The sequence below is a fragment of the Sorghum bicolor genome, chromosome 8, assembly GCF_000003195.3.
Source record: "Sorghum bicolor cultivar BTx623 chromosome 8, Sorghum_bicolor_NCBIv3, whole genome shotgun sequence".
NCBI classification, from domain to species: domain Eukaryota; kingdom Viridiplantae; phylum Streptophyta; class Magnoliopsida; order Poales; family Poaceae; genus Sorghum; species Sorghum bicolor.
Genome location: NC_012877.2, coordinates 59,410,442 through 59,534,864, shown reverse-complemented (window position 1 = coordinate 59,534,864; position 124,423 = coordinate 59,410,442). Strand labels below are relative to the sequence as shown.

At 43.3% G+C, this 124,423-nt stretch overlaps 5 protein-coding genes and 3 long non-coding RNA genes across 10 annotated transcripts; 1 reads left to right on the top strand and 7 right to left on the bottom strand.

The window, feature by feature from the left end:
• LOC8076668 lies at window positions 5,890–14,386 on the bottom strand. Of its 2 annotated transcripts, XR_002446733.1 has the most exons (13): window positions 12,649–14,386; window positions 12,483–12,546; window positions 12,145–12,242; window positions 11,910–12,043; window positions 11,570–11,615; window positions 10,688–10,764; window positions 10,571–10,600; window positions 10,389–10,484; window positions 7,759–7,989; window positions 6,932–6,988; window positions 6,548–6,646; window positions 6,339–6,437; window positions 5,890–6,228 (listed from the first exon to the last, which is right to left on the bottom strand). It is a non-coding gene; the product is annotated as an uncharacterized LOC8076668 (long non-coding RNA). The 2 variants fall into 2 exon arrangements; XR_002446734.1 differs by lacking the exon at window positions 7,759–7,989.
• On the bottom strand, window positions 25,264–38,142 carry LOC8070121 (ubiquitin-like-specific protease 1D). The gene is made up of 16 exons (XM_021466133.1): window positions 37,909–38,142; window positions 37,666–37,729; window positions 37,343–37,440; window positions 36,113–36,246; window positions 35,756–35,801; window positions 30,561–30,637; window positions 30,443–30,472; window positions 30,257–30,352; window positions 29,839–29,941; window positions 28,102–28,184; window positions 27,077–27,199; window positions 26,816–26,903; window positions 26,533–26,640; window positions 26,108–26,422; window positions 25,745–25,809; window positions 25,264–25,378 (listed from the first exon to the last, which is right to left on the bottom strand). Exons 1-16 carry the CDS (start codon window positions 38,140–38,142, stop codon window positions 25,264–25,266), a joined length of 1,779 nt encoding a protein of 592 aa, XP_021321808.1.
• Window positions 39,685–40,097, bottom strand: LOC110429853. Its single transcript, XR_002447041.1, has 2 exons — window positions 40,035–40,097; window positions 39,685–39,829 (listed from the first exon to the last, which is right to left on the bottom strand). It is a non-coding gene; the product is annotated as an uncharacterized LOC110429853 (long non-coding RNA).
• On the bottom strand, window positions 62,866–76,572 carry LOC8070119 (ubiquitin-like-specific protease 1C). The gene is made up of 15 exons (XM_021466132.1): window positions 76,339–76,572; window positions 76,000–76,159; window positions 75,773–75,870; window positions 74,547–74,680; window positions 74,190–74,235; window positions 68,046–68,122; window positions 67,928–67,957; window positions 67,747–67,842; window positions 67,330–67,432; window positions 65,329–65,411; window positions 64,306–64,428; window positions 64,045–64,132; window positions 63,762–63,869; window positions 63,285–63,651; window positions 62,866–63,050 (listed from the first exon to the last, which is right to left on the bottom strand). Exons 1-15 carry the CDS (start codon window positions 76,570–76,572, stop codon window positions 62,866–62,868), a joined length of 1,932 nt encoding a protein of 643 aa, XP_021321807.1.
• LOC110429878 lies at window positions 88,512–90,017 on the bottom strand. The gene is made up of 4 exons (XM_021446578.1): window positions 89,680–90,017; window positions 89,462–89,519; window positions 89,165–89,256; window positions 88,512–89,005 (listed from the first exon to the last, which is right to left on the bottom strand). Exons 1-4 carry the CDS (start codon window positions 89,971–89,973, stop codon window positions 88,955–88,957), a joined length of 495 nt encoding a protein of 164 aa, XP_021302253.1. The 5' UTR covers window positions 89,974–90,017; the 3' UTR covers window positions 88,512–88,954.
• Window positions 95,345–98,873, bottom strand: LOC110429859 (serine/threonine-protein kinase HT1-like). 2 transcript variants are annotated; one of them, XM_021446545.1, is made up of 7 exons: window positions 98,575–98,873; window positions 97,942–98,344; window positions 96,963–97,084; window positions 96,572–96,780; window positions 96,288–96,462; window positions 96,035–96,169; window positions 95,345–95,892 (listed from the first exon to the last, which is right to left on the bottom strand). In XM_021446545.1, exons 2-7 carry the CDS (start codon window positions 98,204–98,206, stop codon window positions 95,686–95,688), a joined length of 1,113 nt encoding a protein of 370 aa, XP_021302220.1. In that variant the 5' UTR covers window positions 98,207–98,344; window positions 98,575–98,873; the 3' UTR covers window positions 95,345–95,685. The 2 variants fall into 2 exon arrangements, with proteins under 2 accessions (XP_021302220.1, XP_021302221.1); XM_021446546.1 differs by having other exon boundaries at window positions 95,440–95,892; window positions 97,942–98,341; window positions 98,575–98,860.
• LOC110429647 lies at window positions 106,579–110,961 on the bottom strand. The gene is made up of 5 exons (XR_002446753.1): window positions 110,631–110,961; window positions 110,355–110,524; window positions 109,972–110,030; window positions 109,824–109,895; window positions 106,579–107,608 (listed from the first exon to the last, which is right to left on the bottom strand). It is a non-coding gene; the product is annotated as an uncharacterized LOC110429647 (long non-coding RNA).
• On the top strand, window positions 111,426–113,985 carry LOC110437634. Its single transcript, XM_021466131.1, has 4 exons — window positions 111,426–111,453; window positions 111,563–111,994; window positions 113,073–113,080; window positions 113,108–113,985. The coding sequence occupies exons 1-4, from the start codon at window positions 111,426–111,428 to the stop codon at window positions 113,117–113,119; spliced, it is 480 nt and encodes a 159-aa protein (XP_021321806.1). The 3' UTR covers window positions 113,120–113,985.

Here is a 124,423-nt window from a genome sequence, read left to right as displayed (position 1 = left end):
CGAGTAGGCGAGACAACATCATCACTGAGAGGAATGGACGGGAGAAGATCAACTAACGCTTCATCAAATTATGTCATGGCCTCAAGAAAGCCCTGGTCCAATTTATGATGTAATTGAATCCCCAGTAATTCTTCTACTACATCTGTTGTGATCTTAACAAAAGAAAACTCCACCATGAATCTTGGAAACGAATGGACAATGTTACGATCCTCTCTGACGCTACAAGATACATTCAGGCTACAAATCCATTGTCATTAAGTAAGCTTACTTTTTTGTTTATCTTTTTTAATTAACTCTCACATCTTGTGTCTAGATTTAGGCGTTACTGAAAAGGACATGAAAAATATGAATGTAGCATATCATTGCTAGGTATTTATTTTTGTAGTTCAATGTTATATTCTTGTTATTGCTAAGTATTTATTTTTGTAGTTCAATGTTGTATTCTTAAAAAAAAATTATATGACAATATGTAGTTGGAGAACTTCTTATCTAAAAAATTTTCTTTGCAATAACAATTTTTATACATAGATTATATAGACGGCGGTGTAGTTTTTAGCTTTTCGCTACTAGGATTTGGCCCTAGTCCTAACCAAATTCTGGTGAAAGCCCTAGTTTGGTTTTGGATAATTGATGAAACCCTAGTACTAACCTCTATGCTAAGTGTGTGTAGATTTAATGAGGTTGGTACATGCCAAGTGATGGAGCAAGTGATGATCATGGTGATCATGGTGATGACCACAAGGTGATCAAGTGCTCAACTTGGAAAAGAAGAAAGAGAAAAACAAAACCCTATGGAGATCAAGGCAAAGGTATTGCTTAGGGTTTTGGTTTTGGTGATCAAGACACCATAGAGGGTGTGATCACATTTAGGATAGATAGCCGTACTATAAAGAGGGGAATTCTTTGGCTAAGCGGTTATCAAGTGCCACTAGGTGTCATTGTTCATGTGCATGCATTTAGAACCTAGTGAGCTAACTTAATTCCTTCAAAGAAAATGTTTGTGAAAATGCTAACACACGTGCACTTGTTGGTACACACTTTGTGGTGTTGGCACTCTTTGAGAATGAGGTGGAGTTTCAAGGGTAGAGAGAGGATGGGTTCCTCTCTCCCTCCCGCCGAGCTTGCGAGGCGGGATTCGGCGCTTTTCGAGAAAATGAAGTGCTTATTTTCTATTGCGCCGGTGGAAAATTTGGAGAAGTCGCGGCACCGGACGCTGACTCAGAAGCACCGGACGCTGTTTCTGTGCGTCCGGTGAGCAGGCTGCCTGGCCCAGCTAGGGTAAGGCACCGGACGATAGGCACCGGACGCTGGCTTGAGCGTCCGGTGGTGCGTGTCCGGTGTGCGGGCGTTTTGCGACCCTCTCTGCGCATGGGTCTGGTGAGCACCGGACGCTCAGGGTGCGTCCGGTGGCTCGCGTCTGGTGACCCTGCAAGTTTGCGGAGCTCTCTGCGCATGAGTCCGGTGTGCACCGGATGCGTCCAGTGGAAACTTGCTCAGCGTCCGGTGCTCTGCAGGTTACCGTTAGATTCTGACACACGGCTGACGTTGGAGCACCGGACGCAGGTGTTGAGCGTCCGGTGCCCCTTTAAGAGCGTCCGGTGACCCCGAGTTAGACCCAGTGAGAGAGCCAACAGCTCTATTTGTTTGAGGGGTCTATAAATAGTTGTTGGCCGGCTTGGGGCTCACTCTCTTGACATTCTAACATACTTGACATCCTTGTGAGCCTAAGCAAACTCCTCCCACTCATCTCCTTCATAGATTAAACATCTTTGTGAGATTGGGAGTGATTCCAAGTGTATTTGCTTGAGTGATTGCATCTAGTGGCACTTGGGGATCGTTTTGGCTACGGTTTTCTTGTTACTCTTGGTGGTTGCCTCCACCTAGACGGCTTGGAGCAGCGGAGGAGGATTGGCACGAGTTGGTGATTGTTCGTGGCCATCTCCTGGTGATTGTGAGGGGTCTTGTACCTTCCCCGGCGGAGAGCCGAAAGGTAACTCTAGTGGATTGCTCGTGTCATTAAGTTACCTCACTTATGGGTAGGTTCTTGTGGTGTCCTAGTGAGGACGAGGTTCGTGCTACACCTCTTAGCCACCGAACCACCAAGTGTTGGTCGACACAACGGGGACGTAGCGTGCCGGCAAGCACGTGAACCTCGGGAGAAAAATCTTGTGTCTCCATTGTGTTTGTTGATTGGATTTCTCTCGGTGATTGGACTTCATAATATTGTGATTGGTTCATCCCCTCTACGTGGTGGTATAAAGATCAAACTCTCTCTCTTACTTTCTTGCAAACTAGAATAGCTTACTTCTTGTATAGAAACTTTAGGTAGCTCTCTAGTGTAAGTAGAGACTTAGTTCTTGTGTGCATAGTGATCATAGCAACTAGAATTGTTGGGTAGGTGGCTTGCAAACACCCCATTAGAGCTAGAGCAAAAAGCTTCGCTTCGTTATTTACTAACCTCTTGCTCTAGTATTTTTGTAGAATTTTTAAATAGGCTATTCACCCCCCTCTAGCCATATTAGGACCTTTCACCTGGGTCCGCCACTGGGCGACATGTAGTCCCGCTGTCCCAAAATTACGGTCGTTTTGGACACAACAACCAAGGCCTTGTTTAGTTCATCCAAAAAACTAAAAAGTTTTCAAGATTCCCTGTCACATCGAATCTTTCGGCACATGCATGAAGCATTAAATATAGACGAAAATAAAATTTAATTGCACAATTTAACTGTAATTCATGAGACGAATCTTTTAATCCTAGTTAATCTATGATTGGATAATATTTGCCACAAACAAACGAAAGTGCTACAATAGCGAAATCCAAAATCTTTTGGCATCTAAATAAGGCCCAAGCAAGAAGAGAAAAATAAAATCTTTTGCCATCTAAATAAGGCCCAAGCAAGAAGAAAAAAATCAATATATATCGCTACAGTTCCTCTCTCATATATGCTCTCGTCTCCATTCACACGCACGTCCGAGAAGCTGATCCGGCGCTGGCCTCACCATCAGTCCACTCCGCATCGATCGCCACAAGGGAGGTTGTGCGGCCTGCGCCACCTGTTTTCTTTGCATCGCGCCCTGCCAGGGAAGCACCGCCACCACCTGCTCACCAGCCGTTGCCGAGTATCTGCCAGCAGACCTATCGATTTCGTCTCCAACCCAATCCATGCCAACAGCCGGCCAGCCAGGCTCCTCCCCCACCTCTCTCACGTACACCCTCTCGATCCCAGCCTCCTCTCTGGCGTAGCTGATCTATTGCACGGTATGGTGTTTGTGGTGGCGAGGGTGTTGAAGAATAGAAGTTCCAACAGGACCAAGGCGACGATGCCAGAGTGTGCTGTCGATGTGGCAGTGCTCGCTACCGGAATTCGGCTCTTTGCCAAGCGCCAAGTGGTTTGCTGAGTGTTTTTATTGGGCACTTGGCAAAGAAGCTCTTTGCCGAATACTAAATAAAAAACACTCAGCAAAAAAAAACACTTAGACAAAAAAAAACACTCGGCAAAGAAACTTCGAGTGTTTTTTGCCACTCGACAAAAGGCTTCTTTGCCGAGTATTTTTCTTTTGGCACTCAGCAAAGAAAATTTCAAAACACATTTTAAAGTACGTAGTAAGTAAATAAAATAAAAAAGTTTTCAACTAAGTTGTATAACTCATCAAAATGTACAATGTTTGTTTTGGTCATTTCTTTAAATGACAAAGTAAAAGTAAATTTATTTACAAATCTTATATCTCTCTCGTAGTTTATGAACCTACAAGAGAGATATAAGATTTGTGAACAATGTTAGAACCACCATGTCAGATAAATATATGACCAAGCAGCCAAAATAAACTTTGTAGATCTTGTGAAATTATAGAATTTTATAGTAGGCAACTTTTTCATTTAAATCCATCTTGTCATGCAAAACTATGTTTCAATTTAAAAAATCTAAAATTCAATTTTTCAAACATTCTTAGATGAAAACAACAAAATTAATTTTGCAGATCTCAAAAAGTTATGAAACTTTGTAGTTGACAACTTTTTTTATTTGAATCCATCTTGTCATGCAAAACTGTGTTTAAATTTTAAAAATTCAAAATTTGAATTTTGTAAAACGACCTCAGATGGAGAAACTTTCTAAACAAAAAGTATAGATCTCGAAATGTTATGAAACTTTGTAGTTGACAACTTTTTGGTTTGAATTAGTTTAGGGTCTCAAATAAGCAATTTACTATCGGTTTAGTATAATATGTGTATATACACATGTAAATATGTAGTGCAGTGGTTAGAGAAGGTAATACACGAGGAAGAGGTTGTGGGTTCAAATCCCGTCGTCCATGTAGCTATGAATTTTGCACGAAAAATACCGTGACTTGCAACTTTGACGGAGATGACTGGGCACTAATTTTTTTGGTTCAAACTTTGCCAAGTGTGCCCAACAAAAGACACTCGACAAAGAGCTCTTTGCTGATGGTTTCTTTGTTGAGTGCTCTTTGCCGTGTGTGGCACTTGGCAAAGCCTTTGCTAAGTGTAATATGGGCTTTGCCGAGTGCCCTAGACACTCGGCAAATAAGCCGAATCTGGTAGTTGCAGGAGGGATAGGGTACAGCTCGCCGGAACTATTGCAACAAAGCATCACTACCTTGGTATGAATATCCTTCATAGAGAGGCCAAAAGAATATATTTTTTCTCAAACACGCAAGATGACTATGTATCATTTCATTAATAAGTAGAAAAAATAGTTTGAACATGCTAGTTTCATAAGGGTTAATTATTTTTTTACATTCATGCCCTTTTAATTAGATAAAAACAATATAGCTCTACTAATGTCCTAGAAGAGAGCCCAGCGCTACCATCACCCAGAGGTGACCTTGGTCGTGCACCTCATGCGACACCATCGCCTCTGAGTGTGATATGTTCTCAAACATGCAACAATTTTGATGTTTCTAGATCATCCAAACAATGAGGATGACCAATGTGTTTAGTCCCTTCCTTGCTTCCTTGCGTGCCCTGTGCTTGCTTCATCGCCACCATGATTGGAACTCATCATCATCTTGTGAAGGCCCAGATGATGAAGCACAACAAACCACACTTGGTGTGAGAACACCCAATAAATCAAGACTTGGTCAGTAGTCTCACTCTCTTTGTCGCATAAAGGGGACCGTGGAGGGTGAGGCAATTCACAGTGAGCTAGGCGTTCTACCGTCTAGCATCGCTTGTGCCACTTCAAAGGTTCCTAAGTCTTCTAAATGTGCTAGTGAGGCTCAAAACAATAGCACCCTTGAAGAATCAACGGTAGGCAAACTTGGTGGTATACAAGGTAGCTCGATAGACTCCATACATGGACGTATTCTTGGTACGCATGCATCTCAAATTATCCCAAACCCATCCCAAAGCTATAGATAGTTGACAGTCACTTCAACCGAGAGACTTCCAGAACTGTCTCACACGTTGGTCCAATCTTGAAGTGCCTCAGCCACTTTTCGTCATCCCATAGCACACCTTTTGAGATCTAGTGCTACATCTTGGATGGGCTTGCCATGGAGCCTAAGTTCTGTCTAGACCTTTGTGTTCTACCCATTTCCCACCATAGAAGTGAACGAGATTGTAAAAATGGATTTGGCACAAGGGTGCACCACAATATTGAACTTAGCTTATGGCCGCATATGATTTGTCTTGCTCAATCACAACCAACACATTCCAAGAGCCCATGCCAATGTTGTCTCCAAGTTGTGGATGCCTAACCTCCCAACTTGATCAGCTTGCAAGCCCTTTCCCATGCAAACAACCAGTGCCCACCAATGACATTCCAACATCCCTTCTAGAGGAATGGCCGAACGAAAGCATTTGTCAGTCGCACAAAACAATTGTTGGAATCTTACTAAAATCATATACGCTCTTAGAAGCAGAAGGAAGATCTAATCCCAAACCAACATCAGCCTAGAAACCAAATGAGAAATGGTACTCTGAATAACCAATGCGATGTAGCTCATGAAGGGCACACAGAAAACCTAGGCACAGACTTCAAGAACAGACACACATAGATAATCGAACAACACAACTCGATACAAGAACATAGCTCGATACAAGAGCACATGAGTGATATAGAGATGCCTGTGGATAATCAAAGCAAGAGTTGACAAAAGTGTATTTTACCTAGCCATCATTCTTCTTCTGCCAACTAAACTTGGGAGATGACTCCAAACAGTGTTCGTGGCTCACATGTTCCACCTGCTCATCCTCATCCACTGGAACTATACACATAAATAAAACATAACAAATCGGTGACGGTGACTACTTGTATTAGTGAAGAACTAGATGCTTGTGGATAAACAATGCAAGAGTTGGTAAAAGTATATTTTACCTAGCCATCATTCTTCTTCTGCCCTCTAAACTTGGGGAGATGACTCCAAACAGTGTTCGTGGCTCACATGTTCCCCCTGCTCATCCTCATCCACTGGAACTATACACATAAATGAAACATAACAAATCGGTGACAGTGACTACTTGTATTAGTGAAGAACTAGATGCCTGTGGATAAACAAAGCAAGAGTTAATAAAAGTATATTTTACCTAGCCATCATTCTTCTTCTACCCACTAAACTTGGGGAGATGACTCCAAACAGTGTTCGTGGCTCACATGTTCCCCCTGCTCATCCTCATCCACTGGAACTATACACATAAATGAAACATAACAAATCAGTGACGGTGGCTACTTGTATTAGTGAACAACTACAACAGACTCAATGACTGATTTATTCTGAACGATACTCCACACAGATAGCATGCATCCCTATGATAAATTCAATAGCCACATGACATGAGCCCAAATTCTCCCAATCCACCGTTAATTAACCACTTGTAGACTTTTTTCCTGACCATGCCTAGATATGTATTAACCACTTGTAAATTTGCAATGTTAAAAAATGATAACTACAACAAGTGTAGGAATCTTACTGAAATCATATACGCCCTTAGAAGCAGAAGGAAGATCTAGTCCAAACCAACATCAGCCTGCAAACCAAATGAGGAAAGGTACTCTGAATAACCAACGCGATGTAGCTCATGAAGGGAGCACACAAAACCTAGGCATAGACTTCAAGAACAGAACATGCACAGATAACAAAACAACACAACTTCATATAAGAAAACAGCTTGATACAAGAGCACAACAGCGAGATAGAGTTGCCTGTGTACCAACAAAGCAAGAGTTGAAAAGAGTGTATTTTACTTGGCCATCATTCTTCTTCAGCCTACTAAACTTCGGAGATGATTTTGAACAGTGTTCGTGGCTCTCATGTTTCTCCTGCTCATCCTTATCTACTGGATCTAAATACAAATGAAACATAACAAAACGGTGGCAAATTGTATCACTGAAAACTACAGCAGATTCAACGACTGGTTTATTCTGATTGATACTCCACTCGGATAGCATGCATTCCCGTGATAAACACAATAACCCCATGAAAAAAGCCCAAATTCTCCCAATCCACCTTTAACCATCTGCAGACATCAAGTTTAAAAATGGTAATGGCAGCAAGTGTGGGAATCTTACTGAAATCACATATGCCCAGAAGGAACATCCACATCCGGTCCCAAACCAACAGTAGCCAAAAAACCAAGCGAGAATTGGTACGCTAAAGAACCTATGGGATGGAGCTTATAAAGAGAGCGAACACAACCTACATAGTACGCACACAACTGAGCAATAGGACGTGCACAGCTAATCAAACACCACAGCTCTATTTTGTTGCAAGAGCATAGGAGCAAGCAGGCATGCGTACCTTGGCTGCCACATGGGCGAAGTATGGCCCATCATCATCCACCTAAGCACCGAAGCGCCATTCAAACTCATTGCACGGCTGTGTTGCGGGAGCTTGTGGTGCTCGCTGGCGTCGGAGAGTTGGAGAAGGCGCCGATCGCGCCATCTTGAGAGAAGGCAGACAGAAAGACACTATACCAGTCGATGTTGCTCTGGCTCCGCCCCATTGCCACTGTTGCCACCACTGATCAGCCTGTGACCGGGGAGGAGGGGACGAATTCAAATGGGGGCTAGGTGGTATGGGACTGGATGGGTTTTGCGTGTGTGCAAAAACCAGTTGTTCTTAGCTTGTTGGGAGTTACTTAGTTGCTATTGTGCTTGGTGCCATCTTATTGTTAGTTGTTTTTTTATGGAGAATTATCACAACTTCTTGGGATAGCATTTGTCTCACACATTGTCGTGTATGCACGTTTAATTATTTGAGTTAGTATGTGTGCGCGAGCGTGTGTGTGTGTGTCTCTGTGTGTGTCCATTTTAGTACCACGATGTTTAACTATTGAAGTTGCTCCATCAGCATCTATAGACACTTCAATCTTTCTGGTGATGCAATTACAATCAATTAATTTGCCTTGTTTCTTAGCTTTTGAGCTGCAAGAATCTGCTTTTACTCTACCTTTTTTTTCTTGAAAGTATCTGAACATGAGGTTGCTTCTGATACAACACAACCTGTGTTGTTCTCGTTTGTTTAGAACTACAACATCAGGGATGTCTTCCATACTGTTATCAGGGTATCCAGACTCCTTGCTTCTTCTAATGCCACAACCTTGATGCCTTTGTTCTTGGCAAGAGCTTCTGGTTTGAGCTCTATCATGCCACAAATACCTTTTGTTGGGATGGTATTTTTCTCAAACATGCATGCCGCATATGCACGTTTAACAATGTGTGTGCGTGTGTGTGTGTATGTGTGTGTGTGTGTGTGTGTGTGTGTGTGTGTGTGTGTGTGTGTGTGTGTGTGTGTGTGTGTGTGTGTGTGTGTGTGTGTGTGTGTGTGTGTGAGTGAGTGAGTGCCGGTGAGCACAGGCCCAACTTCGGCTGGTTTACCTTCCTCGTCCCACTTCCAGTCCCAGCCGCAACCAATGAGAAGGAGAAGGAACCGCTGCTTCAAGTAGTCTGGATCCTATAGTAGGGGAGCACCATTGTAGCCTCCGTGTTCTCCTCCTCCACCTAGGAATGGCGTCAAATCCCGACATTCTATGGTTGGAGACGCGAATATCCGCTGTTCTTGTTGTCCTACCGCCTCTATATATGCTCATGGATGCTTGTTGGGCGTCGTGCTAGTTTTAGAGTCACATTGCGCTCAAGCTCAACATGCGCAAGATGAAGTTCTCCACCATGCAGCTCCCAAGTGTCACGCAGCCCCTTGACGAACTTCATTGTGGAGGCAACCGGAGGCGATCTTGGTGCATTACTTCTTGGTGATCACAGCCTAGACCTCTATTGCAAGAATGGTGTTGGTGCAGCAGCAGATTGGCGCACACACAAACCACCCAACCTTTCTGAAGACATGGTTTAACATTATCTAACGAAGAGAGTTTATTTTTCTCAACCTTATGACCTCATGTTAATGAAGAGAGTTTATTTATCTCAACCTTTATTTAGCCTTGCTATTGAGCAATCATTAATGCAATCAAGCCATCAGTAATGCAAAGAAATGTCCTTGATGGTAAACAGTAACTCTAATATGATCTGTGCTATTCTTATGACCAATGATGTCAAACGTGATATGCTCATTAAACATTGCATTGTCATGTGGGCCTAAGAAGCCAGCGTATGTATCCATTATGTTTTTGTGTTCCCGTGATTTATGTTTTCATGTTCCATTGTCAAGTGGGCCTAAGAAGCCAACGTCTATATCAAGCACATAAGTGCCTCCGACTTGACATGGGTGCTCATATTTTTCTAGATTTATGGTACTATTTTTTTTGTGGTAGGCGACATGCCCGTTGACAGCAAGACAGTTGTGGTAATTTCATCAATCTCGAGATTTATTGGTCTAACTCAGTTTTTCGGAGGTGCTCACAGGGATAGGATGTGCATGTGTGCGTTCATAGGGATGAGTGTACGCTAGTGTGTGTGAGCATCTGCATCTATAATTGGGTCTAAAAAAAGAAATCTCCAGACATTCAGAAATCAAAATCGGCTAAGGCTGAGGTCTGTACTCGCTGGCATTCTTGAGATACTCGCTTTTGATAGCGACTCGCCGGGCACCCAAGGGTGTGTGATAGGGCCAGATCCATGCCACCATCCACCAGCCGCAAGCTACCGCCCCACGCGATCAAGGTGTGTGGCCAAGCGGGCAGTGAGCTGGAGGATTAGGTGCATGTTTGGCCACCCATGGCCCAAGCATATGTTGATTTCATCTGATACAAGATACTTTCGAGCCCATGCAAATGGTTTGGTGGTGTTTAAGATGATACAATGTGAAACAACAGTACAAGACCAAGCATTAAATTTCTTAAACAAATAGCAGGCATTAACACCTAAATACTGCCATAGTAACTCTTTCATTCATTAATTTCTATTTGTTTAAATATAAGCGATACACTGAAGCAGTTTAAGAAAAAAAAATCATAATATAAAGTTACCACTTACTTGATGTAGAAGTTTATCACCGGTGAAGATAAAAATACTTCAGGATCAAGACATTTAATATCAGATCTCGTGAGCTCGACAGCTTCTTGATCTTCTCTGTTCATGTAATGAAGTCAACGGAAGGTAAAATGAACATCGACCATGAATTCATGATCTTTGGAGAAAAAATGCACAATATTCACCTTGATGGGTAGTAGATCTTAGGTTCATTCCTGAAAACACAATTGGTTGAGTTGAAAACAAACTAAAAGGTAAGATAACAGTGTACATGATGAATACAACACCAGAGAGGAGCTTACATTATGTCAGACATCTCACGGTTTACTTCTTCCTTAGATTCCACATATTCATCATCCAGTAGAACCACATCTTGAACCTTAAAGGAAACTCATACAAATAAATGTATAAGGTCAAAATTACATGTAAAAGTGGTGCCAGGATCAAACTACTATGAGCAAGAATGGTAGAGCGCCCAATAAATGGCCTGGCTCTTAACAATGTGACTTATAAGGACCAAACTTATTATAAACATATAATACCATGGTAAGTTATCAATGGAAAGTATAGACAAGATTTAGTGCAAACTACAAAACTTTTCTAACCTCATGTGAACAAAGAGAGCTTATTTTTCTCAACCTTACCCAGCCTTGGTATGTAGTGAGCAACCATTAATGCAATCAAGCCACCAGTAATGCAAAGAAATGTCCTTGATGGTAAACAATAACTCACTACAAATCTCTATTGTTCTTATATATGACCACTGAAGTCAAACATCATGATCGTGTTTTCACATTTAGCAGTTAATAAAAAATGAGGATTGTGTGATTTTAACATCCAAGCAATAGGAAAACATGGATGATTAGTTAGGGAGCAAGAAATTAATGATTATTCACAAATTACACTTCTCACCACCCGTCTCGCTAACTTCACGTAGAAGCTTCCTTTCCCGGGTTATAGTATAGCTTAGTGAAAGAAGATAGGGAGAATAAATTCTCTATTGTTGTAGGCAGTACTTATACAACAGTGAGTGTATATGCAAGGAAAGAATCAAAGATATCCTCTAATCTAGCCTAATTAATACAGGCTATAAAATTACATGAAGATATGGTCTGCTATTAGGTCTAGAAATGACTGAGATTGGAAGAAAGTGATGGCTCGAACAATTAGTATCAGATACCAACCTCTCGAGAATGAACAGAAGATGAATTCTGAAGCTGTTGCTTCCTCCTGCATAGAAGGATGGAGAATTACACCTGATTATTGATAAGGAAAATATAAAAATTTAGTGCATCATACATGCCAATATATAAACCATATGTGCACAATATGCAAATGCTTGTGAAACAGAACTATTAGGTAAGGCAGAGAATATCTTTAGAAAGCATACAAATTTCCATAGGTCACATTTTCATTAACCCAGATGGTTGCACAAGATGCACAGATAAAATCATAAAAATTACTAGTTAGAAAGGTAATGTAAATAACTTGTCATTAAACACAAGGAAAATGGACGATGCCTACCTTTTAGAGAATCTACTGGGAAGTAAACTTTTATAATGAGACTCCTCGGGATCAGTAGCATCAGCCCTCTCGTTGTTCATGGAAGGTTTCCTTTTTCCACCATGGCCCTGGCTTTTCCTTTTATTCAAGGGTAGCTGCATTGACAATTCCCTCATAAGTGTCCAAGACAGAGATGCCAATGGATCAACAAAGCAAGGAGAGAGAGAGAGAGAGGTTTGAAAAAAGTGTATTTTACCTGGCCACAATTCTTCTTCTACCCACTAAACTTGGGAGATGACTTTGAACGGTGTTCCTGGCTCACATGTTCCCCTTGCACATCCTCATCCACTAGACCTACACACAAATAAAACATAACAAATCGGTGACAACTTGTAATCAATGAACAGCTATACCAGGGTTAACAATTGTTTTATTTTGATTGATATTCCACAAGGATAGCATGCATTTTTGTGATAAACTCAATAACCCCATGACACAAGCGTGAGATAGCATTATTGTCTCCCAATCCACCTTTAATCATCCGCAGACGTGCAAGGTTTGAAATGGTAACGACAACAAGTGTAAGAATCTTACTGAAATCACAAAAGCTCTTAGAAGCAGAAGAAACATCCATATCCCGTCCCAAATCAACAGCAGCCTGCAAACCAAGCAAGAAATGGTACGCTGAATAACCAACAATCAAACAGCACCACTCGTTTTCGTTGCACAAGGAGAGGAGTGAGCTAGCATGCGTGCGTACCTTGCCCGCTAAACGGGTGATTCGGAAGGGTGCGCCATCATCCACCTGCACGCCAGTGCTGCGCTCACCAAAAGCACCGCTCGAACTCGCTACACGGCTCCTCGGACCTTTGGCGGCTGCTTGGAGACGTGGGGGCTTGCGGCACTGGCGCAAGGGAGTCGGAGCTAGCGTCGATCGCACTGTCGTTAGAGTAGTAGGATAGAAACAAGGTATACCAATCGATGTCGCTCCGCCCCCGCACCATCGCCGCCGCCACTCGGCCTGCGATCGGGTAGGGGAGAGATTCAACCGGGGTAGGTGGTATGGGACAGACCAACTAGGGGTTTTGTGTTCTACGCACACAAGGAGCATGAGTGGAAGAAATAGAAGTTTGCCACTTAATTTTGTCACTTCGCTAAATCATTAGCTTAGGCCGAAGGTTTGTCTGTGGCGTGGGTGCGGGTTCGATAATGCTGGGCCTTATGGACCGGCATCAATTACCAGAAATAATCAGTTAGACCCAGACCGACTAAGGTTATGTTTGATCCACTCAGCCAACAGTTACTCCCTTTTTGTCCCATTATACGTGTTATTTTAGCTTTCACCACGTACAACAAAGATTTTCTAAACATGGATGTCTGGGTACATGGAACATGCTATGAATCTAGACACTTAAACACCGAAACGACAAATATAGTGGGACAGAGGGATTTAATAATTAGCTTTATTAAATTGAAACGGGACTACTACAGAAATGAACTTCCGTGACGTTGCTACTGTTCACTCCGTGGTGTGCGTTTTTTTGCCTGCTGCGGTAAATCGTGCGATTTACCGCAACGGGCACTTTTAGTTAACCGCGTGTGACAGACACATTTGCCTGCTGCGGTAAATCGATTTACCACAGCAGGCATCTTAATATGTCTGTCACGCGGACATATTAAGATGCCCGCTGTGGTAAATCAATTTACTGCAGCGGGCAACCTATCATGCCTGTCACAGTAAATTTCTAAGCCCAAATAGCTCACCGCGGCCCGATAGCAAGGGTCATATATACGTGATGCTAGGGTTTGCTTGTCGAGTGTCCAAGTCCTCCCTCTGTCCACCTCCGCACAGACAGCCGCCGCTTCTAGCCTTCTACGACAACATGCACACAAAGGACAGCCATGTCGGGAGCAAGACGACGCGGCTAGTGCACAAGGCGACGCGCTACGTGATGCGTTGAATGGGCGCCCAGCCCCGGCGACGCCCTGCTCTTCTGCGGTGTTGGCACCACGGCGGCCATCAAGCGGCTGCAGGAGGTGATGGGGATTGCCGTGCCCACCGTCGAGTTGCGCGGCCGCGTTGCGGCGTAGCTCCGCGCTGAGGAGCGGTGGGTGGTCTTCGTCGGGCCCTACGAGCACCACTCCAACCTACTGTCGTGGCGCCGGAGCCTCACCGAGGTCGTCGAGATCGGCGTCGACGAAGGCAGGCTCATGGACGTGGCCGCGCTCCGCCGCGCGCTCGCGTCGCCGTAGTTCGCCAACCGGCTCATGCTGGGGTCGTTCTCGACCTGCAGCAATGTGACGGGCGTTGTGACGGACACGCGGCGGATCGCGCATGAGCATGGCGCCTTCGCGTGCTTCGACTTCGCCGCCAGGTGACAAGCTCATCTGAATAACAAAGAATGGACGACGACCCTGGACCGGCGGCGCTAGGGTTTCCTTGGCGGCGGCTGCAACAGCCTGGATGGGCTCGACGGGCCTGTCCATGATTTTTTTGTTTTTTTTAAATCATTAACTGTGACGGGCAACATAAGGTGCCCGCTGCGGTTAATGGGATTAACCGCAGCGGGCACCTTATGTTGCCCGCTGTGGTAATTCCATTTTCCGCAGCGGGGACAGGCGCCTCCCATGGTGAGGCCACGATTAACCGTGACCTTTCATTCGTGGCGGACGCCAATGCCCGCTGCGGTAAACGTAAAGTGACTGTCATGGTTAACAGTTGTGTAGTTGTCAGTTTAGCTAATTGCTAGCTAATACCTAATTAACAATTGATTCACTAGTTGGGAAAAACAAACTAATAGTAATTATTAGCTACTTTCAATCCAAGCAAGATGTAGCTAATAGTTTAGTTAATTGTTCGCTAATACCCAATTAATAATTACTTCACGAGTTGGGCAAAACAAGCTAATATAGTAATTAGCTGCTTTGAATCAAGCAGGATCCAACGAATTGTTTGGCTAATTATTGATATAACCAATTAACAATTATATTTTACTAGTTGGGCAAAACCAGCTACCAGTAATTAGCTGCTTTGAATCCAAGCAGGATCCAACTAACTGTTTAGCTAATTATTAGCTAATACCTAATTAACAATTATTTCACTTGTGCGGTAAAAAAAACAGTTATTGCACTAGTTTGGCAAAACAAGCTATTAGTTATTAGCTGCTTTCAATCCAAGCAGGATCTAGCTAATTGTTAGCTAATATCCAATTAATAATTATTTCATTAGTTGGGCAACACCGTAATTAGGTGCTTCAAATCCAAGCAGGATCTAACCAACAGTTTAATTAGCTAATATTCAATTAAAAATTATTTCACTAGTTGGGCAAAACAAGCTAATAGTTTAGCTAATTATTTGTTAAATCTAAATAGGATGCAGCTAATAGTTTAGCTAATTATTTGTTAATACCCAATTAACAATTATTTCACTAGTTGGGAAATATGCCGAAACCAGCTATAAAGTAATTAGGTGCTTAATTTGAATCCAAGTGGGATCCAGCTAATTGTTAGCTCCCAATTAAAAATTATTTCATTTGTTGGGCAAAACGCCAAAACCAGCTAATAGTAATTAGGGTTTTTTAGAATCGCTAATAGTAATTAGGTGCTTTGAATCCAAGTAGGATCCACCTAATTGTTAGCTAATACCCAATTAACAATTATTTCACTAATTGGGCAAACTAGCTAATAGTTAGCTATGAGCTATAGCTAGCTTACTACTATTGGGAGGTGTTTGGTTGGAGGTGCTAAAGTTTAACTCGTACTCTAGCATATTTGTAACTATAGCACTTATAGTATCGACTAATTAGGCTTAAAAAATCATCTCACAAATTATTCGCTGTGTTTTAGTTTTGTAAATAGACTATATTTAGTACTTCATACATATTATATCTAAACATTCGATGAGATATGTGTTAAAAAACAGCCGGAACCAAACAGGCCCTTAATGGATCCAATAGGGCCAAGAGTTGGCCTGGCTGAAGGGATTGTGCGAGGTGAGATCGATATCGTTAGGTTTTGGTTTAAAAATTGAACATTTTTCAGAAACGTTCCTGCACAAACAAATCCTGAAGTGGTTGCTGCGGTTCCCTCTTGAATAGTAGTGAAATATATGGGTGAATTGACCTGTAAGTTGATGAAACAATGATATGATGTTAGAATCGACAAGCGGTCTACGAATGGAATAGCTCAATGGAATCCACTAGCTTCATGTGCTCACACAACAGTCACGTGCAAACAGTCGTACATATGACAATTTGAAGATGATTCATACTAGATTAGGGAATGTTAGATAAATCATGTGCATGTTTCTACATTGACATACTTGTAATTAGGCAGTGCACGTTTCCTTTCACAAGTTAGTTAGCTGCATGTAATGGAACGGTGTGGAGCTAGAGCCGTGCTGGAGTGCGGCAAGCGAGTCATCCGCCACGAGCGCATGAAAAATTATCGCGCACAAGGCGGGCCGCACAAGGTGGGCACGGGGCAGCGTAAGCGACGTGGCGGGGATATCGGATCAGAGATTGTTGTAAACACCGAGAAATAAATAAATAAAGAAGCCTGAAGGGGCTGCGATAGTGCAGCGGCGAAACCTGTCTCTCTCATGTGCATGTAAAGTCCTGAGTAACGTCGTACATGAGGTGAGTGATTGCCGCTGTCGTAGATCGCTGTCGGGCAGCCCACTTTGAGCATCGGTGCCAACAAATGGTATCGGAGCCATGGTGTATGTTCTATGGTGGTTCCGTAAGCCCGCCGCATGAACTACCTCGGAAGAAGTTCCTCATTCCACCAAGGTCACCGCTGCCATCAGAGATGGGCGGCGCAGACGCGTCGGGATCAAGCAGCTTGGGGCATGGAGTCCATGAGGGCTCCTTGATGTGGTCAATGCTCATGTGCTCGAATTACGCGGAGTGGGCGACACTCATGCAGTGTAATTTCAAGATCCTAGAGGTGTGAGAGGCCATTGAACCTGGTGGTGAGGGATCAAGCGAACGTAGGATCAGCAGGCCATGGGCAGCATTCTGTGTTTCGTGCCCAAGGAGATGTGGTAGATGTTGGGGGTGAAGAAGACCATCAAGGAGGCATGGTAGGCGGTGAAGGACATGTGCATTAGTGCCAAACACGTGAAAGAAGCCAATGCCCAACGCCTTCTTCTGGAGTTCGAGACCATCGCCTTCAAAGACGGCGAGATGGTGGACGTGTTCGCCCTGCGCATCAGCGCTTTGGCAAAGAATCTACGCACATCTGGGGAGAACATCACTGATTCCCGTGTGGTGAAGAAGATGCTACTTGTGCTTCCCAAAAGCTATGCTCAAATCACGATCTCAATTGAGACCTTACACAATCTAAAGATGTTGACAATTTAGGAGCTGGTTGGGCATCTCAAGATGGCTGGGGATCGCCTCGGGATTGAGGTCATTACCGACAAGATAGGCAAACTCCTCTTGACCGAGGACTGGGCAGCTAGGAATCATCATTGACTCATGCCTGAGTCCTCTTCATCGAGTGGAAGCAAGAAGAAAGAGCCTATTGTCAAATTGACATTGATGGGCACTCTGAGGAGGAAGGGGTGTTGCAAGAACTTTGGCATCTATGGTCACTAGGCGGAGGACTGCAAGAGGCCCAAGAAGGAGCGTGAAGAGGCTCATCACGCACATGCAGACACCAAACACACCTACTGATCCTACTGGTCACAGTGCACGCCGTGCATGTACACTCACACGTCAAGGAGCAATCTCGGGGTTGCGCAACACGCCAGGTTGTGCATCTCCATGAGAAGAAAGTCCACCCCGGTGACAGTGGAGCCAGAGATGTCTAGGACCTCAACACAAGGGTCAATAATCATATGACAGGGCACCACGAGGCACTCGCGTCACTTGACACGTCTGTACGTGGCATGGTACGATTCAGTGATGGATCGCTCATCGAGGTTGAGGGCTTTGGCTCAGTGGTGCACCAAACCAAGGCAAAGGGGTATAAGGTACTCACCGAAGTCTACTTCATTCCTAAACTTAGAAGTAACATTGTAAGCTTGGGTCAACTGGAAGAGGATTCTTGCAAAATTGTGATAGAAGATGGAACTTGCAATGTGTTCGACGTTGAGCGTTCTCTGCTGGCTCGAGCACCACGAGTTAAGAATCACCTGTTGACAACACAACTAGTAGCTCCTGTTTGCTTGATAGCCAAGACAAGTGACAAGGCATGGGTGTGGCATGGCCGGTACGGTCATCTCAACTTTTGTGCACTCCGTGATCTTGGTGAGAAAGGAATGATGGAAGGCATGCTAGTAATTGATAGGGTTGAGGAGTTCTGTGATGGCTGTGCATTGGGAAAACAACATCGACAACCTTTCCTGCTGTGGCAAATCATCATGGTGAGAAGCCCTTGACTTGTTCCATGCTGATCTGTGTGGCCAAATTAGGCAAAGACACCAAGAGGTAAACACTATTTTCTGCTCATAGTTGATGATAATACAAGATATATGTGGATTGAGCTGTTGGCAACCAAAGATGAAGCGTGTAAAAGCACTAGCAGAGATAGAACAAGGTTCAGGCTTTGAGCTTTTCATAGTGACAGCGGTGGTGAATTCAATTCCATTGTGTTCAAGGAGTACTGTGACAAGCATGGTCTTAAGCACTATACCACAACTCCATATATGCCAGAACAAAATGGCATTATGGAATGGCATAATCGCACCATAGTGGAGATGGCGATGTGCCTGCTGAAGAGTAAGGGTGTAACAGGAGAGTTTTGGGGAGAAGTAGTGGCAATGATGGTTTATATACTGAACAATGCTCTGACAAGAAACCTCCAAGGGAAAACACCATATGAAGCATGGTATAATTGGAAGCCTAAAGTGCATCACCTGCGTACCTTTGGTTGTATCGCTCATGTCAAGCAGATAGGTCCCGATGTGTCCAAGTTGTCTGAAAGATCAGTTGCGACGGTGTTGATGGGATATGAAATAGGAACCAAGGGCTACACACTTTTTGATCTACTGGCTAAGAAACTTCATATATCCAGGGATGTGATCTTCAAGGAAAGTCGAGCTTGGAAGTGGAATTAAGAAGTAGAGTCAGATGCTGGTACTCCTGTATTTGAAGTTGAACATTATACTATTGCCGGACAGGGTACAATGACACATGATGGAGGTTTAGGCTTACAGTCAATGACTGAAAGTTCATTAGATTCAGTTGCTGAACCTCTCTCACCTGTACAGTGATTGACTGACACTAATGCAGCATCGCCCCAAGTGACACCTCCAGGTAGTCCTCATGCACCAGGAGTTGAATATGCAACACCACCAACTGGAGATTCAGTGGATTCGTTAAAGTACAGAACTATGCAGTGGGCTGTGTTACCTGGCCATAGAAAAAGTTTAGGACTTTGAATATAGTGGGTTGTGTTACCTGGCCATAGAAGAACCCAACAGTGTTGGAGATGCTCTAGGGGAGAAGTGTTGGAGAGATGTAATGATAACTAAAATGGAGTCAACTCAGGCTAACAGAACATGGGAGCCAGCTGATTTACCTAAAGGGCATAGGTCCATCAGTCTAAAATGGGTTTTCAAGGTGAAAAAGGACCATCAGGGAAATGTGATTAAACATAAAGCCAGGCTTGTGGCAAAAGGCTATGCTCATCGTGAGGGGGTGGACTTTGAACAGGTCTTTGCTCCTGTAGCCAGAATTGAGACTGTGATATTATTATTGGCTCTAGCAGCAAGATGTGGTTGGAGAGTGCATCACATGGATGTCAAATCGGCATTCTTGAATGGAGACTTGGTAGAGGAGGTGTATGTCCAACAACCTCCTAGCTTTGTTGTGGAAAATGGAAAAGGAAAAGGAAAGGTACTCAAACTGAAGAAAGCTATGTATGGGCTACGTCAAGCACCCAGAGCTTGGAATGCACTTGATAAAGAGCTTTTGAAGCTAGGCTTTGTCAGAAACCCACTGGAGCATGCAGTGTACAGGCATACTGAGAACAAAGGTTTTCTCCTGGTGAGTGTGTATGTAGATGACCTGATCATCACAGGGACGAGCCAAGAGAGTATTGATGCATTCAAGAAACAAATGATGAGCAATTTCAGTATGAGTGATCTTGGCCTACTGTGCTATTACTTGGGAATGGAGGTTGATCAGAAAGAGGGGGCGACTACACTTTGTTAGAGTGCATACACTCTGAAAATTCTTGAGCAAGCTGGTATAAAGGATGCAACCCCTGTCACATTCCTATGGAGAACAAGTTGAAGTTGAGCAAGAATGATAAGTCCCCACCTGTTGATGCAACAAACTACAGAAGTGTAATTGGGAGACTAAGATACTTGGTGAACACAAGACTAGATATTGCTTATTCTATTGGCATTGTAAGTAGATACATGGAGGCACCAAATGAAAATCACTGGGCTGCAGTAAAACAGAAACTCAGGTACCTAACTGGTACAATGAACTATGGCTAGAGGTATATGAGATCAAGCACTTCAGATCCCAAACTTCTTGGACTCAGTGACAGTGATCTGGCCGATGACATAGATTACAGGAAAAGCACTGGTGGCTCGGTATTATTCTTGGGCATGAATTTGGTCACGTGGGTGTCATAGAAACAAAGAGTGGTAGCTCTATCTTCATGTGAGGCCGAGTACATTGCAAGTGCAAGTGCAGCTTGTCAGGGCATTTGGCTCAGCAAGCTGTTGGGAGAACTGCATGGCATTCAGGCTCCAAAGGTCAGTCTCCTAGTTGATAACAACTCTGCCATAGCCTCAAGTAATAACCTAGTTCATCATGATCGAAGCAAACACATAGATACATGGTATCATTTTGTGAGAGAATGTGTTGAGAATGGCAGTATTCATGTTGATCATGTGAGCACTCAGAACCAGTTAGCTGACACCTTGACGAAGACGCTCTTAAAGGTCAGGTTCGTAGAGCTAAGGCAGCAACTAGGTGCGTTAGATGTGTAGCGGGATTAGGGGGCGATTGTTAGATAAATCCTGTGCATGTTTCTGCATTGACATACTTGTAATTAGGCAGTGCATGTTTCCTTTCACAAGTTAGTTAGCTACATGTAATGGAACAGTGTGGAGCCAGAGCCCTGCTACGTTCACGGTGCGGCAAGCGAGTCCTCCGCCACGGGCGCATGAGACGTTCTCATGCACAAGGTGGGCACAGGGCAGCGTGAGCAACATGGCGGGCCGGGATATCAGATCACAGATCGTTGTAAACACCGAGAAATAAATAAAGAGAAGAAGCCTAAAGGGGCCACGATAGTGCAGCGGCGAAACCTGTCTCTCTCGTGTGCGTGTAAAGTCCTGAGTGATGTCGTACGTGAGGTGAGTGGCCGCCGCCGCCATAGATTGTCGTCTGGCAGCCCCTATGTTACACGGATATGTGACCGGGAGCTCGTATCGCGTATCCGATATGTATCGATACATATATGTGTATGATACTCCTTCGATACGTATCCTCAGAGTATCCATTTTTTCTTTTTTTTCACGAATATTGGCTACGGCCGTCGATACTTATCTGGTTTGTGGATACGGCTCAGCCGAATAACCGTCGACTCCCTGCCACCTCCGTGCCCGCGCCTCGCGCTGCATCCTCGTACAGTGACATTGCATCCCCGCTCGCTGGGCGCGGACCACCTGCGACGACCCTCTGCTCGCCGGTGACGAGGCCTGCAGGCGCGGAGGCAGCGACGTGGTGGGAAGAAGGGCCCGCATCCCTTGCTCTCGTGCCCTAATGTCAGGAGAGATATACGAAGGGGAGAAGGTCGGGCGGCGGAGAGGCAGCAATGTGGTGGAAGTGACGGAGATGTCAAGGACCTAGCTACGGGAGAAGTGTCTGGATTGGGAGGGAGGACATGGGAGACGTGCTTTGTGGTGGGAGGCTTGAAAGAGGATAAGGTTGACAGCAGAGTGGGGCAACCAAGACTTGTGATTGATGTGCTGTACGGTTGTTGTTGTGGTCTTTGGGTCTATGGCCATACCTGTTCTCCTTTGTCCTATTCCTCTCCTTTCTATTTCAGAGCTCAAGGTAATGTACTGAACTGCTACCTGATTAGTGGTTATTACTGAACTATTTTTACTTTAACAATTTTAATATGTGCCATTATTTATTTTTTTTAAATAGTAGAAAGTATCTGTGTATCAGGTTTTTTTAGAAAATTGTCGTATACATGTATCTGTGTCCTTTCGATACCGATACGCGTATCCGTATCTGTGCTGCATAGAGCAGACACTCCGGGCACCGGCGCCAACAGGGAAACATCAAAGACATTGCATTACATAGTCCAACAAGAGGCTGGGAAATTACATCTGGGAAACGAATACTACCATAAGCAGTAGATAAACAGATATCACCAGAGAGGACATTGTCAATTGTCACGCATGTTGTCAGTTGCTGCGTAGTACATGCAGACACAGTGTAAACATGACAAACCTCAGTTCATGGTTCGCAATCTCCATGAGCAGCCAGTCCTTCCTCATGTCCTCAGGCAGCGCCATGAGACATCTGAACAGACGATCATCTCGGTTGAGCGAGCTGTACGCTCTCAGTAAACCAGCACGCTCCAGATTGGGTTTCTCTGAGCGCCTCAAAGATTTCTTCTGGGGAAGCAGGTTCCTTGTTGGCAGGACGAGCAACCCTTTTTGCGATTGGCATACCAAACAGAAAACAGGTTCGTTAATATATATCCCTTGTCCGTCATGCCCTCGGCTTTTACATCTATTCACATCGGTTGCTCCATTGACAATTCCCTCAACATAGTTTCAAGAGATGCCTACTGATAATAAACAAGGTAAAGTAGGCATCTCTTGAAACTATGTTGCCTACTGATAATAAACAAGGTAATTTCATTAAAAAAAATAATAGACAAGGTAAAGGAAAGACCCTATATGGTACCTGCACATGATTTATTTAGGTTTATGCTTGTTAAATCTATGCTTTATCTATAAATAAGTTATACATGATCAATGAGTATGAATTTTTAGTACAGTTCAATGATACAACAATTAACCCATCATAAAAATTTTACCAAAATTAGACCATAAATGCTACAGCTATGAATTATTCTAATTAATTATAGAAAAAACATAGATCTAAAGCTACAATAAAAACTTATACTAAATCATACCATCTTATATGTTCACTGTGTAGATCTACTCATGTGGAGTCCACCAAAATTAGATTTTTTATTTTATGATTTTTCTGTGATTTATTACAATTTTTACAATAGAAATAAATAGAAAATAAAAAGATAAAAACACCGTCACTGTAATAAAACAACCGCCCAAAACCGTTGGGGGATTATTTAACCAGTTTTAGAAAGTTTATTTAAGAGCATCCCCAACCGTTTTGCAAATAAGCTTTGCATTCATGTATTTGCAAAAAAATCTTAAAAACACTTGTCCAACGGTTTGGCATTTAGACTTTGCAATTTTATTAACTTGGCAAAAAGAGAGGAAGGATTGACATATATGCCAATCCTGTTCACACTTGGCATTGGTAAATTGGCGCGAAGTGATTAATGCCAAACCATTGGAGATTGCCTATTTTCATCTTTGCCATATTTTTTTAGACTTGACAAACTCCCTTATTTGCCAAACCATTTATGTAAAATGGTTGGGGATGCTCTAAGGGATAAAAAAAAAATCTGATTTTATAGTTTAAGGGTAAAAAAAGTCCACCCTGAATTGTTGGGCCATTATGTAAACTTTTTCCTTTTTTCTAACACAGTGATGAACAAAGATGTCTAGTTCAAATACTGCTCTTAGTTCCTACTATTTTTGAGAGAATTGACCCATGAATGCCCTGCGTGCATCCCTGCTGGATCCGCCGCTGCTCCAACACCAATTGTCAAGTGGCAACGTTAGTCGTCTGTAAACTCTTGTGATCCACACCTTGGTCTCAGTTATCTCACAAACTGCATCCAGAACTGGTATATTACCGACGACCTCCTCTTTCATTCCCTTCTGATCTTTTGACATCGCTGTCACTAACTGCATCCTGCTTTGCTTGCTCAAGCGACGGAATTAAGTGGCATTGAGGCACATCACGCGCCTCTTTTTATCATTATTAGAGGAACCCGAGTCCTATACTAGTATTCGGTCCGTTTTCATCCCTAGTCGTTTGCCATCACATCCTTTGTTGCTTGCAGCATTTATACAACTCCCATTCTCACCAAACAATTTTAAGGCTTGTTTAGTTCCCTATGGAATACAAAATTCAAACTATTTTAAAATGACAAAATGTAAAATGTCAAAACTTTTAAAGTTATATTTAGTTTCATCCAAAATGCAAAATTTATTGCCCTTATTATGGCCTCTTGAGGTTCTTTTGGGTTTTTTGCCTCTTAAGGCAAAATCCAAAATGGAGAATAGCCACCATTTTGCCAAAAATTTTGCATGGTATTTAATTTCATTATGCAAAATGGAAAAAGTCTAATTACCGCCCTGAAGTATTGACATGTGTCTAACCTAGACCCCCAACTACAAAACCGGGTAACCTACACTCTAAAATTTGGAAAACCAGGCAACCAACCCCCCGGGGCGGTTTGGGAGGCCGGTTTTGACACGGTGGCGTCCAGCGTGTCACTGGTTTTGACACGGTGGCGCTGGCGAGGCCGTTGCAGGGGTGGTGGAGGTGGCTGGCAGACGGGCCCCACATGTCAGGCATACTCCGTCGCCTCCCCTGTGGGGCCTGTCCGCCCATTCTCACCACATGTGGGGCCTGTCTGCCAGCCACCTCCACCACCCCTGCAACGGCCTCGCCAGCGCCACCATGTCAAAACCAGTTACACGCTGGACGCCACCGTGTCAAAACCGGCCTCCCAAACCGCCCCAGGGGGTTGGTTGTCTGGTTTTCCAAATTTTAGAGTGTAGGTTACCCGGTTTTGTAGTTGGGGGTCTAGGTTAGACACAGGTCAATACTTCCGGGGGGTAAGTAGACTTTTTCCTATGCAAAATGATGGACCAAAACTCAGAATTTTAATTTTAGGATGGAAGGGGAACTAAACACCCCCTTAGTTAATCACCGCCACAAGATGATCCTTCATCTTTCTCTAGTAAAATGATCACCAGAGCCCCTGCCGTGGAGTACCCACCATCCATCTAGTCACAACTCACAAGCCTAACAACAAGTGATCTCCAAAATCACGTTGAGGATGAGGATTATCATCAGAAAAGCAAAATAAAGCAGAAGGTAGCCACGACACTAATTCTACTAGTATTATAGGCAGTTTAGTATACATAGAAACCAGATCTGCTGGATACACCGACAACAACTCGCAACACAAGTTCATCTTCATCCGGACGTAGCCGGCCAAGTTCTGTTCTGGCTTCCTACTACGCCCATTGTGGGCCAACACACTTAGGGTTGGGCTTTGTCTACCGAATAGGCCTCCCATCGCGCCGAGAGCCTGAAGCCTTATCCACAGCATCCTCTCTTTCCGGCTCCTCTTGTTCTTCAGCAGCAGCAGCAACACCACTTGCAGGACAAGAGCTGCGTGCAATAGCCAAAGCTGATTAGAGACGTTTATTATTCCTGCTACATAACACTAACTTCATGCAAGATTAATAAGGTTAATTCATGCGAACTGACATGCAAGATGCACACAACACTCTCATGATGACATCTTGACATGCATTCTAGGGTAACAAGCAACGGTGCTAATAAACCTCCCAGTCATCACTTTATTCCATCGGCGCGCAGCCTAGCTAGACATGCACTCCTATGGCATTGCACTGTAACAGCTTCACACAATAAATCCACTCCCAAGTCCCAAGTCAAGCAGGTCAAGCATCGCCAAGCACTGCATGCTAAGTTTTCGGTATATTGGAAGGTTCATAACAAATTAACAATAGGTACCTGACCTGGAACTGGAACCATGTCTGGCCAGTGGCAACAGGCACCTCAAAATAGCATGCCAACATCTGTCACCATTTCCCATCTTACTGAGAGAGGTACTGTGCATGGCCCCCTCATCTCAAATTACTCCGACACAGGGGTGGTGCTAGGGTTATTCTTAGGTACCATGCATGTATTTTTTTTAACACGATGAACAAAGATGTGTAGTTCAAAGAGTGCTCTTAGTTCTTACTATTTTCCAGAGAAGTGTTCTATGAATTGCCTGCGTGCATCCCTGCTGGATCTGCCGCTGCTGCTCCAACACCAATTGCCAGGTTCCAACGTTGTACCACTTGTTGGTCTGTAAACTCTTTTGATCCATACCTTGGTCCCGGTGATCTCACAAACTGCATCTGGAATTGGCATGCTACTACCAGTGACATCATCATTCCCCTCTGATCTTTTCACACCGCTGTCACTAACTGCATCCGGAATTGGCGTGCTGCCGATGGCCTCCCCAGTTGCTTTTGCTTCATCTGATTCTGCAACACTGATGCCCTTTATTCTCTCCCTTGATTCTGCAACACTGATTCTGCAACACTGATCCAGCCTGGCAGTTTCAAATTCTACTAGCAGTAGGTCTCTTATTCTCTGCCTTAGACTAGATGCTTCTTCTGGTTTGAACCAACTGCGACTAAACTGTGGAATACACAAGAGTGCCGTATCAAACATCTTTGTCAGTCTTAACAGCTCAAAGAAACAGCATGGCAAGAACTGAACAAGTACAGAAAGCGGGTGGCAGCACTAACCATGTCGAGTTTATCGGCTGTGAACCTTGCTGGTGCCTCTTTTATAAACTGTTCAATGTAATAAAGCATGAAGATACCACAGTCGTACGTGTTATTCTGCTGTGGAACCTAGCAGTTGTTAAAACCATGTTATATTGATTTACGAGTAAACTGTACCAAGTAATCGCAATCTGAACAAATATTTAACTCAAACGTCTGGAAACCTATCAATATATATACCAAGAGGAACTGGAAGCACTTTATTATATTATTACTTTTTGCAACATTGTTAAACTGTATGTACCTGGACAGTTTCCTTGCGTATATCACTTAGAAGACACGGCCATGCTGGCTCTGCAACGGATAAGAAGCGCCATTCCGTTTCAATGTACCTGTAATATGTGTAGTTGACGCTATCAATGTTGTGCAGAGTACAGTAGGTCACTTACACTAAAACTCAGCAGCAAGCTAGTCTGCCATGTTTTAGAATTTCTTGTTTCCGAATAACAAGTGTGAAAAATAGCTAAAATCTATCTGGATAACTATAGCTGAGATTGTTACTTGCCTCGCAACTATGTTCAAGATCTTATTACTGCGATGCATCCCTAGGGAGTCCAGATGAAGTATGATTGGTTCTGAAATTTTCTCTTTTGGAGGAAGGCAAATGATTACCAAGCTCCAGTGCTCCCTGGTTTACAAACGCAAATAGGGAAGTCGCCATAAAATATACTATTTAAAAAGTGACAGCATGAAAAAACATGATTGTAGGTTTCACGCATTCAGCATATGCTAAAAGGCAACATTTCAGGTGACAATAAAAAATGGGTTTAACAGCAGAGCAATACTATGGTACACCCATTACCTGATAAGAGGTAATCCTTCAAAGCAATCTAAACCTTGATTTATTGGATTTTAAAATTCAACAAATAAACAAATAATGTAAGAAAACAAAGAAAAATCTAAGTACATCCCGTAATCAGGGGAACCTTCCCCTACGTGATTTACACACAAGTGGGGGCCATCGCTTTCTAAGTTTATGTGCAGCTCAATTTATATACAGAAAAGGTTATTTTATATATTTTAATTTATTTTTGACAAATAATTATATGCAATGTTAATTACACTAAATAAATTATGTAATGTGAAGTTGCAAAATAAAATGGCTTACCATATTAAAGAGATTACATATATGTATCTATTAGATCAAAAAATGATTTTTATATCTAAAACTTTTCTTATCTATCTATTTTTACCAAATTAATTAACAAATAAAACTTTATTTCACATATTACCTACTAGGAAGTAATAGATGATCTTAACCATCGGATCTCATTAAATGAACGGCTCATAATCATTTGCGTGTACCATAGGAAAGCCCAGCAGCAATACAAGGATAAGGAGAACATTAGGAACCTCTGAGCCACATTCCTAATATGATAGAATACAAAATGGATCCACATGAACCATGAGACTTGCTAACAAGCTAATAAGGTCTTAAACTTATACGTGTGTGCCTTTGAGAATAAATTATATTGATAATAATTGTATTTTGGCTTCATAATGTAAATGTCTTATGCAGTATGAACTTACTTCCCATGGATAGGCAAGATGATGTATGCATTATTGAATATATTGACACTTTTCCACCATCTTCTCAACATTGGGAAGTCACTCTAGAACAAAATCCAATGGAAGAAGTAAACTTTGTCACATAGGATAACATGTTATGGTAATATAAAAAACTTGATGAATAAACAAGTAGCACAAAAGATAATGTCAACACATGAACACAAAAGAAATGAGATTAGAAAATTGGGAGGAATTTTTGTTAGAAAAATAAGATGATCAAATTTTGTGGAGGACTAGTGGGAAAGTAGTGCAAATGAGCTATATTGAAATGTAGTTGAATAAAACTCAAGGATGTGTTTAGTTGCCTTTAACCTGCATTGTGTATTGTAAATGAGTGGAAGCATGATGAGTAGATGCAATGAACTAAAAAGAAGAGTGTTAGATTGCACGGGCGGATGCAGTGACCTGGTATACACAGATGCAATGACCTTGCAAAGATGTTTGGTTGTTATTTTTTGTATGAGCAGGTGCAGCGCCCACTCCACCTTACACTGACATGTGGGCCTATAGCAAATGCAATGCATCCACCAAGCCTGCATGTGAGACAATGACCTTGCAAAGATGTATGTGGCTTGCACCCAAATGGAGATGATGGTGTATTTCTACATCCACCCGTGCAGGCAACCAAATGCCCTTCTTTATAAGATTATACACATCTACCCGTGCAGGATGACCTTCATGCGAGGAACAAACACATCCCAAAATATGCACCCAACCGATAAGCAATCCATATGTCACAAGGCACAAGAAAAAAATGGCAATTCCTCACTCAAGAAGGCGGCTTGGTTAATTGAAGTTTCACATTCAAGAAGGCGGCTTGGCACAGTGGCTGAGTCTGTCTACTTATGTCTTGGAGGTCCTAGGTTCGAACCAGCCTCCTTGCTGAATACGAAAGGATAAGGCTATCCAATGGCTTGGAGGTCCTAGGTTCGAGCCAGCCTCTAGAAATTTATTTCTGCAGACCTTGCCTTGTATGGGAGCTTTCAGAATTTGGTACACCATTTTTTAGTTATGGTCCCACACAAGAAAAGAAGAAAAAATCCCTTCCTCGGACCTCGCCTTGTATGGGAGCTCTCAGAACTGGGTATGCAACTTTTGAATTTTAGCCCCACCCAAGAAAAGAAGGATCTACCTCATAGCCACTAGTGAGGAAGAATATAAAACTGCGTATTCGACACCATTGATCCTATCTCCTTCCAATAATGGTTGTGCGCTGCGGCACAATCAATGAATGAACCCTTGTTGAAAGGTTTTACCTTGCAGGCCATTTTGGTTGTGGCTTCTTTTGAAACACTAAAACAAGTGTGTGTTAATTTTGAGTCTAAGTACAATTGTGGTCTGGGATCCACATGAAGAAGGTCCAGTCTGGTTCTCGGCAGGAGCTTCCGGTTTGTGCTCTATAATATCATGCCACACATCTTTTGTTTGGATAGCATTTCTCTCAGATGTGTCGATATGCATGTTTAACTATTTTATTTGGTGTCCGTTTTTCTTCTTTGTGTTAGGGTACTAATGATCTATTCCTTCTTAACAAGGATGAGCCAGCTCTTGACAGTTTGGGAAAAAATAACTTAAATTTATTACAAGGCGCTCATGTATTATGTACAAAGAATAGTATAATTATCCCAATTTTGAATAAAGATATAATGCAAGACATTTGGTAAGAGAAATATGACTTCATCACAAAAAAGATCATACCGGCTGATACAATGATTTTTCAAGCTTTCCAAAAAAATATGTGTTGAATATGTAGAATTTGTCTCTGAAATTTTCATTACACAATCTGGTCCTTTCGATGTACCTGCACAGCAACACCGCACAAAGAATACAGAATGCCATCTTAATACCTATCATAGCTCAGAGTTCACAAAATACTACTGTACAAAATTCTTCAGCTAAATTGTCCACAGAAAATAGTTTGGTGGTGTATAAGACAGTACAACGTGAAACAGCAGTAGAAGACCAAGCATTAAATTTCTTAAAATAGTAGCAAGCATTAACACCTAAATACTCTCATAGTATCCCTTTCTTTGATTACTTCTTATTTGTTCGAAATATAAGCGATACATTGAAGCAGTTTGAGGTAAAAAAATCATAATATAAATTTAATACTTACTTGATGTAGAAGTTTATCACGTGTGAAGACAAAAATACTTGAGGATCAAGACATTTAATATCACATCTGGTGATCCTGACAGCTTCTCGATCATCTCTGTTGAATTCACATAATAAAGTCATTGAAAGGTAAAATGAACATTGACCATGAATTCATGATCTGCGGAGAAAAATGCGCAATATTCACCTTGATGGGTAGTAGATCTCTGGTTCATTCCTGAAAACACAATTGGTTGAGTTAAAACATAAACTAAAAGGTAAGCTAAGAGTGTACATGATGAATACAACACTAGAGAGGAGCTTACAGTCTATCAAACATCTCACGGTTCACTTCTTCCTTAGGTTTCATATCTTCATCATCCAATAGAACCACATCTTGAACCTTAATAGCCACTCATACAAATAAATGTATAAGTTCAAAATTACATGTAGAAGTGGTGCTAGGATCAAACTACTATGAGAAAGCATGGTAGAGCACCCAATAAATGGACCAGCTCTTGACAACGTGACATATTTATATGACAGCCAAACTTATTATAAACAAATAATACCATGGTAAGTTATTAATGGAAAGTATAGCGGTATCTATGAAAGAGCACAATAACTACCAAACCTTTCTGAACACAAGATTTAGTGCAAAATACAAAACTTTGTAACCTCATGTTGACTCTATTTTTCTCAACCTTACCATCCTTCAATGAAAAGGTTTCCTCATTGGAGCGAGGCATAGTATGATGTCATTTAGAAGACGAAGAAATGAGATTCTCACAAATAAAAACTCAATAACCAGATTTAAATAGCCGTGTATCTAGGCAGCTCGCCCAACCAACATCGGAGTACACGAGGGTGTTCATAGAGTTGTGAGAGAGCTAAAGACGACAGGCTAATAATGTGTCATTCACATACCACAGTATGCTCCTGAGGATAGTGCATACGCAACCATGCTTGTTGCATAGCATGTGTGATAATGTCAGGGTGAGTGAGAGTGAGGTGCCGGAGGGTGCTCACAAGGTTCCTATAGGGGCTTCGATCAGCAACAGGTCTTCCAACTTTGGCTGTCAGCTTGGACCTAGGGTTGCAGTTTGTCATCTTGGCGTGTCCCTGAATTTCAGCAGCATATTTCTCTTGGGAGCTGTGATGGGAAGAAGGAAATAATGGAGTGGACCAAGGTCTGTCATTGCAAACTCTTGCTGGAAAGAGTTGATGATACAACAAAGAAGAGTTGTAGTGGAAGCAGTGAGGTTGATGTTATCAACATAGAGAAGCAAGTATTCCATATCGCACCCTTGGTTGAAGATGAACAGTGAGGGGTCACACTTGGAGACCTTGAAACCGATGGAGAGAATAAACTCTAGGAACTGACTGATATAGGCATAGGGAGCCTGTTTGAGACTGTTAAAGGACTTGTTGAGGCAGCAGGCATGATGGGGATTGGCAGGGTCAACGAAGCCAAAGGTGGCTGACAATACACCACCATTTCTTGAAGGACGCCATTGAGAAAGGTGTTCTTTACATCGAGTTGGTGCATAGGTCAATAGCAGTTTTCATTGTCGCTGAGTTGATGATGAGGCTGAAAGTCTCATCGTAATAGATGCTAGGTTGTTGTGAGAAACCACGCAGTATGTGCCTTGTGTTGAACCAAGGAGCCATCGGAGTTGTACATGTTTTGGTACACCCATTTGCTAGAGATGATGTTGGAGTTGGGAGGTGGGACAAGGTCCCATGTTTGGTTGGTTATGAGAGAATTGAAATCCTTGACCATGTTAGCATACCAAAACAGATCAGCGAGCGCACCATGGTATTTTTCAACATTGGAGAGGGTGGGTCGATGATTGAGGCACTATAGGTGAGGTAGTCCTTGGCAACGCAAATGCCCTCTTGGCATAGGTCAGCTAAGCTACGTTGTAGCTTGTGGGACAAAATTTTGAAAAAATCAATATTAGGATAAAACATTCAACATGTTTGCAGCTTAAATTTTCACACCTATAAGAGAAGCGCACCACCCTCTAACTATCTCAAGCTTTGCCACTAGCATAGATAGACATTGGGTGTGAGTTTTGGATAGCCTTGATACTGCTATGCGGGCACCGATAGGCCATTCTGACTCCCACGCACTTGATTTGGGGTCTCCAAGTAGGCCTTGGTGCAGGGAGACAACAATCATCAGTACAATAGTAGGAGCGACGTGCAGCAAGGAATGCATGTGTGCAAGACTGTGCGTGGCATAGGGGGTGTGCCTGGCATGGAAGAAGCGACGGGCAAAGGGTAGGCATGTGCTGAAGAAGACTATACGGATGCAGTTGTATGGCTGTCGGCTGATTGTAGCAGCACCTCATAAAATAGAGAACATGCTGCACAATGATTCAATCATGATGGGTTGTGTGAGCATTGGAAGACAAAGGGCAGGAGGATGCAGCAGTCATCCTCCTCCAAACACTTTTAGGAAGAAGAGACTAGTGCGGATCGATCCGCATATGGAAAACATGATTCATAAAAAAACATGACATGATATAATCACATATATAATTAGTAGACAAATGGAGGCAACAATATCCTTTGTGGTTTGTGGGGTATCGAAGAAGGATGCACTTTGTAGACCGAGGAGCAAGTTTGTGGGGAATTGTGGACGAAAGTTTAGGATAACATCGACATCCAAAAACCCGAAGGTGACCATATGATGGTGAAATTTAAGGTTTTTATGGGAGGCGATTAAGGATGTGTGTTGATGTAAGAAGTGCTTGAGCCCAAAACTTAGGAGGTAGACATACTTCAAAAAGCAAAGCTTGGATGATGTTATTGGTAGTTCTAATGATGTGCTTGGCTTTACAATTTTGTTGCAATGTGTAGGGATAGGAAAAAGCCATTGGGTGCCAAGGGTGAGGAAGAAATCTTGAGTGAATGTGTTCCCAAATTATTCTCCATTGTTGCATTGGATCAAGAGAATTGAGTATTTTGTGGTGTGTAGAGACATAGGCACTGAAATGCCAAATTTTTGTACAAGACGGAAAGCCCACAACGATGAATGTAATCATCTAAAGAAACAAGATAATACTTGTTGCTGGATATACTTTTAGTTGGAGATGTCCATACATCACAGTGAAAAATATGGAAATATTTATTTGTGTGTGACAAAGAAGACTAAAATAGAAGCTTGGTATGTTTTCCTAATTTACATGCATGACAATTGGGAGTAGCTGATCTATTGCAAGAGATGGTGTTTGTGGAGGTGAGGTGTTGAAGAATAGAAGTTCCAACATGACGAACATGATGATGCGAGAGTGTGTTGTCGATGGATGGCATAATGAAGGGGTGGCAGTGCTAGAAGGATAGGGTCGGTTCCCCAAAGCTATTGCAATAAATCATCACTATCTTGGTTTTAAGATCCTTCATAGAGAGGCCAAAAAGGGTATAATTTTTTTCTCAAACACACAGGAGGATTGCGTATCATTTCATTAATAAGTAGAAAAATCAGTCTCAATTCATGCCAATTCCATGACTTGGGTTAGTTTTTACATTCACACCCTTTTAGTTAGATAAAAACAACGTAGTTCTACTAATGTCCTAGAAGAGAGCCCAGTGCCTTGGCTCCAGCCATCGCTCAGAGGTGACCTTGGTAGTGCACCTCATGCAACACAATTGCCTCTTAGGGTCAGATGTTCACAAACATGCATCTATTCCAATGTTTCTAGATCATCCAAGAAATGAAGATCACTATTCCTTCCTCGCTGCCTTGGACATACTGCGTGTGCTTCATCGTCATCTTCTAAAGGTGCAAGGACATCCAGTCCTAGATGATGAAGCACAACAAACCACACTAGGTGTGAGAACATGCAAGATATCAAGACTTGGTCAATAGTCTCACTCTCTTTGTCACATAAAGGGCACCATGGAGGGTGAGGCATTCCACGGTGAGGCAGGTGTTCTATCATCTAGCATTACTTGTGTGCCACCATCCAGAGAAAGAACTTGCACTTCAACAGTTCCCAAGTGTTCCAGATGCGCTTGTGAGGCTAAAAACAGTAGCACCATTGAGGAATCAATGATAGGTGAACATGGTGGTATACAGACCAGAGCTCGACAGACTCCAGACTAGAGCTTGATCGACTCCATTCATGGATGTCTTCTTCGTCCACATGCAGCTAAAATCATCCCAAACACATCCCAAAGTTGTAGATAGTTGACAGTCACCACAACCGAGAGACCTCCAGAAATGTCACGAACTTAGGTCGAATCTTGAACTACCTCATCCACATTTCATCATCCCATAGCATGCCTTTTGATGAAGGGATCAGATCAAGCACTTGCCACGGAACCATAGGTCTGTCTAGAACTTTGTGTTATACCCATTTCCTACCATAAAAGTGATCGAGATTGCAAATATGGATTAAGCACAAGCGTGCATCGCAACATCAAAAATATTCCATGGCCGTGTATGATCTGTATTGCTCAACTACAACCAACGCATTCCGAGAACCCCATCCCAAGGTCTACAAGTTGTGGACGCCAAAGCCTCCCAACTTGATCAACCTGCAAGCCATTGCCCAAGCAATTGATCAATACGTGCCACTAACATCCTCATGTCCCTTCTAGAGGAATGCCCGATAGCATTTTGGGTATCTTTTCAATGATGGGTTGTGATTGTGCCTTGTCATTTTCCTTATCGACAGCAACAAACCAAATATTTGCACGAGAATTCCTTGATCTACATGGAAGGATTATAGTGGTCACTAGGAGCTCATCACCCTAGCACCATATTGTGACCACAAAGCGCTCTTGGCCACATTTGTTTGTAGCCCCGATGCATCTCCAAACAACTGTAGGATGGCCTTGTTTGTTGATAAGTCCTCTGATGTTGGCCGAATGAACAAGACAACATCATCAGCATACAATGAGATGTGATGCACAATGGGGTGGCTACAAAGTGGTTGCAGAGATGGTAAGACAAGAACATTGTTTAGATAAATTGGTCCACAAAGACAGGATTGGAGTAGAGCCAGAGGCAGTATTAGGTGAGAACCATCACCAACCATGACTACGAAAGGAGGCATGTGTTGAGGAGTGGATAGATGATCACCAGAGTTGGAGGAGAGATGCTAAGAAGCACCTGAATCCATATATATCATGGAGAGGTGGTGTTCACTTGAAGGGCCATGGCATTCATTGGGGAAGAGCAGTAGCAATGGTTGCAGATAGTGTAGTAGTAGGATATGCTTGTGGGTGGTCACCCATGGTAAGAAAGAGAGGATCATGAATTAGGCTGGTAGCATGAAAGAAGACAGGGGGGACAAATTCTCTATTATTGTAGGCAGTACTTATAAAACAGTGAGTGTACATGCAAAGGAAATTAAAAATACAAAATATCCTCCAATGTAGCATAACTAATACAGCCTATAAGATTACATGCACATACAATCTGCTATTAGGTCCCAAAATGACTCAGATAGGCAAACTAGTAATGGCTAGGATAATGCCATTCTAACAATTAGTATCAAATACCAACCTTTCGAGAATGAACAGAAGATGAATTCTGAAGCTGTTGCTTCCTCCTGCATAGAAGGATGCTGGATTAGAGAGCTGATGATTGATACTTCTAAATGGAGTGAAGTAATAAGTTATAAATATACTAATTTAGTATATCATACATGGCAATGGATATGACCATACATGCACAATATGCAAATGCCTATGAAACATAACTATTAAGAAAAGCAGAGAATATCTTCAAAAAGCATACAAATTTCTATATAAGGTCACATTTTCATTAACCCAAATGGTTGTACAGAGTGCACGCATAAAATCATATAAAGGTAATAACATAAATAGCTTGTTTGTAAACAGAAGGAAAATAGATGCCTACCTCTCAGAGAATTTACTGGGAAGTGAACTTTCATAATCAGACTCCTCTTGATCAATGGCATGAGCCCTCCGTTTGTTCATGGGAGGTTTCCTTTTACCACCATGGCCTTGACTTTTCCTTTTATTCATGGGTAGCTGCATTCACAATTCCCCCATAAGTCACAAGTGTTCAAGACAGAGATGCCTATGGATAAACAAAGACAGAGAGAGAAGGGGGTTGAAAAAAGTGTATTTTACCTGGCCACCATTCTTCTTCTGCCCACTAAACTTGAGGGATGACTTTGAACAGTGTTCACGGTTCACATGTGCTCCCTGCTCATCCTCATCTACCAGACCTATACACACAAATGAAACATGACAAATGAGTGACTGGTTGTATGTTATGGCCGACATCACGTATCAACGTCGGGGCCGACCCAGTGGCTAGGCCACATCGGTGGCCAGGGGCTAGACACTCAAGATAGGCTATCTTTGGATATTTTTCCTATTTCCATAATTATAGGATTGTGATTGATTTGCTTGTATGGTGAAGGGATAAATACCCCTTAACTCTTATGGAAATAATGAAGCAACGCAATATATATTCTTTCCTAGCCTCAAGGGCCATCTCCAGAGCCTCCCTTCTGCCTCTCGCGACCACGCACACTTGCTCACCCTAGCGACCCTTACGACCTCGGCCTCCCACCTCGTACCCCTACGCTCTTCGCAGTCATGGTAGCTAGGATCTAGGATCCTACCAGTGAACAACTATAGCAGATTTAACGAATGATTTATTCGGATATTGATACTCCGCATAGATAGCATGCATTCAGCGATAAATTCAATAACCTCATGACATGAGCCCAAGTTCTCCCAATCCACCGTTAACCACTTGTAGACTTTTTTCTGCGATAGTGCCTAGACACGTATTAACCACTTGCAGACGTGCAAGGTTAAAAAAATGATAACGACAGCAAGCGTAGGAAACTTACTGAAGTCATATACGCCCTTAGATGCAGAAGGATGATCTGGTCCCAAACCAACATCAGCCTGCAAACCAAACGAGAAATGGTACTATGAATAACCAATGCAATGTAGCTCATAAAGGGAGCGCACAAAACCTAGGCGCACACTTCAAGAACTGAACACGCACAGATAATCAAACAACACAGCTCGATGCAAGAGCACAAGCTGAGCAAGATAGGGATGCCTGTAGATCAACAAAGCAATGGTTGAAAAAAGTGTATTTTACCTTTCCATCATTCTTCTTGTCCCCACTAAACTTGGGAGATGACTTCGAGCAGTGTTCATGGCTCACATGTTCCCCCTGCTGATCCTCATCTACTGGACCTTGTCACAAATGAAATATATCAAATCAGTGACATCTTGTATCAGTGAACAGCTACAATAGATTCAATGATTATTTTGTTCATTGATACTCCACAGGGATAGCATGCATTCCCGCAAAAACTCAATAACCCCATGACATGAGCCTAAATTATTTGAATCCAGCTTTAACCATCTGCAGATGTGCAAGGTTAAAAATGGTAACGACAACAAGTGTAGGAATCTTACTGAAATCATCGACGTCCTTAGAAGCAGAAGGAACGTCCACATCTGGTCCCAAACTAACAGCAGCCTGCAAACCAAGTGAGAAATGGTACTCTGAATAATAAGATGGGATGTAGCTCATAAAAGGGAGCGAACAAAACCTACACAGTATGCACACAACTAAGGGACAGAAAGCACACAAATAATCAAACACCACAACTTGTTTTCGTTGCAAGAGCACAGGAGCGAGCTAGCAGGCTTGCATACCTTGGTCGTCGCACGGGTAAGTCGGAAGTGCGGCTCATCATCAACCGGCGCGTCGGAGCCAAAGCGCCGCTCGAACTCGTTGTGTGGCTCCTCAAACCTTTCGCGGCCGCCTGGAGATGTGGGGGCTTGCAGCCTTGGCGCGCGGGAGTCATTGTCGGCGTCGACTGCACCGTCGTGAGAAAAGGCGGCCAGAAACACGCTATACCAGTCGATGTCGCTCTGCTTCCGCACCATCGTCACCTTCGATGATCAGCCTACGATCGAGGAAGGGGAGATTCAAAAGGGAGTAGCGGGTAGGTGGTATGGGACTGGCCAGACTAGGGGGGTTTTGTGTTCTAGAGTTTGCGCATGGGATACGCATGCAAGTGTCCCGTTATATTTGTCATTTTAACTTTCTAACTAGGTAGAACAAAGACTCTCTAAACCTTGACATACGGTGTGTCCAGGTACATGAGAACATGCTGTGAATCTAGACACTAAAACACACTGCAAGAACGAAGGATAAAATAGAGATTTAATAATTAGCTCCTTTAAATTCAAATGGGATCCAACTAATAGTTTAGTTGATTGTTAGCTAATAACCTAATTAACAATTATTTCATTAGTTGGGCAAAACAAACTAATAGTAATTAGCTGCTTTCAATCCAAAGCAAGATCTTGCTAATAGTTTAGCTAATTGTTAGCTAATACTCAATTAAAAATTACTTTACTAGTTAGGCAAAATAAGATAATAGTAATTAACTGCTTTGAATCCAAGTAGGATCCAACTAACGGTTCAGCAAGCTAATTGTTAGCTAATACCCAATAACAATTATTTCACTAGTTGGGAAAAACAAGTCAATAGTAATTAGCTACATTGAATTGAAATGGGATCCAGCTAATAGTTTAGCTGATTGTTAGCTAACACCCAAATAAGAATTATTTCATTAGTTGGGCAAAACAAGGTAATAGTAATTAGCTACTTTTAATCCAAGTAGGATCCATCTAATTGTTAGCTAATACCCAATTAAGAATTATTTCACTAGTTGAGCAAAACAAGCTAATAGTAATTAGCTTCTTTGAATCCTAGCAGGATCCCGCTAACAGTTTACCTAATTGTTAGCTAATACCTAATTAATAACTATTTTACTAGCACTACAGGAATTCACGGGTTTGCCGACAGCTGAAAGCTGTCGGCGAAGCCCCTTTTACAGTCGGCGAACAGTTTGCCGACAGGATTTCCCTATTCCTGTCGGCAAAACCCTGTCGGAAAAAATCCTGTCGGCAAACAGGACTTTGCCAACAGCAATTAGGGCGCTGTCGGCGTCCTTTCGCCGACAGCCACGTGGTCTGTCGGCGAAGTGAACGGCATCGCCGACAGCCAGGGCTGTTGGCAAAGCCAGGTTTGCCGACAGCCAGGGCTGTTGGCAAAGTGAGGGTTTGCCGACAGCCAGGCCAAGATAGCTGTCGACAAAGTCCAAATTTTTGCCGACAGCCAGGTAAACAGGGCTGTCGTCAAAGTCCCTACCAAGGCTGTCGGCAAACATCTGCTGTCGGCAAAAAATACACAGCTTTGCCGACAGCTATGGTCAAAGCTGTCGGCAAAGCTGGGATTTTTTTTTACTGTTTCATTGCATTCGAATCACATTTATAGCATATATATATACCACAGCTCACGTTTATAATAACAATATAGCATATAAACCGCATTTCATCATCGGATTCGATCTCAACATGAATCCACACATGAACATCATCAAATCCATCAATACATGTCCGAAATACACATAACGTCGTGTAACAAGTGCATACATGTCCAACATACATGTCCAACAAGTCCTACAAGTCCAACATGAGGGCAAAAGGGTCTAACATGCGTCCTAGTCGAGAAGATGGAGGCAAAGGTACTTTGCTCGTCACCGAGTACCCCCCACAGGTCCTCCTCCTACAAAAGGAGAGAAAAAGATTAGTATCCACTCAAAAATTCGGCAGCACCTCCCCTGCACGGGGAGGTTCCAAGACCTGCAAAAAACATGGCACGAAGGCCAACAACGACCACGGCACGAAGGCCGATAACCACAGCGGCACGAAGGCCGACAACCATCGCGGCACGAAGGCCAACAAGTAGTTAAGGGAGGCAAACGTACCTAGCTCGTGGCGCCGTCCCCAAGGGTCCCATCGCCCCACGAACCCCACCCTGCCTGTGGTGGTGCCTGAGTCCACCCTGACGGCGCGGCGTCGTAGCGCCATAGTCCTACGCTAGGCCCCTGCTGCGTCTGCGCCCCCGGCCATGAGGAGTAGCCCTGCGACTGTGGAGGAGGAGGCCCCCACGTGAACGGCTGCGTGGGGTAGGTCGGGTAGGTCGGGTACCCTGGCCAGCCTTGCTGTGTAGGGCTGGCACCCAGTGGAGGGCTGGGAGTCGGGTTCGAACCCGCCGACGGAGCCTGCACAAAGGACAAGTGACGTAATTAGTAATGTACCTGCAGGATGGCCGCACAAGCTAAACCAAGTGAGGCAATTAGTATTATACTCACCGGACGCTGAACAGGAGCAGGCACTGGGACTGGTGGTGGAGCAAAGAGCGAGGGAGGAAGATCCTGCTGGTGCTGGGTCTGGAGGAAGCTCGCCAGGTCCGCCATCTGACGCTGGTGGTGCTCCGTCAGTGCCGCCAGGTGCGCCTGGTGGGCCGCCTCCACCGCCGCCAGCTGCGCCTTGTGGGCCAAGTCCTGGGCCGCCTGGTTGGCTTCCAGCTCTTCCATGACTAAAAGCTAAAACTTCTACACAAGCTTAGACTTATGCTGATGACACAACGGTTCCTGCATGCCAACTATGTTTCAACAAAGAATAGCACCATGGAAGCTTGAGAGTATAAACAGCAGGCAAAATGATACAGGTGGAAAGCTATACTAGCTTCCATATTCTAATCATATATCATATAGGAAAAGAAGCTCTGTTTATTCCACACAAAAATAACCTTAACTGACATAACTGACAGTGAGTTCTGAAAGCCAGCATCCTCCTTCCTCCTCCAGGAACTGGATAACTAAGAGCCAATGGGCGATGGCCCATTCTACTAGTTGCAACATCATGGATGCAATCCAATCGAGCGGTCTAGGTAGTAGCTGATATCCAGACACCTAAATTTCATTCTTGCACACATCCAATTAGAATACTACACTAAAGTCGTTCCACTGACCAAATAAGGACCCTAACAAAACAGTAACTATTTTGCACATCGTCGACATATCAGTTGGACTCGAAACAACAACAGCAACTATCAACAAGCCATGTCCAGTTGTCCATGGAAAACAATATCCTCTCATTAACTGCACTTCTGATTTGTTAAACAAAAACAACTGATTCCATTTTTTTCCCCACAAACCATCAGCTAGAGTAGCAGGAATGTTATGCCGCAGGGGCGTAGTCTCACCTGTGCCGCGACGGTGTGCGAGCGAGTGGGGGAAGAGCTTGGTGATGCAGGCGGTATTGAAGCCATGCTCGGAGAGGCCGATCGCCGCCCGTAGCCCAGCGCCGCCGGCCCCCACCACCACCGCGTCGTAGGTGTGGTCCACCACCGTGTAGGACGACTGCAGGCGGGCAAATCCCATGAGCAAACGGAGTCAATCCCCCACATTCTCGGAACTAAACCATCCCACCGCATCACACTACGGACCAAATTATCCTGTGGGTAGGGGAGTTGGCTGGCGGCGGCTGATGTCAGATGTACAAAACACAAACACTTGCGCATGTGATCGCATGCGATCATATTGGAAATGTATGGTTTTTGTTCATCTGATACTGCAACTTGATCTAAACTTTCTCAAATTTTTTCTATAGGGTCCACATGTGACAACATGACACCTCAAAAAGTTTAGTGATTTTTTGACTTTTTTTCTATATTTCATTAATTAATTTCTTTAAATTGATTTTTCCACTCAATAATCTATTTTTTTTCTGGGCCCTAGGTAACACAATTAAATCTCAAATTCAAAATTTGGGGCTGTTTTGAGTTATTTAGCTATATTTTCTTAATTCTTTTCGCTCACTACAATTTTCCCGCATTTTTTAAGTTTGAACTGCAGGTGCATGAAATAGTGAAACTTTGGCCTTGAAAAAATGATATTCATGATGGGGAGTGTGTTTTAAGGTCGTGTCCCAGAGCTCACCCAAAAGTTTCAAGTCCTTGTCCACGTAACACGACCATCCAGGATTGGTAAAAGTGTTTTTTAATTATATAAAATTCAATCGAAGTTGAAAAATCACGAAAATTGACGGGGTGTCGTGTTATAGCATGTGGAGGCTATGGAAAAAATTAAAAAAAAATTGGAGCAAGTTGCGACGTCAAATGCTCAAAAGACACACAACTCCACATGTGATCACAAGTGAGATGTGTGAAGATGTCTGGGTTTTGAGCATGTTACGCCGCAACTTGCTCCAAACTTTTTCAATTTTTTTTCATAGCCTTCACATGCGATAACACGACACCCCGTCAAGTTTCGTGATTTTTCAACTTCGTTTGGATTTTATATAATTAAAAAACACATTTGCCACTCCTGGATGGTCGTGTTATGTGTACAAGGACTTGAAACTTTTGGTGAGCTTTGGTACACGGCCTTAAAACACATTCCCCACCATGAATATCATATTTCAAAGGCCAAAGTTTCATTATTTCATGTACCTGCAATTCAAATTTGAAAAATGCGGGAAAATTCAAGTGAAGGAAAAAAATTAACGAAATATAGGTAAATATTTCCAAAAAGGCCCAAATTCAAACATGTGATTGTAAACAATGTATCTAGGCAACAAAAAAATTTTGAAGTCACAATTCAAAAAAAAAATGTTTGCCGACAGCATCGAGTGGCTGTCGGCAAAGAGCGTAGTTTGCCGACAGCCAACAGTGGCTGTCGGCAAACCGTGGACTTTGCCGACAGTGGTCTTCGGCTGTCGGCAAACAGATGGTTCGCCGACAGCCCAGATCCTGGCTGTCGGCAAACGCCTGGGCTGTCGGCGAACATCCAGATTCCTGTAGTGTAGTTGGACAAAACAAGCTAATAGTAATTAGCTGCTTTGAATCTAGCAGGGTCCAGTTGACAGTTTAGCTACCCAATTAACATTTATTATACTAGTCGGGCAAAACAAGCTAATAGCAGCTAATAGTTAGCTATGAGCTAGTAGCTAGCTAACTATTGCAATGGATCCAAACAGAGCTAACAGTTGATGAGCGAGGAATAAAATAAAATTGATCTGTAATCTCTCCTAACCAACCCCACCTGTTCGTCTCAGTTGTTCTCGGTTCATGTGAAATCGCCTAGTGATTCACTCAGCGCTAGCTAGTCTTCTCTTTCATACTTTTTCCCTTCCATGTCGGACAGAGCCGGTGACATAGCTATCCCGCTGGGCTAAGTAAGCTAAAGGGCTGGCCGGGCTGGAGGGATGTGTGAGGTCAGATTGTTAGGTTTTGGTTTAAAAAATGAACAAAATTCACAAGCGTTCCTGCAAACAAATCCGGAAGAGGTTGCTGCAGTTCTCTCTTGCAGAGTAGTGAAATTTATGGGTGCATTGACCTGATGCAATTGATGAAATAATGACATGTTAGGATCGGCAAACGGTGTGGACTAGCTTAATGCAATCCACTAGTTTCATGTGCTCACATAGTCACACGCAAACAGCAGCACATATTGAATTTGAAGAGGATTCATACTAGCTTAGGGAAACGTCACAGACATTGCATTACATGGCCCAAGCCCAACAAGAGGCTAGAATAACTACATCTGGGAACAAATACCAAATAACCAGCACTAGATAAACAGATCACTCGACGACATTTTCAGTTGTCAAGCATCTGTCAATTGATGTGTACATGCAGCGCAAACAAGACAAGCCAGTCCTTCCTCATGTCACAGACATTGCATTACATGGCCCAACAAGAGGCTAGGAAATTACATCTGGCAAACGAATACTATGATAACCAGCACTAGATAACAGATCACACTCGACGACATGGCCAATTGCCACGCATGCTGTGTCAGTTGCCGTGTACATGCAACACAAACAGGACAAGTCACAGTTCACTGGTTCCTGATGTCCAAGAGGTATCAGAACTCGCACGGCGGTGAGCACCGGCGAGTACTTGAGAGCGATGAACTGGACTGACTAACAAGAACGAACTTGACACAAGTGTTTGTGCTGCAATTAAGCGCAGCGTTTTCTGATGCACTAGTTCTGTATTTATTGAATTACATAGCAGTGAGTTACAAGCCACAGCACTCACGATTGCGTGGAGTGCGCGCGTCCATCCCCATGCGCCGCAACAGCCGGCCATGGCTTGCATGCTCGAGTTCATGGCGAGTGATTCTCGTCCATGACTTCCTAGGCACACGGAAACCACAGCCCGGTCCTCGTGTGCATGCATTTGCTAAAAGTAAACATGCTCTACCAGAGAATACGCTAGGATTACTAACAAATTCTCCTCCTAATCCTAGTGTATGCCCTGTACATCTACAACTCCAATTCTGGAGCGCATCTCACAAAAGTGTTCACGCCCCAGAACTTTAGTAAGGATGTCCGCCAGCTGCTCCGTGGTCGCGATAGACTGGAGCCTCACCCTGTCCCCTTCAACGCATTCACGAATGAAATGATAGCGAATGTCAATATGCTTACTGCGATCATGGAAGACAGGATTTTGCTGAGTGCGATGGCAGACTGGTTATCGATCTTCAGAGTGACAGCGCTGTCCTCCTCGCCCTTGAGTTCAGCAAGCAGCCGTGCCAGCCACATTCCCAGGCAAGCACCTGTCGTCGCTGCGATGTACTCAGCTTCGCACGAAGACAGTGCCACAATCTTCTGTTTCTGTGACTGCCAGGTGATGATGTTGTCGCCGAGGAAGAAGAGGATGCCTGAGGTGCTCTTGCGCGTGTCGATGTCCCCAGCCAAGTCGCTGTCCGTGTAGCCTACGAGCTGGGGATTCCTCTTCTTCTTGTAGTGGCAGCCAAAGCGCAGCACTCGCTTCATGGCCGCCAAATGCTCAGTGGTTGGGTTCTCCATGAACCGGCTGATGAAGCCCACTGAGTATGCCAGATCGGGTCTTGTGTTCACCAGATAACGCAGGGAGCCGACCACGCTGCGATACATGGTAGCGTCAATAGCTGGAGCAGAGCTCACCTTGCTGAGTTTTAGGCGAGGCTCCATTGGCGTTGCACTGGAGTTGCAGCTTGTCAGCCCTGCAGTCTCCAAGATGTTGGCTGCATAGGAGCTTTGACAGATGGTGATGCCAGCCTCGGTCTGGGACACCTCCAAGCCAAGGTTAGTGGAGCAGCCCCAAATCACTCATCTTGAATGTGGCTTTCATCTGGTCCTTGAAGGTGTCGACGTCGACTTGGTTGCTCCCGGCGATGATCAGGTCATCGACGTAGACCCCGACCACCAGCCGGTGAGCACCAGCCCCGCGCAGGTAGACAGCATGTTCTGAGGCGCTCCTCCGAAACCCGAGCCCAAGAAGAGACTTGTCGAGTTTGGCGTACCACGCTCGTTTAGCTTGATGGAGTCCGTAGAGTGCCTTGACGAGGTGCAGTACCTTGTTCTCTTGGCCGCAGAGGATGAAGCTGGGAGGCTGTTCGACGTACACCTCCTCCTGAAGCACCCCGTTTAGGAACGCGGACTTCACGTCCATATGGTGCACGGCCCAACCTTGGGTGGCGGCGTGTGTGAGCAGGAGCTGAACAGATTCCAGGCGAGCGACAGGGGCAAAGACCTCGTCGAAGTCCACCCCCTTCCGCTGTACATAGCCCTTCGCGACGAGGCGGGCCTTGTACTTGTTGATGATGCCGGCAGCGTCCTTCTTTGCCTTGTACACCCACTTGAGGCCTATTGGCCTAGCGCGTGTCGGGCGTTCCACCAGCCTCCATGTGCCACTGGCCTCGATAGAGGTCATCTCGTCGAGCATGGTGTGGCGCCAACACTCGTGGCGCGCTGCCTCGTCGAAGGAGGTCGGCTCGGCGTCGCTCGCCAGCAGCAGGCGCTCCGCCAGGTCGCGGTGGGCGAGTCTGCTTCCCCGAGCATGCTGTCGACACGGCAGAACCGAAGAGGGGCGTCACCGTCATGATCTGCGTCGAGGTAGTCCTCCATCCCGGCTCCTGGTGGGGACGCGAACTCCACTTGTGGGTGTGCCGTGGAGCCGGGTGCTGGTGAGTTGTGGTGGATCGTTGGCGAACCAGCCATGGGCGCGCTCGATGCTGGGGATGCGGACGCGCCAGATGGAGCTGGTGATGCTGAGCTTGACACGGGGGGCACCTCCGTCGTTGTTCTGGTGGTGATGATCACGGAGGGGTCCTCCTGGTCCAGCTCCTCGACGGTGAAGTCATTCGGCTCCGCTCCAGGCCATGTCCACGTTGCTGCTTCGTCGAAGGTGACGTCGCGGCTGATGTGGACACGCCGCGCCAAAGGGTCGTAGACCCGGTAGGCGTTGGATCCTGGTTCGTAGCCGACGAACACCGTGCGGCGGCTGCGGTCATCGAGTTTCCTCAGGTGTGGTGTGTTGACCTTCATGTGGGCGATGCAGCCGAATGTCCTCAGGTGCTGGACCGACGGTGTGTGCCCGTTCCAGAGCTCGTAGGGGGTGCGCCCTCCGATGGCCTTGCAGGAAGACCTATTCAGCAGGTATACCGTCGTCAACACCGCCTCCCCCCAGACCACACCAAGGAGAGACTTGGCCTTCATCATGCTCCTAGCCGTGCCCACCACGGTTTGGTTGCGGCGCTCGATGACGCTGTTCTGTTGGGGTGTGTACGGCGCCGTGAGCTGCCTGCGAACGTCGAGTTGGGCACATTAGTTGATGAAGTCGGTGGCATTGAATTCCCCGCCACGGTCAGTGCGCAGCATTAGCAGCTTCTTGCTGCTCTTGCGTTCCGCCGCGGCCTGAACGTGCTTGATGGCGGCGGCGGCGTCTTTGGATGGCAGCAGGGCAATCCACATGAAACATGAGTAATCATCGACGAGCAGCAAGAAATACTTGTTACCACTTGGAGTCGCCCGAGTGATGGGGCCGCATATGTCTCCGTGAAGAAGTTGGAGCGGCTCCGTGGAACGCTAGAGCGCCTTCTAGGGAAAAGGCGTCCTCCTCTGCTTGCCGGCGAGACAAGCTTCGTAGAGCTGCTGCACTTGGTCGACGACGGGCAGCCCGCGAACCAGCTTCTTGCGTCCCATCTTGCGCAGCGCGGCGAAGTGGATGTGACCGAGACGCTAGTGCCACCTCCAGGCGTCGTCGTCCGTGCGCGCCACGAGGCACACCGGGCGACCGATGGTGACGACGAGGGTGTACATTGGCGCAGAGCTTCGAGGGATCTTAGCGAGCAGACACCGGTCTTCATCGCGAACCCACATCACGCCATGCTCCACCAGCACCTGGTATCCGCTTTTGTCGAGCTGGCCAACAGAGATGATGTTGGCGGTGAGGCATGGCAGGAAGTAGACGTTAGAGAGAGCCCAGTGCTCGTCGTTCCTGCAGTGGAAGAGCACCGTGCCGGTGCTCATGATGTGGGCGATGGAGCCATCTCCGAAGCGGATGGAGCCTGTGACGCTGGTGTCGAGGTTGGTGAAGGCGGTGCGGGAGCCGGACATGCGGTTGGACGCGCCTGTGTCCAGGATCCATTTCGTCGAATCCGGGTCCGACTCGCCGTCGAGCGCAGCGACCGCCTTGGGCTCATGGAGATGGAGGCAGGTGGCCGGCTCAGGTGCCGGCGCGGAGTTAGGGACGGCCGGCGGTGTAGGCGGCTGGACCTCACCCTCGGGTACTGGCGGCGCGTTGTTGGGGAGGACCGGCGGCGGATGCGACTGAGCCTCGCCCTCCTAGAATGAGGCGACGGCCATCATGAGGGTGTGCTCCTCCTCCTGGGCCACATGGGCCTGTTGGGCCGTCTCTTCTTTTTTCTTGTGACGGCAGTCGCTGGCCCAATGGCCTTTTTGCCACACCGAGGGCAGGGCCTGTTTAATGCTCTACATTATTTATGTCACATTAATCATGAGTTTGTGGGATCTATACAACCTGGTTGCTATAATTACGGAGTTCGACATAGACTCACTCTTGCTATTCCCCCATACTTTAGGAGGAGTGTTAGGCTTGTGATCAACCAGTCAGTTTGGATCCTGTAGAGTGGAGTTAATACCCAAAGTTTGGAGTTAATTTTTGTTGTTTGCTATCTAAGGTTATCTCTGATAAACTAAGTACGTTATATAATTTATGCATTGTCTTCTAATATTACCACTCTTTTGTAGCTATATATGAGATTTGGCCTCTAAGACTCACATATGGTTTATATTTGATTTTGTCCTTAAAATCGGGTATTATGTTGGGCATGAATTTGGTCACGTGGGTGTCACAAAAACAAAGAGTAGTAGCTCTATCTTAATGTGAGGCCGAGTACATTGCAAGTGCAAGTGCAGCTTGTCAGGGCATTTGGCTCAGCAAGCTGTTGGGAGAACTGCTCCGCATTCAGGCTCCAAAGGTCAGTCTCCAAGTTGATAACAAGTTTGCCATAGCCTCGAGTAAGAACCCAGCTCGTCATGATCAAAGCAAACACATAGATACATGGTATCATTTTTGTGAGAGAACATGTTGAGAATGACCGTATTAATGTTGATCATTTGAGCACTCAGAACCAGTTGGCTGACATCCTAACGAAGGCGCTCAGAAAGGCCCGGTCTATAGAGCTAAGGCAGCAGCTAGGTGTGTTAGATGTGCAGCGGGATTAGGGGGCGATTGTTAGATAAATCCCGTGCATGTTTCTGCATTGACATACTTGTAATTAGGCAGTGCCTGTTTCCTTTCACAAGTTAGGTAGTTGCATGTAATGGAACGTTGTGGAGCCAGAGCCTTGCTGCATTCATGGTGCGGCAAGCGAGTCCTCCGCCACGGGCGCATGAAACGTTCTCACGCACAAGGTGGGCACGGGGCAGCGTGAGCGACGTGGCGGGGATACCGGATTACAGATTGTTGTAAACACCGAGAAATAAATAAAGAGAAGAAGCCTGAAGGGGCCGCGACCGTGATAGTGCAGCGGCAAAACCTGTCTCTCTCGTGTGCGTGTAAAGTCCTAAGTGACGTCGTATGTGAGGTGAGTAACCGCCGCCGTCGTAGATTATCGTCGGGCAGCCCCTATGTTACACGAATATGTGACTGGGAGCGTGTATCGCGTATCCGATACGTATCGCATATAGATACATGTCTAATACTCTTTCGATATGTATCCTCGAAGTATCCATTTTTTTTCTTTTTTCACGAATATTGGATACGGTGGTTGATATGTATCTAGTTTGTGGATACGGCTCAGCCAAATAATAGTCGTGTCCCTGTTGCCTTCGTGCCCGCGCCTCGCGCCGCATCCTCGTGCATTGACATCGCATCCCCGCTTGCTGGGCGCGGACCACCTGCGACGAGCCTCTGCTCGCCGGTGATGAGGCCTGTTGTCGCAGAGGCAGCGGCGTGGTGGGAAGAAGGGCCTGCATCCCTTGCTCTCGCATCCTGATGTCGGGAGAGATATACGAAGGGGACAAGGGCAGGCGGCGGAGAGGCAGCAATGTGGTGGAAGCGACGGAGATGTCAAGGACCAAGCTACGGGAGAAGTGTCTGGATGGGGAGGGAGGACATGGGAGACGTGCGTGTTGGAACGCCGGCGAGGATCGCCGGAGTTTGCCCGGATCGCACTACGGCAGCGGCAGCAGTTTTGGTCGCCGCGGTCACCACGCACGCACACACACAGAGAGAGCTGGACACACAGAGTTTCACACCACAACCGCAGTGCTTTTTGATACATTGATCTGGTCTTTACATGGGCTTGAAGCCCTCCACCCCGCCACGGTTCCGCAGCTGCACGGTGCGCCGTTCTTCTCGGGCGCCCGCGCGACATGCACGGCCCGCGGCCATGACGGGGCCTGACCTTATGAAGCGGTCAAGATGCGAACGTGTGCAATCTCCATCCCATCCTGATTCTACGCTAATCTAGACATGTGTTTGTAACAGCAAATGCCTGAACTAATGCACCTAAACATGATCTTTTGAATTGACACGATTACAAGTATGCAAATGCAACTACTGTGTGACACAGTTCAACATTTCACCCCCTTAATCGTGCTCAACTCTGATGACTCCCAAACGCAGTCTCATCTCCACAAATCTGAGCCTTCCCAAAGGCTTTGTCAGAATGTCTGCCAATTGGTTGTCGGTCCCAACATGATTTACATCTACCACGCCATCAGCTATGCACTCTCTGATAAAGTGGTACCGTGTGTCAATATGTTTGCTTCTTTCTTGGTACACAGGGTTTTTGCTCAACTCCAAGGCAGATTTGCTGTCAATTCTCAGCTCAAATTTCTTAACAGCACTCCCTGTTATGTCAGCCAAGAGCCTGCTCAACCAAACTCCCTGACAAGCACCTGCTGCAGCTGCTATATATTCAGACTCACAAGATGAAAGTGAGACAACTTTCTGTTTCTGCGAGGTCCAAGTTATCAGGTTCTGACCAAGGAAGAACACAATACCTGTGGTACTTTTCCTCTTCTCAAGATCACCTGCATGATCACTGTCAGAGTAGCCAAGCAGCTCTGAATTTTCTCCTTTGACATACTTGCAGCCCAAATCAGTAGTCCCTGCAATATACCTGATAATTCTCTTTATAGCAGACCAGTGTTCAGCATTCGGTGACTCCATAAACCTGCTCACTATCCCAACAGAATAGGCTAGATCAGGTCTGGTATTCACTAAATACCTCAAACTTCCCACTACACTTCTATATTTTGTTGCATTAAGCACTGATTCAGGTTTGCCAGGCAGCAACTTGACATGTTGCTCCATAGGTGTGTCAACAGGATTGCACCCCTTCATACCACATATCTCAATGATTTTCTTAGCATATGAACTTTGACACACTGTGATGGCTCCTGGTTTCTGCTTTACTTCCATGCCAAGGTAGTAGCTCAACAGCCCAAGGTCACTCATGTTGAAGCTCTGCATCATTTATTGCTTGAAACTGACAATGTTGGCATTGTCTGGCCCACAAATAACCAGATCGTCTACATATACTCCAACCAGAAGCAGTGAGGCATCTGCACCTTTTCTGTAGACAGCATGCTCCTCTTCACTCCTTGAGAAACCCAGCTTCACTAGCTCCTGATCAAGTCTGAAATTCCAGGCTCTTGGGGCCTGTTTAAGACCATACAAAGCTTTGTTCAGTTTCAGGAACTTTCTGACAGAGTTGGGACTAGTGAATCCTGGTGGTTGGTGTACATAAACTTCTTCCATGAGTTCTCCATTCAGAAAGGCAGATTTTACATCCATGTGATGTACTTCCCACTCCCCTTGTGCAGCCATAGCAAGCAACAGCCTAACTGTCTCCAGTCTGGCTACAGGGGCAAAAACTTCATCATAATCCACCCCCTGGATCTGAGCATACCCTTTTGCCACAAGCCTGGCCTTGTGCTTCAACACATTTCCCTCTGGATCTCTTTTTACTTTGAATACCCACTTTAGACCTATGGCTTTGTGATCACTTGGCAAATCTGAAGCTTCCCAAGTGTTATTCTGCTAGATTGCATCCAACTCATCCTTCATTGCTTTCTTCCAGCAGTCATGCTTAAGAGCTTCCTCCACACTCACTGGCTCATCAGCAGCCAGCATGCACATGGCACTGTACTCATAGTCCAGTATAGGATCTGTAGAATCAAGTATATCACTCAAATTCCTATATCTGACTGGTCCTCCCCATGCTTCATCAGAGCTTGCTGTTGGTGGTGAATTCGTATTGCCATGACCAGCAGATGCTGTAGAAGCCTCCCCTGGGGTATGGACAGACTGAGGTGTGTGTGGAGATGGTGGGTGATTGCCACCTCCTTGGCCCACACTTCCTCCACCAGCCACTGCCCCCTCACTGCCTGAATCTGCCTGCCCAATGTCTATTGTCGGATTTCTGTCAGGCTGTTCATACTCAACAGTGAAAGTCTTGAGCTGATCTTGGCCATTGCCTGTCACATTACTCCAATCCCAGGGAACATTCTCCTCAAAGATCACATCCCTGCTAACTGTCAGTCTCATGGTATCAGGATCAAGCAACTTGTATCCTTTTGTTCCCGGTTCATACCCTAAAAACACCATTTTCTTTGACCTGTCAGCCAGCTTGGTCTGGTTTGGTCCCACCAACTTGACATGAGCTGTGCACCCAAAAGTTTTCATGTGGCCTACACTTGGCTTCTTCCCATGCCATGCTTCAAACGGGGTCTTGTTCATAAGACTCTTTGTGGGTGACCGATTCAGCACATAGACAGCAGTTGCAACTGCTTCTGCCCAGTATTCTGCAGGTACTGACATACTCTTGAGCATGCTGGGGTGTGTAAGGTGTGGTTGTGTAGTGCTTTATCCCTGTCTCAGTGCAAAATACAGAGAACAGATTGGAAGTAAACTCTCCTCCCCTATCTGTTCTCAGGGCCTTCAGCTTGCTGCCTTGATCTACTTCTGCTCTGAGCTTAATTTTCTTGAAGTAATCAAGTGTTTGGTCTTTGGTCTTGAGAAACTCAACCCACATATACCTGCTGCAATCATCAACAACCAAAAGGAAATAGGAATTCCCTCCTGGTGTCTTAGGACTTATTTGTCCACACAAATCTGCATGGACTAGTTCCAGTCCTTGTTCAGCCCTGAAACTCGAGGCTTGTGGAAAAGGTCTTCGGTGCTGCTTCCTCAACGTGCACCCATCACACACCTGCTCCACATGATCAACTACAGGCATCCCATCAACCATCCCCTTTCTGCCCAGTTCTCTTAGAGCTCTAAAATTAAGATGGCCAAATCTAGCATGCCACTGCCATGCTTCATCATTGTGTTTCATCAGAAGGCAAACAGGGTCAGTGAGACCTAACTGAATTGTGTACAATCTTTTCTTAGTTCTGGGTGCAGAGATTAGCAGTGTGCCTTCTGGATCAATGACATTCAGTCTACCATGTTTCAGAGAAACTTCACACCCTTTCTCCTCTAACTGACCCAAACTAATAATATTGCTTTTGAGCTTAGGGATAAAGTACACATCAGTCAATACCTTGTGCTGTTGGTTCCGGCCTTGCATCACCATGGAGCCGATCCCTTGGATCTCGACGTGTGAGCCATCGCCGAAACTCACTGTCCCCTTCACCTTGTCATTCAGAGACTGCAGTGCTGATCGTGTTCCGGTCATGTGATTGCTGGCACCGGTGTCCAGCACCCACACGCCGTCAGTGCAATCAACAGGCACCACATCCTTCTCCGCCAGATGAACGACTTGCATCGCCGCCTCCTGCTCCTCCTGGCCTGATGTCGCCATCAGCAGGACAGCGCCATGTACACCATGATCGTGCACCGCCAAGTTCGCTTCTGGTTCCTTGGCATCCTTCTTCTTGTCTTTCTTTGGGCGCTTGCAATCTTCTGCCCAATGTCCGTAGATGCCACAATTGCGGCATCTCCCCTTGCGCCGTGGCGTCCCCATCGTCGTGAGTTTGACGGATCCGGATCCGCCGCCCTCAGGGCGCGCCGCCGGCTGCTTGTTCTTGGCTTGGGCACTGCCACCAGTCCCACCGCCTTCCTTGGCCGGTGTAGTGTGGAACCGGTGTTTGTGCTTCTCCAACCAGTCCTCCTCGGCAAGGAGAAGACGACCCATCTTGTCAGTGACCTGCTCCACCGGCTTGTCGCTGAGACGATCGTCGGCTGCCCTCAGCCGCCCAACTAGCTCCTCCACCTTCATGGTCTTGGTGTCGTAGAACATCTCGATCGTCACCACCACTGGCGTGAAACGAGGAGGGAGAACGCGCAAAAATTTCTTGATCACGCGACTGTCCTCCACCGTCTCACCCATGGTTCGAAGATTGGCAACGAGATTGGTGATCCGCATACCGAATTGGTCGACGCTCTCGCCGTCCTTGAAGGTGATGTTCTCGAAATCTTGGAGCAATCGCTGGGCGTTCACCTCCTTGACCCGTTCTGCACCGAGGCGCATCAGCTTCAGGGCTTCCCACGCCTCCTTCACCGTCTTGTGGTTCCCGAGCATTTGCCACATATCCTTCGGCACTGAGCGCAGAAGGGCGCTCATGGCTTGGCGATCCTGCGATCTCTTCACGTTGGTGCCTGGATCGATCACATGCCAGATCTCCAACGCCTCCAGATTGCACTGGACGAGCATCGCCCACTCCGTGTAGTTCCCCTGATCCAGCATCGGCCAGACCAGGGAACTCTCCCGCACGCCAGAACTCGCCGACGCGACGGTGTCACTCATCTCCGCCTCCGACGTCGACCTCCGAGGGATGACGCGTTTCTTCTTCGCAGGTTCCCGCGGCGGGCTCACCGAACCACCGTATTGCATCCACCGGCTCTGATACCAGCTGTTGGAACGCCGGCGAGGATCGCCGGAGTTTGCCCGGATCGCACTACGGCAGCGGCAGCAGTTTTGGTCGCCGCGGTCACCACGCACGCACACACACAGAGAGAGCTGGACACACAGAGTTTCACACCACAACCGCAGTGCTTTTTGATACATTGATCTAGTCTTTACATGGGCTTGAAGCCCTCCACCCCGCCACAGTTCCGCAGCTGCACGGTGCGCCGTTCTTCTCGGGCGCCCGCGCGACATGCACGGCCCGCGGCCATGACGGGGCCTGACCTTATGAAGCGGTCAAGATGCGAACGTGTGCAATCTCCATCCCATCCTGATTCTACGCTAATCTAGACATGTGTTTGTAACAGCAAATGCCTGAACTAATGCACCTAAACATGATCTTTTGAATTGACACGATTACAAGTATGCAAATGCAACTACTGTGTGACACAGTTCAACAGTGCGCTGTCGTGGGAGACTCAGAAGAGGATAAGATTGACAGCAGAGTGGGGCAACTAGGACTTTGTGATTAATGTGCTGTTCGGTTGTTGTTGTGGGCTTCGGGCTGATGGCCATACCTGCGCTCCTTTGTCCTATTCCTCTCCTTTCTATTTCAGAGCTCAAGGTAATGTACTGAACTGCTACTTGTACTGATTAGTGGTTATTACTGAACTACTTTTACTTTTACAATTTTAATATGTGCCATTATTTATTTATTTTTAAAAATAGTAGAACGTATCCGCGTATCGGGTTGTTTAGGAAATTGCCGTATACACGTATCCATATTCTTCCGCTATCGATACGCGTATCCGTATCGGTGCTGCATAGGGCAGCCACTCCGGGCACCGGCGCCAACAGGGAAATGTCAAAGACATTGCATTACATAGTCCAACAAGAGGCTGGGAAATTACGTCTGGGAAACGAATACTACCATAAGCAGCACTAAATAAATACATATCACCCGAGGACATTGTCAATTGTCACGCATGTTGTCAGTCGCTGCGTAGTACATGCAGACACAGCGTAAACAGGACAAACAACCTCAGTTCACTCTGGTTCGCAATCTCCATGAGCAGCCACTCCTTCCTCATGTCCTCAGGCAGCGCCATGAGACATCCGAACAGATGATCGTCTCGGTTGAGTATCTCTGAGCGCCTCAAAGATTATTTCTTTTGGAGGAGCAGGTTCCTTGTTGGCAGGACGAGCAACACTTTTGCGATTGGCATCAACTTATTTCCAAACAGAAAACAGGTTCGTTAATATATCCCTTGTCCGCCATGCCCACGGATTTTGCTTTTATTCACATCGGTTGTTCCCATCAACATAGTTACAAGAGATGACTACTGATAATAAACAATGTAAAAAAGGAAAGACGCTATATGACACCTGCACATGATTTATTTAGGTTTATGTTTGTTAAATATATGCTTTATCTATAACTAAGTTATACATGATGTAATGTAACACCCTAAAAATTGCTTTCTTAGAAATAGAATTAAAATGATTTAATTAGATATTTTTGTGCTCATGAAAATATAGTAAAATAATATTTTTCATTAAATTAAAATTTATTATAAGGCTTAGCAATATTGTTGTGCTTATATGCTGGTGCATAAGGTTTGGTGTAATGTTTGATTGTTTTCTCCTTTGTGTGTTGATAGTGAGAAAAATATTTAAAATACGTTTATTAGATCAATCTTTCTTCTTCGGCATATATTTATCTTTTTCTACAATCAAATTCCTTGTCTCTCAGCTCAAGATTTCATTCAGAGTCTCTTAGAATCTCTTCTTTCAAACCTAAGCCTCGGGAATTTGTTTCGGCCTTTTTCGTGAGCATAATCTAATTTTTAGATCCTCCAAATTATCTTATCATGAGCTCTAAATAATTTGTTTAGGTTCTTCATGTTTCATAATATCTCTGATAATGTTTCCTGAATTTTTGGAGCTTTTGGAGTATTTTTCGTGGATCAAATAATAATTATGGACTTTTCTGGAATTATTTTATCCATAAAAACAATTAATTTTGAAAATGATAAATTCTATATATGCCTCCTTCTTTGATGCATCTAGAAACCATATCTGAAGACGCATTGCCGCCTCAGGCCTTGTTTAGTTCATACCAAAAATAAAAAAGTTTTCAAAATTCCCCGTCACATCAAATCTTGCGGTACATGCATGAAGCATTAAATATAGATAAAAAACTAATTACACAGTTTACCTATAAATCACGAGACGAATCTTTTGATCCTAGTTAGTTTATGATTGAACAATATTTACCACAAACAAACGAAAGTGCTATAGTAACGAAACCCAAAAAATTTTGGTATCTAAACAAGGCCTCAGTCTTGTCGTGCCGCCAGGTTCACATGGAGAATCGCCGACCAATCTCCTTCAACAGCTGCCGTCCGCCTACGGAGTGTGCAAACCCGAAGTAGCGGCCATTATCATCTTGTCTAGTACCTTCGACGGTAGATTCCTTCAACACGCCCAGCCTTGTCCTCCACTGTCGTCCGTCATGCGGAAGCCAGATCATACCCCCAAAGCATCACCGATACACCTCCCGCTGCCGCTGCCTTTTCTCAAACGAAGCCGAAGTATGTTGGTGCTATCCTCTGTATATACTGTACACAAGCAAGTTCGTCAATTGCCTGCAATTCTGAAAACAAGCAAAGACCAGAGTCAGACGTTTGACGCCAATCGTGCTTGCTGCCCTGGTGACCATCATCACCAAAAATCAAACTGATATCAGCTAGCTCTGTTGGTGAGTCATACAAGCAAATAGCATCCACATTATTAGTACGTTAGTGGCCAAAGGACAACAGACTCATTTGGCAAGTACAGTACGTATCTATTTTTCATAGTTTCTACGGCTTTAATCCTTCGGTGTTTATTCGTTTGAATTCTATTTTGTTTTATTCAAGTTATGTTAGATTTATGACAATGTGCTCTACACGGTAGTACTCATGTGTTTCTTTCACATGTATTCTATATATAGTTAAATATAAAATATTAAATTGATTAAAATACATGCAACCAACTTTTATAATTAAAATCAATGTAAGTAAATATCAATCTTTCATAATTAATTCCTAACTTGATTAATCGAGATATGAAAGTGTTTTAAATTTATGATTTGCTTAGCTTTAACGTCCATCATATATGGCTTGTTGAGATGCTCTCGCTGTTGTCTCTTTTATAAGGATCAAATTTGAGATGTAGAATAAATTATGTGAGAACATTTAGAAAATAAAATATGAATATTTTTAACTCCATTTTATGTTTAAATATGATTTGTTTAATCTAGATTAATAATTTACCTATGGTTTTATTGAACTAAAATAAACGAAGTTTGTAGACTTTCTTTCTTTTATAATATAAAACTTTCATTAGTCGTTTCATTTAATGATAGTTTTAGTTTCAACATTTTTCGTGATCTTTACGTCCGTGTGATCGTAGCGCTGCGTAGAATCATTTTATAAGCTTTTCATACTGTTTTTATATGGTTGGTGTACTGTTCTAATTGTAGCTTTGTTTGCTTCGTGTATGTTGTCTCCGATTGTTTGTGTGTTGATAATCGATGATCGAGTTTAGACGGTGAGCAATTCGTGGGTGATCAAGAGTGCTTCAGCGATCAAAATCAGTACCTGGACGACCAGCAGATCCAAAGGATCAGCAAGAGCAATTGGATTAAGGTAAGTATAGCATTTGGGTTTTAATTCTGTGACCATGATAAAGTGACTTGATTAATGTTTAAGCAACAAATGATAAAAATGACTTTTTAGCCACTTGATGAATTATCTGTACGTGATCACCCAGGATAATAGTGCAACCATGAGGGCTATAATGGCTCTGGCTTTAGTTAAGTATGAGTAACTTTTCTAGCTCGTTAGCGGTTATCCGTGTGGCGCAATTGGGGAATAGCAGGCCGTGGATTCCTGCGGGTGGATCACACGGACTGACTAATGAAACCAAGCGGCCCTAACTTGTTAGATGAACCTTTAAAAGACTTCATAGTGATCCCTGCCGACCTCCCTACGAAGGGGGTTAAGAGATTAGCTACCTCGGGTGAAAGGGTAAATCATGACTCAATCTCTGCAGAGTGTTAAAAACTAGTATACTAGCCGAGCTCACGGTCAGGAGCGGCCTTGGGGACATCTACATTAAGGATGATGATTCTTGTTATGTTAAGATGTGCATTGTTTATTGTTTAATGCTCTACATTATTTATGTCACATTGATCATGAGATTATGGAATCTATACAATCTAGTTGCTATACTTGTGGAGTTCGACATGGACTCACTCTTGCTATTTCCCCACACTTTAGGAGGAGTGTTAGACTTGTGATCAACCAGTCAGTTGGATCCTGTAGAGTGAAGTTAATACCCGAAGTTGGAGTTATCTTCCGTTGTTTGCTGCCTAAGGTTACCACTGATTTATTATGTACGTTATATATTTTATGCATTGTCTTTTGATATTACCCCTTATTATTTGTAGCTATACTAGGTTTATGCCCGTGCGTTGCTACGGGATAGCTAAATTTTTATATTAAAACATATGAATCACACGATAAAATGATAATACTATAAATTTAAGTATCGACGTTAAAGTGATATTTAATCAAAAAAGCAAAGTTCTTGAAAATTAACACGACCTAGAAGAGCAATGAAAAAATACAACAAATAGAAAAATACAAGAAATTTGGTGACTTCTATATCTTAGCATTTTAAATAGCAGGGGATAAAAGAAATTCTACAACTACATAGCCTTGTAAGATCAATGAAAAATTCGATATGCCATTCCCTTTTATCGAGTGTCATTCCCTTTTGTTTTAGTGAAACCACGATTGACTTTGCATTTTTCATGTATCGTGGAGCTGCATTTTCGCTGGACAAACATATCTATTGCATAATAATTTTCACTTGGGATATAATACTTGATTAATTATCATGACTTGATTTTCGCCCTCTTGTTTATTTGCCAGGGATGACCGAGAAAACCAAACAACACACCAAAGAAAACTAACGTACCTGGTCTCTCGTGGACGGATCTGATACACTCTCCGTTCCAGGAAAGATGGCGATCCCGTCCACACGGATTTAAACAGCAAGATGCAAAACGCGTGCCGTAGAGCAGGGATGTCGGAGCGGCATCCTCGCTTCCGCGTGGTGGTCGTGGCCAAGGGCAGATCGAGGACGACGGCGACGGATCAGTAGGGTGTTGTGTTAGCGGCCTAGACCACGGACACCGGAGCGGTTTCCCAATTCTGCTTGGTGGTCGTGGAGGCTGGCTCGAGGACGACAGCGACGTCGGACAAGGCAGCGCCGGCCGCCGGATCGCCGTGCGGTTGCTGTGTTCAAGGAGGGAGGGAGCGCTATGGTTACCGACTACAGTGCGGGCGTGAGTTTTTTGGGTGGCATGATCTGATGAGGACGCTGTGAGGAGGGATGATGGCGCTGATCATGGCTGGCACTAATCATGGCATTGATTTGCCTTTGCATGTGGTGCTGATTGAGGATATTTTTGGATATTTTTTTGGAAGGGAAATGAGAGGGATGGGTAGGATCGCATAGTGTACTCGTCCTGCCGGATAGACACGGGTCGCACGACCTATCGTCCTGCCGGGTAGATGTTGACCGTAGGAATTTTTTAGTTGTAGATAGAGATGTGAGATTTGACTTCAAAGACTCACATATGGTGTATATCTGGTTTTATCCTTAAAATCAGGTATTACATCTAATGAGTATGGAATTTTTACTACAGTTCAATCATACAATAATCAAAGTTCTAGGCGCTAGGCGGAATCTAGGCGCTGACCCTCCGCCTAGCGCCTAGTCGGGAGTAATCGCGCCTAGGTGTTTCTAGGCGTTTTGCTAGGCAATGATTAATACATGTATAAATACTTAAAAGAAAATAAAAAACAATAGATAAGTAGTAGTAATGGAAGGGAGAAAGAATATAAGGCCCATTTAACAGCCCACTTTAGCTCCTGCAAGCCGCGACCGCACGACTCCCTGTCGCCACCGTGACTCCCTGTCTCCCGCATCGCGTCGCCCCCGTGACTCGCGACTCGCGACGCGAGCGACTCTGACCCCTCCCGCCGCCGCCGCCGCCCTCTCCCGCTGCTCCCTCTCTCTGCGCACGCCGTCGCCCGCGCTACTCCTCCCCGCCGGCGACTGTCTCCTCCTCACACCCGCGCCCACCGCGCTCGCCGCCGTCTGCGCACGTCCGAAGCTCCGCCGGATGCTGTCCACCCCCACCGGCGCCGCCGCCGCCGCCTAGGTTCCGCCTACCCCCATAGGCGAGGCGGGGAGCCTCCGATTCGTGACTAGTCGCGCCTAGTCGCGCCTAGGCGAGCGCCTAGCATAACTATGACAATAATTAGCCTACCATAAAAATTTCACCACAATTGGACCATAGAAACTACAACTATGAATTATTTCAAATAATTATAGAAAAATATAGATCTAAAGCTACAACAAAAACTTTATATTAAATCATACGATATTATATGTTCACTATGTATATCTACTCATGTGAAGTCCAACAAAGTTGGATTTTTTATATTATAATTTTTCTATGATTTATTATGATTTTTCAAAGATTCAGCGGAAATAAATAGAAAATAAAAGAACAAAATCACCGTCACTATAACAAAACAAGCGTCCAAAACAGCTTGGAGGATTATTTGACCACTTTTAGAAAGTTCAGAGGTAGAAAATCTAATTTTATAGTTTGAAGGGTGAAGTAATGTACCCTGAATAGTTTGGAATGTTATGTAGACTTTTTTTTTTAACACACTGATGAATAAAGATGTCTAATTCAAATTCTACTCTTAGTTCCTACTATTTTCGAGAGAATTGATCAACGAATGCCCTGCGTGCATACCTGTTGGTAAGGATGAAAACGGCCGGAAACGGTCGAAAAACTCCTAAATTGTTTTCTACTTTTACATTTGAAATACGAAAATGAAAACGGTAAAGTCGGACACGAAAACGAACACAAACTTACGAGAGAATTCCGAAAACAAACCAATTCGAGCGGATTTATGTCGAACACGGTCGATATACGAAAACTCAATACGAAATACTAATATGTACTACCAAGTGCATGACTAAGTATATACACGATCAAGTTCAAATGCATATACTAAAGTGCATGATCCTTGGTCTTAGGTATTTGATACAATAGCTCACACATAAATACAAGTCTAGAATAAGCAATTAATAGCTAGCAGGAACGCAACTAGCCACCAGTAATTGGGTTGTGTGACCCTGCAGTTGACTAAATTTGGTTTAAACCAAATTTTGAATTCGAAATATTTCAAATTAAAAGTAGAAAAGTAGAAAACGGTCGAAAAATGTCTAAACCGTTTTCTACTTTTACATTTGAAATACGAAACATCTAAAATACGAAAGCGAAAACGGTAAAGTCGGACAAGAAAATACGAATCCCATCGGATCAAATATAGAAAGCGGTTCGGTTCGGTTTGGGATATATTTCTCATCCGTTTTCATCCTTACCTGCTGGATCCGCCACTGCTCCAGCACCAGTTGTCAAGTGGCAACGTTATTGGTCGTTTGTAAACTCTTGTGATCCACACCTTGGTATCAGTTATCTCACAAACTGCAACCGGAACTGGTATGTTACCGATGACCTTGCTCCTCTTTCGTTCCCTTCTGATCTTTTGACACTGCTGTCACTAACTGCATCCTACTTTGCTTGATCAAGCGAAGGAATTAAGCGGCGTTGAGGCACATCGTGCACCTCTTTTTTCATCATTAGAGGAAAAGTCCTATACCGGTATCCGATCCGTTTTCATTCCTAGTCGTTTTCTGTCACATCTTTGTTGCTTGCAGCATTTATACAACCCCCCGCCCCCACCACCACCACCACCTTCATCAAACAATTTTAAGGCTTGTTTAGTTCCCTATGGAATGCAAAATGCAAACTATATTTTAACATGATGAAATGTAAAATGTCAAAACTTTTATAGTTATATTTAGTTTTATCCAAAATGCAAAATTTATTACCCTTATTATAGCCTCTTGAGGTTCTTTTGGGGTTTTTTTTGCCTCTTAAGGCTAAAATCTAAAATGGAGAATAGCCACTTGCTAAAAAAATTGCATGGTGTTTTATTATGCAAAATGATGGACGACCAAAACTCAGAATTTTTTAGATGAAAGAGAAACTAAAAACCCCCTGTTAATCCCTGGCACAAGATGATCCTTCATCTTTCTCTAGTAAAATGATCACCTCTAATGTGTCCTGTCTCCAAATCAGAGCCCCTTACCCGATAAATTACACTCGGCAAAGCATTCGACACTAGGCAAAGAGCGCCTCTCCGATAGTGAGTATCCACCATCCATCCAGTCACAACTCACAAGCCTAACAACAAGTGATCTCCAAAATCACATTGAGGATGAGGATTATCATCAGAAAAGCAAAATAAAGCAGAAGGGCGGTGCCATGGTAGTATTATAGGCAGTTTAATATATATATAGAAACCGGATCTGCTGGATACACCAATAACAACTCGCCACACAAGTTCATCTCTTCATCCGGACGCAGCCGGCTAAGTTCTGTTCTGGCTTCCTACTACGCCCATTGTGGACCAACACACTTGGGGTTGGGCTTTGTCTTCCGAATAGGCCTCCCATTGTGCCGAGAGCCCGAAGCCTGATCCACAGCATCCAGCGCCTCTTCTCCTGCCGGCTCCTCTTGTTCTTCAGCAGCAGCAGCAACACCAGTTGCAGGACAAGAGCTGCGTGCAACAACTAAAGCTGATTAGAGAGGTTTATTATTCCTGCTACATAACACTAACTTACCGCAAGATTAATAAGGTTAATTCATGTGAACTGACATGCAAGCAGCACTCTCATGCATGTTTTTTTTAACACGATGAACAAAGATGTGTAGTTCAAAGAGTGCTCTTAGTTCTTACTATTTTCCAGAGAAGTGTTCTATGAATTGCCAGCGTGCATCGGATCCGCCACTGCTGCTCCAACACCAATTACCAGGTTCCAACGTTGTACCACTTGTTGGTCTGTAAACTCTTTTGATCCACACCTTGGTCCCAGTGATCTCACAAACTGCATCTGGAATTGGCATGCTACTACCAGTGACGTCCTCATTCCCCTCCAATCTTTTGACACCGCTGTCACTAACTGCATCCAAAATTGGCGTGCTGCCGATGGCCTCCCCAGTTGCTTTTGCTTCATCTGATTCTGCAACACCGATGCCCTTTATTCTCTCCCTTGATTCTGCAACACTGATTCTGCAACACTGATCCAGCCTGGCAGTTTCAAATTCTACTAGCAGTAGGTCTCTTATTCTCTGCCTTAGACTAGATGCTTCTTCTGGTTTGAACCAACTGCGACTAAACTGTGGAATACACAAGAGTGCCGTATCAAACATCTTTGTCAGTCTTAACAGCTCAAAGAAACAGCATGGCAAGAACTGAACAAGTACAGAAAGCGGGTGGCAGCACTAACCATGTCGAGTTTATCGGCTGTGAACCTTGCTGGTGCCTCTTTTATAAACTGTTCAATGTAATAAAGCATGAAGATACCACAGTCGTACGTGTTATTCTGCTGTGGAACCTAGCAGTTGTTAAAACCATGTTATATTGATTTACGAGTAAACTGTACTAAGTAATCGCAATCTGAACAAATATTTAACTCAAACATCTGGAAACCTAGCAATATATATACCAAGAGGAACTGGAAGCACTTTATTATAGTATTGCTTTTTGCAACATTGTTAAACTGTATGTACCTGGACAGTTTCCTTGCGTATATCACTTAGAAGACACGGCCATGCTGGGTCTGCAACGGATAAGAAGCGCCATTCCGTTTCAATGTACCTGTAATATGTAGTTGACGCTATCAATGTTGTGCAGAGTACAGTAGGTCACTTACACTAAAACTCAGCAGCAAGCTAGTGTCTGCCATGTTTTAGAATTTCTTGTTTCCGAATAACAAGTGTGAAAAATAGCTAAAATCTATCTGGATAACTATAGCTGAGATTGTTACTTGCCTCGCAACTATGTTCAAGATCTTATTACTGCGATGCATCCCTAGGGAGTCCAGATGAAGTATGATTGGTTCTGAAATTTTCTCTTTTGGAGGAAGGCAAATGATTACCAAGCTCCAGTGCTCCCTGGTTTACAAACGCAAATAGGGAAGTCGCCATAAAATATACTATTTAAAAAGTGACAGCATGAAAAAACATGATTGTAGGTTTCACGCATTCAGCATATGCTAAAAGGCAACATTTCAGGTGACAATAAAAAGTGGGTTTAACAGCAGAGCAATACTATGGTACACCCATTACCTGATAAGAGGTAATCCTTCAAAGCAATCTAAACCTTGATTTATTGGATTTTAAAATTCAACAAATAAACAAATAATGTAAGAAAACAAAGAAAAATCTAAGTACATCCCGTAATCAGGGGAACCTTCCCCTACGTTATTTACACACAAGTGGGGGCCATCGCTTTCTAAGTTTATGTGCAGCTCAATTTATATACAGAAAAGGTTATTTTATATATTTTAATTTATTTTTGACAAATAATTATATGCAATGTTAATTACACTAAATAAATTATGTAATGTGAAGTTGCAAAATAAAATGGCTTACCATATTAAAGAGATTACATATGTATCTATTAGATCAAAAAATGATTTTTATATCTAAAACTTTTCTTATCTATCTATTTTTACCAAATTAATTAACAAATAAAACTTTATTTCACATATTACCTACTAGGAAGTAATAGATGATCTTAACCATCGGATCTCATTAAATGAACGGCTCATAATCATTTGCGTGTACCATAGGAAAGCCCAGCAACAATACAAGGATAAGGAGAACATTAGGAACCTCTGAGCCACATTCCTAATATGATAGCATATAAAATGGATCCACATGAACCATGAGGCTTGCTAACAAGCTAATAAGGTCTTAAACTTATACGTGTGTGCCTTTGAGAATAAATTATATTGATAATAATTGTATTTTGGCTTCATAATGTAAATGTCTTATGCAGTATGAACTTACTTCCCATGGATAGGCAAGATGATGTATGCATTATTGAATATATTGACACTTTTCCACCATCTTCTCAACATTGGGAAGTCACTCTAGAACAAAATCCAATGGAAGAAGTAAACTTTGTCACATAAGATAACATGTTATGGTAATATAAAAAACTTGATGAATAAACAAGTAGCACAAAAGATAATGTCAACACATGAACACAAAAGAAATGAGATTAGAAAATTGGGAGGAATTTTTGTTAGAAAAATAAGATGATCAAATTTTGTGGAGGACTAGTGGGAAAGTAGTGCAAATGAGCTATATTGAAATGTAGTTGAATAAAACTCAAGGATGTGTTTAGTTGCCTTTAACCTGCTTTGTGTATTGTAAATGAGTGGAAGCATGATGAGTAGATGCAATGAACTAAAAAGAAGAGTGTTAGATTGCACGGGCGGATGCAGTGACCTGGTATACACAGATGCAATGACCTTGCAAAGATGTTTGGTTTTTTTTTGTATGAGCAGGTGCAGTGCCCACTCCACCTTACACTGACATGTGGGCCTATAGCAAATGCAATGCATCCACTGAGCCTGCATGTGAGACAATGACCTTGCAAAGATGTTTAGGGCTTGCACTCAGCGACGAAGCCAGCAGTGAGGCTAGGGGGGCTCCAGCCCCCCCCCCCCTACCGCTGCTGGCCCAATGAAATCCCTAATGTCCTCTTAATTTTAGACACAAATTTATAAGGTAGAGTGGGCTGAAAACTTTATTTTTTAGATATATTTTGTGAATTTCATAATTAATATATATATTTACGAGGGGTAATAGTAGAGCTAAGTCGATGTAGAACTTTTGCTCAGCCTCCCTAAATTTTTTCCTAGCTTCGTCTCTGCTTGCACTCATATGAGATGATGGTGTATTTCTACATCCACCCGTGCAGGCAACCAAATGCCCTTCTTTATAAGATTATACGCATCTACCCGTGCAGGATGACCTTCATGCGAGGAACAAACACATCCCAAAATATGCACCCAACCGATAAGCAATCCATATGTCACAAGGGGCACAAGAAAAAAATGGCAATTCCTCACTTAAAAAGAAAATAATTGGTTAATTGAAGTTTCACATTCAAGAAGGCAGCTTGGCGCAGTGGCTGAGTCTCTCTACTTATGTCTTGGAGGTCCTAGGTTCGAACCAGCCTCCTTGCTGAATAAGAAAGGATAAGGCTATCCAATGGCTTGGAGGTCCTAGGTTCGAGCCAGCCTCTAGAAATTTATTTCTGCAGACCTTACCTTGTATGGGAGCTTTCAAAACTTGGTACGCCATTTTTTAGTTATGGTCCCACACAAGAAAAGAAGAAAAAATTCCTTCCTCGGACCTCGCCTTGTATGGGAGCTCTCAGAACTGGGTATGTAACTTTTGAATTTTAGCCCCACCCAAGAAAAGAAGGAACTACCTCATAGCCACTAGTGAGGAAGAATATAAAACTGTGTATTCGATAGCGTTGATTCTATCTTCTTCCAATAATGGTTGTGCGCTGCGGCACAATCAATGAATGAACCCTAGTTGAAAGGTTTTAACTCGCAGGCTATTTTGGTTGTGGCTTCTTTTGAAACACTAAAACAAGTGTTCGTTTTGAGTCTAAGTACAGTTGTGGTCTGGGATCCATGAAGAAGGTCCAGTCTGGTTCTCGGCAGGAGCTTCCGGTTTGAGCTCTATCATGCCAGTATGCCACACATCTTTTGTTTGGATAGCATTTCTCTCAGATGTGTCGCATATGCATGTTTAACTATTTGATTTGGTGTCCGTTTTTCCTTCTTTGTGTTAGGGTACTAATGATCCATTCCTTCTTAACAAGGGGATGAGCAGCTCTTGACGGTTTGGGAAAAAATAACATAAACTTATTACAAGGTGCCTAGGTATTATGTACAAAGAATAGTATAATTATCCCAATTTTGAACAAAGATATAATGCAAGACATTTGGTAAGAGAAGTATGACTTCATCACAAAAAAGATCATACCGGCTGATGCAATGATTTTTCAAGCTTTCCAAAAAAATATGTGTTGAATATGTAGAATTTGTCTCTGAAATTTTCATTACACAATCTGGTCCTTTCGATGTACCTGCACCACAACATCGCACAAAGAATACAGAATGCCATCTTAATACCTAGCATAGCTCAGAGTTCACAAAATACTACTGTACAAATTCTGCAGCTAAATTGCCCACAGAGAATAGTTTGGTGGTGTATAAGACAGTACAACGTGAAACAACAGTAGAAGACTAAGCATTAAATTTCTTAAAACAGTAGCAAGCATTAACACCTAAATACTCACATAGTATCCCTTTCTTTGATTACTTCTTATTTGTTCGAAATATAAGCGATACATTGAAGCAGTTTGAGGTAAAAAAATCATAATATAAATTTAACACTTACTTGATGTAGAAGTTTATCACGTGTGAAGACAAAAATACTTGAGGATCAAGACATTTAATATCAGATCTGGTGATCTTGACAGCTTCTCGATCATCTCTGTTCACATAATAAAGTCAATGAAAGGTAAAATAAACATTGACCATGAATTCATGATCTGCGGAGAAAAATGCACAATATTCACCTTGATGGGTAGTAGATCTCTGGTTCATTCCTGAAAACACAATTGGTTGAGTTAAAACATAAACTAAAAGGTAAGCTAACAGTATACATGATGAATACAACACTAGGGAGGAGCTTACAGTCTGTCAGACATCTCACAGTTCACTTCTTCCTTAGGTTTCATATCTTCATCATCCAATAGAACCACATCTTGAACCTTAACGACCACTCATACAAATAAATGTATAAGTTCGAAAATTACATGTAAAAGTGGTGCTAGGATCAAACTACTATGAGAAAGCATGGTAGAGCGCCCAATAAACGGTCCAGCTCTTGACAACGTGACATATTTATATGACAGCCAAACTTATTATAAACAAAAAATACCATGGTAAGTTATTAATGGAAAGTATAGTGGTATATATGAAAGAGCATAATAACTACCCAACCTTTCTGAACACAAGATTTAGTGCAAAATACAAAACTTCGTAACCTCATGTTGAGTCTATTTTTCTCAACCTTACCCGTCTTGTGAGTGAGCAATCATTAATGCAACCAAACCATCGGTAATGCAAAGAATGTCCTTGATGGTAAAAACCAATTCACTGCAATCCCTACTGTGCGTTCTTATGACCACTGAAGTCAAACATCATATGCTCATTACACATTGCATGTAATAGGATTCCACAAATGCAACATAATATAATTTTCACATTTAGCAGTTAATTCAAAATGAGGATTGTGTAACTTTAACATTCAAGCAACAGGAAAACATGGATGATTATTACGAAACAAGAAATTAATGATTATTCACAAAGTACACTTCTTGGTATACTTAGTGAAACAAGATTGGGAGAATAAATTCTCTATTGTTGTAGGTTGTAATTGTACAACAATGAGTGTATATGCAAGGAAAGAATCAAAACCTCTAATCTAGCCTAATTAATATAGGCTATGAAAGTTCATGCAGATTATAATGACTGAGATTGGAAGACAATAATGGCTAGGATAATGCCATTATAATATAGCCCTCCGCGGTGTCAACTAGGAGTAGAGTGGACGTTGGGAGCAGAAGATCAAGTCAATAACCCTTTGGTGAAGATGTACACATATTAGGGAGTCATGGGAATGTGAAGGACACGAACTCCTCCAAGTTAGATGCTTCATGGTCAAATTCAGTCTCCACATGTTTAGTCCTCTAATGTTGCGCTGGATCTGTGGAGAGGTAATCTGCACTTTTGTTGTCACTATAGACAATAGTAGTTTTCTGTAGAGGATGACGGAGCTCAGCGAGCAGCTAGAAGAACCAACAAACTTCAATGAAAAGGTTTCCTCATTGGAGCGAGGCATAGTATGTTGTCATTCGGAAGACGAAGAAATGAGATTCTCACAAATAAAAACTCAATAACCAGATTTGAATAGCCGTGTATCTTGGCAGCTCGCCCAACCAACATTGGAGTACACTATGAGGGTGTTCATAGAGTTGTGAGAGAGCTAAAGACGACAAGCTAATAAAGTGTCATTCACATACCACAGTATGCTCCTGAGGATAGTGCATACGCAACCATGCTTGTTGCATAGCATGTGTGATAATGTCAGGGTGAGTGAGAGTGAGGTGCCGTAGGGTGCTCACAAGGTTCCTATAGGGGCTTGGATCAGCAACAGGTCTTCCTCCTTTGGCTGTCAGCTTGGCGGTGGCTTTAATGACGTTGGACCTAGGGTTGCAGTTTGTCATCTTGGCGTGTCCCTGAATTTCAGCAGCATATTTCTCTTGGGAGCAGTGATGGGAAGGAAGGAAATAATGGAGTGGACCAAGGTCTGTCATTGCAAACTCTTGCTGGAAAGAGTTGATGATACAACAAAGAAGAGTTGTAGTGGAAGCAGTGAGGTTGATATCATCAACATAGAGAAGCATGTATTCCATCTCACACCATTTGTTGAAGATGAACAGTGTGGGGTCACACTTGGAGACCTTGAAACCGATAGAGAGAATAAACTCTAGGAACTGACTGATATAGGCATGGGGAGCTTGTTTGAGACTGTTAAATGACTTGTTAAGGCAGCAGGCATGATGGGGATTGGCAGGGTCAATGAAGCCAAAGGTGGCTAACAAAAATACACCATTTCTTGAAGGACGCCATTAAGAAAGGTGTTCTTTACATCGAGTTGGTGCATAGGTCAATAGCTGTTTTGATTGTCACTGAGTTGATGATGAGGCTGAAAGTCTCATCGTAATAAATGCAAGGTTGCTGTGAGAAACCACGCAAAACAGTATGTGCCTTGTATCGAACCAAGGAGCCATCGGAGTTGTACATGTTTTGGTACACCCATTTGCTAGAGATGATGTTGAAGTTGGGAGGTTGGACAAGGTCCCATGTTTGGTTGGTTATGAGAACATTGAACTCCTTGACCATGTCAGCATGCCAAAACAGATCAGCGAGCGCACCATGGTATTTTTTCCACATTGGAGAGGGTGGGTCAATGATGGAGACACTATAGGTGAGGTAGTCCTTGGGAACGCAAATGCCCTCTTGGCATAGGTCAGCGAAGCTACGTTGTAGCTTGTGGGACAAAATTTTGAAAAATCAATATTAGGATAAAACATTCAACACGTTTGTAGCTTAAACTTTCACACCTATAAGAGAAGCGCACCACCCTCTCATTTGCTCTAGCTTTGCCACTAGCATAGGTGGACATTGGGTGTGAGTTTTGGATAGCCTTGATACTGCTATGCGGGCACTGATAGGTCATTGTGACTCCCACGCGCTTGATTTGGGGTCTCCATGTAGGCCTTGGTGCAGGGAGACAAGTATCATCGGTACAATAGCAAGAGCGACGTGCAGCAAGGAAGGCATGTGTGCAAGGACTGTGCGTGGCATAGGGGGTGTGCCTGGCATGGAAGAAGTGACGGCAAAGGGTAGGCATGTGCTGAAGAAGACTGCACAGATGCAGTTGTACGGCTGTCGGCTGATTGTAGCAGCACCTCATAAAATAGAGATGTGTTTGGAACATGTAGCACAATGATTCAATCATGATGGGCCCTTTGTGTGAGCATTGGAAGACAAAGGGCAGGATGATGCAACAGTCATCCTCCTCCAAAAACTTTTAGGAAGAAGAGACTAGTGTGGATTGATCCGCATATGGAAAACATGATTCATCAAAAAAAACATGTCATGATATAATCACATGATTAGTAGACAAATGGAGGCAACAATATCCTTTGTGGTTTGTGGGGTATCCAAGAAGGATGCACTTTGTAGACCGAGGAGCAAGTTTGTGGGGAACTGTGGACGAAAGTTTAGGATAACATCGACATCCAAAAACCCAAAGGTGACCATATGATGGTGAAATTTAAGGTTTTTATGGGAGGCGATTAAGAATGTGTGTTGATGTAAGAAGTGCTTCAGCCCAAAACTTAGGAGGTAGACATACTTCAAAAAGCAAAGCTTCGATGATGTTATTGGTAGTTCTAATGATGTGGTTGGCTTTACAATTTTGTTGCAATGTGTAGGGACAGGAAAAAGCAGCTGGGTGCCAAGGGTGAGGAAGAAATCTTGAGTGAATGTGTTGCCAAATTATTCTCCATTGTTGCATTGGATCAAGAGAATTGAGTATTTTGTGGTGTGTAGAGACATAGGCACTGAAATGCCAAACTTTTGTACAAGAGGGAAAGCCCACAGTGATGAATGTAATCATCTAAAGAAACAAGATAATACTTGTTGTCGGACATACTTTTAATTGGAGATGTCCATACATCATAGTGAAAAATATAGAAATATTTATTTGTGTGTGACAAAGAAGATTGAAACAGAAGCTTGGTATGTTTTCCTAATTTACATGCATGACAATTGGGAGTAGTTAATCTATTGCACGAGATGGTGTTTGTGGAGGTGAGGTGTTGAAGAATAGAAGTTCCAACATGACCAACATGATGATGCCAGAGTGTGTTGTCGATGGATGGCACAATGAAGGAGTGGCAGTGCTAGAAGGATAGGGTACGGTTCCCCAAAGCTATTGCAACAAAGCATCACTATCTTGGTTTGAAGATCCTTCATAGAGAGGCCAAAAAGGGTATAATTTTTTCTCAAACACACAGGAGGATTGCGTATCATTTCATTAATAAGTAGAAAACAGAGTCCGAATTCATGCCAATTCCATGACTTGGGTTAGTTTTTTACATTCATACCCTTTTAGTTTGATAAAAACAATGTAGCTCTACTAATGTCCTAGAAGAGAGCCCAGTGCCTTGGCTCCGGCCATCACTCAGAGGTGACAATGGTAGTGCACCTCATGCAACACAATCACATCTAAGGGTCAGATGTTCACAAACATGCATCTATTCCAATGTTTCTAGATCATCCAAGCAATGAAGATCACTAATGTGTTTAGTCCCTTCCTCGCTGCCTTGGACATACTGCGTGTGCTTCATCGCCACCAAGATTAAAACTCGTCGTCATCTTCTGAAGGTGCAAGGACATCCAGTCCTAGATGATGAAGCACAAGAAGCCACACTAGGTGTGAGAACATGAAAGATATCAAGACTTGGTCAATAGTCTCACTCTCTTTGTCACATAAAGGGCACCATGGAGGGTGAGGCATTCCACTTCGAGCCAGGTGTTCTATCATCTAGCATTGCTTGTGTGTCGCAATCCAAAGAAAGAACTTGCTCTTCAACAGTTCACAAGTGTTCTAGATGCGCTTGTGAGGCTAAAAACAATAGCACCATTGAGGAATCAACGATAGGTGAACTTGGTGGTATATAGACCAGAGCTCGACAGACTCCAGACTAGAGCTTGATAGACTCCATTCATGGACATCTTCCTGGTCCATATGCAGCTATAATCATCCCAAACACATCCGAAAGTTGTAGATAGTTGACGGTCACCACAACCGAGAGACCTCCAGAAATGTTATGAACTTAGGTCAAATCTTGAACTACCTCAATCACATTTCATCATCACATAGCACGCCTTTTGATGAAGGGATCAGATCAAGTGCTTGTCGTGGAACCATAGGTCTGTCTAGAACTTTGTGTTATACCCATTTCCTACCATAAAAGTGATCGAGATTGCAAATATGGATTTAGCACAAGGGTGCATCGCAACCAACGCATTTCGAGAACCCCATCCCAAGGTCTCCAAGTTGTGGACACCAAACCCTCCCAACTTGATCAACCTACAAGCCATTGCCCAAGCAATCGATCAATACCTGCCACTAACATCCTCATGTCCCTTCTAGAGGAATGCCCGATAGCATTTTTCAATCATGTGAATCACTCATTTGGGGACATTCATGGCTATTAGGATGTACATCAGCACGATGGTGAGCACCGCATGGATGAGGACAGATCGCTCGGTGGTGTTCAACAAAGCTACCTTCCACCCAGGTAGCATATTGGGGATCTTTTCAATGATGGGTTGTGATTCTGCCTTGTCATTTTCCTTATCGACAGCAGCAAACCAAATATTTGCACGAGAATTCCTTGATCTACAGGGAAGGATCATTGTGGTCACTAGGAGCTCCTCACCCTAGCACCGTATTGTGACCACAAAGCTCTTGGCCACATTTGTTTGTAGCCCTGATGCATCTCCAAACAACTATAGGATGGCCTTGTTTGTTGACATGTCCTCTGATGTTGGCCGAATGAACAAGACAACATCATCAGCATACAATGAGATGTGATGCTCAATGGGGTGGCTACAAAGTGGTTGTAGAGATGGTGAGACAAGAACATTGTTTAGATAAAGCGGTCCATGAAGATAGGATTGGAGTAGAGCCGGAGGCAGTATTAGGTGAGAACCATCACCAACCATGACTACGGAAGGAGGCATGTGTTGAGGAGTGGATAGATGATCACCAGAGTTGGAGGAGAGGTGCTAAGAAGCACCTGAATCCATATATATCATGGAGAGGTGGTGTTCACTTGAAGGGCCATGGCGTTCATTAGGGAAGAGCAGTAACAATGGTTGCAAATAGTGTAGCAGTAGGATATGCTTGTGGGTGGTCACCCATGGTAAGAAAGAGAGGATCATGAATTAGGCTGATAGCATGAAAAAAGACAGGGGGAACAAAATTCTCTATTATTGTAGGCAGTACTTATAAAACAGTGAGTGTACATGCAAAGGAAATTAAAAATACAAAATATCCTCTAATGTAGCATAATTAATACAGCCTATAAAATTACATGCAGATACAATCTGCTATTAGGTCCCAAAATGACTGAGATAGGAAAACTAGTAATGGCTACGATAATGCCATTCTAACAATTAGTATCAAATACCAACCTTTCGAGAATGAACAGAAGATGAATTCTGAAGTTGTTGCTTCCTCCTGCATAGAAGGATGCTGGATTAGAGAGCTGATGATTGATACTTCTAAATGGAGTGAAGTAATAAGTTACAAATATACTAATTTAGTACATCATACATGGCAATAGATATGACCATACATGCACAATATGCAAATGCCTATGAAACATAACTATTAAGAAAGGCAAAGAATATCTTTAAAAAGCATACAAATTTCTATATAAGGTCACATTTTCATTAACCCAAATGGTTGTAAAGAGTGCACACATAAAATCATATAAAGGTAATAACATAAATAACTTGTTTGTAAACACAAGGAAAATAGATGCCTACCTCTCAGAGAATCTACTGGGAAGTGAACTTTTATAATCAGACTCCTCTGGATCAATGGCATGAGTCATCCGTTTGTTCATGGGAGGTTTCCTTTTTCCACCATGGCCTTGACTTTTCCTTTTATTCATGGGTAGCTGCATTCACAATTCCCCCATAAGTGTCCAAGACAGAGAGGCCTATGGATAAACAAAGCAAGAGAGAGAGAAGGGGGTTGAAAAAAGTGTATTTTACCTGGCCATCATTCTTCTTCTGCCCACTAAACTTGAGGGGTGACTTTGAACAGCGTTCACGGCTCACATGTTCTCCCTGTTCATCCTCATCCACCAGACCTATACACACAAATGAAACATGACAAATTAGTGACTGGTTGTATCAGTGAATGTTATGACCGACATCACGTATCAACGCCGGGGCTACACGCTCAAGATAGGCTATCTTTGGATATTTTTCCTATTTCCATAATTATAGGATTGTGATTGATTTGCTTGTAAGGTGAAGGGATAAATAAACCTTAACTCTTTTGGAAATAATGAAGCAATGCAATATTCCTTCCTAGCCTCAAGGGCCATCTCCAGAGCCTCCCTTCTGCCTCTCGCGACCACGCACACTTGCTCACCCTAGCGACACTGCTGCTCATCACCACAGCACCAACCCGGGGCCGGAAATTACGACCTTAGCCTCCCACCTCGTACCCCTACGCTCTTCGCAGTCATGGTAGCTAGGATCTAGGATCCTACCGGTGAACAACTACAGTAGATTTAACGACTGATTTATTCTGATATTGATACTCCGCATAGATAGCATGCATTCCGCGATAAATTCAATAACCTCATGAAATGAGCCCAAATTCTCCCAATCCACCATTAACCACTTGTAGACTTTTTTCTACGATAGTGCCTAGACACATATTAACCACTTGTAGACATGCAAGGTTAAAAAATGAAAACGGCAGCAAGCGTAGGAAACTTACTGAAGTCATATACGCCCTTAGAAGCAGAAGGATGATCCGGTCCCAAACCAACATCAGCCTGCAAACCAAATGAGAAATGGTACTATGAATAACCAATGCGATGTAGCTCATAAAGGGAGCGCACAAAACCTAGGCACACACTTCAAGAACTGAACACACACAGATAATCAAACAACACAGCTCGATGCAAGAGCACAAGAGCAAGATAGGGATGCCTGTAGATCAATAAAGCAATAGTTGAAAAAGTGTATTTTACCTTGCCATCATTCTTCTTCTCCCTACTAAACTTGGGAGATGACTTCGAGCAGTGTTCATGGCTCACATGTTCCTCCTGCTCATCCTCATCTACTGGACCTATAGACAAATGAAATATATCAAATCAGTGACATCTTGTATCAGTGAACAGCTAGAATAGATTCAATGATTGTTTTGTCCATTGATACTCCACAGGGATAGCATGCATTCCCGCATAAACTCAATAACCCCATGACATGAGCCCAAATTCTCTGAATCCAACTTTAACCATCCGCTGATGTGCAAGGTTAAAAATGTTAACGACAGCAAGTGTAGGAATCTTACTGAAATCATCGACGCCCTTAGAAGCAGAAGGAACATCCACATCTGGTCCCAAACTAACAGCAGCCTACAAACCAAGGGAGAAATGGTACTCTGAATAATAAGATGGGATGTAGCTCATAAATGGGAGCGAACAAAACCTACACAGTATGCACGCAACTAAGGGACAGAAAGCGCACAAATAATCAAACACCATAGCTTGTTTTTGTTGCAAGAGCATAGGAGCGAGCTAGCAGGCTTGCATACCTTGGTCGTCGCACGGGTGAGTCGGAAGTGCGGCTCGTCATCAACCAGCGCGTCGGAGCCAAAGCGCCGCTCGAACTCGCTGTGTGGCTCCTCAAACCTTTGGCGGCCGCCTGGAGATGTGGGGGCTTGCGGCCCTGGCGCGGGGGAGTCAGAGTCGGCGTCGACCGCGCCGTCGTGAGAAAAGGCAGCCAAAAACACGCTATACCAGTCGATGTCGCTCCGCTTCCGCACCATCGTCACCTCCGATGATCAGCCTACGATCGAGGAGGGGGAGATTCAAATGGGAGTAGCGGATAGGTGGTATGAGACTGGCCAGACTAGGGGGGTTTTGTGTTCTAGAGTTTTGCCCAAGGCAAACGCATGCAAGTGTCCTGTCATATGTGTCATTTTAACTTTCTAACTAGGTACAACAAAGACTCTCTAAACCTTGACATATGGTGCGTCCAGGTACATAGAACATGCTGTGAATCTAGACACTAAAACACACTGCAAGAACGAAGGATAACATAGAGATTTAATAATTAGCTCCTTTAAATTCAAATGGGATCCAGCTAATAGTTTAGTTGATTGTTAGCTAATAACCTAATTAACAATTATTTAATTAGTTTGGCAAAACAAACTAATAGTAATTAGCTGCTTTCAATCCAAAGCAAGATCTTGCTAATAGTTTAGCTAATTGTTAGCTAATACTCAATTAAAAATTACTTTACTAGTTAGGCAAAATAAGATAATAGTAATTAACTGCTTTGAATCCAAGTAGGATCCACTGACGGTTCAGCTAGCTAATTGTTAGCTAATACCCAATAACAATTATTTCACTAGTTGGGAAAAACAAATCAATAGTAATTAGCAACATTGAATTCAAATGGGATCCAGCTAATAGTTTAGCTGATTGTTAGCTAACACCCAAATAAGAATTATTTCATTAGTTGGGCAAAACAAAGTATATTAGCTACTTTTAATCCAAGTAGGATCCAGCTAACTGTTAGCTAATACCCAATTAAGAATTACTATATCACTAGTTGAGCAAAACAAGCTAATAGTAATTCGCTTCTTTGAATCCTAGCAGGATCCCGCTAACAGATTACCTAATTGTTAGCTAATACCTAATTAATAACTATTTTACTAGTTGGACAAAACAAGCTAATAGTAATTAGCTGCTTTGAATCAAGCAGGATCCTGTTGATAGTTCAGCTATTTGTTTGCTAGTATCCAATTAACATTTATTATACTAGTCGAGCAAAACAAGCTAATAGGAGCTAATAGTTAGCTATGAGCTAGTAGCTGAGCTAGTAGCTAGCTAACTATTGCTATTAATTAATGGATCCAAACAGAGCTGTTGTTGATGAGCGAGGAATAAAATAAAATTGATCTCTAATCTCTCTCCTAACCAACCCCACCTGTTCGTCTCAGTTGTTCTCGGTTCATGTGAAATCGCCTAGTGATTCACTCAGCGCTAGCTAGTCTTCTCTTTCATACTTTTTCCCTTCCATGTCGGACAGAGCCGGTGACGTAGCTATCCCGGCTAAGAGCATCTCCAAGAGACTCTTTATATTCTTTCTAAATGCTAGGAATAGAGATTTTGATGAAAAATTACCCTCCAACAGCTTCTCTAAATGGTCATCCAAATATAGCAATTGTCTATTCCGGATTTTTCGCTAGCCAAATATAAAAGACGAGAATGACTCTCTACAGTGCGCATGAGATTTAACAAAACTGTTGGAGAGTGAAAAGATATAGAAAGCGATTTTTATGCAAATGGCTCTCTAAATGATAATTTAGAGAGGGAGATGCTGGCTGGCCGGGCTAGAGGGATGTGTGAGGTTAGATTGTTAGGTTTTGGTTTTAAAAATTGAACAAAATTCAGAAGCGTTCCTGCAAACAAATCCGGATGGAAGAGGTTGCTGCAGTTCTCTCTTGCAGAGTAGTGAAATTTATGGGTGCATTAACCTGATGCAATTGATGAAATAATGACATGTTAGGATCGGCAAACGGTGTGGACTAGCTTAATGCAATCCACTAGTTTCATGTGCTCACACAGTCACACGCAAACAGCAGCACATATTGAATTTGAAGAGGACTCATGCTAGCTTAGGGAAACGTCACAGACATTGCATTACATGGCCCAAGCCCAACAAGAGGCTAGAATAACTACATCTGGGAACAAATACCACATAACCAGCACTAGATAAACAGATCACTCGACGACATTTTCAGTTGTCAAGCATGCTGTCAGTTGATGTGTACATGCAGCGCAAACAAGACAAGCCAGTCCTTCCTCATGTCACAGACATTGCATTACATAGCCCAACAAGAGGCTAGGAAATTACATCTGCAAACGAATACTATGATAACCAGCACTAGATAACAGATCACACTCGACGACATGGCCAATTGCCACGCATGCTGTGTCAGTTGCCGTGTACATGCAACACAAACAGGACAAGTCACAGTTCACTGGTTCCTGATGTCCAAGAGGTGTCAGAACTCACACGGCGGTGAGCACCAGCGAGTACTTGAGAGCGATGAACTGGACTGACTAACAAGAACGAACTTGACACAAGTGTTTGTGCTGCAATTAAGCGCAGCGTTTTCTGATGCACTAGTTCTGTATTTATTGAATTACATAGCAGTGAGTTACAAGCCACAGCACTCACGATTGTGTGGAGTGCGCACGTCCATCCCCATGCGCCGCAACAGCCGGCCATGGCTTGCATGCTCGAGACCTCGAGTTCATGGCGAGTGATTCTCGTCCATGACTTCCTATAGGCACACGGAAACCACAGCCCGGTCCTCGTGTGCATGCATTTGCTAAAAGTAAACATGCTCTACCAGAGAATACGCTAGGATTACTAACAAATTCTCCTCCTAATCCTAGTGTATGCCCTGTACATCTACAACTCCAATTCTGGAGCGCATCTCACAAAAGTGTTCACGGCCCAGAGCTTTAGTAAGGATGTCCGCCAGCTGCTCCGTGGTCGCGATAGATTGGAGCCTCACCCTGTCCAATTCAACGCATTCACGAATGAAATGATAGCGAATGTCAATATGCTTAATGCGATCATGGAAGATAGGATTTTTGCTGAGTGCGATGGCAGACTGGTTATCGATCTTCAGAGTGACAGCGCTGTCCTCCTCGCCCTTGAGTTCAGCAAGCAGCCGTGCCAGCCACATTCCCTGGCAAGCACCTGTCGTCGCTGTGATGTACTCAGCTTCGCACGAAGACAGTGCCACAATCTTCTGTTTCTGTGACTGCCAGGTGATGATGTTGTCGCCGAGGAAGAAGAGGATGCCTGAGGTGCTCTTGCACGTGTCGATGTCCCCAGCCAAGTCGCTGTCTGTGTAGCCTACGAGCTGGGGATTCCTCTTCTTCTTGTAGTGGCAGCCAAAGTGCAGGGTGCCAGCGACATAGCGCAGCACTCGCTTCATGGCCGCCAAATGCTCAGTGGTTGGGTTCTCCATGAACCGGCTGATGAAGCCCACTGAGTACGCCAGATCGGGTCTTGTGTTCACCAGATAATGCAGAGAGCCGACCACGCTGCGATACATGGTAGCGTCAATAGCTGGAGCAGAGCTCACCTTGCTGAGTTTTAGGCGAGGCTCCATTGGCGTTGCACTGGAGTTGCAGCTTGTCAGCCCTGCAGTCTCCAAGATCTTGGCTGCGTAGGAGCTTTGACAGATGGTGATGCCAGCCTCGGTCTGGGACACCTCCAAGCCGAGGTTAGTGGAGCAGCCCCAAATCACTCATCTTGAATGTGGCTTTCATCTGGTCCTTGAAGGTGTCGATGTCGACTTGGTTGCTCCCGGCAATGATCAGGTCGTCGACGTAGTCCCCGACCACCAGCCGGTGAGCACCAGCCCCGCACAGGTAGACAGCATGTTCCGAGGCGCTCCTCCGGAACCCGAGCCCAAGGAGAGACTTGTCGAGTTTGGCGTACCACGCTCGTTTAGCTTGACGGAGTCCGTAGAGTGCCTTGACGAGGTGCAGTACCTTGTTTTCTTGGCCACGGAGGACGAAACTGGGAGGCTGTTCGACGTACACCTCCTCCTGAAGCACCCCGTTCAGGAACGCGGACTTCACGTCCATATGGTGCACGGCCCAACCTTGGGTGGCGGCGTGTGCGAGCAGGAGCCGAACAGATTCTAGGCGGGCGACAGGGGCAAAGACCTCGTCGAAGTCCACGCCCTGCCGCTGTACATAGCCCTTCGCGACGAGGCGGGCCTTGTACTTGTTGATGATGCCGGCAGCGTCCTTCTTTGCCTTGTACACCCACTTGAGGCCTATTGGCCTAGCGCGTGTCGGGCGTTCCACCAGCCTCCATGTGTCGCTGGCCTCGATAGAGGTCATCTCGTCGAGCATGGAGTGGCACGCTGCCTCGTCGAAGGAGGTCGGCTCGGCATCGCTCGCCAGCAGCAGGCGCTCCGCCAGGTCGCGGTGGGCGAGTGCTGGCGTGTCTGCTTCCCCGAGCACGTTGTCAACACGGCGGAACTGAAGAGGGGCGTCACCGTCATGATCTGCGTCGAGGTAGTCCTCCATCCTGGCTCCTGGTGGGGACGCAAACTCCACTTGTGGGTGTGCCGTGGAGACGGGTGCTGGTGAGTTGTCGTGGATCGTTGGCGAACCAGCCATGGGTGCGCTCGATGCTGGGGATGAGGACGCGCCAGATGGAGCTGGTGATGCTGAGCTTGACGCGGGGGGCACCTCCGTCGTTGTTCTGGTGGTGATGATCACGGAGGGGTCCTCCTGGTCCAGCTCCTCGACGGTGCGTTCGGCTCTGCTCCAGGCCATGTCCACGTTGTTGCTTCATCGAAGGTGACGTCGCGGCTGATGTGGACACGCCGCGCCAAAGGGCCGTAGACCCGGTAGGCCTTGGATCCTGGTTCGTAGCCGACGAACACCGTGCGGTGGCTGCGGTCATTGAGTTTCCTCAGGTGTGGTGTGTTGACCTTCATGTGGGCTATGCAGCCGAATGTCCACAGGTGCTGGACCAACGGTGTGTGCCCGTTCCAGAGCTCGTAGGGGGTGCGCCCTCCGATGGGCTTGCAGGAAGACCTGTTCAGCAGATATACCGCCGTCGACACCGCCTCCCCCCAGACCACACCAGGGAGAGACTTGGCCTTCATCATATTCCTGGCCATGCCCACCACGGTTTGGTTGTGGCGCTCGACGACGCCGTTCTGTTGGGGTGTGTACGGCGCCGAGAGCTGCATGCGAACGTCGAGTTGGGCACAGTAGTTGATGAAGTCGGTGGCGTTGAATTCCCCGCCACGGTCGGTGTGCAGCATCAGCAGCTTCTTGCCGCTCTTGCGTTCCGCCGTGGCCTGAACGTGCTTGATGGCGGCGATGGCGGCGTCTTTGGACGGCAGCAGGGCAATCCACATGAAACGTGAGTAGTCATCGACGAGCAGCAATAAATACTTGTTACCACTTGGAGTCGCCGGAGTGATGGGGCCGCATGTGTCTCCGTGAAGAAGTTGGAGCGGCTCCGTGGAACGCCAGAGCGTCTTCTGGGGAAAAGGCGTCCTCCTCTGCTTGCCGGCGAGACAAGCTTCGCAGAGCTGCTGCACTTGGTCAACGACGGGCAGCCCGCGAACCATCTTCTCGCGTCCCATCTTGCGCAGCACGGCGAAGTGGATGTGACCGAGATGCTAGTGCCACCTCCAGGCGTCGTCGTCCGTGCGCGCCGCGAGGCACACTGGGCGACCGATGGTGACGACGAGGGTGTACATTCACCCAGAGCTTCGAGGGATCTTGGTGCGCAGACACCGGTCTTCATCGCGAACCCACATCACGCCATGCTCCACCAGCACCTGGTATCCACTTTCGTCAACCTGGCCAACGGAGATGATGTTGGCGGTGAGGCGTGGCAAGAAGTAGACGTTGGAGAGAGCCCGGTGCTCGTCGTTCCTGCAGTGGAAGAGCACCGTGCCGGTGCCCTTGATGTGGGCGATGGAGCCATCTCCGAAGCGGACGGAGCCTGTGACGCTAGTGTCGAGGTTGGTGAAGGCGGCGCGGGAGCCGAACATGTGGTTGGACACGCCTGTGTCCAGGATCCATTTCATCGAATCTGGGTCCGACTCGCCGTCGAGCGCATCGACCGCCTTGGGCTCGTGGAGATGGAGGCAGGTGGCCGACTCAGGTGCTGGCGGCGCGGAGTTGGGGATGGCCGGCAGTGTAGGTGGCTCGACCTCACCCTCGGGTGCCGGCGGCGCATTGTTGGGGAGGACCGGCGGCGGATGCGACTCAGCCTCGCCCTCCTGGAATGAGGCGACGGCCATCATGAGGGTGTGCTCCTCCTACGACCACATGGGCCTGTTGGGCCATCTCTTCTTTTTTCTTGTGACGACAGTCGCTTGCCCAATGGCCCTTTTTGCCGCACCGAGGGCAGGGGTCGTCTGGTGGCGGCCGCGATGAGCTCGAGCCGGCGTTGCCACCGGCGCTGTGTCCACGGCCTCTGTCGTGGCCTTTTCCGCGGCTGCCGGAGCCGGAGCCATGCCTTGAGTCACCAGACTTCTTCTTGTATTTCTCCACCCACTATTCCTCCGTGAGAAGCAGTTTCCCACTCGTGGTGTGCGCTGGAGCGGGCTCGACGTCGTCGGTGGCTTTGAGGCGACCGGTGACTTCCTCGATGGAGAGCTTAGAGATGTCGAGCAACATTTCGATGGAGATGACGAGTTGCTTATACCGTGAACGGACGACGCACAGGTACTTGGCCACCACCTTCTCGTCCAACTCCGGGTCGCCCAACGTCGCTAGGCGTTGTACGATGCCGGTCATGCGCAGGGCGAAGTCCTCGTGGGCTCACCGTCACGGAGGGCGATGGACTCGTACTCGGCGCGGAGGTTCTGAGCAGTTGGCTTCCGCACCCGATCGTCGCCGATGCGGAGGATCTTGATGGCCTCCCAGGCCTCCTTGGCGGACTGCTTGGCCAACAGGATGGGGATCAGCTCCCCTAGAACGCCACTGCAGATGGCGTCCAGCGCGGTGCGGTTGTCGTCGTAGTCGACGTCGTCGTACTCAACGGCATCCCACAGGTGGCGTGCTTGCATCTTTAGTTGCATACACAGTGACCACTCGTGGTAGTTGTTCTTCGTCAGCTGCGGCCAGTTACCGCCGCCGCTTCCATCCCGGACGATGCGCTCGACGACGACTTTCCGTGGTTGTCTGGTGCGCGAGCGGCGTGGTGGAGAGCGGCTCGGGGACCGAGAGCGCCGCGGAGCCTTGTTGCTGGAGCCACTCCCCTTGTCCGTCAACGGCTTTGTCGACATGACTTCGCAGGTCCCTCTCTCTCTTTCTAGCTCCGATGCCACTTGTCAGAACTCGCACGGCGGTGAGCACCGGCGAGTACTTGAGAGCGATGAACTGGACTGACTAACAAGAACGAACTTGACACAAGTGTTTATGCTGCAATTAAGCGCAGCGTTTTCTGATGCACTAGTTCTGTATTTATTGAATTACATAGCAGTGAGTTACAAGCCACAGCACTCACGATTGCGTGGAGTGCGCACGTCTATCCCCATGCGCCGCAACAGCCGGCCATGGCTTGCATGCTCGAGTTCATGGCGAGTGATTCTCGTCCATGACTTCCTAGGCACACGGAAACCACAGCCCGGTCATCTTGTGCATGCATTTGCTAAAAGTAAACATGCTCTACCAGAGAATACGCTAGGATTAGTAACAAGAGGAGCCAGTCTTTCCTCATGTCTTCAGGTAGCGCCATGAGAGATCTGAAAAGACGTGCTGTACACCTTCAGTAAATCAGCACACTCCAACATGGGTATCTCTCTAAGCGCCTCAAAGATTTGTTCGGGGGGGGGGGGGGGAGGAGGTTCCTCACTACAGAAAACAGGTGCTTTGCCCTTTGCCAAATGCCGCACTCGGCAAATTTTAAATCGGTAAAAGGCTCTTTGCCGAGTGTCTCCAGGAGCCCTCGGCATAGAAAAGTTGCCGTGACAGCGATTTGGTAACCGACGGTCGCTTTGTCGAGTGTGTTCCGAGAGGGCACTCGGCAAAGGCAAATTTTTTTCCCCATAATTTCTTTGCCGAGTGCCTCCTAGAAGGGCACTCGACAAAGGCAAAAAAATTCCCCATAATTCTTTGCCGAGTGCCTCTAGGCAGGGCACTCGGCAAAGATGCCTCCAGCCAGGGCACTCGGCAAAGAAAACAATTTATTTAAAAAAATTCTTTGCACTCGACAAAGAAAAAAATTTGAAAATTGTTTGTCGAGTGCCTCCTCGGAGGGCACTCGGCAAAGAAAAAAAATTGAAAATTGTTTACCGAGTGCCTCCTAGAGAGCACTCAGCAAAGAAAAAAAAATTTGAAAATTCTTTATCGAGTGCCCCCTCAGGAGGCACTCGGCAAAAGCTGGGAAATTTGCAAATGGTTACTTTGCCGAGTGCCATCTCCCCGGCACTTGGCAAAGTGACCAGAACCGACCTATTTTTCTTATTTTTACATTTTACCACGACAAACACAATATATTACATTTATTTCACATCCTTCAAAGATATCTCAGATATATCTCATATTTATCATATAAATCTCACATCCATCACATAAATATCATACGCGTCACATAAATCTCACATCCATAAGTTTTTAAGTCCATCTAAATAAATCCACAAGTCCATCACAAGTGCAAATAATTAACACAAGTACATCATAAGTCCATCACTAAGGTCCACTGTGACTGTGGTGTACCATGACTTGGATCATTAGAAGGCTCGACAGGTGGATTATTTGAATCGGTCAATAGAGGCTGCACAAAAGAGAAGACATGCAACAAAAAAATCACTAGGCTACATATAGTGTTGTGGTTTGATCCTAAGCATTTAGCAACAAACTTAAACATTCATACTCATACACAGGAGGTGGAGGTGGAGGTATAGCGAATAGCGAAGGTGGCGCAGCTAGACCTGTAGGTTGCCCAAAAGATTGCATGTACTGGAGAACCTCTGTCATCTACTATTGTTGCTGATGCTGCTCCGCCACACGCTGGGCCTCTATAGCCTCCATAGCCTCTATCCTCTGCCGATCGGCCTCCCGCTAGGCCTCTAAAGCCTGGACCTGGGTTTGTAACATTTCACCACAATATTTGAATAATGCAAAGCTAAGATATGTAAATATCAAGGTATGATAAAATAAAATAAGATCACCTGGAGTGACACAATCTGCTGCTGTGAAGTCTCCAGCCGTGTGCGTATGGGAATGCTTGTGTCTGTGCTCTGTGCTCGGATCTGGGAGAGAGAGAGAGAGGGAAGGAGGGAGTAGAGGCCGTGTCGATGACGCTGTTGCCAAGATAGTACCGCCCATGCTTCTTGCCTCCTCCAATCCTTATGACAACCTCTAGATCAAAGTCCTAGGAGCTCGGATTGTAGTCGTTTCCATGGATAGACCTTGTCGCCGACCTGTACTCATTGATGCGGTCGTAGACGGTCGGGTTTGTGTACGCCTCAGGCGGGTCGTCTGGGTTGTAGGAGACATCGGACGTCGTCTTGCCCTTGTGAGTCATAGCATATGCTATGAACATAGTGCACTCCTGGCCCGCATGTACCATCATAAACCTTTGCCGAGGGCCAACCTTTGCCGAGTGCCAGCCTGTGCCAAGTGCCAGACACTCGGCAAAGAGGCTCTTTGCCGAGTGCCCGACTTTTGGCACTCAGCAAAGCATATGACACTCGGCAAAGTTCCGGTTTCCTGTAGTGCCTTGTCGTCATTCTTTGGCGGCAGGACGAGCAACCCTTTTGTGATTGCCACCAACCTACCCAAACAGAACACAGGTTCGTTAATCCCTTGTCCACCGTGCCCTCAGATTTCGCGTGTATTCACATTGGTTGCTACGTTCACAATTCCCTCATCATATTTCAAGAGATGCCTACTGATAATTAACAAGGTAAAGGAAAGACACTATATGATACCTGCACATGATTCTTCTTTCTTCCAACTAAAACAAGAGATGACTTCAAACAGTATTTACAGTTGCAGGGCACATGTCCCACCCACTCATCCTCTTGAACTACAGTGACACAACACATCACTGACAGCACGTGTTAATGAATTGGAGCACAAGCAACAACCGGTCTATGAATATAATAGCCAGCATTTTCTGAGACAATTTAGTAACCCATCACATTTGCCCAATATTTCCAATCTAACTCTTGTTAATGGTGGCCGTGCAAGGTTACAAATGACAGTTACAGACGCAATTGTGGAAATCTTACTGAAACTGTGTAAATTCTTCTCGGCAGCGGAATGAGCATTGAGTCCCGGATCAGCAGCAGCCGGCAAACCAAGCGAGCAACGGTTCTATCAATACCGGACGATGTGACCCAAAAGGGCACACACCTGAGGAACACAAATACTACACAATGCAAGCTATCTTTCACAAATCCGCAGAACACACTTGAGGCCCACATTGAGGCGCTTCGAGCCACCACCAGTGGCGGTGAGGGCCTGGGTTCCCCAGCGGCTGTTCGTCGTCCAGCAGGGTTTTCTTTTTTGGCAAAATTTCGTCGAAATTTTCAAAATTTCGCATTTTTCGCTGAGGTTCAAAAAAAATTATATCAGTCAAATTTTTCGGTTAAAATCATGTTATGCTTTAAAATTACTCCAAACCACACTAAAATGATCCACTATATCTCCTATTCTTATCAAAGCCCTAAATTTCTTCAAATTTATTTAATTTTCTCACTCACACATTCCATGGCACTAGCATATGCAGCTCGTCCACCGTCAACCCGTTGTACTATAACAATGATATATTGTGTTATTTTGTTGATATTATATAAACTGTGATGAGTGATAGATTATAAAGTTTTTCTAGTGAAATTATGCCAATTTATAAAAAACCATTTGAATTTATTTAAATTTAGTCCAAAATTTCTAAAATATCTTACTTATCGGCAGGTGCCAAAAATATTTTTCTACCTGAAAAAGAAAACCTTGCGTCCGACGATGCCACCCCAGTGGCCCCTGCCCCCATCCCACGCCAAATTCCGCGCCGCCCACCCCGCCCTTGTTGCAGCAGCATGCGGCGCCGAGGAGGATTTGTCGAAGCAGACCTCGTCCTCGACACCGGGGTAGGAAGGGCTGCAGCGAAATGCATCCGCCAAGTCGCTCAAGGTGATCACGACCCCCATCGCCACCACCATCAGGTCAACAAACATTTCTTTGGCTCCGAGTGGAACCAGACCTTGTAACTGAGTACAGATAGTTGTGCTGTCATGTGAAACCTGACACGACTGTGTCTGAATGCTTAAGAGGAAGGTGTGAGAGAAGAGAGAAGTTTTGGAAAGCAGAAGGATTAAGTCTATTTTTGGCAACTCAATTTTTACCTTTGTCTAGTGTTAATGTTCAACTATAAAAATATCTAACTTTGGCAACTGAAGTATCAAAACCATTTAATCTTGACTCTAGAGCCATCTGAAAAACCACTCAAAACTATCTCGAGGGTCAAACTTATTAGACGATTGCAAGAGCTAAGGGGCCAAAATGGACTTAATAAAGTCCTTTAGCTTTTAATATATTTATACAAATTTTCTTGTATTTTTAGATTTACTTATGGATTATTAAGTCCATTTTCACCACTCAACTCTTGCCTTTGTCTAATTTTGACCTCAACTACAAAACCATCTAACTTTGGCGAGACTTTGGTATTTCGCCCATCATCAAAAACTGTCTTCCACTTTGCGGGATGGTAAAAGAGCGAAACCAGTTTTTGATGATGGGTGAAATACCAAAGTCTCAACTTTGGCACCTCAACTTTCAAAACCGTATGTTCCAAAAATAAAAATATCAAAACCGTAAAATTTTGACTCCCAAAGCCGTCTCAAAACCATCTTGAGGGGTCCAATTGAACGATTTCGATAGTTGAATGGTTTTGATAGTTGAGCAGGTGCCAAAGTTAGACGGTTTTGTAGTTATAGGAGTTCAAATTAGACAAGGCAAGAATTTTTCATCCAAAAGTGGACTTAATCCAAACAGAAAACAACTCTAAACTGGAATCCTTTTTCTGAATCCTTCCTCCCTAAGTTTCTTCCCCGATCCCTTCTCTCCTGTAACACAGCCCTTTCCTGATTTGTTTGGTTGGCCTTTGTAATGGTAACAGAGCGAGCAAAAACAGCAGCACAATAGAGTGAAGCATCTCAAAATCTTTAAAGAGCGAAGAAAAAAATACTACTATGTGCTCACACAGTCACACACAACGAGCAGTACATATTTGACAATTTGAAGAGGATTCATACTAGCTTAGGAAAACATCGCAGGCATTGCATTACATGGTCCAACAGAAGGCTAGGATAACTAAAACTGGGAAACGAATACTGTCATAACCAGCACTAGATAAACAGATCATTCGTCGACATTGTCAATTGCCACGATGCTGTCAGTTGCTGTGTACATGCAGCGCAAACAGCACAAGCCTCAGTTCACTGGTTCTCGATCTCCATGAGCAGCCAGTCCTTCCACATGTCCTTAGGCAGCACCATGAGAGATCTGAACAGACGATCATCGCGGATGAGCATGCTGTACGCTCTCAATAAATCAGAACGCTCCAAGCTCGGTATCTCTCTGAGCACCTCAAAGATTTCCTCTGGGGGAGCAGGTTCTTTGCTGTCGTCATTCTTGGCGGCAGGACGAGCAACCCTTTAATTTGCGATCGCCATCAGCCTACCATCCGAACAATGGTTGGTTAATCCTTTGTCCACCATGCCCTCGGCTTTTGCGTTTATTCACAGGGGTTGCTACGTTCACAATTCCCCCCATCATAGTTTCAAGAGATGCTTACAGATAATATAAACAAGGTAAAAGAAAGACACTACATAATACCTGCTCATGATTCTTCTTTCTTCTGACTAAAACAGGAGATGACTTCAGACAGTATTTACAGGCCACATGTTCCCCCTGCTCGTCCTCTTGATCTACAAACAGACCCACACATGACATGCATAGCACATCAGTGACAGTTTGTATTAGTGAACAATTGGAACAGACTCAGCAACCTGGTAAATTCAGTAATCCATCACGTGGGCGGATGAGCCCAACATTTCCCAATCCATCTCTTGCCACTGGTAGACGTGGAATTGTTAAAAACGATAATGACAGCCGCAAGTGTCGAAATCTTACTGAAATTATGTACATTCTCGGCAGCTGAATGAGCATCCTGTACCTGATCAGCAGCTGCCTGCAAACCAAGCGAGCAATAGTTCTCTGAATAACAGACAATGTTGCCGGCACACACATGAGAAACACAATGCGCACTATCTACAAAACTAGCGCAAAATCAATCGATCCATAATCGTAAGCTCCAGTACGATAGACGACGACAGGATGGGTGTATGCACCTTCGCGGGCGCGCGGGTCACTGGGCTGCGCTCGCCGGGTCGGAGCTCACCGACGCGCCGTTCGAGCTCGCTGCACAGTGCTTCCAACCTCAGGTGGAGGGCTTGGGTCCCTCGCGGCTGCTCGTCGCCCGATGACGCACTCGCGACGCCCTCCGCCGCCGCCTGCGCCTGCTTAGTGGCCCCCGGCCCCGCCCGCACCCGCTTAGCAGCCACCGGCTCGTGGTCGGTGGAGGAGTTGGCGAACACATTCGCCCAATCGATCTTGATCCCCGCCATCGCCGCCGCCGCCGCCATCGATTGGAGGGTGAGAAATTGGAATAGTGGGTGATGGAATTGGGGATTACCCTTGCTTTTTCGGGGGTTTGTGAGAGGAAAATCAAGCAGCGGTGTCGGAAAAAAAGAGGTTGCCGGGGTTTTTTAAAAAAAAAAATACTCCTACATGCTATGTCATTCTGACTCCAAAAAAAGTCAATATTTTTAACTTTGACCAGTTATATATTAAAGAATATTAATATTTATAATACATAATTAATATTATTGCATGAATTGTTGTTACTAAAGCATGATTTGAGAGCAAGTTTACTTTGACATACTGCCCTCCACATAGTTTGGGAGCTTCATACCGATATATTACTTCTATATGTCCTTCCACTCTTCTCTATTAAGGATCCTAGTGACTGCATAATCGTTCAGGAGCGATCTCATGATTAGAGATAGGTAATACAGTATGGCAGATTACCTCATCGTAAGGGAGGTGGAAAGTCAGGATCTTCAATCGCCAATGATCCACCAAAGTGGTGAGAATAGGGCTGTCAAGGTCTAGGATCTCGACATTGACCATGTAGGCAAGCTAGAAGAAGCCAACATGCTTAATGCAAGGGGCATAACGTGCATCCTACTAATGGTGTGTTCAGAGCCACAGGAGGGCCAACTCCAGCTAGGGGTCCACGTTCATATATTAGCAAATGGGCCTGGTGTTTCTCATCGTAGAAGGTCTCAAGGAGGGGGAACACAAGGTGCACCATCTTTCCATGCAAAAATCAATGATTTTAACATCAATGATATGCTTCTGATTTTGTATAATATTAGAAAGAAGCCAAGCTAATAGAACACATCATAATTCGTAGAAGATCCAACGAAAAGTACAACATGTTAAGCGATGCATTTGATGGTAAACTAGATGAATAGTTTGACAAACCCAACAAAACTAGAAGCAAAAGAATACTTCTTCCTTTCTTTTGGAACCAAAGAATAACATGAGAGTCCATAGTTCATAGTTGAAGAAAAAACAATGTGATTCTATATTTGTTCTTCAAATCTGTTCTAACTATAGTATCTATTAGTTAGAGGCAGGTGTTGGTCTCTTAGAGGCTGAATATGGAATAAAAATAACATCACAAATAAAAGTTGTTTCTAATTTCTGACACAAAAATAGACTACCATACCTAAAACACAAATTGTCCATATGCTGCACATATACAATATGCAACTAAATATACATGTATATATATTGCGGGGTGAACCTAAGTATCACCGTAACAAAGGTGATGTTATTCAAAATAATTTGCATAACCCTAAGTGAGGAGTACTTTCATCTACTAAAATGCCAAATGTGTTTTGAGATAAAAAGAAATCCACGTAGACTATACCTTGTTTTTTAGAGAAACCACAATTTCATCAACCATGCAACCAAATAGACTCGTTGGTTAAAGTTCTGATACAATCTCTAGAAAATCCTCTTGCAAAACACAATAGCTTTCGAAAGACATGAGGCAATGTGAGCACCAAACTTAGGTAGTTGTGCATCACACACTTCTCTCGAGCAATATGTTACTTGATACATATTAAAATTAGGACAAAGCAACATTCTTGCTTCTTTAATAGCTACCACATTCATGCCATTGTCTAGTTCCTGATCTACTAAAGAGTTCCTCAAGTTTACCAATGGTGTTTCTACTTCCACTTCATAAAAATGATTCGGTAGTTCTACTTTTGTAAAGTGATTAGGATGACACTACTTTGTAAACATGGTTGTGGTGGTTCCACTATCTATAGAGGTGCTCAAGGTATCCTTCCTTACAACATGTGTTGCCCTGCATGCGCATCAGAGATAACCCTATTTCGGAAGTGTAAAGAGGATATCTCGAGTGTAAATAGATACTTTGTTGAAAATGGTTGTGGTTGTTCCACTTTATAAAAATGGTTCTGATAGTTTCATTTTATATAATGTGGTTGTGGTGGTTTTCCTTTGTGCAGAGATAGTTATATGCATTCACAAGGTAATTTTTTGTACCATTGTGTTATAGCAATGCCCTATTTTAATCATTTAAAATAAGTTGTTAAGTGCTTAAAAACTATAGTCGCTCACCTTATAGTCTAGCTTATAGCATGTTTCAAACTATCCAATCACCAAGCTTATAAAAAGCTATTAGCTGGCTCACTCTGATCGTTGTTGTTTATAAAAATTTTACAAATCCATTTCGGGCATAAGTTGGAAATTAAACTGAACATGTTCTACCTCTAGGTTTAAAATATTTGACATGCACAAAAGAGATAACTTAGAAAAGGAGAAACCAAAGTAGACAAAACCACAAACCATACCTGGTCCGATGAAATTGAGACAAATAATTTAGGAAAAGAATGCATGACCCCTAACAATTACTTAACCAATCTTATTACAAGGCATAAATGCCACATTATGAAGCATGTTGTCAGAACGATGTGTGTGGCAGATATGACAAGCCTTACTGTCCTCATATTTGTGTGAGTAGCCAGTCCTTCCTCAACTCTCGTCGAAGTGTCATAAGAGTTTTGAATAGGCAGTCATGACGAAAAAATACCCATATGGCTCTTTGAAAGTCGATATGGTCCAAGTCAGGTATGTCTTTGAGCGCGACATAGACTTCTTCAAAGCTGGGTCTCCTAGCTTGGTATGTTTTGTTGTTCTCCATTGTAATGGGCTTCAACAAAGCTTGAAGTGATTTAGTGTCCTTGATACCTACATAGAAAGGATGCATATATCACATAGAATACTTCATAGTTGTATAAAGTTATTCAATTACTTAGTTAATTCAAGGTTTAGAAAAAGGAGATACTACTTGAAAACAAATTAGTTGGGGTGTCATTCGTCAATCCTATATAAGTTGAACAAATCAAGAAGAAAAACGCTTTGCTAGCATTACATGAAAACCATAAGAACCTTCTGGCCTATTTGGAATAGCTCCACAACCAGATTCTCTAGCTCTAGCGCTAGCTCTTGATTCTTCAAAGAAAGTGTTTTTGTCTCTAAACCTATTTGGCAATATGACTAATTCCTAGCTCCTAAAAAGAGAAGGTTGTGCTGGAATTGTGCTTTGAACCCTAATGTAGTGTGTAGAAGACACAACATCCATTGCCATTTAATCCTTATGGGTTCTTTCATGCAAATTTAGTTACAACAATAAACATAGAAACTTCCCATTTTTCACCCAAATTTGTAAATTCTATACATAGGACACATTTAAATCTTGCAAACAAATGCCTAGAAGAGAACCAACATGCCAAGACGTTACCCCCTAATGAGAAATCTCTCTCACAAGGTTATGATGAAACTTGGTGAGTTGTTTGAATTATTTTATACATACAAACATAGCCTTAGATCACAAGTTGGCGTTGACATAAAACAAATGAAATATTAATTGCACAAGGTTATATAGAACTTTAACATTTACATATAATAGAATTAGAAATGATAAAATATGATGTGTAAGTCACAATCAATTTGTACACCTCAAATAAATTTTTCATTTGTTTTGTGCAGCAATTTCTATCAATAACAATGACAAAGATACAATAGCTATAGCTACTTCCATTCGGAGGATTTGTGTTGTAGGCCTCAAAGGAATCAAATCCTTGGTGCAGTGTTTGTTGTCTTAAATACATTCATATATAATACCAATAATTTTTGTAAGAATTATGCATTCACATATCTAGATCTAAGGGGAGGGAGAAATTTGGCCTCACCTTCACGGCCTTGGATCAATCAACGCTCCTACCAATGGTCTAGAGGAGGATCGACGAGGATGAACGATAGCTTGGAGGAGACTTCGACGAGGTCGAGCGGCAGCCTGATGATACTCCAGCTACCGTTGTTGGGTGGTCGTCGAGTAGTGCTCAGATGCGATCTAGAGTCTTCCTAAATCAGGGACGCGGCTAATGACGGGTCATGGAGGAGGATGCAATTGGCATCTTACCCGCTTGATGATAGGTTTTAATTAGGGATGGTGTGGGGGTAGATGGGGAATGGCGGCGCACCCAAACCCTAATCGCCTATGGGCAAGAGCAATGAGCAGATGGATGTGAGAGGGGTCAGGGTAGAATGGTAAGTGAGGTTTTTTGGCTTTAAAAGCCGATGGCAGTTTCGGGTAAATACTAACAAAATTGTGGCGTGGTTCGTAACTTGGATAGGGAATTAAGTAGGAAGAGGGACATGGTTTCATAGCTGTCATTCGTACCACCTGCAACACTTTTCTCATCACTCTTGTGCTCGGTGCACCTCTAGTAGTCTGCATTGTAGGACCTTATGTGGTAGCATCTAAATGGCTACCACACAAGGTCCTCCAATGGCCCTTTTAAGGCATATGTAGGCAAAGATTCATGTATCAAAATATGATTTGAATTCTATAATCTATTGTAGTTGTCTCAACCTTTAGGCATGAGAAACTACAAGGCTAAAGTGTTGCATGTCTTAAGTGGAGAAGTCATTTAATGTCAAGTTATAAGTTGGAAGTTTTTGGTAAAAGGTTTGATGGCTATAATTTTAAGGTGGAAATCCTAATACATTGAGTTATAAATTACATTATCTAGGTGAAAATTTAGTATGCATTGAGTTTTTAGGTGGATTTTTAATATAAAATGAGTCTGGAATTACCAAAGTTGTGCCCATTCACTGAGTCACAAGTCACATGTCTTGGGTGAAAAGCTTTATTCTATTGTGTTATAAGTTAGAATTTAAATAAATATATGTTCTAGTCAAAGGTTCAAAATTAAATTTGTCACATGTATACAAATATCATAGTTAAGAATAAGTCATAATAGATAAGTCAAACTTGATCAACTTTATAGAGAAAGTTGTCAAACATTATGATACCCACTAGTTATACTATGAAAATATGTTTCATGATGAATCTATAATAATACTTAGAAACCTTTTAGAGAGGACATCTATGGTGTTTTCACTTCCACTTTATATAAAAATGGTTTGGTAGTTCTACTTTTGTGAAGTGACTTTGATGACACTACTTGATAAACATGGTTGTGGTGGTTCCACTATCTACATAGGTGCTCAACGCATCCTTCCATACACCATGTGCTACCCTACATGCATATCACAGATAACCCCATTTCGGAAGTGTAAAGAGGATATCTCAAGTGTAAATAGATACCACTTTGTACAAAATAATTGTGGCTCTTCCACTTTGTACAAAATGGTTGTGGCTCTTCCACTTTATAAAAATGGTTGTGATAGTTTCAATTTATATAGTGTGGTTGTGGTGGTTTTACTTTGTGCAGAGATGGTTACAGATTAATTTTGTTTTATCAATAAATAATCAATCACATATAAACCAATTTTCGAGTAATGGAAAACATGTATCGTGTATCGCAGTACAAGTATTTGAAACAACGGTGGATCGGAATATCACATATCGCTTCACAGGCATGGAACCTGTTCTCCCCAGTTCATCCTCGAGGGCCCATCATGTGATTTCCACAAACAAACCATTATGAGAATGCAACCATGAATTGGCTGAAACCCTCTGTATTGTGGACTCCTGACTGGTATTCACATCACTATAAAACTTATAACGAGTGTCAACCAATCACAAAGATTGTCATCAACTTATCTGCAATCAGCACAGTGAAGGGGCTATTTGGTATCAACTATCCGATGAGCAATAAAGGCCTAGATCTGGCTCCAATTTTGTAGTATGGTATAGGCATGGAGAGGAGGGCTGGACAGGGTTGGTTCTAAGGACCACGGGCTCTGAAGAAACACAAGCAACCACCTGCCTGGCCTTCTGGTATCATGCCACCGCCCTTGCTTGTGTCTAGGGCCTCCAAGAACCGCACCACCTCGTCCATGTCAGGGCGCTTATCTGGGTTTGCGTCCCAGCACTTCCGCATGATGTTCGCCATTGGGCTTGGGCAGCAACGAGGGATGTCAGGCCGCAGATTCTGCACACACAAACAGGAGACCATCAGGTTGTAGAAGGTTTGGCACATATATGCGCACACAAAGCATTATTGATATGTTCTGCCCAATCTGTTCAGGTATGTGGACAATTATCAACAGTCAATCCAGCAACTGAAAACAAACCTGATGAACAACAGCGGATGAGACGTCTGCAAAACTGAGGTCTGGATATGGCATGTCACAGCAGTATATTTCCCATAAACATATGCCAAAACTGTAGACATCACACTTTCTATTGTATGGCTTGCCTTCAAGAACCTGCAGACACCAACAGAAAAAGAACAAACAATTGCTGAAAACACTTGTCCTCATATAGAACGTGAATACAACGATAGTAATCGTTTTTGTACAAATCTAAAACAGTAGCATAGTATACCTCTGGGGCCATGTAGCCAAGTGTCCCTGTCGCGCCTGTCATATCCTTTGGATTCTGAGCCTCAACACGAGCAACACCAAAATCAGCAATTTTAAGGTTTCGTTGTGTGTCGAGCAGCATATTTTCGGTTTTTACGTCCCGATGTACTATCTTTCTTGAGTGTAGATAGCTTAATCTGCAAAAGGGACCAACAAGATGGTTACCACAAGATACAAGAAAAATACGCTATAGTGACCCAAGTTTTTCTTTTTTAAAAAAAAAGGTTTTTTATGTATCTTGCTTACCCTCTAGCAAGATCCAGTGCTATCTGAACAACAACTTTGTAGGCAAGCTTCCTACGCCGGCTCTTTATTAAATATTGTTTTAGTGTTCCTCCAGCAAGATATTCGACCACAACACAACATGCTCTTGGCGGCAGCTCAGTGCGCCCACCACTGTTGGAACTATTGGTTGGAATCTTAAGGTCTGCAGTACCCATTGATGCACCAACGAACTGCAATAATAAAGAAAATAACGAGTAAACAAACTATGTAAGTGGACCACGAGAAAAAGGCTACTACTTAAAGAGTAAAGACAGCACCAAGACGTGACAGTCCTGACTCCAGAATAAGCATTGCACAGAAGATACATGAGTGTGCAGCTTAGTGCTAAAACATAGTAAGCAGAAATGTTCACCTTTGTAACATTTGGATGGTTGAGCTCATGCCAGACAGCAACCTCCTGCTTAAAAGATGCTCGCAGTGTGGCAGTTTCAGTTTCTGATGCAAAGCCATCTTCGCCCCAATCCAATAGTTTTACTATATATGTCATAAAAGAAAAGTAATTAACTAAACATACGAAGATCAAGGTGATTCTGTTGATTATTTGGTAAAGCTTTGCAACATACTAGAAAAGGTACAAATTTCAATTTTATTATGCCCATGGTTCAGGTAACTTCATCAGTAGGATAACATGCTAGTGAGAGCTGCTGTCTTAGATGATCTACAGGAATTAACCATCACAATTTCTGCGTAAAGGACCAGGACACTGAATAAGCTCACCACAAATGCCCCAAAATCAGGCACCTGTTAAAAGTGAAGCTGTAATACCTAAGAAACTGAAGCTGTAACAGGTTTCAGAATTGCCAATCAAAACCTCAGAATAAAAGAAAAAACCTGAATCCACAAAGGTGCAAATACTTCACAGTTCACACACAAACCACTGCAAAGAAGCTCTTTGCCACATAATGCATAATTATATACTGATCACTTGTGCAGTTGTGCTACAATCCATTTATGCGACATGAGAGCTCTATTATTATCCATGAACAAACATTGTTTCTGAACTCACATGGATGGTGAAACAAGGCAGAGGCAACTCTTTGCTAGAAGCCAATAACAGAAGAGGACCAAGAACAACATATATTCAAAACATATAGTAAGAGCTTGTTACTTATGTATGTATGCCTCATTTTTTTTATTTTACCAGCTGATAATAAATGTGTCATTTGCCATGCTAGCTTGTCCGGATACTATGAAAATTGAAAACGATTCACCTATCTACTGAATACTGATGAAAACCAAGAAATCCTCTGCAACAGCCGAACCGCGTAATCTCAGAGACACAGATAAACCGCACACGAAGTGAGGATAAGGAAACAGAACAGGGGTAGTACCTGCGACGTCCTGGCCGTCATACGTGCCGCGGTACACCGTGCCGTAGGTGCCCTGCGCGATGACGTAGCGAATCTCGAGCTTGGCGAGGTCGATCTCCCAGTCCTCCCTGGGCCCCTGGTTGTACGACCCCTTGTGCTTCTCCCAGGTCTTGGCCAGCTGCTTCTCCAGCTGGATGTCCAGGCTCTCGAGGTCGATCTTGTCGGCGCGCACGTAGGACTCGTTCTTCGCGGCAGCCGACGACGCGCCGCCGCCGATCGACGCCATCGCGGCCCGGGACCGGCTTCCGGCTTCCAAGAAGTCAATTTCCCTCCCTTACCGGAGGCTTGCAGCCTCCGCGGTGGCTGCTACCACAGTTGACCCCCTCCGCGCCGCCGGGGGCGGAGTCCAAGGTCGCCAATTCTTCTACAGAGAGGAGGAGGAGGTGTAAAGGGGCGGGATTTCCCCGGAATTCAAGAAACTGAGCCCCTAAAAGAAATCTTGGGACACGAACTGGGCACAAACACTGCTCAAGAACAAAGCAAGCAAATCGCCGCGCAATGGGGGAGAGAGAGAAAGATTCGGATTTGGATTCGACTGCAGGTAGCTCCGAAAAGAGCGAGGGATTCCGCCGGAGCAAGCGAGGACGTGCTTACCAGCGCGAGGAGGAATCGGTCGCCAGGTCGCGGTGGATCTGCAGCTCCAGCGCCAGTACACGGGAGGGGCGGCGGAGCAGGAGGACGGCGAGTATTGCGGAAGCTGAGGCGAATCCGAGGTGCCGCGGCTCCGTTGCTGCGGGACGCGGTAGACGGCGAGGCGGGAACCGGGAACAGGCTGCGGCCTGCGCCGACGGCGACGGCGAGGTGGGTTTGGGGCGCAGGAGGCAGGAGCAGGTGGAAGAAGAGGAGTTTGCACGCGTGGTAGATGGATTGTCAGAGCAGAGGAGTCGGAATTGCAGGCAATAATTACGAGATGGATTAAACCACGTTTTCAACGTTGACACGGCTGGTCCTGCCACCTGTTGTTGAAGGAAGGAATTTCATCACGATAAATAACAACTCCTGTGTCCGGGCTGGGTTCAAAACCGAAATTAAGCTATTTTTTTCTGAAATTCAGATGTACGGAGTATATCCGTTAATCGTGTTATATATTCTTATAATATAAACATATTTATTAGATATACAAATATCGAGATATTTTTTTATAAGTTTAGTCAATCTTAAGATTTGTTGACTCTTTGAAATATGAGATGAGTACTTATTTTGAGATTTTGAGACGATGGGAGTATGTTTATCGTCAAAATTTGAAAAGTTTTATGGTTTTTAAAAGTTATCAAACCACGTTTAGGGCCTAGATGAGTTAGAACTGGTTAGCTAAGAGCAACTTCAACCGATATGCTATCCATGTTATCTAGGATATTTTTATATTTTTAAAGAAAAAATTAAAGTCCAACAGGTGTGCTATCTGTTTTGCTAAAATAGCAAGTTCGCTATTCCTAAATTTTCGCTTGTCGTATATAGCATGCCGTCCTCATTAGCTATTCTGTACAAAGATTATTGTAGAACTCTATGCTTTGAGTGAATTTTTATTTTACGCAATGGCTAAATCTTGTAGTTTACAGTATAATTTTACCTAGTATTTTGGAGATGCTCTAACAACCAGTTGAAGATTTAGATAAAAATTATCCCACCTAACAAGGTATCAAAAATACCCTGATGTTGAGGATCTTTATCATAAATGTAATAATATTTTCTATAAATATAATCAAACTTAAAGAAATTTAACTTAATCTAAATCGAGAATTACATCTTTTTAAGGTAGGGGTCGTATTAGTTAGTTTGACTAGCTATTAAGATAGTACTTCGCCCTCCGTTCTAATAAATGAGATATTTTATCTTTTTAGATGTATTGCTTTTACTATCTAGGTACATTATATATCTAAGTACATGATAAAAACTATAAATTTAGAAAAACTAAAACATCTTATAATTTAAAATAGATGGTGCAGTAACACTTAGGTGGCCTATTAGCTAGGTTTAGGCTCCGTCTGAATCATAGAGCTAACAGTTAGCTGCTTATAAATAGCTTCTTGGATCAAATAGGTCTATCTAATTTTTAGCTGAATACCCAATTAACAACTATGTTTTATTAGTTAGACCAAACTAGCTAATAGTAGCTAACATTAGCTATGAACTATTAACTATTTCAGTATTAGTAGCTAATAGATGTAGCAAGGCCTTAAATTCATATTAATTAATTTTTAGTAGCTAATTATTAATTTGGTTGATAGTTGGGCTTTTGTCAACAACTTATATTAGCAAAAAAATCAATTTGAGCCAAGTCAATTGCAAAATAATTTATTTTTATTTTATTTTATTTATTTATAAATTACGGATGGTTCAATATGAATTAGATATCAATTGAGGAATTAGTGCTTAGGTCTTGTTTAGTTCCATCTAAAATCCAAAAACTTTTTAAGATTCCTCATCATATTGAACCATACGGCACATGTATGGAGCATTAAATATAGATTAAAAATAACTAATTACACAATTTACCTATAATTTGTAAGATAATCTTTTGAGCCTACTTAGTACATGTTTGGATAATAATTGCCAAATACAAATAAAAGTGCTAAAGTAGCAAAATCTAAAAAAAATAGATCTAAACAAGGCCTTAGTCTTGCTTTGTTTGCCTCGTTAGGTCAATCCAAAACTCATAGAATTACAGTAAGTTCAGATTTCAAAGCAAGTAAATATGATGCGAATGAATAAATGTAGTCACCCAAATAATTACAGTTCAGTTAGCACATTTCTAGTAACGCTGATTCAAGGCCCTCTTCCTTTGCCTGAAAAGCCATAAAAAATATTATTCGTTGATTTGTTAAGAGAAAAACACTAATGTATAATCGGTAGATTCGACAATAAGCTTTTAGCGCGACTCCGGCTGCGATGCCGGCTATGTGAACAGGGTCAAAATATGTAAATTCGGCTAAACAGTGTTGTACAGTGAATAAATGTATTTAGAATTTGGGTAAATAGTGTTGACACAGGAATCGAATTATTTTAATTTTGAATGCACACTGTTTGCACAGGCACGAAATATTTACATTTCGGATGCACAGTGGCTGTTACACTTGCAGGGGGCACGGACCCATTTTTTTGTTTTATCAGCCGTATTTTTTCTGTCAATCAACAGTGTTTTTTTTATGATAAATCAGCGAACAGTATTTTCAGTCATGGCTTTTTAGACCAGCGAACAGGCTTCGACGAGGATTAATCTTATTTAGATGAGAGAATAAGCAAATCTATAATGTTTTTACTTTCTATCATCTATTGTTCGTTTAAACAGTTGTTTAGCCTATTTACATACCATTTAAGCGTTGCACGGTGATAAACCATTTTAGTTATTAATCGGTTAGATTTTAGGATAATACTACAACCATTATAAATCCATGTGCTATTTCCAATGTGTCACATTGATTGGAAATATTTACATTAAGATATGATCTTAAAAAGAAGATTTATATTTATAATTTTTTAGATAATGATTTATATTTATAAATCTTGACAATCACTTTGTATTGTGAGTCCATATGAGTGTTTATATAATTATGATCAAAATTTCAAAATGGTTTGACTTAGTTAAGACAAACATATAAGGGTTTACATTTGTAATCAAGGAAGCATTAACGTGAGTTATTTGATTCAACGCCCAATGATCAATTCAAATGGATTGCGACCCAACAATAATAATGTAAAAAAAGGCTCAAAAAAGGCTCATTTATGAAAAATGATTTCATCTATTACGACACTCTATGTGGGACATTTTTCATTTGCCTTTACATCCCAAGCATCTAATCGACCTAGAAAGAACAAGAAAATAAATATTATCCGCTTCATGTATGTCGATATGTTGACATATGAAAACGACTTTTTTACATGCATGCATCGCGTCAAAAGCACTATGTGATATATTGATATCGTCTGAATGACCAAATCAAACTAAAACCCTTTTGGGAAAAACACTTAAGTGACTAATCATTGCGATTTGCACTATTAGTGTGGTGGCGGAGATATAGGGGGACAAGACCCCTTAAGTCCCTACAATTTTTACTGAAAAATTTAAAATTTGATCAATTTTAAAAAGAAAATTGTACTACTACACCGTTTGTAAAAAAAGGGGAAAAAACATTTCTAGCTCCGACTCTGGTCTTGCACTCTTACCTTCTACGGCATGTGGGAGCTCAAAATATATATAACTCCTCCTGATATAGATTGAGCAACCATCTTGTAAATATAGAAACATGAACAAGTCTAGCTTATATATATTGAGGTTTCTCATCACTCGAGATTCTGAAGAATTATTCTCCAAGAATATGCTATAAACATCATTGTTCCGTGTACTTGGATAGTGTGTGCACATGCAAATATATACTTTGGGCGGCCTTTTTTTTAAAAAAAAAACAGTCGTGTTTACTTTTAGGCCTTGCTAGAAGGCAACGTATCATATGCAACCCATCTTCGTGTGCAACATATGCAACCACCAATTAAGGCCACAGGATCTAGATCCAACGTCTGAGATTTTTTTCACTTAAATCCCTCCACCTGTGGATTTAAATCTAACCCGTGTATATGCAGATGGAAGGGTTTAAGTGAAAAAAAACCTCAGACGTTAGATCTAGATCATGTGGTCTTAATTGGTGGTTGCATAGGTTGCATATGAAGCTGAGTTGCACAGGATATTTCCCATCCATGGAGCCATTGAACTATTTTGATAAATTATTGTGAAAATTCATGTGTTTACAAGCGGTTGTTACTTTGAGCATTATTGGTCCTTTTGTTTTCAAAGTGCATTATTGGTCCTTGGAATATTTCAGCTAATGGACAAGTTGGCAAGAACACATAAAGTATATGATATTGACCTTTGTACTTTGATGTGAAAACTTGTGCATCATTTGTACCTTTACTTGTCGCCGTGGGTTTGACCCAATTTGCTTGATCTTTCCGAATTAGCATGCATAAATAGTACATCTAATCAAGTACCTATGTCGTAACTACTAAAAAAAATAACTCAAAGTACTCATATATTTATAATGAGTTTCGAGTTTTGAGTTGTCCTCAGCGAAATTATTCTAAGATTGACCATGTTTGTAGAAAAAAATGATAATACTTGTACCAAATGAGCATTATATATATGATGTACTGTATATGTTTATCTCTTACGACGTCCAAATGTTAATACTCTAGGAGCATCTTAGGATAACTCGATCTATTGGTCAGACAATGCTTGTAGGGAATATGAGCATTATTTGTACCTTTACTGTGTTTCTAGAAAAACTCATATAATAAATAATTGGTTTTTGCATACATGTACCAGTGGTTTGCATGTTGCTAGGTGTATATCGTTGAATTTGTTTTCCTAATATAGATTAATAAGGATAATTTATGAGCATCTTGCATGTCCTAAAGTAATATGAATTTGGGTCCATATCGGTTTTTCGTGTCAAATATATGTACGCCAAAAGTAAAATTGTTTCAACTAATTAATAAATAGTATTACAGTACTTGTTAAACATACAAAGAGAAGGGGTGCAAAGAAGAAAAACTTCTTTTAGACAACGAAAGAAGCAAAACATTGAGACCCCTTTTGGAATGGAGATTTAATTTATTCCATTTCTGTATTTTTTTTATCAAAAATAAATTGATTCCTGTGAAATTCCTACACTTTTTTTCTTGTGAAATCGTGTGTTCAGAAAGAAGCTTGAAAGGGATTATGGAAATGAACAAGCATATCTTTCAAAAAAAACATATCCTAAGAAAAGAATCATGTAGATTAATGTAGAAAGCAACAAAAAAAGGTTCCAACTTAATAAAAACAAACAAATAAATAAATGTAAATTTGCTAATCAGTTATTATACAGTTTTTTTTATAATAAATTAGTAAATGATACTTTTTAGCATAAATATAAACTAAATTTCAACCGTCATCAGCTGGCGTACGTCGTGGCAGTGTGTAATAAGAAACTAAGAATAATGGAAGTGAGACCTTGTTTAGTTCCAAAAATTTTCACAAAATAGAAATAGTGCCACTTTGTTTGTATTTGACAAATATTATCCAATTATGTACTAATTAGACTTAAAAGATTCGTCTCGTCAATTTCGACCAAACTGTATAATTAGTTTGTATTTTTGTCTATATTTAATACTTCATGCATGCGTCTAAAGATTTGATGTGATGGGAAATCTGAAAAAATTTACAAAATTTTTTGAGAACTAAACAAAGCCGAATCGAATTGAACAATTGGTTGGGCAGGCGTACGTGCCCGGTCGGTTGCTGTGTTTGACTTTGGATCTGAGTCGAGAGGCGTCGACGCCACGCGTGCACGCACATGCGGCGCAGAGTCAAACACTGCCACGAGAAGCCTCGGGCCCGCTTTGTGGCGTTCACCCGAAATTCAAAAAGTTTTCAAAATTCCTCATCACATCAAATCTTACGGCACATGCATGAAGCATCAAATATAGACGAAAACAGAAACTAATTACACAGTTTGTGTGTAAATCGTGAGACGAATCTTTTGATTCTAGTTAGTTCATGATTTGACAATATTTGTCAAATAAAACGAAAGTGCTACAGTAGCGAAATCCAAAAAAATTTCGGAACTAAACAAGGCCTTAGTTCATAAAAATTTTTAAGATTCCTCGTCACATCGAATTTTATACCACATGCAAAGTGCATTAAATATATATATGAAAACAAAAACTATTTGCACAGTTCATCTGTAAATCGCGAGACGAATCTTTTAAGCCTAGTTACTTCATGATTGAACAATGTTTGTCAAATAAAAACGAAAGTGTTACAGTATCGAAATCCAAAAGTTTTTGCGAACTGAACAAGGGCTAGTTCACCCAAAACTCAAAAAAAAATTCAAGATTTCTCGTTATATCAAATCTTGCGGCACATACATGGAATATTAAATATAGACAAAAAAATAAAAACTAACTGCGCAGTTTATCGGTAAGTTATAAAATGAATCTTTTAAGCTTAGTTAGTCTATATTTGATTAATATTTATTAGATAAAAACAAAAATATTACAATTGCGAAATCCAAAATATTTTCAAACTAAGGCCCTGTTTAGTTCCCCACCAAAATTTTTTTTATCCATCCCATCGAATCTTTGGACACATACACGAAACATTAAATATAGATAAAAAAATAAACTAATTACACAGTTTAGTTGAGAATCGCGAGATGAATCTTTTAAGCCTAGTTACTCCATGATTAGCCTTAAGTGCTACAGTAACCTACATATGCTAATGACAGATTAATTATGCTTAATAAATTTGTCTTGCAGTTTCCTGACGAGCTATGTAATTTGTTTTTTTTATTAGTTTGTAAAAATCTCTCCCGACATCCTTCCGACACATTCGATGTGACACCCAAAAAATTTTCATCCACAATCTAAACAGGCCCTAAGCAACGCCTGATGTATAACCTCGTCATAGAAGCATGAGTTCCCGGCCGCTTTTACGCGGCGGTCCGGCCACGTCGGCGGACGACAATGGTCCTGGCAGTGGCAGGCCAGCTCGTGCATGCGTTTCTCTGCGCCACACAGAGTGGATCGGCCCGCGTGTGCAGTCGCTTTCGGATCGTCGCGTCCGCGTGTCCAGGGGAGAACTTCAACTCTGACGTATACCGCCGCCGTCCACGCTGCACTTGGTGCGTCGCGTCCGCGTGCCAAGTCGCGCACGTGCAGCGTAACTGTCCAATTTACCAGCGTATTAACTGCGTTTTAATATGTGACTAGGTAGTATGCCCGTGCGTTGCTACGGGATAGCTAACAATTTATACTAAAAATACACGGATCATACGATAAAATAATAATACTATAAAAGTTAAACGTTAAAGTGTTATTTAATCTAAAAAACAAAGTTTATGAAATCAACACAAGAGCGTGGTGTGGCAGGCTCACGAACTGCACTTTATAGACTTTTTTCGTGATGTGGCTAAGATATTGTTTTACATTAACATTTCTTTTATGCGCCAATAAATTCACGAATGAGTTCTGCTGCATCTCCATACTATCCTATACATAGGCTCGAGTATATATGTAAATATTCGTGCTTGTCACATGTGTAATATTGCGTGTCTTGAAAATTATGTCACAAAACCTAAAAACAAAGTATGTTATATTTACCGTATAAATATGTGTGGCTTTAGGAGTATTCCACGCGGAGGCTACCTGGAGAGGCCCGCGACACTTAGTTCCGTCACGGTTGTGCCATTCCACGCCTGCTCAGCACCTTCATCAGCTAGCTCTACATGACACTGCGAAACCCCCCACACAAATGGATCAAAACCCGCGTTAGATCAAAGCCATGGAAGAAGAGCTCTTTGAATTTCACAATATATTTTTGAACAGGTTAGAGGGTTCCACCATCTATGAATTCTCATACATGAATGCTTAATATTTTAACTGAAGTAAATTTGCACTGTGCAACTCAAACTTCTGAGTTTTTCACCTTGAAATAGATAGCAATTAGCACCTATGCATTTTATCTTATACTTGTCGCGGATGAGAGCTGAATGGAAAGGATGCCCGTGCATTGTTAAATAATATTTGTAAATATAATGTACACATGCTCAGTAAATACAAATATTCATACGCATTATGATTTCAAATAATATTTCTCAAGCTCTCCATCGTAGATAATAAACTGTATACAATCCGTAGATAAATTGTGTACATCTGGCTACTCACAGAACTTATTTTTCTCATAGGTCACCCAAATTACACAACTTGATTCACTCACTAACTCTAGGCATTAAAATGGATTACATTTCTCAGGCATAGTGCTGAAGTTTGTAAAATGTTTGACTAATCTGACCATCATAGCATTGAAGACTATTTACACTGCAAGTCATCTCTCCCACCAATTTGCATTGGCTTCACCACCACACCATCAGGAATGCACTATCAGTTATGGTCACAACACCCGAGATTGATAGCCATAAAAAGTTTGCAGTTAGATAGGTAGGCTTTGAAATGATGTGTCTATTATTTTCAAGCACGAGTCCATTCTCATACTCCTTAAGCTGCTGGAGCACCGAAGAGCGAGTGCTTGACCCCCATAAAGGATTTGTTAAAAGGATAACATATTAGCAATATTAACCATTGTTAGAAACTTGGAGATCTCAGGAGAACCTAACTTGGGTGACTAAAACAGCTACACAAATGTCAAAGTTGTAAAAGAAAAAGGTATCTAAAATAAATTAAAAGATGAGGCAAAATTTTTGAAAACTATATATATGGAACTATTCCAAATGGAAAAAGGTTTGCAAAATGACTTTTTCTATTTTTCTTATAATTATCCCTATCTTAACAGTAATGAGAAAATTCAGTCTCTTATATTTCAAAAAAACACAACTTCACATTATCAAAAGGATATAATTAACCTTGGCAGGCCGCTACACATTATTAAATGGTACTTGAGAATAACATTCTTGAAGTAGGATGTAGGATTGAATTAGTCTATGATGGAATACTCCAAAATGCACTACAAGTACAATTTTCTATATGTTTTACCTTGAAGCTACCGTATGACTCCTGCAAAATATAGCACATGTCTAGCATGACCTGCACAATCTCTGCAAGAAGCATCAGGAAATTGTCGCAAGCCACTGGTGACCTACAATGGCAACTAACATCCTTGTCAAGTTCAGATTATTACTACAATGTAAGCATCACTATAAACCAAAAAAAGTTTTGGCTTCTGAGAGCCATGCAAAACATCAGCTGCAATAGAACATGCGATAAAAAATAGTTATAAGCTAATACTGGCAAATTCCAAATATCTTAATAAACTGTACAAAAATAAAGACTTATTCATGGAAGAAAAAGTAAGTTTTAAGGGTATTCTTCAGTCATGTGCTTTTCAGAAGATGAAACCAACAAAATGTGCATTAAGGCGCTAGAATAAGTCAAACACAACTTCGTAAATAACCATACCTTAATTTGAAAGTAATTTACTATTATCTACCAGAAATCTAAACACTATTCTTGATTCACGTAGATATAGTAGGACCTTTGTACCATGAATACGGAACTTCTCTACATAGATCTACCAATTTTTACATCACTCTGCAGTCTGCATCCATGAAGCTAGTTTCAGAGGAATGGACAACGGTACTTGATCTGGACGTTGACAAAATAGGCACTGGGCATTTATTGAGTTATAATTCATTAGCATATATTTTTTTCAAACTTCAAAGCCCCTTAAATCCGTTAAGCACCACTTGTAGTTATATGTACCTATGGGGATTAAGCACTAACTATGTTATAAAAAAAGTACAGCAACAAGATAATTAGCTGAAGGTGAGAGGACACCCAAGCCAAACTGTCAAATACATATGCTATTTTTTCCAGCATCCATGGAAAAATAAAACAGAAGAGAGATGTGGGAAGGAGTTTCTTTGTATTTGATCTGAGCGCACAGAAACTAATTGAATTTCACTGCAGCAGCGGTGACCAGGGTTCCCATTTAAAACTAACCTTCTTAGTGTGTTGGCATGGTGTTAAAGGTTTCCTAAAGCTTCTGGGTGACTGCTGCATAGTACATGGGAGATGATTATACAAATGCCTCCCTTTTCCTGATTTTTTCTTATACTCACTCCACTCAAATAAAATCAATTTGAAGACTATTTATTCGTTCTTATAAAAATCATATAAAATAAAAAAGTTATTATAGGATTATAGCCTTCACAAGTGTCAGCAGCGGCATCTGTGAGGCCTTGTATGCATGCAGCAACGATCCATGCGTGAATGAAGTAAGCCGCATCATACAAAATCTAGCAGACAAGGAGGTAAGCCTAAAATAAGAATCTTGTGTGGAGTTTTTATTTTAATAACAAACCTATAGATATATTAGTAAAGTGTACAGAGAGAACAGAGAGGAGTTCCTCCATTAGCTAGCACACCAAATGATAACTTACATATACAAAGAAATATGAACTCTATCTAATTATCTTACATTTTGTTTATCGTACATCTTACTATATATGTACTTCGTAAACTTTTGCAACCTACATACACCAAAGTAAAAAGGATACTAATTCAGCAGATGTGTACTGGCATCAGAAGGGAAACCCATGCTCAGTGAGCGTCTAAAGATGAGCATGCAGTCCAATTCAATATACTAAATTGCAATTTTTTATCAATAAAAATAGCAGAATTAAACCAGAGCTTAACATAAATTATAACAACAAAAACAACAATTTCGATGAGCATGCAAAAAAAATGCTTTGGTGCATGAAGACCATCTCGATGGCCTCCCATGCCAATAAGAAAATGAAACAACATTTATGCACCAAACTATATGTGATATCATGGATCCTATAGGTTCATATAAAGGTTAGTACTGATCTGGGCAAGGTAGGGATTCATTATAATACCTATAGTATTATAATGATACTGCTACACAAATGACACATTTAATATGAATCTAGATAGAATGCACCCGAAAAAGACACAATGCACCTCTCTATGTACATCATATATAGTTCATCCAACAATTATATTGAGTAAGGCCTAACATTAACCATAGCATCACCTAAAATTAAACACACAATTCAGTTTCGTCGCAGACGATGAAAAGGATTCAAAGAATCAGTATGCGAAGCGATCACAATAAGTGCATACCTATTTATACACAAAAAACTGTAATGAATTTTTGGCTTCACTCAAGCTAGGCAGAGCATTAAATATTGATTGTCTTAAGTTAAAAGAACATATACCTATAGCGAGGAGGGTGAGCTTCTTAAGTGGGCAATCTGCCAGTCTTTTCAAATTTTGCATGCATTATTTTTCCAACTGTAAAATTAAATAGAATAAGAAGAATGTTTCACCTGTTACGAGGGCCTTTTCAATAGGGCACTTAGCCCTGTTTTCTAGGATGCTACTGGTGCACACCCTTGCTTCTGCAAAACCAAAATTATCAAAACTATCAGATTAATGAGCAATGTTGCACCTGGATTTGTGATAATGTATGCTCACTTGCTATACTCTGTACCAGACATCTCTGTATCACTGGATTGGGCCACTTCCATAGACAACTGTTGAAATGTGGTAGAATTAATATCTTCAGGAAGCTGAGGTGTCAGAGCCTAGCCATATAAGTACGAAAATACAGCAAAACGAGCCACTTTTAGAGAAATCACATCAACATGTATCTGAATTTCTTTTGGATTTTCTGGATCAGAAGATTTGGCCTCATTATATTCCTAGAAGAGCTCTTGCAGATGACTGTAATTATGCATGATTTGTGCCTCCTAGCAATGCCAATCCTAACACACAAATAGGACTTGACAGACACAAATCACCGAACCAAATTCACCTAACACGATTGCCACCAATATTATGTTCTGGAAGCAAATTACCTTCACCATTGATTGAAGACGCGCCGTGTAAAAACAGTAGGTCTAGCCTAGAGCCGTGGCGATGTCAATGCCACACACAAATGGAAAGGGGAGCATCTCCTGCAGATCCCTTGTCGATAGATTGGGTGGTGGTCAGTACTCAGTAGCGGCCGCGCGAAGTGGACGGACCTCTACACACATGCAAGCACACAAATCCAAGTCGCCTTGAACCCAAACTCTTACTAATCAAGTTTGAGTTGGGGGATGGGAAAGGATAGGATAGGACATGGTTGTTACCAGGGTGTCAAAGGAGACGCACCACTCATCAGGCGGCGGCGAGAGAGGGAGGTAAGCAAAGGTCGGACAAGATGCCGTCTGTTGGAGAAGGAAGAGGGTAAGGGGCGTCACCTGCCACATGCCTCAATCCTTCATCCACACCCGTGTTCGTGATGTGGGAGGTGCCGACACGGTGGTGGCCGACGTCCTGGGCAGGCGGCCTCGCTCGCCTGGTGTCCTGTGCTAGGGTTTGTCCATGTGGGAGATCAGAGAGGAGTCCGCGAGTCACAGGAAGAGAAGGAGAGGAAGACTATGCGCTCGGGAGCGCGGAGCTAGGTACACCGCACGGTCGGGCGAGAGAGGGAAGCGCCGCGGGATCGGGGCTGAGCGACTAAAAGAAATTTTATATCAGGAATCCTTTCTTTTTCTTTATTTCATTTCACACTCTTCAACATCCCTGGTTGTAAATTTGCATCAGGAATATCGTAAATTTGCATCAGGAATCTTTTCCTGTTTTCTTTTTCAATTTATACCCTTCCACGCCTCCTACTATAGCTACGGGCGGATTCGCAGGTAGAGGAGGGGTGAGCGACCCAAAAAAAGTCGCACCATCTGGTAGTCTTACTTTTGTTCTTTTTAGTTGTAGGAGATTATAGTATATTTTGTTATAAATTCGACCTATTTATAGAAAATATTATGAACTTTTATACATAACTTTTGTTATGAAATTATATATATATATATATACTATATCTAAATCAAATCTGTCTCTAATATATAACCGCCAAATCTTTATTGCTACGTTCGGTTCAAACTATGTTTGGATTAGTTCTGGATGGAATTGGTTTGTTATTAGAGCAACTCCAGCCCAGCATGCAAATTGGGCCTCTATTTTATTTCATTTGCATGCTGGGCTGCATACAATACGGGCCCAAAAATCACTTTAACTCCAGCCCAACAAACTATCTGCTTGACAACAAACTCCAGCACCCCACCCGCGCGCCGCCGCCAGCAACGACACCCCGCCAGTGCGCCGCGCCTGCACACGCGCACGCGTAGGAGCCCAAGCTTCCGTTTAGGTCCGTGTCGAGGAGTGGTGATCTCCTTCGTCGAGGAGTGGTGCACACGCAGGCGCCGCCGATTTGGCGACGGCGACTCGGGCGTCGCCTCCACGGAGGGGAAGACAAGGAGAGCGGACGAGAGGAGCGACCCGGCGTCTGGCAAAAGGGAGGCTGGGCAGAGGAGATCCGGCGGCTGCTTGGCTCGCCGACGCGGCTTGCGGCGGCCACCTGGCGTGGCCTACCGCCGCACTGGAGCGGAGCAGGAGATGAAGAGCGGCGGGGAAGCAGCCAACCCCAGAAGCAAGCCGGCAGGCAAGCAACGATGTACTAGTTCGCTCATAATCTCACTTCTTGTAACTTGTTTTGGTATGTAAATCTTGAAGCAGCATTCACTGGTAGCCATGGTTGGAAACTAGGAAACTAGGAAAGTAGGAATACATGTTCAGCGCCAAATGCATATCCTGGACCTCTACAAACATAAATATGAGGTATTGAGCTTCGACAAATTTATTGGGTGTTAGTGTTTCTTTGGTGGCTTTAACAAGGAAACAAAATGTGCAAGTTAAAATTATCAGAGTCTGAAGAATAGACTAAATAGTAACAACCAGCCAGCAAGATCGCCGCTATGCTCAGTTATGCTGATAGCGGCATAGGATTCATGGATACGATTGCATGAGTAATTGCATATGCAATGAAACATAAGACAAACGACAGGTGGCAGAGTGATGTGAAAATTGTCGGGCTGTTACGATGGTGTGGTCTCTGGAAATGTGCATTGTGCTTCCGCCATTGTGCTGCTGTGTTTGATCTAGGACTGTTGGACTTGGGAAGGAAACTGAACAATACTGATTATGCTGCTAAGTTAAATCTGAACACCATTGGTTCATAATTTGCCCCCTCTCACAGCAATAACAGTAAGCTAAATTCAGAACAATGGCATTTCATATCTTGTCCGATAAAAAAAAAACAGCAAAGCCCATCCTTCTTCCTCAATTATGCTATCCATATGTTCATCTTTTTTAATACGGGCATTTGTACATGTTTTCACAGTTCCATAAATGTTCGTGAATTAACTGATAGCTCAATACACTTTATGTAAAAAGTAAGACATGACAGAGGTCACAACATATTGCTACTCAGAGTTTGGAGTCCTTCAGGTGCCACTGCCACTCTGCCAGCCATCACTTTGCTCCTCATGATCAGTTCTGGTAACTTTGCTAATTTTGTTTTCCTTGCTTAAAGATTAGTGTCTAGGAATCACCTTTGTTTTATTCTTTGAGGAATAATCAGTTTCTTTGTTGTAGTCAGAGCATCCTTTTATTGTTTACTGCACCTTACATTTTTGTGTTAATAGCAATACAAACTTTTCTATTAACTTTTTCCTTTTTTGTTGCTATGGCAGATGTCAAGGTTTGGAACTAGATTCTTTCTTTCAAGGTTTGGAACTAGAGCTCGTCGATGGTGGGATGAAGAGGACGAATCTGATGTTGACGATCTCTTCATCATTGCTGGTCTTCTTGAGGGCTCCAAGAGAAACAAGCACAAGAAAAAGTTTCGTGGATCGTTGCCGGGTCGCTGCAAAGTGCCACGGGACATTTTGGAGGTCACAATCGCATCTACCAGGACTACTTTGCGGACCAGTGTGCATACAGTGAGAGACATTTCAGAAGGAGGTTTCGGATGTCTAGGTCGCTCTTTCTGCGCATAGTGGATGCGGTGGAGTCTCATGATGACTATTTCCGTCAAAAGCCCGATGCCTCATTTTCAAATGCAATCATATATTATTATTTGAATGTCTCATTTTCAAATGCAAATCATATATTATTATTTGAAGAGTAACTGGACCTGGAGCAGCAGCCCAGTCTGCACCAGCAGCTGGAATGCCAGCAGGCGCAGATGCAGCTTCACCAGTTCCCCAATCGGCGCCCCAGTTGTCAGTCCCTGGAGCAGTATATTCTGCAACTGCGCCTAGTTAGGATCATTCTGGCAAGCAGCCAGAACAGACAGCCACTGTTTCCCCTTGTTATTGGCAGGAATGTCAATATCAACATAGCGCATAGGGGAATCAGTGTCGCAAAAGGCAATGGTGGGAATGTTTCCAAGTGCAGACTCCTTAATGGGTTGTACAAAGTTTGACAAACAAGATTTGTAAGTGCTCTGAACCAATCAAAGTAAATATCTCTTTCAGCAGATATCTTGGGGATTTTCAATTGCAACAATGACCCTCGCGACCAACTGTAGCTTCTCCCAGGTCTTCCCAAGGTTAATAATGTAGATACCTAAATGAAGGGTAATATACAACCGCACTATTGTTAATCCACAGTTCACCATGTTCATGACAAAGGGAACTCATCGGCATAAGCAACTTGAGTGAGCACTGAACTACTAGACGTTCTTTCCACTGGTTCCAGTGAAACAAACACAACATGGTCGATATCAGTCTGTTGATCCTTTAATTTTGATAGAATCTAGTATGGTCTGAACCAATCCGACCACCGGCGGAGCCAAGGCCCGGCCACCCTGGGCAGCTGGCCGGGCTCCCACGTTACAGCAGAGGCGGGAGGGGGAGAGGGAGGTGCGTATGCAGGGTCGCCGGCCGGTGCGCGGAGGACGGAGGCGAAGGCGCGAGGCGACTGGCGAGAGGCGAGAGGCGGGAGGGGGAGCCGCCACCGCCGCCGCCGAGACTGGGACTGCCCCTCCGTCGCTGGACGCCGTCGAGGGGCCGCCACCGAGACTGGGATCTTCCGCTGGACGACGCGCGGAAGATCCAATCCTAGGACCGCCGAAACTGGATCTGCGCTGAGGACCGAGCAGCGGGGCTGCGAGGAAGATAGAGCGTCGGCTAAAGATGGCAATGAGTAATTATCTATATGCTACCCATACTCTTACCCACGAGAACATACTTTACCCACTAATTTACCCATACCCATATACGGGTAATAGTTTTTTCCCATACCCTTACCCACACGGGTAACGGGTAACCCATGGGTTATCCTAACCCATGATTCCAAAAATACTTGCAAAAGAATAAATACATATTTAAATATTTCAGACTTCCAATTTCAGCCAAAGCATCACAAGTCATTAATAAAATCATCAAATATACAAGCTCCATGAACACATGATCAAGTAATCTAATAGATAAATCCATCGTTAGTAGATAACAAGTGGCAAAATTCACAAGTTCTCGTGTTGTGTGGCCGCCGCAAGGAGATAGGGGAAAGAGGAGGGAGCGGATGGGTGAGGTACTAAGGTGAGGGCCTAGGGTTTGACAACATTATATATGATTTTATTGGACTTGGGTTGTGTATGCTGATTTTGGCCCATGATTCTAACTTATTGAATCGGGTTAAAATTACCCATGGCTTAACGAGTATGGGCAATGCAGTCTCATACCCTTACCCGCTTTACTCGCTGGGTAAAGTTTTTTTCCCATTATCTTACCCATAGGTAAACAAAATTGCCATACCCTTACCTAATGAGGTAATTACCCATCGGGTTTCGGGTTTCGGGTAAAAATTGACATCTTTAGCGTCGGCGCTGCGCTGCAAGGAGTCGGCGGTGCGTGGGTTTGATGGGCCACTAAATAAAAGCCCATACATTTTTTTTCTTTTTTATTTTTCATTTCTTTTTTTAGCAACTTCTATTTTTTTCTTTCTAATATCTTTTGACAAATTAGCACCTATACAATTAATATTTATATATTTAGAATAATATATGTTAGGAATCATAATAGTGTCTACAGAGTCCAATCACATAACATTGTGACATAATTATTTCTCTAAAAATATTTTTTAAAAATACAAACCCTATTAGGGGAAATTATGAAAATTTTCCCTCACACCTTTTCTATAAAAAGGAAAGAGGAGAGATAGACAAGGATATTCATTTGCTCTTTCTCAATTGCTCTCTACTCTCTCCTTTGTTTATTTGGTTTAAGATTAAAATTGTAATGTCTACTACATCACATAACTCTTAAGGGATTAGTGATACTTAAGCATACTTAAACTTAGTCAGCGAGTCACTGCTCACTTAGCACTTAACCTCTCTTACAATCTTGTGTTATGTTTATCTTGTTAGTATTAGTATGACATTACGCCCAAGTTTATAAAATCTTGGCTCCACCACTAAATCCGACAGCTCATATTTATGGTTCTAGAGATTTCAGCAGCACAGTTTAGTTAGGCCAAACACACATACAAACTTTATTTATCATGTAAACTAGGATATCTAGTTTCTATTGTCAGTTTCTGAAACCAGAGTTCACAATGCATATCAGTATGACCATTCGGAAACCAGCATTCTGAAATCAAACAGGAAACAAGCATGGATTTAGATTCTGAAACCAGAGTTCCACATACCATTTTCTCTGTCATTTACTTAAAGGAAACAGGAACATATCAGGAGGTGTACAATGCATATTCCAGAAAATTTCTACTTACATTCAATTTCACTCAGATAAAGTACTATAGGAAATACGGATAAATACAGAGACAAACATAAGTTGACATAAGTGACTCCACTCTCACCAAACCTACACTGCACTTTCATCACTAGCCGTCTCACCTACACTAGCACTCATCGCCTTCACAATCTTTGCTCTCTTCGCCTTCACGTATGCCCTTTGATCATCGCCCATGGTTGTCACATCACAAAACATAATTTTTTGCTCCTGCTCCCACTACAGCCGCACCTCCTCCATCTTAAGCTTGCGCTGCTCAAGCATCATATCCTTCTCCCACCTTCTTTCTTCATCATATGTTCCTCGGTCTTCATTACCAACAAATTTTGCATCATATCCTTGTACTCGTCATCTCCTTCATTCTTTTTCAGCTTCTCTTTGGATTGCTTTCTACCAGGAGGTCGGGCTTTTTTGGTAGAAGGGATTGAAGAGCTCTCTTGGCCTTGGGCAGTTGACTCATCATTCTTTTGTTCACTTCCTATCGAACAGTTGAGCTCTTTGGACTTGGCCGGCTTCTTGTTGGCTTCAAGTGTTGATTCGAACTTCTGAGTGTGCCTCAACGTGAGCCAACACTGTTCGAATTGACAATTTTTGCCGTTCGCTTTTCTGGCATACCTTGTGTGGGCTTCCAGCAGCTGTAGCAAAGATCAAGTGAATGATTAGATATATAGGAAGGGAAAGATATGGGATGAACCAAGTGCAAGATCACTTACATGCTCTTGGTATGGAATGCCGCTTGGATGACGACGCTGGACCTCCTCGTAGTAGCCTTAGAATTTCATGCACTCCTTTAGTATGATCCCAAAGCGATGCTCGAGTGAATTAGGAGTCCTATCAGACTTAAAGTCCCTGTTCATGTGAAAATCAATTGTGATCCTCTCTCAATATGTTTTTCAGGCTGCTGATTCACTATGATAGGGTCATTGCTTATATGATTCCAAGATTTGCAAAGTTGGATATCTTCAAGATTAGTGTAGTTCCTGCCTCACTTTGATTTGCAGCCAGTACTTGGAGTGGCATCCTCCTGCACTTCCTGTTGCCTCAACAATTCTAAATCATCATCCACTTCCTGTGTCAAAATGTTTGTGAAATATCCACTCCTGGTGCACTTGAAGCCCTTGTTGCTGCAAAGAAATATATATAAATATGAGTGATGTACACACGCCTAATTGCATGTTGGAGAAATATGAGTGATGTACACACTTCCATTGTCTTTCTTTACTTTCTGCCAAAGGAAATGATTGGCAGACCAGAGTTTAGAATATATGTAAATAGACCAGAGTTCAGACCTACCTTTACCTTTGTACAGTAAATAGGACTTTAAAGGCATATATATATATGTGCTGCTGTGGTTCATTCTAAGGTGAGACCACATTTTCTCCTAAAATTTTCGTACAATGGCTATAAAAGAGAGAACCATGGAAATAAAAGAGGAGATAAGAAAACAAAGGACACAACAATGAGGATTTGAACTGGCAAGTCTTCGACGTGATCAGCTTTGAGTCTTAACAAATTCAAACTTTAACTTGGCAAGAATATTGAATGGAATATCCAGAAATTTGGAAATAATTCCACCAGTTGATGCATCCTTTAGTTAGCCAGAGGCTTGTAATGTTATGTTGACTAGACCACCACAACAATATGTATGTTCCCTTAGCATAAACCTACACTCCACATTCCAATCATATACTACTCTCCCACTAGTCCAAGCACAAAAGCGCACAGAGCCACACTAGTTAAAAAATTCACAGGCAGCAAAAGACTCAGAGCATAGAGGCACCACAGATATATAAAGAGATCACCCAGCTATTATATTCTGTACTTAACCACCACATCCTACTATTATTCTGCTTGCTAATAATGCATTTGTAAAAATATTAAATAAACAAATAAGATTACCTGAACTATTTACATGCGCTTGATTACAGAAAACCACATTCCTAGCAGGTTATTCATCCATAGTGGATATAATGCGCTATGTATCCTTCTTTGCCTAATTGATCAGCATGTATTCCTGAGTAATACCAAAATGACAAACATTGTAACTGACAATTCTGTTCATTATTGCATCTCACATTATAACTGATGTCAACCCAAGTGACAAACATTGTGATGACAAATATTGATCAATTAGCTCAACTCATCGAGTAATCAGGCGTCCAATGGTTGGGGCTAAAGTCATCGTCGGCGACCTGGTAGACTCCTGCTGGTGATGTTGTGATTCTGCCGGCGTCCCAGGTGGCAGCGTGAGGCTCTGTGAAGCTCAACGCGCGAGGGCCGGGTGTAGGTGGGGTGTTGGGGAGCTGACGAGGTAAGCCTCCGCTCGGAAAAGGCATCCTGCCACCACTGCAGCCGCCGCCAGGAGAAGGCATCCTGCTGCCGCTGTCGTCGCTGCCGGGGGAAGGAAGTTCTTGGCGACGAGGTAAGTTGGCATCGAGAGAAGACGATGTGGCGGGACGGGAATGCGGCGCGACGAACAGACGACATCGCGTGGTAGACACCGTCGAACGGGGAGGTAGCCCGCCTCCGGAGAATCCTCCTGATGACGCGCTGACGTCCATAAGCGACACCGGCGGCGCTAGGGTTCGCCGGCCAGGGGAGGTGCGATGCAGGGCGGCCGCAGGGAGATGGAAGTGGCGCTAGGGTTCACTGGCTAGGGGAGGTGGGAGACCGAAGCGGGAGGGTTGCGACGAGCGCGGATCACGACGGTCTGCGGCTCGACGGCACCTGCTGCTGCGGGAGGGTTGCGGCCTGCTGCTCGACGGCGTCTGGAGAGGAGGGGGCGCTCGCATGGAGGGCGAGGAGGAGGCGGTGGGAGGGCGGCGCGGTGGCCACGGCCGCGACGGGGAGATGATAGGAAGCTCCTGTTCTTGGGGGCCTGAAACTAGAATTTGGGAGTGCTCCTAAAATAAGAGCCCAAGTAGAAGGCTCACTGAAGTTGTTTTTTTTTCACTCGAGCTTCTAAAATTTAGAATGGGAGCGGCCCACTGTTTCTTCCTGGCTATACGACCCGTCCAATTCAAATCCATTATTGCAGCCACACCTAGGTCACAAGAGATACCAGTTTCAATTTTGGGCTAATCAGTGGGCTGTTGCCGCTATTGAAACTGGAGGGCAGCGATTCCCCATTGGCGAAGTTTTGGCGGCCCATGTCTGTTATAAAGGAAGAGGCCCGATAGGATAGTGGACTAGATCTCGTATTCACGTGACCCAAGCTGGAACCTTGTTCCATTTTGTGTTAAAAAACAGAGTAACTTTGGCCCGACAAGCAGACAACCAAACGTTTATTACCATGACAAGCTCTCCTTAAAAAAAACATGGCAAGCTCAGCTATTAGAGGGTCTGATTCTTTTTTCCTTTTTTTTAAAACTAACTAGCAAATATGCCCGTGCGTTGCAACGAGATGTAAGATTGTTTGCACGATCATTAAATAACTTCCGGAATTCAATTCTTCACTGATTCCATCGTGCATTTTAGTTTGTCTTAGAATGAAACTCATTATAGCTCATGGATGCACGTTGTTGAAATTTGTCTTTGGGACTTCACATTATGGCCTTGTTTAGTTCGCAAAAATTTTCAAGATTCTCCGTCACATCGAATCTTTGGTCGCATGCATGGAGCATTAAATATAGATAAAAATAAAAACTAATTGCACAGTTTACCTGTAATTTGTGAAATGAATCTTTTGAGCCTAGTTACTCTTTGTTTGGACAATGTTTGTCAAATAAAAACGAAAGTGCTACAGTAGCCAAAAACCAAAATTTTCACAAACTAAACAAGGCCTATGTATAGACGTGCTACTTTGAGTCATGAGACATGAAAGAGAATGACTGATTGACAAAAACGCTCTATACTTTAGTATTTAATATTATATGTATCATCGGTGGATTGTTATGCATGTTTCATAGAGCTGGAGCGCTCAAAGCGTCGCGCGTACTTGTTGCTTGCAAGCCAGAAGGCACCACGACACTAAATGTGAAAGGCATAAGGCCTAACCCTAGCCTTATTATTGTTTTATTCCCAGTCCCAGCCGTCACTCCCAAAATTCCAACGACTAGCACCAACACTCAAGCAGAGGACCAGATGTCGAAGAGTGGGTATGGCTGGATAGCTTCTTCACACAGTCCCATGTGGATCGCGAGGCGCCCAGGATACCTCTGGCGGTGGCGGATCTCGCGCGGTCCACGCTCGAGTAGCGGCGGCGGAGCTCACGCGGGCCATGGCTCTGGCGGCAGTTGGCGCAGTGGCGGGCGTAGGATTTGAGGGCTGGGTATTCAAAAAAAACTTGACAATTAAATGGCTTCAAATTTTTTCGACAACCAAATGGCTCATATTCGATATGTATAGTGCCATATATGATATATATATGTAGCAAACAAAGCAATATGCCGCATCTTTCTCAACACTATACTCCAACCAATTGAATTCATTAAACCATTTAGGGTTGAAACGACGCATACCTCCAGTTTCATGTTGCGGAAAATCATTTTTCTTCATTTTGGGCCGACATGGCCCCAATGCAATGTATGCCCTTCTAACTGAATCTTGATCATTGACATCATAGCTTGATATGGAAACCCTCAATCCAGGATCATGCTGAATTTGATACATATCACCAATGCCTTCATCACTAGAATTTGATTTATTTAGGGTTATAGCTTCATCATCTTCTATTACATTAGGCTCAGCTGTCACTGCTTCAGGTTCTAGTGGAATTGTGCTTGTACCAGTAACATTATCATTCTGCTGCCCTTGATAAACAACCAGATGCATACAACTTTCATCAGTAGTGGGTGATTCCTTCTTCGATTCTTTGTAGCAGCCCACTACAAGAAACTCCTCAAATCCATGGTGTTACTCTTTTTTCTCTTCATATTGAGACCTAAAATTAAATCAAGAGACTAATATGAGGAATGGTGATAAATTGCTATTCCAAAGAATTGGGAGGGATTGGGAACACTAGACTTACAAGAAACTTGATCACCAATCAGTCGTCGCAGTGTTGCCAGGTTGCCCACTCGCTCCGCAGACCGCAGTCATCGTCGTGCGTCGTGCGTCGCGCGCGCCTATGCGCGCGCCGCCACTTGGTCATCGTCCGCCGATTAGCCGATGCCGCCGCTCGCAGATCACGATTAGCCGCAGTCGCCGCCTGCCGCCAGGATACGCTGATATGGGGAGATGGGGATACTGGAGAGATGGGGATACAAAAGTTTTTGTTTCGTAACTTTGGGCTAATTGGGCCGGTAGGCTACTAATGGAATCTGGGAATATTTTTTACGTAATTCACCTTTGCACAAGTGTGAGAAGAGGCAATATTTTTTGTTTTTCTTGTATACACTAATACACACATATATAAATACTATATATAAAAATTTTTTTGTCAAAAATTTTGGGTATTCAACTGAATACCAATGAACACAATTGTGCCCGCCACTGAGTTGGCGAGGACACGTTCCGGACGGCTCGCGAGGGGCCTGGTGTGGGCTGCCCTCATATGGTCTCGTTGGGCAGCAGGCTCCACTTCAAGGAGACAATCTGGGGACCTGTGCTGCGGCAAGCAGCGGGTGAGGCCCTAAGCATTTGTGCTTAAATTTCTTTGGCTATAAAGTTGGTGTCCTCATTTTGCTATGTATTTGTTCTTGATCTAGAGTATATATATAGTGGCTACATGGTTGATGGCTCCGATTTGTATTTAGTCTCGATCTCAAGTATATATGATGGTCTTGATTTGGTATATAGATTTCTATTTGGATTGGATACGATGGCATAGTCCTGTATGGACGACAGGATACGATAAGCTATTGTTGGACATGGCGGACAGAACATAAAAAAATTATTCTTTTTTTCCTCCACCCGGTTTCAAGCGACCCTGACATGGATACATTGGGCAAAAGATTTTGGAGGGCAGACTGAAATTCTCCCTCTTTATAGATAGGTATAGATATTGTGAGTCTTTCTCTAATATATAATTGTCAAAATTTTAGTTTATCTAGAAAATTCTATCCGCCAACTCTTTATTGCTAGGTTCGGTTCAAACTACATTTAGACTAGTTCTAGATAGAATTAGTTTGCTATTGGGTTTGGTTATAACTGGGTTTAACTAGATAATGTAGTAGTCCAGGACGGAACAGATGAAAAATAATAGAAACAAAGGTAAACCAAGAAACTAGAAAATTTTATATCTTTTTTTATTTGGATTACATAAAGATGAGTAATCTATTTATATTAGGATTAGGATTAAGATTTCTAGCTATCAAGGTTACCCTATATAGTGTCAATATAAATCTTCTTGAATTAGAATTCATATTTAGCTTACTCAAAAGATTGAAGTAATCTATTTAGATTAGAATTAGGATTCTTTCTAGCTATCAAGGTTATCATATATATAGGACCTATATAAAACTAGAATCGAACTCCATCTCATGTTAGACAAGAGCTATTTTAACTCGTATAAGCCCGAGTTATATATAAGTTCGGACGAAAGAAACTCTGCATTGTCTCCAGTAGTTAGAGGAAGACGGACAAAAAAATGGATAGAGATATAGATATAGATTTAATAGCTTTTTTTCTCCCATTGCCATGCACGGACATTTTTGCTTCTATAAAAGGCAAAAAGTACACCTTACAAATTACAATTTAAAACGCAGCTAGAGAGTATCAACAAACCACCATTGTGATTCTTTAGTCTCTGCTTTCATGATATATGGTAAATGCAGTCGCCTCCCACACAATCGCTAGAGTTGCCATGGTTAGGCGCTCCAGCTCCAATTTCAGAAGGGACCACACTTGCTTTGCTAGCTAGCTTGCACTTGAAAAAAAAAAAGATGACTACCATCCTCCTCATTACTTCCACATACACTGCCCATTTTGTATCGATCTTCATGCCCCTCGTGGCTAGGTTGCACCTCAGAAGGTGACTATTGTGAGTGAGACACCATATAAGAAGTTCTTAATCTTGTTTGAACACTTCAAAACCCATATTCTCTCCTAGTTCAGCTCCGTGTGGCCAGCCCACTACCTCCCTGCGTGTTCCCACATTTCTTGAGGATATCAGCTCTGCACACTTTGTAATAATAAGCACTTCTAACATTGAAACATTCGTGTTTGTCAAGTGCCATGCTAGCTAATTAATTCTCTTTCCCCTCATGTACCGAGACAAAGCCAAAATGATGCTTGCATCTTTCTTCCCAGAGAAAGTATCTTTCACCATCTCCACGTCCCAAGTGCCTGTTATGGGGTTGATTAATTAAATCCTTTATAGATTCCTACCATCTCAAACTCTTCAAATCATTCCTTTCTTCATCAACCAACTCAATGCCTTGCAGCACGCTTCTCTAGGTATACAACATGCCTGATCTTGGCTTTGCCTCAAACACAGATGAGTCCGCAAATAAAATACGTACTTAGCTATCATGACTTGGGCGCATAGCTAGGGACTCAGGATTATGTCACAGATGTCACCCTTGTTTTGCCAACATCGCGAGATTAAAAGTGTGGATGTCTCTGAAACCCAGCTCCCTTCCTTTTTCGATTTCATTAACATATGTCTCTACAGAGCCAATGGATTCTGTGCTTTCCCTCTTGTTGATTCCACCAGAACCGACAAACCATAGGGCTTAAGTTTGCAGAAAGACTTCGTGATATTGAAACAACACATTGCAAACGTCGTGGAATTGCTTGCGCCATTGCTTTTATCAAAACCTCCTTCGCAACCCAAGACAAAAAACAAATCCTTCCACCCTTGCATTCTTTCCATATCATGTCCCTTCAGAGTTCAGATAGACAGAGCCCCAGGTTTAATTTTTATCTGCCTCACATGCACCGATAGTCCCAAATACTTCTTATTTATGGTTTCTTGTGTAACCTGAAGGAGATCACACACAACCTCTGTAACACCTTCCCACCTATATATTTATGGTTTCTTGTGTGACCTGAAGGAGATCTCTCTCTCTCTCTCTCTCTCTCTCTCTCTCTCTCACACACACACACACACACACACACACACACTTCTTGTCTGTAACACCTTCCCACCTATTTATGGTTTCTTGTGTGACCTGAAGGAGATCTCACACACACAACCCTCTTTTCTGTTGCACCTTCCGACCTTCGTATTTTGGCTAATAAACAGAACTGTTGATTTGGTTTTGTTGATTATCTTCCAAGAGCATCTCTCGTACAGGTCAAGGATGTCGTCCCTCGTCAGGAACTAGAACTATAGTAATCAAGCATCCACAGCTGCAGCTCCTATAAACTATAAAGAGGGAGTACTATTCAGAGATATGTTGAGCTCC

Coding starts and splice junctions, on each gene's coding strand:
- LOC8070119 (XM_021466132.1), bottom strand. CDS start 76,572: ATGGTGCGGAAGCGGAGCGACATCGACTGGTATAGCGTGTTTTTGGCT. Junction 64,429..65,328: donor ATCTTGCCTATCCATGGGAA/GTAAGTTCATAC, acceptor TTTGTAAACCAG/GGAGCACTGGAGCTTGGTAA. Junction 64,133..64,305: donor ATCTTGAACATAGTTGCGAG/GCAAGTAACAAT, acceptor TACATATTACAG/GTACATTGAAACGGAATGGC.
- LOC110429859 (XM_021446545.1), bottom strand. CDS start 98,206: ATGGCGTCGATCGGCGGCGGCGCGTCGTCGGCTGCCGCGAAGAACGAG. Junction 97,085..97,941: donor TGACGGCCAGGACGTCGCAG/GTACTACCCCTG, acceptor TGACATATATAG/TAAAACTATTGGATTGGGGC. Junction 96,463..96,571: donor GCACTGGATCTTGCTAGAGG/GTAAGCAAGATA, acceptor TCCCTTTTGCAG/ATTAAGCTATCTACACTCAA.
- LOC110437634 (XM_021466131.1), top strand. CDS start 111,426: ATGTTTGGATTAGTTCTGGATGGAATTG. Junction 111,454..111,562: donor ATTAGTTCTGGATGGAATTG/GTTTGTTATTAG, acceptor CTTTAACTCCAG/CCCAACAAACTATCTGCTTG.
- LOC110429878 (XM_021446578.1), bottom strand. CDS start 89,973: ATGGCGGCGGCGGCGGCGATGGCGGGGATCAAGATCGATTGGGCGAAT. Junction 89,520..89,679: donor TGACCCGCGCGCCCGCGAAG/GTGCATACACCC, acceptor CTTGGTTTGCAG/GCAGCTGCTGATCAGGTACA. Junction 89,257..89,461: donor CGAGAATGTACATAATTTCA/GTAAGATTTCGA, acceptor GTCTGTTTGTAG/ATCAAGAGGACGAGCAGGGG.
- LOC8070121 (XM_021466133.1), bottom strand. CDS start 38,142: ATGGTGCGGAAGCAGAGCGACATCGACTGGTATAGCGTGTTTCTGGCC. Junction 30,473..30,560: donor CGTGAGATGTTTGATAGACT/GTAAGCTCCTCT, acceptor TTGTGTTTTCAG/GAATGAACCAGAGATCTACT. Junction 26,904..27,076: donor ATCTTGAACATAGTTGCGAG/GCAAGTAACAAT, acceptor CACATATTACAG/GTACATTGAAACGGAATGGC.